The 144179-nt window shown below is 45.4% G+C and overlaps 2 protein-coding genes and 1 pseudogene across 3 annotated transcripts; all 3 read right to left on the bottom strand.

Annotated features, from left to right (window-relative positions):
* Positions 1-33114: 33114 nt before the first annotated feature.
* HSPA8 (heat shock protein family A (Hsp70) member 8) lies at positions 33115-36972 on the bottom strand. The gene is made up of 9 exons (XM_080929997.1): positions 36883-36972; positions 36134-36343; positions 35706-35911; positions 35435-35587; positions 34797-35352; positions 34383-34585; positions 33972-34170; positions 33655-33887; positions 33115-33386 (listed from the first exon to the last, which is right to left on the bottom strand). The coding sequence occupies exons 2-9, from the start codon at positions 36336-36338 to the stop codon at positions 33201-33203; spliced, it is 1941 nt and encodes a 646-aa protein (XP_080786123.1). The 5' UTR covers positions 36339-36343; positions 36883-36972; the 3' UTR covers positions 33115-33200.
* A 4513-nt stretch (positions 36973-41485) lies between these two features.
* Positions 41486-41815, bottom strand: LOC308431304 (large ribosomal subunit protein eL42-like; annotated as a pseudogene). The gene has a single exon. The product of its transcript is annotated as a large ribosomal subunit protein eL42-like (transcript).
* A 6791-nt stretch (positions 41816-48606) lies between these two features.
* CLMP (CXADR like cell adhesion molecule) lies at positions 48607-143248 on the bottom strand. The gene is made up of 7 exons (XM_080930200.1): positions 142925-143248; positions 69148-69305; positions 60171-60372; positions 58981-59148; positions 57435-57557; positions 52951-53092; positions 48607-51585 (listed from the first exon to the last, which is right to left on the bottom strand). The coding sequence occupies exons 1-7, from the start codon at positions 142947-142949 to the stop codon at positions 51285-51287; spliced, it is 1119 nt and encodes a 372-aa protein (XP_080786326.1). The 5' UTR covers positions 142950-143248; the 3' UTR covers positions 48607-51284.
* Positions 143249-144179: the final 931 nt, after the last annotated feature.

The following is a 144179-nucleotide window of genomic DNA, read 5'->3' as shown; positions in this document are numbered from 1 at the left end:
CTCATATAACACAGAAGGTGAAGTCAGTGCCAGCTACAGCCACCTTGTTCCAAGAGGATGTGGAGCAACCAGAAAGCCCTTCTTAAAATATCAAACACTAAGCCAGGAAGTAGTGGCACACGCCTTTAGTCCCAGCACTCCAGAAGCAGAGGCAGGAGGATCCCTTGAGTTTGTGGTCAGCCTGGTATATTGAAAGAGTTCCAGGATATCCAGGGACACACAGAAAAATGCTCAAGAAACAAAAACAAACTAAACAAAAAAAAAAAAAACAAAACAAAATTATATGTGTGTGTGTGTATATGTGTGTGTATGTGTGTGTGTGTATTAAATGCTATGTGATCATTTAAGATGCAAACTTCCAGCCCTTAAGTTTCTCTGCTCCAATCTGTCTCTCTAGCCAAAAAAAGTTTTTACCTGTAGACAAATGCTACAAGAATTTCTAAAGACTAAGCTTTGTTTCTGAAAGTTCTTATCTCTAGGACTCACAGAATTCTGTTTAATCTAGGCACACCTCTTCTGTAACTATTTTTTTAAAAACTGAGCAATCATTTCATGTCCTTAGTCCGCAAAGTGTTGTAAGACGGGTGTGAGTGTAAAGTTTGAGATCACACAAATGAAATATTTTCCTGACTCTCAGAGAGCTCGCTCTCTCTCTCTCTCTCTCTCTCTCTCTCTCTCTCTCTCTCTCACTTATTGCTACTATTATTACTTTATTAGTGCTATTGCTAATATTATGTTAGAAATGACACCGGTATTTAATCATTACGTAGCTCTTATTACTCGTCAAGCAGAAGGTGTAGCCCAGGCTATGGCGGGCTGCACAGCTCACTTGGAATCTTCCTCTCTCTCTTTTTTTTTAATTGAACAGCTTTATTTTAAAAAACAAAGATAATTGTACAGATTTTAAGCATTTTTGCATAAAAGTATATGAATATATTTTTGTCAGTACTTGATTTTTTAAAGGTTTGATAGTATGCATTAAGATCTTACTAGTTACAATGAGCATAAAGTTCATGTAAAACAAGATGTAACCTGGAAATAGTCAAAGTTTTCTTGGTGTGTAAAGATTAAGCATAATAGTTTTTCATTTTCTTTTTTAGGCCTTTGTTTTTTCTTGAACTTCATATAGTCTGTGAGTTGTTTCTGGGGTGTTCAGGGCTTTCTGGGGTTAGTATCCAATTATCAGTGACTGCATATTATGTCTGTTCTTTTGTGACTGGGTTATCTCACTCAGGATGATATTCTCTAGATGCAACCATTTTCTTAGGAATTTCATAAAGTCATTGTTTCTGATGACTGAGTAGTACTCCATTGTGTAAACATACCACAATTTTTGTATCCATTCATCTACTGAAGGACACTTAGTCCACTTGCCTGGCTCCTGTGCACATTTGAATGCACAACCATGGGCTGTCGGACATGGAAGAATCTCCATGTGGCATTTGGCCTTGAACCTAAGCAGGTTGCAAGTTGCAGGTTGCCCATTTGGGAAAGGGCTGGGCTCTAATAGGCAGGCTCGGATTAATGGCTGCTGCAATATGAGAGGAAATATCCTCTCATCCCTCATTCAGGGAAACAGTTCCTGAATTCCCACAAGGCTCTGGGCTGAGAAGTCTGGTATGCTTTACTTAAGACTCTGGACTTTGGGCTCAGGCCTCTCCCTTAGTGGCTGATATCAATCTGCCTTTGGCATCTCTGTTATTCACTCATCTTGAGTCTTCTGAGGCAGAGAGCTGCCCAGAGACACCTTGTCACTAGGCACCTCTCCACTGCAGCTAAGTCCCATTCTGCATCATCAAGGCCCTCCTCCTCTAGGGCACATCTAAGCTCCCTGCAGTTAACAGGCAAAGCACAGAGAAGGCTTGGGGGGGGGGGTTGTTGTCAGCTTTCCCACAGCATCAGCAGCTGGATTGCACCTTTGCTCCAATGTGGCAAGCAGTCACCTCAGCTAAGTACAGCCAAGGGGCAGCAGAGGTGAGATGCCGTCAGTTGATGCTTGGTGTCCATGAGAAACCCATCCCTGCACACGCAACACCCAAGATGCTCGGGTCCAGTTCATAGAATGATGTATGGTCTACATGCATGTTGTTTCCTTGTGTGCTTGCTTGCTTTGAAGCAAGCTTTCATTCTATTAAAAAAAAAAAAGAAAAAAGAAAAAAAAGCTGGCCTGAGACTCACTAGATAGCCTCGGCTGGCCTCTAATCTTTCTGCATTAGCCTCCCAAGTGCTGGGAAGCTCCACCTTGACATTATCCCTAGACTGCTCACAGTGTCTGATTTAATGTAAATGCTAAGCAACCGGGCATGTTTATTGTATCGCTGAAAGCGCAGTGACAAAAAATGAAACCAGAAAGGGGGCTGTGAGATGGGGGAGGTGTTGAGGAAGGAAGGCAGAAATGAAATATTGAAAGGAAAGAAGAGAAGCTGCCATTGGAATGGGAGGGATACGTGAAGGAGGTGGGGAGAAGAGGAATGTGAGAATCAAGAAAACCAAATTATGCATGAAAATGCCATACCAAGCCCTAACATCTTATATGCTGATTAGAATTGGTTTTTAGGTCTGCTCTGACAGGTTGCAGAAGAGTATGTGTCCTAATCTTCTCCTCTCTTGGTGTAGGTAGGCCTGTGCCACAAACATGCTCTGCCAGATCCTCAGGCAGCCAAGAAGCATCCCAGCTTGATTCCTGTCTTCGTATTTAATGGAGCAGGGGCCCTGGAGCGGCACTGGATTTGATGCGCTTGGCCTTGTCCAATCCAGATGTCGGCTGGTACAGGAAGAATAACCCAGAGCCCTGGAACAAACCGGGTAAGTTCTACTCAGTGGGTGTGGACCACAGCAAACTGAAGAAAGAAGGCCCAGACTTCTAAACTGTGAAGTTCCCTTAAAGCTGCCCATAATGAAGGTCTTCAGAAGCTATCACACAATTTTCCACTTAAGCAGGAAATACTCTGAATGAATGAAACCATGTTGGTTTTTTTTTTTTTTTTTTTTTTTTTGGAGTTTATTACACTGATGAATAAATCTCTGAAACTTGATGTGTTCACTATTTAATGCTGAAAATTCACATGGGATTTGATAGCTAGGATATAAAAAAATAAAGTATTAGGATTTAAAGAAAAAAATGGTTTTTAATTTTTAAATAAGCCAGACTTTGAAAAGATAGCTCAGCAAAAGGCACTTACTTGCCCGTAAGCCTGACCACCTGGATTTGACCCCTGAGACCTGCAAGCAGAAAGCCAGCTCCCACAAACTGTCCTCAGACTTCACTTGTATACCATCACACACACACACACACACACACACACACACACACACACACACAGGGAGAGGGAGGAGGAGAAACAGAGGGAGGGAGAGGGAAATACAAAATTAAATAGCAGTGTGGGGTAAACACAACAAAAAAATTCAAACATATTTAGTATTTAGTTCAAGCATAAATTTTTTTCAACCATTTTTCAATCTGATTATTGGGGGTATAGATCAGTGCTAATATGCTTACTTGACATGCATAAAATCCTGGGGTTCTGGGCCAACAAGATGGCACTTGCTGTATCAGCATGAAGAGCAGCATTCAATTCCTGAATCCTATGGTGGAAGAAAAGAGCCAACTCTTCTGACTTTCAAATACCAGTGCCACACATCACACACATGTGCGCATACATCACACACACATACATACATACACAGAAGAAAAAAGACGCTACGTTCCATCCTAAGCACTGTAGAGGAAAATTAAATATCTTCAGTCTTTCCTGCACTGAATCTGTGGACACAGGACCTGCCTGTGCAGCACCGTGCTTATGAGCACAGAGCCAAAGCAGGAGAGTCTGGGCCTAAATTTTGGCTTCCCTTCTGTTTGTTACCTTGGGCGAGTCCTTAGCCTTTTAAAGCCACCATTCCCCTTGCTTTGTTTTGTTTTGTTTTTTAATGTAACCAAATGGAATTAATTATAGCTCCTAGTTTGTGCTGCTCTAGTGATTAGGTCAGCCCACATAAATCATTTACCATATGAAACATTAGTAAAAACTATTTTTGTTGCACACAAATCAGTGTCTCAGATGTATGGATGTCATTTCTGCATCTGACCCCTGATTTCTTTGGCCAGTCATCCCCCATGGCCTTTCTCTGGGCTGGAGACAAAGGAAGGACCCTCGAGGGGCTTTGCAGAGCAAATGATAACAGGTTGGACCCAATTAGGACAAGATCCTCAGAGCAGATGCTGCTTGTGTGCAGAGGAGGGGATAAAAGAATGGGTACCAGGGGCTTAGGACCTGCTTGTAGGAGATGCTAATTGATTTCTTGCTGATCATTTTTTACCCTTAAATGAACAAGAACGAGTGCATCACTGAGGCCCGCGTGCTTCACAGACTAATGTGTATCTGTGTCCAGAGAGGGGTGAAATTTGTCTTTGTTTCTCTCTCTCCATAAGGCACATAGTCTCATTTGTCCCAGGCAAAGATTTAATCCCTGGCAGATCTTCAGAGCTAGAGATGAATAAAGGTTACCTTCAAAATTACATGGGAGCACTGCCTCTTGCACACTCTGGGGATATCCAAAGGCCTGGGAAATCAGGTGGGGTTGACATATTCCTGTGGGAGAGGGATGAAGATGAAACGCCAGCAGCCTAAGAAACCAACAGGACCCTGATTTGGTAGAAAGAACCTGCCCCAACAACAGGCCAGGTCTCTGTAAGAACCACTCCACCTTAGAATTCTTTCCGTCCCTTGTATCTTTGCCTCTCATTGCTGGGTCCTGCAGGGCTGCATCAATCTGGAGACATGACCCCTTGAGAAAGAGCCTTGTCTTGAGAATAACACTGGACAGTCACCGCATGCCAAGTACCGTTCCCTTTGCATTGTCCCGTTAACACGTTTAATCCTCACTGAAGTCATACCCTATAGATGCAGTCACTATCCCTGAGCTACATAGAAAATGAAAGGCAGAGGTCATGTGTAGACCGAACTCAAAAGGCTGACAGAGTCCCACACCTCTGCTCTTCCTGCACCCCCAAACCTTAACACCATATAAGCTGAACATACTGTACTGAACTAAGGGCACGGACCATGGTGGTGCTGATGCTGCGAGCATAGTGCTGAGAACTCCATAAACGCTAGGGAAAGGACAGACTGCCAGCAAGTCACTGATTTTAAAGCTCTGACCTGGGCTGGAGAGATGGTTCAGTGGTTAAGAACACCGGCTGTTCTTCCAGAAGTTCTGAGTTCAATTCCCAGTAGCCACATGGTGGCTCACCACCATCTGTAAGGAGATATGTAATAACATCTATAATAATATTCCAGCCTGCAGGCATACACGCAGCTAGAATCCTGTATACATAATAAGTAAATCATTTTTTTTAAAGCTGTGACCTGGGGTTGGCTGGGGTTGGCTGGGGCTGGCTGGGGCTGGCTGGGGCTGGCCAGGCGGCACAATGTGCCCAAAGCCAAGCAAGACAACCTGAGTTCAATCCCCAGGAACCACGAGGTGGAAGGAGAGAACTATGTCCCTTAGGCCATAGGCACACTGTGGCAGGTGAGTGCATACACACAGAGACACACACATACACACAGAGAGACACAGACACACACACAGTAAATAAAATTTAAAAATAGTGAAGCTCTGCCACCCACCTGGAGGTAAGTCTGGGGTTAGGGTTAGGGTTAGGGTTAGGGTTAGGGTTAGGGTTAGGGTTACGGAAAGAAGGAGGGAGGAAGGAAAGAAAGGAGAAAAAGGAGGAAGAGAGAAAGAAAAAGAGGAAGGAAGGAAGAAAGGAAGGAAAGAAGGAAGGAAGGAAGGAAGGAAGGAAGGAAGGAAGCTGAAGAGATGGCTCAGAGGTTGAGAGCACTGACTGCTCTTCCAGAGGTCCTGAGTTCAATTCCCAGCAACCACATGGTGGCTCACCACCATCTGTCATGGGATTCTATGACCTCATCTGAAGTATGGGAAGAGTGACAGTGACTCATATAAAATAAGTAGATAAATCTTTTTTTAAAACCCGAATGTTGTGTGGGAAGACAGCTCAGTAGCGCTTGCTGCACACACGTGAGGACCTGAGTTTGAATCTCCAGCACATGTGTAAAAATCCAGATGTGTCCCTTTCACTCACCAGAGTGAGGCACTAGAGGGGACAGAGGTAAGAGGCTTGCCAGAGCTTGCTCTCTGCCAACCTAGCTGCTGCCCCCACAAGCACTCACACATTGATAGGAGGCATGCTTTTGCACACATGCACACAGATAGAAACAAAAGTAAATTTTAAAAAAATGCGAAAACAAATGCCACCTATCACCGCCTACCTAAATGCTACAGATGGGAGTGTGGATGTATCGCAGGTGCTACCGGCCTGACCGCAGGAGTGTCACCTTGAGTTTGTTCTTTAACCTGAGACTTGATACAGATAACATACTGCGGGCGTCGTGGGGACTGCATATATGAAAACAATCATGCTTATGCTGGTACCTGCTACACGGTAAATACACACCAAGGTTACTGACCCAGCTGACCTAGCTCTATCCCACTGCTGAGGCTTTTGTCCTGTGTAGACAGAATCTATGTGCCCCATAATGAGAACAACACTGCAGTCCCACCACATAAGAAAAGTGTGGTAACAATCTGAAAGCTCAGATGACCAGTGACAAATCCCGTCCTCAGGACCCAGTTCACAGAAGCCGATCACCGGAAGAGCATGCTGGTTACAGAGTACCTTCTCATTAGACATCCTGGGTGCTCACGGCTCTGGAAGACAGATGCTATCAGCCCCCTCTGCTTAGCACAAGCGACTCCCACAGAGCATCCTGCTTGCTAGTGGAAGGCTGAGTCGGGATAAGAAGAGGGTAAGATACTGTGGAAGGGTTTGGGTTAGAAGCAGGAAGCGCAGAAGCATCTCAGGAAGAGTAGCATCCCTCCTGCCGCACCCTGCTTCCTTCAGAACCGCCTCCAGAGACAGACCCACAAGTGCCTGGAAGAGGAAGGTCCCCAGAGAGAGGCCTTGTTTGTTTGCTGTGGTACTGGATGTTGATCCCAGGACCTTCAGCACATGTCTGAGACAGGAGTTCACTGAGAGTTTCAGACTGGCCTTGAACATTTTTATCCTCTTGACCCCCAGAGTCATGGGGAGTACAGAAAGGCTCATGACTACAAGACTCTCCTTGTTTGGTTATTGGCTTCCTCCCCATCCTGCCTTGCTAACCATTGTTTAAGTGGGAGAAAGCAGCTCCTTTCTTTCTGCACCTGTGTAAGTGTGCAGTGCGTGTGCACTGGTGCTTGCACACTCGTGCAGGCTGGGAGGTGACTTCAGGCGTCTCCCCCGATCACCCCACCCTGCCAATTTAATCCCGAAAGCAGGGTCTCTGCTGAACCTGGAGCTGGCTGAAGGCACAAGCCAGTTCAATCCTGGCGTCATCTGTCTCTGCTTCCCAAGTGCTGGGTTTACAGACAGGCCACCACGGGCACCCAGCTTTTACATGGGTGTCCTCACCCTCGCACGCTGAGCATTTGATTCCCTTGGCCATTTCCCCAGCCCCCAAGTTCCCTTCTCTCAAGGGTCTGAGTGCATTTGTCACTGGGGTCCTTTAATTTCAGGTCTACAATCTCCTCTTCTTTTTAATAGCTAATGAGTCCTTGGCTGATTAGAGTTTTACAGTCACCTATAATTAGGCCTATTTAGTGCTATTGAATAGGATACTTTTAACCCATTTCTGCCTCTTCTCCGCATTAGGGGCTCCTGTCCAGGTGCACACACACAGGAAGCTGGCACTGTTGAGGACCGAGGGGAAGGGCAGGTCAAAGGCACTGATGGTTATGCATATATATATTCATACATATTGACACATGGGACTGCCTGCAGGTGCACACACAGGAAGCATGCACAGGTGAGGGAGAGGCTAAGAGTGGACCAAAGGCAAACATGTACACAGGTGTATACACAGAAATATATGAATACACACATTCACATTTGGTACGACACACTTCTGAGGTGCAGTCCAATTAAAGCGCCATGCCTTTATCTGCATATTATGTGGTTGTTAGAAAAGCCCTTGTCTGCTCAAGTATTCAAAGAGCACAATAGTTTACCCTTATCTGTGGGTTCAGTTACCTGTAGTTATCATGCCCCCCCCAAAAAAAAATACTAAGGTGAAATTTTCAGAAGTAAGCAATTCGTAAGTTTCAAATTGTCAGACGATGAAACTTCACACCCAGGTCGTCCGTCCCAGAAAGGATATTATGGCCCTGCATCCGGTGTAGCAATGACTTTTATGTTGCTCGTCCATTCATACTTGGCAATCATGTTGGTCATCAGATCAGCTTCGGCAGCACCATGATGCTTGTGTTCAAGTGTTTACTTAATACTAAGTATTTTTACTTAATAATAGTCTCCAGTGTGGATGCTCACAGTCTTCTGAGAGTCTGTTGTTACAATTGTTACGTTTTGCCTTGGTTACAGTTTTTAGTCTCTTGCTGTGACTAATTTGTAAATTAAACTGTGCTGTAGGCATGTATATTCTGGGGAAAACACAGTGTATGTGAGATTTAGAACTATTCAGATTCAAGCACCCACTAGGGTTTGAGGGGCACAGCCTCCCTCGAGGGGAGATGACTGTGCTGGGTGGGGGAGAAAAGTCTAAGTAGAAAATGAATGGATGTGTGGGAGAAGGGGGCAGGAAGCAGGCATTTGGTAAATTATCTTTTTCCAAAGAATTTGTTGTTGTTTTAGTTTGGGTTTGTCTTGTTTGTTTCTTTGTTTGGGGGGTCTTGTTGTTGTTTAGTTTCTTTTTCTTTTTTTAAGACAGGATTTCTCTATGTAGCCCTGGTTATCCTGGGACTCATTCAATAGGCCAGGCTGGCCCCGAACTCAGCAATCTGCCTGTCTTTGCCTCCCCAGTGCCCCCATGTGCCCAGCCAAGAATTTGTTTTTAATAAGTAATAACTGCACACAGTTCCAAGTTCAAACAATATCACAAAAGTCAGTGAAATTTGTCTCTATCTCCTGTCTGCCCACAGCAACCATCTTATCCTCTCAAAAGGTAAATTTACTGCATGTCTAGAGAACACACACTATGAACATTTTTATAATACCATGTTCTATATATTGTTCTGAAGCTTGACTTTTTAAAACAGACTTATCTTGTGTGTGAGTGGGAGCGTGAGAGAGAGATATGTGTATGTGAACACGACACATGGGGAGGTCAGAGGACAACGTGGTCAGGATTTCAGGCCTGCCACGCAAGCATCTCTCATTACCGAGCCATCTTTCTGGCCATGAAGTGTGCTTTTCACTTAAGAAATATTTTTGGAGGCTGAAGAGATGGCTCTGTGGTGAGGAGCACTGGCTCATCTTTTCAGAGAATACCAATTCTATTCCTAGCACCCACACGGCAATTCTCAAGCACTGTAATTCCAGTCCAGGGGATCTAATGCCCTCCTCTGGCCTCCACGGGAACTGCATCCATGTGGTGTACAGCTATAAATGCACATAAAAATAAAGATTAAACTATATGTGTATACAGTATTGTTGACAATGCTGATCAATCTTCCATATCTATGTACGTAGATCTTTTCCTTTTTAAGGTTTTGTGCATCTTGTTACCGTTACTTAACTACTATTGCAGATAGTGTTTTCTTCCGTTTTATAAAATGTGCTTTTCAAGCTGGTTTGTCCAGTCACACGCCTTTAATCCCAGCACTCGGGAGGCAGAAGCAGGTGGATCTCTGTGAGTTCAAAGCCAGCCTGGTGGACAGAGCTAGTTCTGGGACCACCAGGGCTGCACAAAGAAAGACTGCCTCAACAACAAAGCAAACCAATCAAACAAACAAACACATTACAGACGTAGCGGTAGGAGGATAGGAGTTTCAAGATCATCCTCAACTACAGATCCGGTTCGGGGCCATGAGACTCTGTTTTATTTGGGTTTCTCTTGTTGTGACAAACACCATGACTAGAAGCAACCTGGGGAGCAAAGGGTTTGCTAGATTTACAGTCCATCAAAGCAGGAACTCGAGCAGAGCAGGAACCTGGAGGCAGGAACTGAAACATAGACCAGAGAAAAGTACTGCTTATTGGCTTTTTCAGCCTGCTTTTTTTTAATATTATTTTTTATTTTATTTATTTATTATATATAAGTACACTGTAGTACTTCAGACACGCCAGAAGAGGGCATCAGATCTCATTACAGATGGTAGTGAGCCACCATGTGGTTGCTGGGAACTGAACTCAGGACCTCTGGAAGAGCAGTCAGTGCTCTTAACCACTGAACCATCATCTCTCCAGCCCTCAGCCTGCCTTTTATATATATTTACTATCTGCCCAGAGTGACCCTCTCACATCAACCATTAATCAAGAAAATGCCTCCACATGCTTACCTACAGGCCAATCTGAAGGGGCAATTTCTTAACAGTGGCTCCCTTTTCCCAGATGACCTTCACTTGTGTCAAGTTGACAAAAGAACAAAACAAAACAACAACAACTAACCAGCACCGACTCTATCGGAAAACCCAAAGGAAAAGACCCTTCCCAGCCAGGCACGGTGGTGCCTGCTGTCTCTCCATCTTTTCTCTGTCTTTGAGGCAGGATTCTCAATCAGGCTTTCAACCCACTATATGTCATAGGCTGGCCTCAAACTCAAACTGGCAATCCTCCTGCCTCTGCCTCTTGAATCCTAGGATTATAGGCATTTACAACCATCCGGCAGTAATCATTTCTTATCTCACTATTCCAGAAACAGGAAGTCCACACGAGCTCAGTGGACTCTGTTTAGGGCCTAAGAGTTGCTGGGTGTTCTGGGCTCTCATCGAGAGTCTCTGAGAGAGATCTTGCTTCCACGGTCATCTGATTGTCAAAGAACCGTTTATAACGTTTGCTGGAGACCAGGATCCCTGCTTTCCTCTTGGCAGTCAACTCAAGTCTGCTCTTAGCATCCCCAGGCCCCTCCCTGGTCCTTTTACTGAGAAGTTAGCACAAGGCATCAAGTCTCACTCCTTCCTCCTCTGCCACCAGCTAAAGAAAATGCTCAGCTTTTGCAAGGCTCATAGGATTTGACTAGGCTTACTTAGATATTCTCTGTCTTAAGAGCTACTGATTTATAACCTTAATTACCCCTGCAAAATTCAGCTTGCAGCCATGCAGGATGGCACATCTGACATCCCAGCACTTGGGAAGCGGAAGCAGGAGGATCAGAAATTCGGGATCATCTGGCTTGTTACGTTTCTGTAAAGGGAATTTTCGGAAAGGAAAACGGAAATACCCTAAGGTTTCGAAGCGGAAGTCAGAGGCTAAATGCTTCCGTTGTGATTTTGCTACTTGGTGACCTAAACGGTAGGAAACGTCTTAATGAAATTAAACAGGAAGCTAGAACACTCTCTTGTCTTGTCTCATGGTTTCTTAAAGTCAACCTAACTCAATGCAGCTGAATTTTCAAGTGAGGCACCAGTAGACTCTGGAGCGCCACCTGGTGGCCTCCTCCAGCAAATGAAAACTAAAAGGGATAAATGTGTTTGATAGACGTGTGGTTCACAGTTGGCATAGAAACCCCCATCCCTCTACACATCCTACCCCACCCCCAAAGGCTGCAAAAGATCTCATGCGGCCTGGAGCCAAAGCAGAGGGGCGTTCGGTGCAGTTGGGCTAGACTGAAGTCCAGGACTTGCAAGAACGTGTGCAAATATTTTTTTGTAGATTGTTAAATTAGTGATGGAAAAAAACAAAACATATGTTAAGGGGGAAGGGTGGCGAGAGATGAAGGTTTCACCCTCCCTTACCAGCTCCAGCACAGTTAGTCTGGGATTATTTCTTCAGTGCTGCTGAGAGTTGGACAAATAGAAACAGTAACGTATGCATGATACTTTCTTTCTTTTTTATCTCTCTCTCAGCTTTTATTGATTCTTTAAGAATTTTATGCTCATATACAATAATATATTTTGAACACTTGGACTCTTCCCATCTCCAACTCCTTCCTGACTGTCCCCACCATACCCCCCAGCTCATGTCCAGTTTTTAACCTTCTGTGTCTAATGGAATGCTGCCTGTATGTGCACAGGTACAGAGCTATCCACTGGAGCTTGGGCAGCCTAACAGGGGCCACTTCCCTGAAGAAAACTGACCCTCGCTCCTTTTGAACACCTACAAATAGCCCTTCAGCTAAGGGTGTGGCTTTGTAGCCTCTCCAACTTAATGGTTTTGGGTTTTCAGTCAGGGTCTCCCTTAGGTAGCACTTCCCAGCCTGGAAGAACTCACTAAGGCTATCACCCTGATCCTTTTGCTGGTGCCTCCAAAGCACTAGGTTTTCAGACGTGATTGCCATGCCCACCTTCCATCCATGTTTTAAAACTTCTATTTCCAGGGCCTACAAACAGCTCAGTGGGTAAAAGTTCTTGCTGCCAAACCTGACTATCAAAGTTCAATCCCCAGATAAAATGACAGCACGAACTCCAGTAAACTGTCTTTTGGCACACCTGTCTACAGAAATGCATAGATATTATTAGTGGAGGCTATAGAGATGCTCCGCTGACAAAGCGCTTGTCTGGAGTTCAAATCCCCAGCAACCACATATATGGCAAGTAATCCTCGCCTGCAGGGAGAGATACAGAATTCCTGAGGCATGCTGGCTGGCCAGACTAACCAAATGACAAGCTTTAGCCTCAGTATGTAAGGTGGAGAACAATCAGATACCCAAGGTCAGTTCTGGCCTCCACAAACACATCCACACACTTGCACACTCGTGTCCTATGCATAGGAGAACATGTACACATGTAACATATTTATACACACTCACAAATCATAAAAACATGTAATGATTTTATTACAAACAAATAAAGAAACTAATAACAAAACTACAGTAAACTATAATGGGAAAAGGAGAATTACCATAAGCAACAAGAGTTATTTAATAGCATATTCTGGTTCAGTGGTTAAGAGCACTGACTGCTCTTCCAGAGGTCCTGAGTTCAATTCCCAGCAAACACATAGTAGCTCTCAACAATCACTAATGGGCTCGGACTTTCTCTTCTAGACAGAGCACTCATACACATAAAACATATATATTCTGAAGAAATCTGGTTGTTGCAGGATACATTAGATACTGTAAAACTACACTGTGTAAGGTTGAACAAAAAGCCAATATAAATATGTGGTTGTTACATGGGCCAACTCTGATTACTTTCAGGCATATGGGCCCAGGGCTGATTTTCTTAGCTTCTTCTCGGAACAATAAAGTGTTCTTAATTCAAACAACAACCACCAAAAAAGAAAGGGGGGGGGGAGAGACTGTCAAGCTTTCTTCACCTGCTCAAAGATGCAGCCCCACAGTCCCCATCTCCCTAAAAGCTTTCTGCAGCCCACTAAAAATACCCAATGTTGACAGATGCAGGCTATCAATACAGAAACTCAAGATCCCAGGGTGAGAAGTGACCAGAGGCGAAGTCTGGATAAACAGCTCAAATTGGCTCTTACTCCACAGGTGACGCCTAGTTTATCTGGGTAATTGTAAAGGGCATTTTACAGCAAATCAATTAAATGAAAATCTTTTAAACCCTTTTTAAATGGGGGAAGAAGGGGTGGGAGGAGAGGGCCAACCTTTGTAAGCTAACAGGTGATTTTAATTGGAACCAGCAGCGTTACACCATGTTTTTGACCCATTCGGTAAAGGCAGGAAAAGAAATCAATACATTTCCATCAGCATCCGCCCTCCTGGAGTCTCATAAATAGAATGGAGACACGAACCCCAGTTAATGGCTTCATCAAGCACCTCACTGGTTCTCTAACAGAATTAAATAGGTTGTAGCTCTCTCACCCACCAATGTCCTGACACTGAGATTCAAAATGCCCCAGTGGGCTGGGTACTGCTAGGTGACATATTTGGTCTTATGCTGTTTTTTTTTTTTTTTTTTTTTTTTTTTTACAAATACAGCCCTGTCTTTTAGTCTATCCCCATTCATGACGGTACCTTCTGAAACAATCTGAGCTCAGAGACGTTTCTGTGCACCAACTGTTCCCCAAATGCAAAACACAGATGGTCCAAGTGGCATTCCTGACAATAGAGCTCTGGAAAATTCACAGTGCCCAACAGTCAGGCAGGTCAACATCAGCCATGTTGGGCGAATTACCTTTGTAATCTGCTACATTTTCTTCCTTGGCTGGAGGACTAGTGATTCCAATCCCCTACTGCTTTGATTAGTGTGAAATTAGGGATCTTTATGTACCTGTAGTTAAATGTCCATGAGGTATATAGTATATGTATAATGTAAATGTATAATGTATATAGTATATAGTATATAGAGGTAAATGTATATAGTATATATGCAACACTAGTAAGAGCTGAATATGAGGTGCGTCTGAAATCCCAACTACTCAGAGGTAGAGGGAGGAAGGGCACGGGTTTGAGGCCAGCCTGGATGACCTACTAAGACTCTATTTCTAAATACAACGTCAAAGGGTTATGAGTGTGACTCACTGATGAAGTGCATGCTTAGCATTCATAAGAGCCTTTGTTCCTCAAGACCAGCTGGGTGGAGGTGGTGAGCTCCAAACCAGAGCTCCAGAAGCAGAAGCAGGCCATCTCTGAGTCTGTCAAGGCTAGCCTGGTTGTGATGGCTTGTATATGCTTGGCCCAGGGAGTGGTACTATTAGAAGGTGTGGTCTTGTTGGAGGAAGTGTGTTACTCTGGGGGTGGGCTTGGAGACACTCCGTCTAGCTGCCTGAGGATACTTAGTCAGTCCCTGGCTTCCTTTGGATGAAGATGTAGAACTCTCAGCTCCTCCTGCACCATGCCTGCCTGGATGCTGCCATGTTCCTGCCTTGATACTGACTGGACTGAACCTCTGAACCTGTAAGCCTGACCCAATTAAATGTTGTCTTTTATAAAACTTGCATTGATCATGGTGTCTGTTCACAGCAATAAAACCCTAACTAAGACACTGGTCTACAGAATGAGTTCTAGAACAGCCAGGGCTACAGAGAGAAATCAAACCCTGACTCTAAAAACAAAAAGTAAAGCCAAAACCAACCAAAGAAACAAAACTCTCCAGTACTACAAAAACATTGAAAATAAGAGAAATCAAAATAAAACTGTACCAGTGCTGGAGAGATGGCTCAGCAGTTAAGAGTATTGTTTGCTCTTCCAGAGGTCCTGAGTTCGATTCCCAACAAGCACATGATGGCTCACAACCATCTCCAATAGGATCTGATGCCCTTTTCTGGTGTGTCTGAAGACATCTACAATGAACTTATATAAATAACAAATAAACAAATATTTAAATAAATAAGTACATAAAACTATACTAAGGTGCTACATCTCATCTAATGAACTGGCCAACATATGTGTGTGTGTGTATATATAATTTATATATATTTATATTCACATTTGCATTTATATTATATATTATAATAAATATGAATTTATAAGCATAATGAATATATTTATATTTATTGTAATATGACTTTATATTTCTACATTATATTTTTATATTTTATATATTTAGATATAAATATATATTATATTTTTATATATTTACTTATTCTATTTTATTTATTTATATATATAAAACTTTACTATGAAATATTAAAGATAAAAGACAAATATCAGTTTGGTATGTATTCTGCTGAAGACAGTTGTTTCAAGTGACATCAGACTACCAGCGTAGAGTACATGCTTCTTCCTGTTATTATTTTTCTACGCCGGGTTTGGCGTGCAGCACAGGCTGACCTCCTTCTGGAGATTCTCCTGTTCCAGCTTCCTGGATACTGGACTTACAGGTGGCCTCCCCACACCCAGCTAGAACAGTATATGTTAATGACCAAACAGAAAAAAATGCAAGTCTCATTGGTAAACGATTGTTAGTCAAATTATTAATTCTGCGATATTTTAAACTATTTCATAGTTTTGAGAGTAATTCTATGTATTTCTGGTGTCAGAAACTAGTATTTTCGATGTTAAGAAAAAAGTTAAGTAGCCAGTTAATGTCAATCCCTGCAGTCAGAAAGCTGAGGAGGAGGGGTGGAGTATTCATTCTATCTGTGCCTCTGCTGGGCCAACTCAAGTCCCCGAACAAAGTTCAGGTCTTGCCAACATTAACCCTAACTTCCTTTTTCCTTTTGGAAAGATACCCTTCACCTGGAATGGCACTGTTCTTTAATCCCAGTTGCTCCGGAAGCTGAGGACACATAAAGAGTTCGTTCGTTGACAGATCTAGCATCTTAGTGAGTCTGTGTCTCAGAATAAAGACGTGTAATCCCTGCTATGGCAAAGATAAAAGTAATGAAAAATTGAGAGTAAGCAGAGATGGAAATAGTGGAAGAAGTGGGTGCTGGACAAAAGACAGCAAGGTATGGGAAGAATCGATCTAAAGTACTTAAGGTCATAAATGCATAATTTGACTAATATCACCATTCCATTGTGTATGTCTTAATTATATGTGATTACAACTTATCACAAATTAGTTAACCAGTGGGTTCATGTTTAAAAGCAAACAGAAAGGACATCTCTCCTTCCTTGCTCCCCTTTAGTGCAGTTGAAAAATGCTAAAGTATAGGGAACAAAGGTTGGCCAGACATGTCAGTAAAGAAGAGTGAGGTTCAGAATTCAGATCCCTGAACAAGGTTAATACCAAGTGGGCGTCAGCTCGTCTGTGATCCCAGAGGGCAGTGGCACAGACCGGATCACCCAGAGCAAGCTGGCTAGCCAGATGGGCCACAAAGGCGAGCTCCACGTCCATCAAGGGACTTTTCCTCCAAACATAAGGTGAAGAGCAAGCAATTAGGGAAAGATGTTCAACATCAACTTTGGCTACTTTGGTTGTCTACTTGACCACATGTAAAATTAACTAAAACCCCAAAATACCTGGGCACACCTGTGAGGGTTTTTTGCTTCATTAAATAACTTGAAATAGGAAGATGCACGTCTAATCTTGACCTTTGAGGTAGAAAAACACACCTCTAATCTGGGTCACACCTTCTGCTGGCAGCCTACAAGAAGGAAGAAGGAGCCTTCTCTTTGCCTGCTTGCTCTGGCCCTCACTAACCGATTCATTCCTTGACTGTATTGGAGCTTATTTCTTCAGTGTATCCTGAAGACCAGCTGAGACGTCCAGCCTTGTGGACTGAACAGCAACTGGATTCCTGGACTTTCCATTTATGATCAGCCATTGCTGGACTAGCAAGACGTGTGTGTGTGTGTGTGTGTGTGTGTGTGTGTGGTGTACACATACACACATATATAAAGAGAGAGATTTGTTCTGTAAGTTCTAGAGAACCCTGACTAGTACAAACCTCCTGCACACTTGCACTTTAAAAGCATACACTCGGGCTGGAGAGATGACTCAGTGGTTAAGAGCACTGACTGCTCTTCCAGAGGTCCTGAGCTCAAATCCCAGCAACCACATGGTGGCTCACAACCATCTGTAATGAGATCTGATGCCCTCTGCTGGCGTGTCTGAAGACAGCTACAGTGTACTTATATATAATAAATAAGTGTTTAAAGAAAAAAGAAAGAAAGGTTATTCAGGGAAGACAAAAAGCACACACTCACAAATACCACCAGGGACCTGTGAATAAATGTGCCTGCCACATAAGCCAGATGACCTGAGTTCAAAGGCCAGACCCCACATAAGAGGTAGAAGAGAACAGACTCCACCAAGTTGTCCTCTGACCTCCAGACATGTGCTTTAAGCACAGATACCCTCTAGAGAGAGAGAGAGAGAGAGAGGAGGGAGGGAGGGAGACAGAGACAGAGAGAAAGACAAAGACAGAGACACAGAGAGAATTAACAAAAGCAAATATTTAATTAGCAAGATTTCCATCTGTGTGGTTGCTAGGCAACTAGCTTGAGTTCTGTCCATCTTTCACTCTCATCCCTGAGAGAGATTTTTATCCCTGATAGAGTCCACCTGTTCATCCATGTCTTATCCGAACAACACACAAGTCTACAGGATGTGATTTGATCTAGGAGTTTCTCGCCTGCAAGTTCCTGTGAATTAGAGTCAGACAAGCCAGGCATGTTGGCAAAAAGCTGCAATCCCAGCATTTAGGAAGCTGAGGCAGGATTACAAGACGAGCCTACACTATATGGTAAGATGGAAGAGCAGGGAGAAGGAGAATAAGATCTGAACATGTGGAATGACTGAGTACTAGAGTAACCAGACAATGAAGAAAATACTATGTACTGGCTATTTTGTGTCAACTTGACACAAGCTGGAGTTAATCACAGAGAAAGGAGCCTCAGTTGGGGAAATGCCTCCATGAGATCCAGCTGTAAGCATTTTCTCAACTAGTGATTGAAGGGAGAGGGTCCACCCCATTGTGTGTGGTAACGTTCCTGGGCTGGCGGTCCCAGGTTCTATAAGAAAGCAAGCTGAGCAAGCCAATACAGCACCCACCCCTCCATGACCTCCAGGAGCCCGCCCTGTTTGAGTTTCTGTCCTGGCTTCCTTTAGTGATAGAATACAACGTAGAAATGTAAGCTGAATAAATCCTTTCTTCCTCGACTTGCTTTTTGGTCATGGTGTTTAGTCGCAACAAGAGAAACCCTAAGACCCACCATGTGGTCTTCAACAACACAGTAAGGGTTGAAACCTTTGCTGTAATAATAGGCTGAGAACTGCTTTAAGGATGGGCCACGCGGCTTCCTCATCTCCGCACCCTCAGACTCTGTCATGTTGCTTAGCATCTCTCAGGGTTCAGCGAACATTCCCTGAATGAGTCTCTGTATGGCGGGGAGGAAGGGCGCAGTTCAGAGGGCATGAGAACACTCCCGATAAAGCCATTGCCTGGGGTCACCATGCCGCTTGACTGCTTCAAACAGAATGTCTCAATCTTGGCGGTGTAGGGTGGCCCTTTAAATCTCTTGCTTCCTAAGTGTTTACATTGTACCTGACTGAGCATATGTCTCAGAGAGAAAGATTCAATCAAACTTCCTAGCCTCATTCCATTCCAGCTCCAGCAGTGGGAGCGTCTGTCCCTCCCTTCCTCTAGGCCTTCTGCAATCTCAACAGATAGGCTTTTAAATTAAGTAGTGATTTGGAATGTAAGTGAGTGCATCTAAGACGATAAGAGACCGAGAGATCCTAATGGCTGAAATATTTGTCATATCACAAGTAAACGGAGTGTTTCGGGGAGTCACTAATATAACTAATTTTTCCCAGATCCTCCTCTGCTCTGTCTGAGCAGATGAGGTCAGTACAGGTTGAACCAGCCCAGAGAGAGCAGCTGTCGGGAGACTGAAGAGAATACTGATGTATGTCTACCGCGCCTGGACTTTTTTTTTCCACCGGTACCCAGAGCTCGATTGTGTAAATTAAGCTATGGATGCCCAACAACCAGAGACGGCCTGCCGCAAATGAAAGGTGGGAAATGAATGTGTAGCCCACGCAGCTTCTTCCCCCAGAGAGCGGAGATGCGTCTGTGGGCTTGGCTGCGAGCCGCCGGGAGTCTGAAAGAAAGCTGGAAATAACAGTACGCAACTCTCTGATTCTGCAGCCATTCTCCGTGATTCCTGGTGGTTAGCTCTCTTCCTGTGTTTAACTCCCAGAGCTGGTGGCAGCCCATCTCCTCCAAGGCAGCCCATCTTGATCAGAATGCTGGGCAACTTCCATTGCAGCCAGAATGCCCTCCCTACTGCTTGTGTGAGAAGCACACTGAAAGCCAAAACTGTGTGCTAAGACCCGGAGTTTGGGGGTGGGGTGGATATCTGTATGAGACACTCAGAAAACACAGTCCTGCTTAGTTGCTTAGTTGTGATTAGTAGAGTCATTATCTGGGCTTGTAGTAAAAAAAACTAAATTTAAACTGTTTGTGTTTTGTTCATTTGAGTCAGGGTCTGACTCGACAGCCTAGTCTGTCCACAGTGTGGCGATCAGGTTGCTCACAAACCTTTAATGTCAGCCTCCTGATTACTAGGCTACCACACCAGGCCTGGGCTTTTTCTTATTTCTTCCTTCCTTCCTTCCTTTCTTCCTTTCTTACTTTCTTCCTTCCTTCCTTTCTTTCTTTCTTTCTTTCTTTCTTTCTTTCTTTCTTCCTTCTTTCCTTTCTTTTTTTTTTTTTTAAATAGCTTCTCTGGGTAGCCTTGGAACTCACTCTGTAGACCAGGCTGGCCTTAAACTCAGAAAGATCCAAGTGCCTCTACCTCCAAAGTGCTTGGATTAAAGAGATGTGCCCACTGTCCAGCTCAGCTTGCATTTTTAAAGGTATACATTCATTACATGTAAATGTTTCTAAAGCCACAATTTTTATAAACTTGCCTTAGCGCGTCTTAATATTTTGAGAGCATAAACTAAAAATAAATGGTCCAGGCCTCTTCCTTAGAGGCCCTGCCATTCCTTCCCACATTTAATATTATTACTGCATTCAACTAAGATTGAGAATGTAAAATCAAGCTGGCCCTAGTGACACAGGCCTATAATCTCAACTACTAGGGAGGGAGACTGAGTCATGAGGGTGACAGCTCAAGGCAAGCCTGGGTACCTCAGTGAGAGTCTGTCTCAAAATAAAATAGAAGACAGGCAAGATGGTTCAGTGGGTAGAGCCCTTGCTATACAAACCTGATGAGGCCTGAATTTGATCCCTGGAACCCACAAAAAGGTGGGAAGAGAATACCAACTCCACCATAAAGTTGTCCTCTGAACACCTTGAGTGCATCATACCACTTACACACTCACATGCACATACACACACACACACATACACGTACACAACATGAATGAATGAATGATTAAATAAATAAAATTTAAAAGGGCTGGGGTCATAGTTCAGTGGTACTGATATACAAAGGATAGATAGACAGACAGATGGATGGATGGTTGGATAGATAATAGGTGGATAGATGATAGGTCTGGGGGCATAGTTTGGTGGTACCTGATTTTATTTTTTTAAGAATTTATTTACCCTACATATATGAGTACTCACTGTCACTGTCTTCAGACACACCAGAAGAGGGCATCGGATCCCACTACAGATGGTTAAGAGCCACCATGTGGTTGCTGGAAATTAAACTCAGAACCTCTAGAAGAGCAGTCAGTGCTCTTAACCACTGAGCCATCTCTCCAGCTCGGTACTTGCTTCCTTTCATGCCACAAACCAATCAATCTAAAATTAGTTTTAAGAGTATGTGTTATATATAGTGTAGGATATCTGGAGTACTGATGCTCATAGAAATGGAAGGGAAATAGCAATTACCAAAGGCTGGAGAAGGAAAAAGTGAGGTGTATCTCAGGGCAGCCTCTCAGTTTCACCAACTAAAAACAGTTGAGGGGTAGGCTGAGTGCACGAGAATGTGGGTACACTCAGCCCGAGCAGCAGGCACTTGAGAATCATTAAGATGGAGTCTGGGTATGCTAGTTCACACCTGCAGCCCCCACATGTGGGAGGGTCGAGAATTCAAGACCGAGACTGAAGCAATGACTCAAGCGGTGCTTGCCTTGCGAGCGTAAGAATCTGATTTCCGTCCAAAAAATCTCTGTGAAAGAAGCCAGGCGTGGTGGTGTGCAGGTATAGCTCCAGCATGCTGGGGAGGCAGAAAAGGATGGATCCCTGAGGCACACTGGCAAGCTCACAGGTGGACAGTGTTTAGGGAACGCTGAAGGTTGTACACACACACATACACATACACACACACACCAGCTTGAGCAACATAGTGTGTAGGTTGATGTCTGTATGAGGATGAGGGCTGGCACTAGTTAGGTCAAGGTGATACATGATTGGACAGTAAGGAGTGGGGGGGGGGGGCAAAGTTATGGTAAGAGAAGAGGAAAGAGGAATTAAGATGGAGCCAAAAAAGGAGGTTCTAGACGTTGGTGGTCTTAATGGTGATAGGTAGATATGATTATTTCTAAGGGTTTTTATGGGTAAATTTGTTTTATCTAAGTGGGTGGTTTACCTCTTTATCAGATGGTTGTGAGCTTATTGTGTGGATGTCTTGTGGATTGAGAGTTTAACATATAAATCTGACTGATAAATTATTGATTATTGAGTCTTGATTTTACCTGGCTGTGGAGGACAGTGTGTGAAAGCAATGGCTGAGAGGCCGGAGTGTGGAACAAATGTGTGTGTGTGCCAGGCGAGGTAACTACCCACCTAGGGGACTGAGTGCCAGAGAAGCAGCCAGGGCACACAGATCCGGCTATGTGCTCGGGAACTGGTAGATGCTTTCTTTATTTACCACAACAAAACAGTGTTAGAGGAAAGTAAGTCTCTGAACTCCGGCAAAATAAGGGGAGAACAAGAAAAAGATTTTTAAAGATCTTTGCAGATCTGAAAATTCAACCATTCCATTGATGAAGACTTTATAACCTTCTAAATTATGTGTTAAATTCTTAGGGGAAAAAAATCTCTAGCCAGTCTAAACTGGAAGCACTAAAAACTTCCTTGGTAGTAATTATGTCTGAATTCACTTTAACACACACACAAAAGAAAAACCACCAGGTATGGTGGTTTATACATTTAATTCCTGCTCTCAGCAGGCCACTCTCTTTAAACATAAATGGGCTGGAGAGTTCGCTCAGTGGTTAAGAACACTGGCTCCTCTTGCAGAGGGCTCAGCCAGGTTCAGTTCCCAACATTAACGTGATGGCTCTCAGCTGCAGTTCAGGGAATCTATCACCCTCTTCTGGTCTCCATGAGCACCATGCAGGCAAAATACCCACCCACATAAAATTTAACAAACAGCACAAACTAAAACCAGAAACAAAGATCTGAGAATCAGTGGTACAAACTTATAAACTCAGCCCTTGGGAGGCTGAGGCAGGAGAATTGACAGTGTGATGCCAACCTGTGCTCTATATAGAGTTCCAGGCCAACTAAAGCCCTGTCTCCGAAACGAACAAACAAGCCCTGGGAGCCACACCGCAGATTTCAGCGGGAGAATGTCCTGGCTATGTAGGTACTTGCTGAAGAAATGAAAAATTGGAAAGTAGCCACCGGAGTAGTGGTAACTTAAGAAGCGAAAAATATTTTTTAATTGGATGTAATGGTATATGGCTTCTGCTTCAGTGTTCGGGAGGCAGAGGCAGAAGGATCTCTGAGTTCCAGAAGGCACGAGTTCTAGGCCATAGAGAGAGCTATGTGATACCCAGTCTTTCAAAAAAATAAAAAAAATAAAAGGAGAAAAAAATCCTGAGCTGTAGACCCAATCCAAGTACTGTTGTCCTTTAGGGTGCTCTGTGGCAGCAAAGGGCAGGTCTGTCCCCTTTTTCTTCCTTCAGCTTTTCAGTCTCTTTCCAAAGATGTCTCTAACAGGGGAGCTAAACAAATAAGTCATGGGGGTGGGGGTTGGGGGTGGGGAATTGATCTCAGAGTCTTTAAGAGAACTCCAGGTTAAAGAGAGACAAGGAGTAACTTATCAGCCCAAGTCCCAGAGCTGCCTTTTGCTATCTATCCCCATTCCCCTATCACCCACTGTACTCTGACCGGAATCAGACTGAAAATACCACACTCCTCGCCTGTTAGAAGATAGCTCCCTGCCTCTCTGTGCTCTCTCTTTCCTCTAGTCTTTCAGAACCTATTACTGGTTTCTCCACCACAGGCTCCCGGGACAAGGATTCTTACGAGACTCATTCCTGCGTCCAGAAGTCAGCACAATTCCAGGATACTTTCTTGTAATGCTGAGTGCTTTCTCCGGCTGAATGTCAATGTGCCAGTTGCTTCAAATGGTAGCCTTTGTATTGAACCCAAAACCGCTTTTTTTTTTTCAAACCCAGTCAGGGGCCTGTTGAATTCAGCTACTCGAACCTGTACCAAACCCTCACCCATTCCAAGCCTCAGTTCCTTTGATATGATAGCAAGATAGGTGCTCCTACACTGATAATTTGTGACCCCATGGTCAAGGGACCCGACTGAGAAGAGAACACAAGAGGGCTTGGACAGGACTATCCTGACACAGATGGCTCTTCGCCATCACCAGATGCCAAGCAAATGTGCTTGCTGTGGTTCTTAACTTCCAGACTGGAAGCTAAATAATCTTCTGTTGAAAGAGGGAGAGGCAGAGTGGGGGTAGAAGGAAAGAGAGGGGAGGGGGAGAGAAGGAAACGATTGGATTTAAGGATATCATTAAAGGAAGCTTGAGGCCCTGGGGTTGGCCTCCAGCAAGAATGAGAAGAAAGAAAATTTGATTTTATTACTTTTTGAGACAAAAACAAAAAACTAAAACAAAAAACAAAAAAAAAAAAAAAAAAAAAACAACCAAACAAAAAAAAACCTCCTCAAGCTCAGGATAGCTTCAAATGTATTTCGTAGCAAGGGTGACTCTGAACCTCTGATCATTCTGCTTCCTCTCTCCAAATGCCAAGATTACAGGTGTACATTCCCATACGTAATGCTAGAGGCTGAACCCAAGGCTTTGTGCATGGTGGGTGTCCTGGCTGGTGTTGTGTCTACTTGACACAGAGTCATTTGGAAGAGGGAACCTGGACTGAGAAAATGCCCCCCATTGGAGTGGTCTGTGGGTGAGCCTATATGGTGCACCTTTTGTTGACTGATGATTAGTGTGGAAGGATCCTGTTCACTGTAAGTGAGGCCATGTTTAATCTGGTGTCTCGATTTCCTACTGTAAGAATGCAGGCCGAGGAAGCCAGTAGGCAGTGACACTTCATGGGCTCTGCTTCAGCTCCTACTCCCTGGTTTCTCCCTGGCTTACTTCAGTGACAGACTGTGGTGTGGAGGTGTACTTGAAATAAAGTTGCTTTTGTTCATGGTGTTTTATTACAGCAACAAACAACATGAAAGACAATAAGCACAAAGTCCAATACATCCACAGCCCAGGAAAGGGTTCTCTGGGCTCAGAATTGGAGGTTCTTGTGAATGGTTGCTTGGTCCCCAGTCCCATATCATAGTAACAACACATGGTAAAACCACTGACCTTGTGGCTAGGTACAAAGAGAGAAAGAGTAATAATAGATAGGATCCCACTATCCCCTTCAAGAGAAAACTCATCATAAAACTTGTAACTTCAGCCTTGTAAAGTTTCTACCCTGACAGTAGTGCTAAGCTGGGAACTAAACCTTTAGCATAAGGGCCTTTGGGGGACATTTCCGTCCAAACAATATTGAATGGATTTATGTCCTTGTGTGACAAAATTTTTCACAACATACACAAGTACTCAGGCCAGGTAGAGAACTCATGACATATCAAACTATGGATACCACCTGTCTTAGTTAGGGTTTTACTACTGTGAACAGATACCATGACCAAGGCAACTCTTATATTTTTGGTTGTGAGCCTAGCCTTTAATGGCTGAGCCATCTCTCCAGCCTGACCAAGGCAACTCTTACAAAAACAGTTAATTGTGGCTGGCTTAGAGGTTTAGAGGTTTAGTCCATTATCATCAAGGCAGGAACATGGCAGCATCCAGGCAGGCATGGTGCAGGAAGAACTGAGAGTTAAACATCTTCATCTGAAGGCTGGTAGTGGAAGACTGACTTTCAGGTAGCTAGGGTGAAGGTCTTAAGCCCACACCCACAGTGACACACCTACTCCAACAAAGCCACACCTTCTAATCCTGCCACTCCCGGGGCCCAGCATATATAAACTATCACAGATGCTTTTAGTTTTGGTTGTTGCTAGGATTTGAGGACCATTGGACTTCATTAGTGAGCAGGGGAGAGGGATGTTTAATATCTTACAGCATTCAAAAGTCCTTCACATCAAAGAAAGAGTCACAGCCCAAGAGACTTCTGGAGGCAGGTGTGGCAGCACATGGGTGTGATCCCAGCGCTTGAGGGGTTAGGAGGTAGAAGCAAGAGGATCAGGAGTTTGAGGCCATTTTCTACTACAGAGCTGAAGGTCAGCCTAGGCTACATGAAACTTATCTTAGGCAACAAAACCTGATCAAACTCAAGTGACTTCTGACTCTTCCAGACGACTGCCAATAACTAGTCTCATCTGTAAGATTTCTTTCTCAGTATTTCCATTTTAGGAATTTACTTTAAATATATTTACTTGTTTTTATGTGTATTGGTGTTTTGCCTACGTGTTTGTCTGTGCACCACATGCATGGCTGGTGCCCTCAGAGTCGAGAAAGAGAGTGTCAGATCTACTGGAACTAGACTTACATATGGTTGTGAGCCAATATACTGATCCTGGGAATCGAACCTGAGTCCTCTGGAAAAGGAGTCAGTCCCCTTAAGTACTGAGCTCCCTCTTCAGCCCCAGGAGTTCCCTTTGGAGTGGTAACCTCCCTCCTGCATCGTTTCTGCTGCAGTTTGTCTTGGGTAGACTGCCATGTGCAACATATTTACTTTAACGTGAAGCATACACCAAATCTCCATCCATGCAACAGCACCTACAGAGAACCTGAATCAGGACACAACAGCAGGAAAGACCCCTTAACTTTTAGGATGGGTAATTAAATCTAGTGAGGTCATATAAGATATACAATATTTAAATTGGATGCTATTCCTATGTAAAAGGACAAAATGACTAGAAAATGAAGTTGGAAAGCAATTCCATTCACAGTGGCATCAAACACATTATAATTAGTCAGGTAGAGTGGTTCACAGCTGTAATCCTAGCGCTTAGGAGGCTGAGACAGGCTACTAACCAAGCTCAGCTTATGAGTTATTTGTGAAAAAATAAATAAATCCATATACTTAGGAATAAATTTAAGAAATGAAACACAAGAGTTCTTCATGTTAAACTACCAACTGACAGATTATTGGAGCCCTATGTAATGGAGAGACATTCCATCTTCAGACCTAATGTTATTAAACCATCGGCTCTACTCAGTTTGACCTACGGGGTCAATAGCATTCCCATCATAGTCAGCCTGCCATTTGAACAAAATTGTGCTGATTGCTGGACATGGATGAACAGACGTGTAATCTTAGCATTTGAGAGGTAGAGTTAGGGGAATCACGAGTTCAAGGCCAGCTTCAGTTATATAGTGAATTCAGTGTCATTCTGGGCTCCTTGAGATCTTATGCCCAGCAACAACAAAATGAACTACATACCGATAAAGAAACAGGGTCTGGGCTAGAGAGATGGCTCAGGGGTTAAGACCACTGACTGTTCTTCCAGAGGTCCTGAGTTCATTTCCCAGCAACCACATAGTGGCTCACAACCATCTGTAATGGGATCAGATGCCCTCTTCTGCTGTGTCTGAAGAGGCTACAGTGCACTTATAATAAATAAATAGATAGATAGATAGATAGATAGATAGATAGATAGATAGATAGATAAGATCTTTTTAAAAAAGAAAGAAAGAAACAGGGGCTGAACAAATGGCTTAGCAGTTAGGATCACTTGGAACTCTTCCAGAGATCCTGAGTTCAATTAGCACCCGTATGAGGCTAACAGCCACCTGTCGCTCCAGTTCTAGGGAATCTGACGCCCTCTTCTGGCCTCCACTGGCACTGCATGTACATGGTGCACAGACATACAGGTAAAACACCAATACACATTAAATCAAATTTTAAAAATCTAAAAAAAAGGAAGAAGAAACATGATGATTTTAAATGTTGATGTTTAAGTATTTATATGAAGATACAGATTGAAATCATGTTTTTTTTTTTTTTTAAATCTTGAGAAGAAATTGGAGAGCCTGGCATGGTGGCACACACTTTTAACCCCAGTACTCTGGAGTTACAGGCAGATAGATCTCTGTGAGTTCGAGACCAACCTGATCTACAAAGCAAATTCTAGAACAGCCAGAGCTACATAGAAAAAAAAAAAAACCCTGTCTTTAAAAAAAAAAAAAAAAAAACAGGAATAAAAGAAAAGCAAAGAAAGGAAATTATTGGGAACCAGAGGCTCATACTATTAATTTAAAGCTTTTTGTAAATATCTTGGTGGTCTAACTTAACCACAATGTGACTGTCCTAGTTCTGTTACTGTGTGACACACTATCCTAAACAATGCTAAAAACCTTTATCTCCAGCAACATCTATTTTGCTTCTGGGCCTGAGGAGGCCAGGCTCATCTGCCAAGCCCACGCATCGGTGACTGGACAAAGTCTGTTTGCTCTCCACTCCCTTGTCCAGTGTCTGTCCACTTGAAGGCTGAGGTAAGGCACACTTCCTGCAAGGCACCTGAAGATTCCTACAGTGAACCAGGTGGGAGCCACGTGGCTTTGATCATCTAAACTTGGAGGGTCCTCAGAGTCTCTTTGTCCACATTCTATCTGTTCTAAGCCAGTTTCCAAGGCCAGGCCATATTCCAAGGGAGATAATTAGATTATACCTTTGCTAAAGAAATGGAAAACCGGAGATTACTGATGTGTTTTAAAATTATTGCCCAAACTCAGTAATTAAGAGCACTTGTTTTTTCAGAGGACCTGGGTTCAATTCCTAGCTCCCACATGGTGGCTCACCACCATCCACAACTCCAGTTCCAGTAGATCCAACATGCTCCACTGGCTTCAGTAGGTACCAGGCATACAAATGGTACACAGGCATACATACAAAGCAAAATACCTACATATGTAAAACAAATAAAACTATTACCCAATAACAAAGAAGGAGAGAGTCTAGAATGCAATTCACACAAGGCCTAGGAAGATGTAAAAACTCTCTGTAGAAAGGGTAGAAATGCTGCCCTGATGCTTACCTGAAGGGTTGCTGAGCTTTCTTAAGGCTTCTGATAAGACACCAGCAAAGACAGGTGGCCTGGAAGACGAAAGTGGAGGGCTGGAGCTCAGAGGTAGGGCATTTGCCTCCTGTGTTTGATGCCTTAGGTTCAACCCAGTACTGCTGAAAAGGGGGTGGGGTGGGTGAGAAAGCTAAAGTTACTCAAGGTCCCCAAATTTCATGTGCCCACACATCTTTATTTCCAGATCGCGGCAACCACTGTCCCCACTGACTAACAAACACATCCTTCCTCTTTCTTCCAGCTTTCCCTACTCACTTCCCTAGGGCTGGCTTAGGCACTGGCTCCTCCTGGAAAGCCTCCTTTAACCAAGTTTGGGTCCAGGGTCCCTTCCATTGGGATCCATAATTCCCTCAATACTCCCTCACCAGTGTCTTCTTTTTATCCAGGTCTTCATTCCTCTCCCTCCTCCTGGAGGTTTGAAGGCACAAGGCATTTCTTTGAACCTACAGGACCCTAGGAAGTTATAAAAGGCCTAAGTGAGGGGGTGAAGTGTTCCCAAACCACCAGGCAGGACTCGGGACACAAGGGCCTGCAAAACCAGAGGGTTTTGTCCTAAGATCTCCTGTGTCACCTCCCTGCACAAGCCAACTGGAGCTGGGCAGAGCTGGGCTGAGGTGTGCTAAGCTAGCCCCTTAGTGTGAACAGACTATTCTGTGATCTGCTCAGCTGTGGCCTCCCCTCAAGTCTCCCCAAATCAGCCAGCTCCTCTTCCCAGTTCCTTTCTGGGAGTAGATCGACCTGAGTCTAGCTAAAACCTTAGATTCGATAATAGCAGAAAAAAAAATGAATAAAGGTCGAGAGTCGGACAATTGGTGGCAACGAGATGAACATAGATTAATGACGTGGACCTTGCTCTGGTCTCCTCAGCCTGGGCTGGAGAAGGTTCATGGTTGATACCCATTAAAGGGCTTAATGAAATAATTATAATTCACACCCCAGAGCATCAAAGAATCAATACTGGGGAACTTTGAGCCACTCTGGGGGTGGCACCCCACTGGCTTCACAGTTCACCTCAGCAGGCAGAGCAAAGAGAAGGAAATGCAGTTGACACGAAAGTTACATTAAAAGAGGGCAATCATAGATTAAAAGCTGTCGGGATCCTGGTGACTGGACGTCAATATCCTTTATCCCCTGCCTTGTCCCAATTCTGCCCCCTCCACGCACTATTAGCCCAAATCAATGGGCTGTCAATTGACATCACCAGCTACAGCATTAATGCGAGCTCACAAAGGAAGCCTAGCCTTATATTATCACTTCTCTCTATTCCAAATCATCGCATAATGCAGGCCGCGGGCAGCCTGTGACATGTTAACACTATCCACGATTTGTTGGGATTGGACTAAACATTTCATGGCTATAGATTTCATCAGAGACTTGATGACAGAAATAAACTGCCATCCACAGGGAAATCACTGGAAATAATAGAATTAGGCATTGTTGGGGAATCTGGAGGGACAATGGAGGGGTGAAAAGTAGGAAGGAAAAACAGCCCTACAGCTGGTAGCCAGCTGTGGGGACAGCTCCAGAGAAAGACTGTAGTCAAAAGACCTTACACTCTGAGACCTCACTGAAGAACAGGTGTTTGGATTTTGTCCTAGGGTTCCTTTTCTGGTTTTGCACAGAATTAAGAAGATACTTTCTTTCCCTGTGACACCCCGGAATGTGATGGCTGTGAATTGAATTATCACTGAATTCTCATCCCAGAATCTCAGAGAGTGATTTTCTGAACTTGAAAGTAGGGTCCTCACAGAGGTAATTGGGAAACTAATGTTTAAGGTTGTACTTCTAAAAGGCTACATTTACACACGGACAAGTACATCAGGACAGCCAGGTGACTGGATAGTCAGAAGATTCCCTCCCTGGCAAATATGGCTCTTGTCCAAATGTTAACTTTGGACTTTCAGTCTCTACACTGGAGACAATTAAGTCTGTTGTTTTAAACTATCTCTGTGTGTTTGGCGCCCAGAAAAAGGTGTTTACCCATAGCTAATGATAGCCCACTTACTCCCAAGTCAGCTGCAGGGCTGATTGGTTTGCACATACTGGCTCACTTCAGCCTTCTGACGATGCTAAGGTCTAGAATGTAACCTCCATTTCTCGGGTAGTTTCCGAAAAGTAATCTGTTCAGCATTGCACATTAGAGGGCACAGCAGGTCTCTGGACAGAAACCTGAGGAATGGCAAAGCAACAAAAAGCTTCTGTTGAATTTCCCAAGGTTCTTCCAATTGGCTTCTTGCTTGCAGCTGGCTTTTTTTCAAGTCTCAAGTTCCTAGTATTTCCTGAGAGTGAAAATTATTTGGTTTGAATTGAGTCCCGATGGATCAAAACATCAAATAGCCTCACCCTTGCATTCCTCCTACCTCTACCTCCTAAATGCTAGATTACAGGCAGGAGGCACGTCTTGACATACTTGTAAGAAAACTCATTTCTATTCTACTCTAACAGTTCTCTCTCCCATTGATGTTCCCTGCCCACAGCAACTTGGAAAATGTTAAGACAGTCACAAAAGACCATGTGCTTGTATGCTTCCTTGTCCCCAAAATGTTCAGAATGGATGACTAAGGGAGTGTGGGAGGGACCAAAAACCACAGTAATAATGCTATAGGGTTTTGTTGTCCAGATTGCTTTGCATCATTCTGTGAATATACACAAAATATTGACAGCCCCCACCCCAGAAATAGAGCAGATGGTATATGAACTGTTACAGCTCTTGTCTTAGAGAGTTGGTCGCTAGAGCGGAGGCTGACCTGTAACTATTTTCTTCTGACCCTTTCCCTTCAAGTCTACCATACTTATGCACCACACAAGTTTTGTGTGGTGCCAAGACTGAATCCTACTGACCAAGCATTATCACTTAAGCTGAGCCACAGTGCCCAACAGTCTTGCCAACTAGCTCAGAAACGAGTGAAATGAGTATAGTCCAAAAGTTGTTACATAAAAGACACAGAGCCTTTGTTCCCCCCACCCTCTTTTTTTATACTCTTCTATCCTCATACACACTAAATAAGCTACTCAAGCCAGCCCCCACACCATTACCAAAACATCAAATAGCCATGCTGACATGGGACCAGTCTGTCACTAGTTACTACCCTTTGCCATGCTGCCAATAAGTGAAAGGCAGCTCCCACTTGACAAAAACAAAAAAATCCAGAAACAAAACAAAAAAACCCAACTCCAGTGGGGCCGTAGCTCATGCTGTTAATGTTAACACTCAGGAGGCAGAGGTAGGAGTTGAGTTTGAAGACTATGCAGAAAATCCTACCTTGGGGAAAAAAAAAAAAAAAAAAAAAAAAAGCTTTGCAGTTGTAATTAACTACTGCCATCTGCTGGACAAATGTCTCAATTCTGTGCACAGGGAAATTTGTAAAACAACTTTCCATGTAAAAGTGCTACACATGGCCCCACCTATAAGCCTAGGACCAAGAATCATTACATTGAAATATTGAACTGCTATTGGAAACTATTGCTATGGCTCATAGCACAAGTATTTCCCTTAAGAGTGAATGTTACTTATAAAATATAGCACTGAAATGATTTTAACTGAGACTGTCATGGTAGTGAATGTCAGTGACCTCAGTAATTTCCAGGCAAACCTGAAAATAGCTTGAATTTTGCCTCCTTGTGAATATGGACTTGGAAACCAAAACTGAAAGCAATGGTCCCTACACTTAACATCTTTCACTTACAAAATCAGTTCACTTTTAAGCCAGTCTTTTCAACACTCTGCAATGTCTTCCACCTAAAACTACTCCAATCTAGGGCTAGATCACAAAAGCCAATACAGCAAAATCTGTTTCTCACCATTTTGTACAAAACAGATTTTGCTAAGTAGTCAAGGCTTGACTTAGGGACAGGTTAGAGCTGTGTGCTACTAAGCCTACTGGCCTACCTTTAACACCCAGAACCTATAGGGAAGATTCGCAGATCTATTCTGACCATACCCAGATTATTTAAAAATAGAAAATGCTCTTTAGAGCATTTTTCAAAGTCCTTATACCAAGAGAACAGCAACCACCCTGGGTTTCAGTTGGACACTACAGTATAAATCTCCTTGCAGTTGCCTATCTGTACCTAAGTACCCTAGGTACTTTTAATTACAAAGTATCTCCCCAGGTTTTCACTGATAGTACTATGGTTCCAAAGTCTGTTTTACTGTGTATGTGCCTTTAATCCCAGCACCAGGGATCCGAACCTTCCACAACAGGTGCCATAGGCTGCAGTACTCACTTCAAGGCTTACATAGAACTTGTAAACCTAACCCCCCAAGCAACTAGGCTAGGTGTAGACCACTTAAGGCTGGCCACTAGGTGGCAGAGCTCAACACTAAGTTACACAACACTTGGAAGATGGGAGGTCTGCAATGGCTAATTTATGGGTTAAATATATAGTCCACCATGTAGTCTTTGCCCAGATTTCATAGCTAAGAACCAGAACCCCATTGTTAAGCTGGTCAAGTGTTACGCCTTGCCAGTCAACCCCACTAGTTCAAGGCTTGACTTTATTTAGGAACAGTCCCAGGCCAGCTCAGTGTTTTATTTAACTCAGTCAGGACAACTGGATGGTGCCAATTTAAATAGTTTTATTATTCCATATTACTTGTTTTGGGTCCCTGTGGAACAATGCTATACCCTCTACTTGGACTGACTTAATCCACTTCTTCAATGGTGGGGCCTGAAGAAGCACCACCAGATGGAGGAGCTCCACCACCAGGGAAGCCACCAGGCATTCCTCCAGGCATGCCACCAGCACTCTGGTACAGCTTGGTAATGATAGGATTGCAGACTTTCTCCAGTTCTTTCTGCTGATGCTCAAATTCTTCCTTCTCTGCAGTCTAGAAGGGAAAAAAAAAAACAAATTAAAAGATTCCCAGTTACTTTTCTGTGCTGTGGGGGGTGGGTTGCCAAATACTAAATCTACATATTAAAGAACCCTGTTCCTCAGCTATTGAGTCACTCAGACATCCAAGGAAGGTAACTGCCAACACTTGTCCATTCTGGTGGAAACCGCGAATGTTTTGGACCATTCATCATAGTGACCCCCTTTATTATCCCTGTCCTGACTGAACATCTACTTCCTCTTATTGGCAAAAGATCATGTACCTGATTCTTATCCAGCCAGCTGATGATTTCATTGCACTTGTCAAGAATCTTCTGTTTGTCCTCATCATTGATCTTGCCTTGAAGTTTCTCATCTTCAACAGTTGCTTTCATGTTGAAGGCGTAAGACTCCAGTGAATTCTTAGAGGAAACCTTATCTCTCTGCTTCTCATCCTCAGCCTTGTACTTCTCAGCTTCTTGGACCATGCGCTCAATATCCTCCTTACTCAAGCGGCCTAATAGAAAGTTACAATGTCATGAAGGTATCTTTTAAAGGTAAAAATATTGTTCCATTCAGAATAATTAGCATGTCCACTTACCCTTGTCATTGGTGATGGTGATCTTGTTCTCCTTTCCTGTGCTCTTGTCTACAGCAGAAACATTGAGGATGCCATTGGCATCAATGTCAAAAGTAACCTCAATCTGAGGCACCCCACGGGGTGCAGGAGGTATGCCTGTGAGCTCAAACTTTCCAAGCAGGTTGTTATCCTTGGTCATGGCCCTTTCACCTTCATACACCTTAAAGAAAAGCAAATGAAATTAAGACATTTAGAAGTCTCTACTGTGACTTAAGCCCAATTTGGGGAAGATCAGTCGCTCAGACATCCAAGGAAGGAACTAGCCAACACAGAATTTCTGGTGGAAACTACGAATGGTTTTGGAATCCATCATCACAGCGAAAAACTTCCCCAGGTTTTCTATACAAACTAGACAAAATTCTAGGAACACACCTGGATGAGTACACCGGGCTGGTTGTCAGAGTAGGTGGTGAAAGTCTGTGTCTGCTTGGTGGGAATGGTGGTATTGCGCTTGATGAGGACAGTCATGACTCCGCCAGCAGTCTCAATACCAAGGGAAAGAGGAGTGACATCCAAGAGCAGCAGATCCTGAACATTCTCAGACTTATCTCCAGATAGAATGGCTGCCTGGACAGCTGCAAGAAAAATAAAAAACATGTTAGAAATAACTCAAGTAATGTAACTTAAATCTCTTAAATGTATTTCATTCGCTCAGACATCCAAGGAAGGAACTAGCCAACACAGTATTTCTGGTGGAAACTACGAATGGTTTTGGAATCCATCATCACAGCGAATCTTACAGGGCTCTAGGCCTCTTTACTGAGACTTGCTGAAAACTGTACTTACCTGCACCATAGGCAACAGCTTCATCTGGGTTAATGCTCTTATTTAGTTCTTTTCCATTGAAGAAGTCTTGCAGAAGTTTCTGAATCTTAGGGATTCTGGTAGAACCACCCACCAAGACAATATCGTGGATCTGCGACTTGTCTAGTTTGGCATCTCGAAGGGCCTTCTCCACAGGGTCCAGTGTGCCACGGAACAGGTCAGCATTCAACTCCTCAAATCGAGCACGGGTAATGGAGGTATAGAAGTCAATTCCCTCATAGAGAGAATCAATCTCAATACTGGCCTGGGTACTGGAGGACAGTGTGCGCTTGGCCCGCTCACAGGCAGTGCGCAGACGCCGGACAGCTCTCTTGTTCTCGCTGATGTCCTTCTTGTGCTTCCGCTTAAACTCAGCAATGAAATGGTTGACCATGCGGTTGTCAAAGTCTTCTCCACCCAAGTGGGTGTCTCCAGCTGTTGATTTGACTTCAAAAATTCCATCCTCAATAGTGAGGATTGACACATCAAAAGTGCCACCTCCCAAGTCAAAAATCAACACATTCCTTTCAGCTCCAACCTGCCAGAGAGAAAAGTATTTCTTAGCTCAAGGCATATTCCTGGCAAATTAACTATAAACAAAAATCACACTTGATACTCACCTTCTTATCTAAACCATAAGCAATAGCAGCAGCGGTTGGTTCATTGATAATTCGAAGTACATTGAGGCCAGCAATAGTTCCAGCATCTTTTGTTGCCTGCCGCTGAGAGTCATTGAAGTAAGCTGGCACTGTGACCACAGCATTGGTAACAGTCTAGAAAATAATTACACAACAGTTTGGTTAGCATTCCAGCCCTGACCAGGATGTTGAAGCTAAAATTTAAGAGGGGGAAAGAGCCCATCTAGTTACTGACACCTATTAAAAAACCAACCTTTCCAAGGTAAGCTTCTGCAATTTCCTTCATCTTTGTCAGAACCATTGAGGAAACTTCCTCTGGGTAGAAACTTTTTGTCTCCCCCTTGTATTCGACTTGGACCTTGGGCCGGCCTGCATCATTCACCACCATGAAGGGCCAGTGCTTCATATCAGACTGAACAACAGCATCATCAAACCTACGTCCGATCAGACGTTTGGCATCTGTAAAACATTAAATTGAACCTTAGTGACTAGCTGCAGAAAAAAAAATCCCAAGGATGACCATCTGGTTTAAATGGGTACAAGCTCCGGTGCAGAAAGCAATCAATGGCCCATTGTACCACCGCATTGGCAATTAACAGTTGCAATCTCTACATTCCAAATTTCCTGCCACCCAGCCCCTTTTAATCAAACACCAATAGCACAAAAATACTGACGACTTACCAAAAACTGTGTTGGTGGGGTTCATTGCAACCTGGTTCTTGGCCGCATCCCCAATTAATCTTTCTGTGTCAGTGAAAGCAACATAGCTCGGTGTGGTGCGGTTACCCTGGTCATTGGCAATGATTTCCACCTTCCCATGCTGGAAGACACCCACACAGGAGTAGGTGGTGCCAAGATCAATGCCAACTGCAGGTCCCTTAGACATGGTTGCTACAAGGAAGGAAAAGAGGACAAGACGTCACTCCCAGACTGCAGTGGGTCTCGGACTCGGTGGCCCAGACCTTTCACCTGAAGCCACGCGGAAGGAAGGCTTATGGCAGCGCTGCTGCAGTTAGGGTGGCCGTGCCAAGCTTGGCACTGCGCGCCTGAGGCTCAAGGAACCATCTGTCCTACAGGTCTGCGACAATGGCTGAACACGTGGTCACCTCCGATCGCTCCCTCCACCCCCAGGATCGCGCACTGCGGGAGGCAGGATCGCTTTTTCCAATCCTGGAACCCCTGACCCGCGGGCGCCAGGCAGAAAGCCTCCTTTAAGCCCCAAACTGGATAAAAGAAAAAAATAGGCCCCGGCTCTTGCGGCTCCCCTCCCCCGCCATGCGGATCCTCAAGGCCATGGCGGCGCCGCCCTGACTCAGCCCATCCTCCCCTTCAGCTGCAGCTTCCGCCCCTGGCCGCATCGGCTTCCTAGGTGTCCTACCGATGCCTGCATCACATCGGCGGCCCACAAACACCCGAACCCCATGCCTCACCTTGCGTGTAGGCCCGACTGCGCTGACGACGAGACCTGACAAATGCCTGAGAGCTGGCTCCGCGTTCAATGAGACCGGTTTCCGCCCGCTCCACTCTCTCTTATACCCTGTCTTAGAACCTTCCAGAAGGGTGCCGCCCCATCCCAATGCCGATCATAGCTCCTTAGCCAATGGGCCACCAGGCCCTTCTGGGTGCACTAATGAACAAGCAGAACGCTCACCTAGGACCCGCCTCCACCCCGCCCCACCTCGCGATGACGCACGACCGCAGCGTTCTGGAACTTTCACGCTCGCCCCCGCTCTCGGAACGGCCCGGGGGGAAAGGGGAGGGCGGGGCGCCGAGAGCCCGCGCGCGGGAGCCCTCTGTCACTCAGAGCTCGTGGGGGAAGGGAGAGAGTCGGCAGCGAGGACGCATGCGCAACCCGTCCGCGCAGGCGGGAGGGGGCGGAAGGATGCCCATGCGGGAGGGCGGGTACATTCGCAACGGACCAATGGCAGCAGTGTTCGGCGCGATCTGGGCCTCTCGGGACCCTGAGCGGCCTGAAAGAAGAGCCTGAGGGAGGGGAGTCTGGGAAGAGAAGACGGAAGTGGGGCGAGGACAAAATGGCTGCGAAGGTTGTTGCGCCCCTCCCCCACTCGACCCTCGGTCCTTCTCCCCCAAGTCCATCAGTTTCCCGGCCTCAGGCTTCTTCCACCCACGGTTTTCCGAGCCCGAGAGTCAGGAGCACTGCTAGGCTTGTTTCGTGGCGCCTCGCTTGTGGGAGGCTAGACCGCGGCGCGATCTCCCTTCAGTTCCCCTCTCCAGCAAAATGGAACAACTGGATCCCCCAGTGCGGAGGCTCGATATGCCTGACTTGTCCCATGTCACCAGGATCCTGGTTTGTGATCCTCTGAAAGAAATAGCCCAGTCCTCTTTGCTAGCCCCTCAGCCGATCGCCCCTCCCCGCCTCCGGACTAGGACAGCATGGCCTCTGTCCCCTCTCTGCCCCACCAGAATTATTAGTACTTTATGGGATAAATGTACAAAGGGATAATTCCCCCTTTGGGTGAGCTAGGCATTGACCATCCTCGTTTCCGGCAGCCCCGTGTCCTTGATCTAGTGATCTCGACCTTTTATTTTCAGCAACATGAGGTAATGTCTCTCCTGACTTGACTTTTACCAAAAATTAAGCGCCCGACCGCACAGAGTCCTTGAAAACGTGACTGAGCCAATGGCCGGAGCCGGTGCTTAGACTATGAAACCGCAGTGCATGATGGCAGGGCGTTCCGGGCCTTGTCACACCAAGCCGGTCCCTCTAGCACTTTCCACGTGTCCTTTCAAATAGGCAGGGATCGCAGCTATTTATTACTTAGACAGGTTTGGTTTTTTTGTTTTGTTTTTAAGACTACTGCAACTACTTTTAGTTGCAGCGTTTGATTTGGAAGGTCTCCAGACCTTGTGAGGAAGGCTAGCTAGCAGAAGGCCAGGGACTCTTTGTCCTTGTCAAAAGCTAGTAATCACTAAGACAAAGCCATAATTTTTTTTTCCTGATATTTGTATCTTGGGAGGAATGTTGGCTTGGAGTTCATAGAGGGATGTACTTTAACTCTGTTACAGTTCAAGAAGTTCGTTTTAATACAATGCTTTTCATGCAAAGGTAATGTGTACATTACAGGTAAAGGCTTTTTACATGATTTGATTATCAAGACACTTTTCTAAGGTATGTATTACCCCCATCTTAGAAACCTGAGGAAAAGTGACACAGAGACATCACTTGTAGGAAAAGGCACAACTGGTTTTTCCTGGAATCACCCCCTCCACGTTTTTTTTTTTTTTTTTTTTTAGCTAATGTTTAACTGGGTGTGGCAGTTCAAGCTTTTACTTAGTACTCAGGAGACAGATCAAAAGTTCTGCTAGACAGAGTTGAAATATATGAGACTGTCAGTCTGTAAATAAAATTAAGAAAATTTAGAGCCTGAGTCTGTTTCACAAGCATTCTTTCTGGGAGGTGGGTGGTGCAGGACTGTGACCCTTGCTACTCCAGAGGCTGAAACAGGAAGAAAGCTCAAGGCCTGCCTGCCCGGCCCTAATCAAAGGCTTGCCTGAAACTCAAATCAAGGCAGGACAGGAAGACAGGAAATGCTGAGGCTAGGAGAAGGGAAAACAGCTCCTGGAAAAGCAACTGAAGCTCTTGACAGTAGAAAACGAGAATTCCAGCAAAATTAGCTACTCTTTAGTGCCCCTCTACCTTCCTAGCCATGAGGCGGATACCTCCCAGGAATCTCACCAGAAACCCCATTCACAAGGAGAAGACTTTACTCTCTGGTGCAGTCTTAGTGGCTCCAGGCTTCACTTTATCAGATGACAGTTCCGGCCAAGGCATTTAAGGAGCCAACCTATAATCTAACTTATCAAGAGACAGAAAGGGGGAGGGGAGATCTCAGGACCTGCAGGACAGGGGGTTATAGATTAGTGCTGCCTTGATCTGCAAAAGCTTCTCTTTGCAGAGAATGGTGGTTACAATGGACTGCTGAGTGCCCACCCCTAAAGGGATGTAGGATCACCTCCCAGACTCAGGAAACATGAGGGAACTGGGAGTTGAAAAAAGAAAGCCAGATGATAGGCACAGGAAGTCCGGGGCATGGCATGGCAGTGGCACCGGTCAAGTCAGTGGCTGCCACTGCTGCATGGGAGCTGCACAAGACTGATCCTCTAAATAGTCACAGACTGGGGAGGGGCCCAAAGGGAACAAATGGTTTGATAGTTGGTGAGTAAGCCTTGCTCCAGCTGGTAAGTCCACACTTGGGCCCATAAAGGCAGCCTGCATTAGGTCCTGTGGGTCACAAAGTAAAAACAGAAGTCCTGAAAGTGGAATGGGGATCTTTTTAAAAAAGGTTTCTTTTAATTGCTGTATCTATGTGTGAGGGTATCAGATTGCGTAAGACTAGTTGTAGATGGAGGTAAGGTATAAATTTCTAGGGCTTCTGGCCAGATTAATGACTGGTAAAGTCCAGTCTCAGAGATGATAAAGTGGAACTCTGGTCTAGTGTGATTCCCAAAACCTCACAGGCACATACCCTTACACATACACACCACACATACATACACAACATGCTCACAAATAGTTTTTAGTCAAAAGAATTAACCTCTGCCTTGGTCACTCAAAATGTGCTCTAGGACTTGAGCTGTTTTTACTGTCTATCAAAAGCACAAAACCCCTACAAGATAGCTCAATGGGTAAAGTGCTTGTCATTGCAAGCCTGAAGACATGAATTTGATTCTTGGAAGCTTTGGAAAGAAAGGAAGGAAGACAGAACATCCAAACTGATCCTTCGGTGTTGTACTCTGACCTCCACACATACATCATAGCTTGAGTGCTCCTTTCATTATAAAAAATAAAATTATTGACCAAATAAAAGCAGGAAATATAATGAATGTTGTTCCTTTGCTTCTAGATGCTCAGAGTTTCAAACAGAAAATTTACTTATTCAAGATCTGAAATAAACCAACCATAGTGATGTAGACTTATAACCCCAGTACCTAGGAGGTGAAGACCAGAAAAAAAAAAAAAAAAAAAAAGATGCTAGTTCTAGGCCCCCTTGGGCTACCCATTGAGACTGTTTAAAAACTAAAAACAGGGTGTTTGTACACCCGCAATTCCTAGCACATAGGAGGCAGAGGCCTATGGGTCATTTTAAGTCTAAAGCCAACCAAGTCCACACAGTGAGACCAACCCTCTGTCCTAATTTGCTTTCTATCACTGTGACAGACACTGTGACCAAAAGCAGCATGAGAAAGAAAGGGTTTTTTCATATAACTTATAATCCATCAAAAGGGAAACCAAGGCAGGATCCTGGAGGTCGGACTGAAGCAGACACTAGGGGTGTCCTGTTCACTGGCTTGCTCTCCATGCCTTGCTCAGTTTGTTTTTCAGAAGACTCAGGACCACCTGCCCAAGGGTGGTACTACCCACAGTGGGCTGGGGCCTTCCATATCAATTATTAATAAAATGTCTCACAAACTTGGCTACACACTGTTCTGATGGAGGTAATTTCTCAATTGACATTCCCGCTTCTCAGATGACTCTAGCTTGTGTTAGGTTGACAAAATGACCACCCCTCACCTCCCCCCCCCAAAAAAAACTAATCAACATATCTTCTCTAAAAAACAAAAAAAAAAAAAAAAAAAAAAAAATCAAGGCTTGGGTGCTTGGGACTTGTAATGGGGAAGTTTGGAACATGGGATTCTGACTCGAAAGCAAATAGTGGTTTACACTGTGGTGTGCCTGTCATGTGGCATAAAACACAGCTAAACTCTATTTTCAGTGTATGGTATACACAGCTGGTTTGATTTTCATTACAAGGTCAAGTATAGGAGGAGCACAAGTCTGCACTCAGAACGCAGGGGCAAGAGGATTTGAAGTGAGCTACAACTCAAACAACACATTTACCTCAAATCTTAAGAAGGAGGAATTGGCATGCTTTTCATTTTGTAGATGAGGAAAGGCTAAATAATTAAAATGGTAAGCCACAAGGTCATAGTCAAATCAGGGTTTTGTTTTTTTTTTTTTTTTCTTTTTTTTTTTTTTTGAGGGTGAAAGGTCAAAATTTTATTTTCTTCATAATAAAATCGGCTCAGAACTGGATCACTTGGCCCTTTCTCTTCTTGTCACCTCCCAGTTCAAAATGCTTGCATCTCTTAATAGCCAGCATCCTCTTAGATCTGCAGTTAGGCTCAACGCACTCCAGTCTCAGCACGATCTTCTTTGTAGTTTTAGCCTTTTTGCGGAAAATGGGCTTAGTCTGCCCACCATAGCCACTCTGTTTCCTGTCATAACGCCGCTTTCCCTGGGCATACAGAGTCCTTGCCCTTCTTGTACAGTGTCACCTTGTGGGGTTGGTGCTTCCCACATTTCTTGCAGAACTTCCGGCGGGTCTTAGGAATGTTCACCATGTTTGCAGGAGTGCTATCAGCTCAGAAAAGCTAAATCAGGGTTTCTGTTCCTTTGTTTTTGTCTAAACTGTTTATTGGGATGGCTTCCCTCTTATCAGTTTTTAGCTCTGCTTCCTCCAGAGGGAACTTCCTTCAGTAAGCCTTGTCCTTCCTCCTGAAGCCCACTGAGGCCAGCGGAGCAGGCGACACATAAGACTGTCTGTGTCTGTGCCTGACTGAAGACCATGGACTTTCTGTGGCATCCCGGGCAGCTCACTTCCTTGAAGCAGAAACGGGCTCTGCACCAAGCACTTCATCTTGTGTTTTCTCTTCTCTTCTGGAACTGAGTGAAGGGAGTCCTTTGTGAGAAGCGTGCTTTCCTGGAATCAGGAGTTTAAACTCAGGTTGGCTGGAGTGTCTGTCTTTTTAAAACATTTGTTTTATCCTACCTAAAATCCCAACATTCACAGAAAAGGGAAATAAAGCAAATCAACTGTAGATCAGATTGGTGTGGCTTTCATAGTTCCTCAGAATCCTGAAATCCAGGAAACATTAGGCAGCCCTGGAATGTCTTATCAGTATGGCGCGTATTGTCCTGGGGTGAGCCGTGGCAGGGAGTGGGAAGAGCCTGGACTTTACAGTTATATCTGAATTTAAATTCCAGGCATTCTCTAGTGTGGTCTCACACTCATAGCAACTCTCCTGCCTCTGTTCTGTGATTACAAGTGTGTATAACACTTACAATCTCTGCTTCTCTTCCTATAGAAGCAAAGCCTTCAGAGTCGTAGCTTAACATTTAACATTTCTTAAATGAATTGTGCCAGGCTTTAAAAAAAAACAAAACAAAAAAAAAAAACTTTGTTTATCCTTTGGTTTCCTTTGAGTCCCTTGGGGTTCTTAAATCTGGAAGTGTCCGAATATTTAGGACATTTCGTTTATGGAACACTTAATTCATGGAAATTCTGAATTTGTCATGCCCTTACGATTTAATGCTTGTCTAGTAAGGCAGGCAGGACCGAAAGGCCAGGGTGCCCCAAATGTGTACTGTGTGTAGAACACAGATGGAATTCATAGGCATATGCCGTCTCAGATTGCAGTTACTCATCTGGAGTATCCTTTAAAGTTCTGACACAAGATCTTACCAAACTGCCTAGGCTGGCCTGAGCTGTCTGCAGCCCTTGGAGACCTTCAACTTTCAGTCTGTCTCATCCTGTGAGTTCCTTGGATCACAAGCTTGAACTACCAGGTCCAGTACAAGCAGGCTTTACAGGCATTAATCTGTAAAATTGTTCTGCTATGTCATCATGGGTAATTGTTTCGTAAGAGTAGTGTGGCGGTGGTGGTACCACCAATTAAAGAACGTTCCGAAGGAATTACTCAGGTCATTGTAAGTTATTAGCTAGTATACACATACTAAGTAAATCAGCCAAAGGTCGACAGCCTCTTGGGTTTTGTTTTTGTTTTTTTGTTTTTTTGTTTTTTTTGTTTTTTTTTTTTTTGTTTGTTTTTTTCCTTTCTAAGGGGTTTAAGTTCAGAATTTATGTTTTTAAGTATATGAGTGTATTCATGTATTTATATGTATCATGTGCATGCCTGGTGTTGCAGAGGTCAAAAAAGTTTGGATCCCCTGAAACTGGAGTTACTGATAATTGTAAGCCACAGTGTGAGACCTGTATTCCCTGAAAGAGCAACAGGTGCTGAGCTGAGCCACCAGCCCACCTTGAAACTTGAGACTTGAGATGGTCTCACCATGTAGGCAAGGCTGGCCTCATACTTGTGATCCTCCTGCCTCAGCATTGTGGCACATGCCCTTAACATACTGGCACTCACTGGGGAGAAAAGGCACAGGTGTATCTTTGTAAGGCCAGCCTCATCTACAAAGTAAGTTTGAGGCTATCTAAAGCTATATTGAATCCCTGTTTCAAAATAAAACAACCCCTCCTTCCCCTTCCCCCACTCCCCAAAAAAAGCCAGCAAAGGAAAACTAAAGTATTCAGCTGGAGATAGTGACTACAGTGGACAATCCCAAAACTTGGGAGGGAGAGGCAAAATTGCCTGGAGCCTGAGGCCAACCTAGGATTGAGTGGAGATCCTCCTGCCTCTGGAGGAAAAGGAGAGGAGGGGTGTAGAAGAAAGAAGACAGACAGTAAGCTATTCAGGATCAAAGAATGGAGACTGTACATGGAAATTCCTTCAGAGAGCCACTCTTGGAACCGGTGACAAAACTGAAAACCTCAGCATGCAGCCTGATTGCCTAAGACTTGAATGTGATTGCTGCATTCCTTCAGGAAAATTGAAACCAGAATGAGTCAAACTGATATTAGTAGTTTGCGTTTCTAATTGTAGCAAAGTATAAATTCCTTCACTTAAACATGTAAGTCATCCTAACATCGTTTACTTTCATCATAGTAGACAAAATAAGGAAAGCAAATACTTAGCTGCACTGAACATTAAAAGCAGCCTGCTCTATAACCGGCTAAGTTCTGGTTGTGGCTCTTTTATTTGTGTGTGAAGCAAGGACACAGTAAACATTTGACATCCATGTGTTTCCTTATGTGACTTGAATGGCAACTATTTCAGGCAGATCTTTGTTGTTCTGTTCTTGCTTTGAAACAGGGTCTCACTGTGCAGCTTTTGTGGCCTGGAAGTCTATGTAGACCAAGCTGATCTCAGCTCACAGAGATCCACTGCCTCTGCCTATCAAGAGCTGGGATTAAAGCTGTAGCTACCACCATGTTCAGTTTATTTTAGGAAGATCTTATCCTGTCTTAAGATACAGACAGACAGGAAGGCTCCTGAAAGACAAATCCGTTCCACCTCAGCCGAGTGTCAAAGTCAGATCTACTTCACCCCACCGCTCATTCTTTAATTCTTAGCTAAGAGTGTTTGCAGCTTATAGATTTTCAGAATATTTAATTTGTTATCAGGAAAGTGCATGGCTTGTGTGTAGAAATCAGGACAGCTTAGTGGAGTAGCATCTACATAGACACACACACACACACACACACACACATTTTTTAAAAGAATGTGTGTCTATCTAACTTTGGCTAGCTTGGTACTTACTATGTAGACCAGGCTAGCTTCTCTCTGTCTTTACAAGAGATCCAAAGGTTGAATTCAGGTTGAACTCAGGGCAGTGGTGGCACACACCTTTAACCAGACTTTGGGAGGGAGAGGCAGACAGATCTCTGAGTTCGAGACCAGGCTGATCTACAGAGTGAGTTCCAGGACAGCCAGGACTACACAGAGAAACCCTGTCTCAAAACAAAACAAAACAAAAAACAATAAGAAACACTTTGGGGTTGGAGAGGGGGTACAGTGGTTAGGAGCACTGGGTACTCTTTCAGAAGACCTGGGTTCAATTCCCTGTACCCACTTGGCAGCTCATAGCTATTCTATGACTCCTGTTTCAGGGGATCTGACACTATCACACAGACACACATGCAGGTAAAACACCAATGTACATGTATGCCTATTCTTGGTTGTCAACTTGACTACATCTGGAATGAACTACAATTCAGAAATAGAGGGCACCCTTGTTGTGATCCAGATCTTGAGGCTGGAAGATGTGGGCTTCTGACCCAGATCTTGACTTGGGATGACACACACTTTTGATCCAGATCTTGAGGCATAGTGGTCTTGGAATGCTTAGACCAGGCAACGTCATACATGGGACCTGAGTTCAATTCCCAGCAACTACATGGTGGCTCACAACCATCTGTAATGGGATGCAATGTCTTTTTGTGGTGGGTCTGAAGTGATAGACAATGTTACTCACATACACTAAATAAATCTTTTTTTTTTTTTTTTTAAGTTTCTTAAGTCTCTATCTGGCAATGGTGACAACACAGATATAAATCAAGAGAGGCCTGGCTTTGTAGCATAGTAGCAGAACACTTGCATAATTCTGCTTAGGCCATGGGTTTCCAATCCTAGGTATCGGTTGGTCAGGCAGACAGGAGATGAGGAGGGGAAAAGTGCCTTAAATAATTATAAACAAAATTCTTAGATGGAGATTTTGTCTCATTATGTTTTTGAGACAGGGTCTCATTGTGTAGCCCATGCTAGCTGAACTCACTTTGTTTCTCTTTTTTAGATTTATTTGTTTTTGAGATAGGGTATTTCTATGTAGTTTTGACTGGCCTGGGGCTTGCTATATAGACCAGGCTGGCCCTGAACTCAGAGATCTACCTGCCTCAGCCTCTGGAATACAGAGATGAAGGATGTGTACCACCACACCCAGACCTATTTTTATTTCATTTGTAAGGGGGTTCTACCTACATGTAAGTTTGTACACCACATCATAGTATCTCAGAAAGCCAGAGGTGAGATCTCCTGAATCTGGAGTTACAGATGGTTGTAAGACACCTGTGGGTGCCAGGAATCAAACCTGGATCCCTTGGAAGAGTGGCCTGTGGTCCTTAGGCTAGCCTCAAACTCTCAGTGGTTGTCATATTACCAACCTTCCAAGTGATGGGATTACTGACATGAGCCATTAAACACAGATGTAAGCATCATAACATCTAAATACAGCGTCCCTCAAGTGTGTGAGCTCTATAAACATTTTTAATAAAATTGATATGCCTCAGGTATGATTACCAACTTAAACCCAATGTGTTCAAGACACTGTTCTTTTCACACTCTCCAAAAATTATAGGGATTATTTCATCTCTGCTGGTGGTTACTTTGGTGTAAAAAAATGGGCAATTAAAGAAATAGGAATTTTTCTCTTAACTTGCAACCCAAATATTGTGTGTTGGTATGATTTTCAGTGTGTAGAGTGAAGAGCTTAAGGGTGAAAAAGCAAGCAGAGAGAAAGTGAGCCCATGGTTTTGGGTAAGGATATAAGGGTTTTAGGGACAAGAAGAGCGGTCAGTCAGGATCTAGCAGGTCTGATGGAACGCAATGGCATATGGCTAGTTGCTTCTTCTCCTTCTTTTCTTCTTCATTTTCCTCTTCCTCTTCTTCATTTTCCTCTTCTCCTCCTCCTCTTCCTCCTCCTTCTTCATTATTGAAGGCTTGTTAGAGACAGCATTTTTGTGTATAGCCCTGGCTGTCCTTGAACTAACTCTGTAGACCAAGTTGGCCTCAAACTCAGACATCTGACTGCCTCTGCCTCCCCAATGCTGGGATTAAAGGTGAATGTCAGTACCACCAGCCTTCTTATTTGTTTATGTTTTTACATGTATGTTTATATATGTACATAATTGTATGATTATGAGCACCACATATATGGCATGCCCATGGAGGCTAGAAGAGGTCACTGTATCTCCTGGAACTGGAGTTAACAAGTGTGAGATAGCATGGTGCTAGGAACCAAATCTCAGACCTCTGCAAAAGCAGTCAGTGCTTTTAACTGCTGAATCATCTCTCCAACACCTAGTTTTCTTATTTTTAAAGTGCGAATGAATGCAAACATCTTTTTATAGAGTTAATGTGAGTATGAAGTTGAGACAAAATATATAATTTACTTAGATTTGGAGAGGGTGAGACTATGGAGAGCCTTTGGGGCTGCTTGGCAAGGATTTGACATTGGGCTAGGACAGGGAAGTAGGCTCAGATATCGATGATAAGCCCTTAGAAACAGGGATCTCAGGACTTTGTTTCTGGCCTTGCTTGTTCCTTGACTGTGTTTATTGTCTGGCTTGTTCCCTTAACCTAGAACTAACCTTATTACTTGCATGTAATTTAAATGGTATAAAATCAGATTGGGGAAAAAAAAAACCCCACCCAGCCTCAAACCTGCCTGGGGTCATGCTACAATGTTGTCTAATTGTCTTTTTTCCTTAACCCTGGTTCCTGCTGGAAGGAAGATCTATTCACTGAGCTGGCTTGGTCAGGAGACAAAGAAAGCTAACTGTAGTGGAATTTGCTTGTAATGTCAACACTCTAGATGGTAAGGCAGGAGGATAAGGACCTCAGTGGAATCCTTAGCTATAAGTACTTGGCCAGCCTGGGCTACAGGAGACCTTTGACGGCAGAGAAAAGTATCTTATCAGTCACCTGATGTTTCAGTACGAGATAACTACAGTTCTCTCTGAAACTGGTTTTGACATCCTAGACTGGGTGACCTTGAGCTCCTGCTTCCAGTCAAATGCAAAGATTCCAGGCACGTGCTGCCGGCCCGTGACCTTTTTCTGTGAGAGTGTGTGGACTTCTGTAAAGTTACCTGCAGAGTTTTGTTACTCCCAGTACTCACTTCTCTTTTCAGATCCCACAGTGTACGAGTCCCTGTTGGTATTTAGTCTTGCACAAAATACTTGCTTCACAATTATCCAAAGTTCTTAAGGGCAGCCAGTTCTGTGAGGCTTCCACTGAACTAACATCCTGCCCCGAGAGGAAAAAAGTACTTCATATGCTGACGAACCAGCCTGCTCTGATTACTTGTCTGCTGTAATTAATTTGGCCACAATGATTTAGGTCTGTGGACTTTCTTCTCACATCTTTGGGATCAATTAAATCTTGTGACTCAATTAAATAAAACTCAAGACTGAAACCAATCACTAATCATATCTGGCCCAAGTTCTCTTCTGGCAGCGAGGCATACATACATTTCCTGTGCAAGGTGAATAGCCTCAGTTTCTCCCATGGTGCCACCCTCCCTCACTGAATTTTTCTTTGCTGTTACAAATGGCGTTATTTATAATCAATATTGCTTTTGTGACACCATCCCCGTTACAAGGCAGCATAGCAGACTGACGCATTAAACACAGTACCAGAAATGAAGCACACCATAAATATCTTTTGGAACAGCAATTCTGAAATGCTTTATGTGCAAGATGACAAAAAAAATAATTTTACTATTTTACAAATTTAAGTTTGGCTTATATATTTTATTGAAACGGTTATTCTTTAAACATACACGTTCCTCCATCTGCATTTTCTTACAAACATTATTTTTAATTTAATTTTTTTTTTGCTTTTGCCCATCAGTTATTATTCTTTTTTTCCTTTCCTGTTTGTTTCGCAGTAAAGACTCAGCTGGCTTGGTTTGCAAAGTCAATGGAATAAGATCTGGAGCCAGTCATGGCTCTCGCTCTACCTTCAGCCCACTGTCCTATTTAAACATGATGGCTGATTCTGAGGCTCTGTCATTACTAAGATTTCAGTGCCTTATCTCTCAGAATTTCTTGGCTCCTAGAATAATCAGTCTGGTGTATTTTATTGTAGTTTTCCATTGGGAAGAGTTTCCAAAGTAATTTGGGTATCCAATGATATTAGTTTCTAATGACACATTCAAAGAATTGGAACTTCCTTCTCAGACAAAGGGGACTGATTCCTGCTTGCAGAGCTCAGACAGGAAACCTGATGCCCAAAGGCAGGGAAGGAGCAGTGAGAAAATTGCTCGTGACAGCACAGCTGCAGCCTTCATCACAAGCTTGTCTGGCTCAGGGACTCAAGGAATGAGAATGCTCGCTCAGAATTATATAGCAGAAGAGACATGTTGCTTGGATACCATTCTCCAAGAAGAATAAACGTGTAGTCAGAGTAAAGGGCTTTAAAAAAAAAAAAAAAAAAAAAACAACAATTCTTACAACGAGATAAGAGTTAGTATAAGAAGCATTCAAATGTACCAGTTCTCTCAAAAGAAGAGGCACCTGTGCTGTTCCTTCAATGTCTCTTATTTCTACCTCTTTAAAGGAAGACAAAACTCAGGTTAGGACAGTCACTTTAGCATGCACAAAGCCCACCCAAACGAACCCAGACAACGCAAGCATCATTTCCTAGGCACTTTAGAAGGAAATGTGTGTACATCCTGTTATGCCAATTACACGTAGGAATGAGAAGCCAGAGACATGGGGCAGTATTGAACATCAACCTCTCCCCTGGCAGCATCTGAGTCCTACTCCAGAGAACTCGTCATCTCAGCAGCCACAGGGGCTTCCTCTTTCCCCTAACCTTTGCCCTGGTCAATAGGAAATGCTCTGCTCCACCCACCGTGACCAACTGACTTTGCATTGTGCCTTGAAAGGCTCATTCAGGTTTAGCAGCTATGCCTTAAGTGCCCTAATTATCAAAACCAGCTAAAAGGCAAGTCACTTGTCTGGAAAGGCTGTTCTGTTTTCCTTTTACATTTCTCAGACACCGTTCTTCCCCATGTGTGAGCTGCATTGATACGTTTGCTGGTAGTGAATCCTTTCTGCTCTTTCCCAAAGGCCAACAACAAAACTGTGAACAGACATTAACTGAAGCCACCACACGGTTGTTCCGCTCACCGCCTGCTCCCTAATGGTAGTCTATTCCTCCCAGCCCACAGCAACACTGTTCTTGGAGTCTACCGCTGAGAAAGACATTGAGGATACGGTTCAGCCTCTCAGCGAGGAGTGAGAGGGGTGTGGGGTGTTCAGTGCCTTTAGGAAATGATGGCTGAAAATTTAAGGCCTAGAATCATCAAAAGTCCCACATTCACATCCTTCTAAAATGAAAGAAATGGAAGAATTGCCAAGTTTGGGCCAGTAGCAAATGTCCTTTGACCTACTGAGAGAAAGGTCTACTCTCTCTATTCCAACCAGTCTTGAAATTCTGGTTTCTCGTGTTCACAGAAAGAGGAGCAAGAAGTGGTATACAAGGGGATCTTTCAACATCCCTGAGAGACTTTCTCTAGAGGACTGTCCCTAAGGACATTCATTAAGTGACATGTAGTGAGTATTTGTTTCTTCTAGAAACATCCAGCAGAGAAGTCTTTAGGGGAGTCAGTCAAATTGGAGTAAGGAGCCGCAACTGCCCCGGGGTAATAGTTTTGATACCTGTCGACAATCCTCTGAATAACAAAACAGAAAGCTCTTCAGAGAATCTCATCCCATCTTGGTTGGATTCCCTCCTTAGTTATTGTTTTAGGGCTCCACGGAAACAGGAAGGTTGGCCGTTGATGAGGTAAGAGAAAATCACTTTTCTCTGACTCCCACGGATTCAAATCCTCCCCAGTTAACGTTCAAACCTTATGACATAAGACGTCAAGTCAAAGTAGAAAAAAAAAGTGTTTCCTTCTTTTTTTTTAATGTGAATTTCTTAAACGCAGTTCTCCCCGTACATGTTGCAGATAGGTATATTATAAGGCGTGGGCTTCTGTTTTGACTATCTGGATAATCACACTAATCCAATAAATTTGCAGAAATGATTAGAAAATCGATCTATGAGATTCCCGTTTCTTCTTGACTGGTGACTTGCAGCATCCTAGGTGAGCTGTTTCAGGAGTGTGCAGCCTCACCTTCCCCTTATTTTCACCAACTAGGCTCGGGCCCCTCCTCCCCTCCACTCTGTCTGAAGGCACAGTGAAGTGCCTTTAGAGACAGAAGGTCAGCCTGAGTCCTTTTGTTTGTTTGGTAGCCTACATAAGGAGGGTGCTCATCAGAACCGGTCCGCGCCGTTTCTGCAGCTACGAAAGTGAGATCTTATCTGGCTGAGGGGCTTGCGTGGCAGGTGGACGAGCTCCAGTGACTAGGCTAAGATCCTGACTTTTTGGGAAAGTGCGAGTCAAGTCCGCTCTAAGTCAGACAGTTTGGAAGGCTTTGCTCTGGCTGGGCATTGTGCTGAGTGTGGTTTCTGCTTTGGTCAGGGCCGTATGGTGGACTTTCTTTGGTTCAGAACCTCTCACTTCTGGTCCTATTAGGCTGTATGCCTGGGGGGATAGCCCCGGCTGCGGCGCTGCTTCACTGGACAGCGTCCGCTGGCTTCTGGAGGCACTGTTCCCGGTGGAGCGGGTGGAGGAGGAGCCAGAGCGGGAGCTCCGGGATCCTGAGGAAGAGGAGCTGGGCTTCACAAGGCGGGCTCGGGGGGCTTCAGCGTCTTCTCTGAAAGGAGAAATGAACAGACAGCAAAGATAAACTTTAGTACGGCCAGGGCCTGTGGTGACACTCATCAAAGTTTCTTCCTCCTGAGATTTTTCAATAAACTCCTCAAGCCATAAACCTCCAAGGCAGTTAAGAAACTGAGCAGATCCTAAATGTTAGGAATAAGATGAAAGGGGGGTGTATGCTCCATGGAGGTGTGGCGAGGCTTGGGGACAAGGAGGATGCCTCTGGGAGACCCATGTTGAGAATCCCTTCCCCCTGAGGGACCAACCACACGATGGTATAGTATAGAATAGAGTTTATTCAGGGCATGGGGATGGGAGTTAAGAGGGTAGTAGAGGCAGAGAGAGAGAGAGGAGTAGAGAAGTAGAGGCCAGTCATGGGCCATTTCACGTGAAGAGAAGGGAATGGGGAGAGGAGGGGCAAGGGGGGAAGAGAGAAGGAAGAGAGCGAGAGACCAAGAGAGCAAGAGTGAGGAGGGGGCAAGTAGCCCCCTTTATAGTGTCAGGTCACTGGGGCAAAGCATACCTGGCTCTTGCCAGGTAACTGTGGGGTGGGGCTTACAGAATCCCAACAATAAGAATTAATGCTCAGTTAAGGAAAATGTATGTTGAGTGACTGCCAGAGGTGTTCAGTTGCACCAGAAGGATACAGCTCAACATGAGCAGATCTGGATAGAACTGCTTTGATTTGGGGGTTTGTGTACTTTAATCTTTTCAAGTCCTGTGAGTCCCTTTCTATTATCTACCCTTGTTAAGTGAAAATGAATCAGATGCAAAGTTGAGAATTATGCTGGTTGATTGTTAGCATGACACAAGCTAGAGTCATCCAGAGAGAGGAAACCTCAGCTGAGGAAATGTCTCCATCAGTTGGCTGGTCCGCAAGTCTGTGGGGCATTTTCTGGATTAATGATAGCTGTCTGAGGGTACAGCTCACCCTGGGTGCCACTCCTGGGAGGGTGATGCCGGGTTCTATTAGGCAGCAGGCTGAGCAAGCTGTGAGGAGCAAGCCAGTAAGCAGCACCCCTTCATGGCCTCTGCTTCAATTGGCACCCCCAGGCTCCTGCCTTGGATTCCTGTCCTGCCTTCCCTTTGGAATGGACTGTAAGCTCTAAGGGGAAATAAACCCCCTTCTCCCCAGGCTGCTTTAGGTCATGCTGTTTATCAGGGCAACAGAAAACAAGCCAGGACAAGGACAGTTTCACAATGAAGTGAATCACACCGTTCGTCCCTAGACTGTAATTTCCTACCTGCCAGGGTAACCCTTTGAAGAGATTAGTAGCACAGGGGACCTAAGGGGTAGGCACACTGACTGTGGGGGTCTGTAAAGGGGGTTGGTGCAGACTTGGAAAGGGGGGATGCTTACCGGATTTCATTAGGTCTGTCTTCTTCCTCGTACCTCTCTTTGCTTTTCCTTCGTATTAGCAGCCATATCAAGAGGAAAATGAGCAGAGCTCCTGCCACGATGCCCGTCACTGCTCCGGCAACCATGCCAATGCTCTGCACATCTGTTCCCTCGGAAGCACAGACAGGAGCAAAGTCAAACATAAGCGCGGAGATGCGCCCGCGAGCTCCTGCCGCCCTCTGGCGTTGTGACTGTGCCTTTCCATGTCCTCGCAAGCAGAAGTTTCTGAACCACTTTACCAGTTTGCTCAGATCTTCGTGACTAAGTCTGTCTCGGTTCCCATGACAAGATGGGCTGGGAAAGTTCATGTGTCCTGTGGGCCATCTTCCAGCTCGGCCCCTCCTTTCTCTAACCGCCCTTTTCTACCAGTGAAATAAAAGAGAACCAAACCCACAGCAAACAATTCTGTGTGACTGCTGGTGGCCCTCAAACCCAGAACATTAGTAACATATATGTTCTCATTTGGATATGACACATGCTAAATACTTATCACTCCTGCTTCAGCCAGCGGTTCTCGATACTGTAAGGCGTCGACAGGAGTTTCTCCGCTTTTGAGTTTGGGCTCCACACAAGGGAAAAAACAATAAGGAACAGATGCGAACGGTTTCAGACCGTGGGTGTGTGAGGGCAACCATGGACGGCTGGCAATTTGGAAGGGGAATAGGGGTTTGCAGTCTCAAGTTTGGGGAAGCGGGGACTCAGGACTAGGAAGAGGTGGTGTCTGAGTTGAAACACAAAAGACATGACCCTCTTGTGGTGACCTAGAGTTTGGAGCACAATGAGCAAGGGGAAGAGGAAGTCACAGAGACAGGAAGGGACCAGCTCCCATGGGGCCTAGTGGGCCAGGCAACCATTGGAATGTAGAGGTAATAGAACAGTTGCATGGTTCACGTTACACTGAAGAAAGCACACTGTGGCTGTTCTTGGGGAGTGTTTCACGGGGAGGAGAGGAAGCAAGGACACGAGTTAGGATGCTTCGAATGGTGCGCGCTACAGATGACGGTGAGTGGGCCAGGCTGGACCTAATGTGCACAAGAGGCAGATACAGGGCACAGCTTCTATTCCGAAAGTGTTGTCAAAAAGAAAGTAGTTGACTCTAGTTCTGCCGATCTTTATAAACAACATGGTCTCTTACTATAAACATTTACCTTTTATCTACCCTACATACACCCAAGATAGGGTCTTGGGTGGCCTTGAACTGATTATGTCGATCACCCTGTCCTCCTTGTATTGGCTGGTTTTGTGTGTCCACTTAAAAGAAGCTGGAGTTATCACAGAGAAAGGAGTCTCCCCAGAGGAAATGCCTCCATGAAATCCAGCTGTAAAGCATTTTCAAAATTAGTGATCAAGGCTGGAGGGCCCAGCCCATTGTGGGTGGTGCTACCCCTGGGTTAATAGTCTTAGGTTCTATAAGAAAGCAAGCTGAGCAAACCAGGAGAAGCAAGCCAGTAAGCAGCATTCCTCTATGACGTCTGCATTAATTAGCCCGTCTCCAAGTTCCTACCTGTGTGAGTTCCTGTCCTGACTTCCTTTGGTGATGAACAGCAATGTAGAAGTGTAAGCTGAATAAACCCTTTCCTCCCCAACTTGCTTCTTGGTCATGATGTTTATGCAGGAATAGAAACCCTGACTATGATACTCAAAGAAATTCTCCTGCTTCTGCCTCCCAATTGCTGGGGTTAAAGGTATGCACCACCAACCATGCCTGTCTTTTTTCCCCTTTGAGACAGGGTTTCTCAGTGTAGCCCCGGCTGTCCTGGAACTTGCTCTGTAGACCAGACTGGCTTTGAACTCAGAGATGCACCTGCTTCTGTCTCCTGAGTGCTGGAACTAAAGGTGTCTGCAACCATAAAAGGTGCTAGGATTTATATTGGCCAAGAATATAAAAGTACTTGGGTTCCCCCCAATTTTTACTTTATTTAAAAATATTTTTGGGGGCTGGAGTGAAGGCTCAGTGGTTAAGAGCACTGACTGCTATTCCAGAGGTCCTGAGTTCAATTCCCAGCATCCACATGGTGGCTCACAACCATCTATAATGGGATCTAATGCCCTCTTCAGGTGTGTCTGAAGACAGCTACAGTGTACTTATATACATTAAATAAATATAGAAAAAAATATTTTTTGAAGCAAGGTTTCAAGTAGCCTAGATTGGCCTCAAATTCTTATGAAAGAGAATGACATTGAACTCCAGATCTTTCTACCTCCCAAGCATTGGGATTATAGGTATATACCAGGCCTGGCTAAAGAACCATTTTGTTGATGTTTTTTCAACACATAACCTTTCTAATAATTGGTATTATTTGTGTGTGTGTGTGTGTGTGTGAGAGAGAGAGAGAGAGAGAGAGAGAGAGAGAGAGAGAGAGAGAGAGAGAGAGAAGAGCCAGCCTTCATTTATAACCCATAGCCGTTTATAGCCCAGACTGACTTTGAATCCATGGTCCTCCAGACTTCGAGATTATAGGTGCGAGCTTCCATACCCAGTTGGTCCTAATGTTTTTACTTTTACTAACATGATAGCTTCAAATAAAAAGGACAGATGTTCAGTTGACATGGAAGCCAGCCATCCTATTAAAGTGAAGATCTTGTTAAATTTGTAAGACAAATTACCAGACCTCTGTACGGCAGCAAGATTCCTGTGCAGTTAACTAGGTGACCAGAGAAACCTCCGAGTTTGTAGAACATTAACTATTTTCTGCCTGCCCCAGCGATCTTCACAGTCTCAGAGTTAAAGTGTCTTTGTCCTTAACCTAATGTCTCCGATGCCCTTTGGACCAGTTTTAACATCTTAACAGTGATGAAGTAGTTTTTGGTTGGTTGGTTGGTTTTCAGCTACATTTATTTATTTGTTTGTGTGCTGCTGTGTGTGTGCTGGGGCTGGGTATGCATGCATCCCTGTGTGGCAATCATAGGACAACTGAAGGAGGCTGGTTCTTTCTGCCTTGTGAGTTTTGGATGTAGACCTTTAGGCCATTAGGCTGGGTGCCAGAGGCCTTTATCTGATGAACACTCTTAACTGGCCCATGACTCACTTTTAGTAAATGAAATATAGACGTGATCAGAAGTGATGGCAGATCACATCTGAGACTTCGGTTTTACAAAATCAGTGCAATTTTCAGTTCTCAGGTCTCTAGATCTCAAATGCCCGATTCGGGCCGTATCTCACCAAAAAGCTTGGGCTGGGCTTGAACTCTCAGATCACACTTTCTCAGATGTTCACTATGAGGGTAGCCAGCTGCTGCTACACCCAGCAGCCCTCAGGAGCCATTTTAGAAGGCTAGCCCCCAGTGTCCAGGGCTTTTGGTGTGTGCAGCACAGAAGATGCTCTGTGTAACCTCTCCTGAGGAGACAGTGAGTTTGACTTCCCAGCTAGGCCACTTGCAGAAACTGAGAGTCAAAAGCTTTAAGTGCACTAAATTTGGGGTAATTTGTTCCGCAGAAATAGATACAGGTATTCAGGTTGGTTTTGCTCTGTAACTTGGTTTATGATGTCTTTTGTTTAAAACAGTGTTTAGTAGTCCCCAAGACGGAAGTACCGCTACTTCGCCCCTGAAGATACTTAGGCAGGCTATCATTTTTGTGGTCTATAAGCCTCAGAGCTGGTTAAGGCTACTGACTGCTTTTCTCCCTTGGCATATTTACTTGTTTCCTTAGCTTATTTGTTTTCAAACAGGGTTTTTCTATGTAGCCCCGGCAGTCCTGGAACTCTCTATGTAGACCAGGCTAACCTCAAACTCAGAGAATCGTCCCTAGAGCTAGGACTAAAAGGATGTACCAAAACACCTGACACTACTTTTTGGTTTCAATTTTTTTTTGAAATTTTGAGATAGGCTTTTATGTAGCTTTGAATAGTTCTAAACTTCTGTGTGTAGTGGGTGGTGCCCTTCAACCCAGATTATCTGGTTTCACCCTCTAAGCTTGAAGGTTACATGTGTTATCTCTAAACTCACCCAGGTGTCTGTTTCTGTCTCTAGACTCTGTCTGTCTATCTGTCTGTCTTTGTCCCCCCCCCTCTCTCTCTCTGTGTGTGTGTGTGTGTGTGTGTGTGTGTGTGTGTGTGTGTGTGTGTGTGTGTGTATGTGTGTGTATGGTGGTGGTGGTGCTGGTATCCTACTGAGGGGTCCACTCATGCAGGTGCTATCCCACTGAACCGAATTCCCAGCTCCATTGTCTGGTTCTAGTCCAGAGGACTGACTAATTCACATAGGTAACTATACACCCAAACAAAAATCATTAAATGATCTGGAAATAAAGACATTGACCTTGACCTTACTTTTATTCATGATTAAAGCATCTTATACTAAACTGCAATGTAACAAGTTTTAAATGAAACAATAAAAAGTCATCATTGGAAAGTTGCAGGTCTAACTCAGTGGCAGAATGCTGGGGTCCTAAAGGTCCTGGGTTTTTATTCCCGTCATAAAAGAAAGACCACCCGAGATACTCACACTGCACGGTCACCCGTACCACACAGCTCTCCTTGCCAGCCTCGTTGCCTGCTGTGCACTGGTACAGCCCAGAGGAGGCCATGGTGAGATTCTGCAGTAGCACTCGGCCAGGGTTGTTGTAATCTATAGAAGCAGAAAGTGAGACGGTAAATCCCCTCCGCATCAGCATCTCTATGGTTTACTGTTGAGCATCACAGGCCTGTGATATTGAACGGTTTGATGGGATGAAATGACAGAAGAGATCCTGTTTCGGAGCACGAAAAATGGAGAAATATTATTAATTGTTGTGCATCTTCAGGAGCTACAAAACATTGGGGACAAAAGCCCTGTAGCTACTTGGGAGGTTGAGGCATACATAACATTACCCGCCATAGTCCTAACTAGGCTACAAAGTGAATTCAAGGCTATTCTGGGAAACTTCCTGAGAGTCTAAAAGGAGAATATTTAGTGGGTACTAAACCAGTTAATTGAGAGAGTTTTCCCCTAGACTCTCTCATTTCTGTGCCATTTGAAGAATGAAATGTGTTTTGTTGTTATTAAGATCAGAGTTCACAAATAAAAAATGAAATTCAAGAGGTTTGACAGCAACCCAGTCATGTTGTTAAATCTCTATAATCGCAGCAATTGGGAGACAGAGACAGGACAATCCAGAGTTCAAGAGCATCCTTGGCTCTGTAGCAAGTTCTGTGCCAGCCTGGGCTTTATGATGCCCTGTCTCAAAAAAAATCAAACAATAACAGCAAGTGAGGTTCACACGGGGCATGGGGATAGTACATGCATGTAAGCCCAGCACTTTAAAGGTGGAAGCTAAAGGATCCGTTGTTCGAGGCTAGCCTGGACTACATAAGACATCACATTTGATCCCAACCAAAAGGTTGAGAATAGACCTTTGCTGGTTAGTTAATTGTCAGATTGACAAATCTGAGAGGAGGGAACAAGCAGCATTCCAGATTAGATTGGGCTCTGGGTATTTGTGTGAAAGTTGTCTTGATTAAGGATTGATGCAGGAGGAAGACTCAGGTCACTGTGTGTGGTACCATTCCTAGGCAGAAGGATCCAGGCTATGTAAGAAAGTTAGCTGGGCATGATGGGAAGAGAGAGAGTGTGTGTGTTGGTAAGTAGTGCTTGTCAATGGTTCCTGCCTCCAGGTTCTTGTCTTTCCTTCCTGTCTGACTTCTCCCAAAGATGGACTGTGACCCAGGAGCATATGATGACATAAACACTTCCCTCTTCAAGTTGCTTTTGGTCCACTGTCTTATCACAACAACAGAAAAGCAAACTAGGACATGATGCTGTATGAGACCTGGCCTCAAAACCCCAAAACTCCAAATCAAACCAAGCCAGAACAAAACAAGCCAATGACAACCACACACACACACACACACACACACACACACACACACACACACACCACACACACACACACACACGTGAGATTCAGCAGCATGCTCCAGGGTATCTGGTGAACTTCTGACAAGGAAGATTTGGAATTGGCAGACGCCATATTATATTTTTGGCCCAGCAGCTTGACAGGGAGATGACTTACCAACTCTAGATTTGGGCGGCAGGTGTTCATCCTCTCCCTCCTTCTCCCGGACTCGCTGCCAATAATACACAATGGGCTTAGTCCCAGAGGCCGACTCGCATTGCAGTGTCAGGTCACTTCCTTCGGTTGGCTCCCCTTCCAGCTCACACTTGGGCTTGGATGGTCTCACTGGTGAAAAAGATTTAAGGGCGATCAGCCAGAGAGTCTCCAAATGCCAGTGGAAGAAGCACACCCCACTAAGCGCTTTATTCAGCTTGAAGAAATACACCCCCACTAGCGCTTTATTCAGCTTGCCATCATGCCTGATTTCATTCGGTTTGGAGTTGAAATTCACCCAGTCATGCTTCCTGGAGCCTGGACCACCCTCTCCTCCTGTCAGTCTCCCAGGCAGCAGCATCCTCCACCTCCCAGCTGCTGTTAGCAGTAACGGAACCCGAAGTGACTCAGAGAAGACAAGACACTACTATTTATGGGGAAATGTTAGGGAAGGTACGTATAGTTTTACTGATATTGAAACCAGGATAGATGACCAGTAGTTTGGAAGTAATCATTCAAATATTCAAAAGAGAGTGAGTCTTAGAGGGTGTTTGAATTGTATAATGAGCTACTGTGGAAGAATCGTAATTACGGGCCATGGAGTTGGCTCGGTGGGTAAAAGCACTTTCAGTGTGAGCCTGGAGTCCCGAGTTTGATCCCAGAACCAACGGTGGAAAGAAGGAAGCGATGCCTGAAAGTTGTCCTCTGACCTTTGCACAGGGTCTATAGCAAACACACTCGGGCAGACACTAAATAAAATACGGTTCAAAGAAGGGAGCTGTAACTGTGTTTTCTTCTCTCGTCATAGCTGAAATCTAGAACATAAGTGCTTCTCTGTGGTGATGTCTAAGTGCTACAAAGAACTGCATGGGTGGCTTTACCGTTTGCAGCTGTCTATGCCTCATAGACACGCCCTGAGATGCAGCTGTCTATGCCTCATTGACACGCCCTGAGATGTAGGCATTGCTGGGTAATGGTGGTGCATGCTTTTAAGTCTACCACTCAGGAGACAGAGGCAAGTTGGATTTCTACAGAGCAAGTTCCAGGACAGCCAGGGCTAAACCCTGTCTTAAAACACGAACAAGCAACCAAACAAACCAACCAAAACACGACAACAAAAAGATGCAGGCATTTATCTTGGGGCCCTACTTTACCTAGCACTTTTAAGATGACGTGGCTCCAGACATAGCGTCCTGAATTCTTCACCTTGCAGGTGTATCTGCCTTCATCGCTGGGTTTCAGAGGCTCGATCTGCAGGGAGGCATCTCCGGCCAGGAAGTTGGAAGCAAAGGCCACTCGGCCCTTCTGCTCCTCAGTCAAGTTATTGTAGACATGGCGGCTGGAATACGTAATAACCTGAGGAGACAGACAGAGGCAAAAGGTGGGACTCAACCTTCTCTTTCTGCTGTCAAGACGAGGAGGGGGCCAGATGAGCCCAAGGAAGTAGGATCACAGCTTCCAAGCCAGCCTGGAACTTACCAGTCTCGCCTGGGGCAAAGGTACGCATCACCACACAGGGCCTGTGCAATGTCTATTTATAAAGTCTGAACTGCTTCGTTAAATTCTCAGAACGACTCCATTTGGGGTGGTTTGGAGGTGACCAGCAGCACATGCACTGAGCATCGTGTTTCTGGAAGGTTAGCCGTAGATGGCACCAGCGTTTGCCTCTGAGAACTGAGGCTAAGGGATCAAGAGGAGAAGCGCCGCCATTCCACAACCTTTTCTTCCACGTTCTTCTACCTCTTGAATGTGGGCTCTTAGGAGGGCACTGCTCCCCACCCCCACAGCTAGTCGCTCTGTCACACTATCTATCTCTTCACAGTTGCTCAGCGGTCCCCCCCACCACCACCACAGGTAGTTCTGACATCCATTCCACAAACAGGCCAACAGGCTGCAGAGCTTTAGTCTCTGTAGCCAGAGTTCATTTTGTTGTTGAAATGGGGTCTCCAACAGCCAGGCATCGTGGTGCATGTCTTTAATCCCAGCACCGGGGAGGCAGAGACAAGCAGATCTCTGAGTTGGAGGCCAGCCTGCTCTATAGAGCAAGTTACTTGACAGGGGAGAGAGAGAGAGAGAGAGAGAGAGAGAGAGAGAGAGAGAGAGAGAGACAGAGAGAGAGACAGAGAGAGAGACAGAGAGAGAGTCCGTCCAGACTGCCTTAGCTGTCTGTGTAGCTGAGGATGATCTTACCTACCCCCATCACCATCTTCCAAGTTAAGTGTTGGGTTTGCAGCTATATGTCCTTCTTCCACAGATACCTCTGTTCTTCCATTTTTTATCTTAAATTTATCTATTAATAGCTTTCCCAGAAGATTTAGAAACGGAGTAGAAAAGATAAAATTAAGAAAAATAATGTTTTAAAAAACACTTTTAGGTGCTGGAGAGATGGCTCAGCAGTTAAGAGCATTGACTGCTCTTTCAGAGGTCCCTGAGTTCAAATCCCAGCAACCACATGGTGGCTCACAACCATCTGTAATGGAATCTGATGCCTTCTTCTGGTGTGCAAACATACATGTAAAGTACTCATATAAACAAACAAACAAACAAACAAACAAATAAATATTAAAAAAAAGAAAAGAAAAAACACATTTTAGATTTTCCCAAGAAAAGAAAACAATTCCTTCCTAGTTAGTGCACCCCCTGCCTATCAGTCTACAGTTCTTTACTCTTTCTGTTGGTCAACTTGGATGTCATTCCTGTTAGTCACAAAAGCCTCGCTGCCCGCTGCCCTGGTTGACCAGACCAGCAAAGCCACTCCTCTGGATTTTGATCACAATTGGGCAAAATCAGCAAGGAGAGGAGTAAAGACCCAGAGCATATTTTCTTGGGCTTACTCAGAACATAGCAAGAAGGATGCGCCAGACAAGTTGGTGGTATTCGGATCTGAAAGATTAGCAGGCCAAATAAGGGATGAGAGGCAGGAAGAGGAGAGCATTCCAGATGAACAGAGAGGCCCCCACAGTGAACACAGAAGCATGTGTGGATCTCCTAGGCACATTTCTGGACGCAGAGGTTCCAAATCACTTTGCTCTTAGTGCCTTAGTGGGTCCCCAGCCACTGGGGGCGGCTCTGCCGCTCATCAGAGGCTTTCCAGAAAAGAGTCAATCGAGGTCAGCCTGCTCTACAGAGTGAGTTCAGGAGAGCCAGGGGTACACAGAGAAACATTGTATCGAAGGGGCGGGTAGAACAAGCATGAAAGCAAACAAAAGAACTATGAGGCGGTAGGCTAGAGAGATGGCCCAGTGGTTAAGAACACTATGGCTCTTCCAGGGGTCCTGAGTTCAGGTGAAATATTAAGAGGATAGCTTTTGGAGAAGAGGTAAAACCATGACTAGGTACATGAAAAATGAGCAGGCTGTCAGGAATTTTTATTTCACTCATTAAAAGACTGACCACCAGCAAGGTGAGAAACCAGGCGTGGTAACAAACACCTATAATCACACACCTCAGGATGCCAAGGCGGAGGGCTCTTGTTCTGGGCCTGCCCGGGCTACGGAGCAAGCTCTGGACTATGAAAAAAACCTGTCACAAAAAATAAAAACACAAACCAACAAACGGGAACAGTTACAACCAGTGCACAGGAGAGCCAGGACTAACAGTGCGTGTTCTCCTTTGGACAGCGTAGATTTGGGTCTCTGTGAGCAACAGTGCCTTTTGTTGCTGAGGCTAAGAAATGTGGGTTCTACCATCAGTCTCCTGCCTCAGCCTCCCAAGTGCTGGGATCCTAGTGCTGCCACTGCCCCTATCTCTGCTGTTGCTTGATTCTGGGGTCCTTGTCATGATCATGCCATCTTCTCTGTCAGCATGAGTCTTCTCTTATTTTAGGTCAAGAAACATCTACATAGGCTACCTTTCCTGTGTAGCCTTTCCTGGCTCCCCAGTTAGCATGGTAACCTCCTGCCCCAACCTCTTTTTGAGACAGGGTTTCACTTATGTAGCCCTGGCTGACCCGGAACTCACTGTAGAGCAGGCTGGTCTCAAACTCCCAGAGATCCTCCTGCCTCAGTCTCCTGAGTGCTAGGATTAAAAAGCACGCACGACCCCACCACCTGGACATTTTCATTTCTCACGTCTGTGCGCCTGTGTGTAGGTACGCATGTACACATGAAGCGTAGGCATACAAGTCACAGTGCATGCATAGAGGTCAGGGAACAATCTGCAGGAGCAAATTCTTTCGACCAAGTTGTTTCCTGGAGTCCAACAAGTTTTAATTGTAGAAAAGGTCAGAGATGTGAGAAAACTGTACATTGTGTGATAGAACAATAGGTATCCACCCAGCCATTTGGCAAGTAAACACAAGAGACAAGTACACGAATGTTAGCTGTTGTGGGGCTGTGTTTGATGAACTTCCTAGAAGACAAGTCTTGTTATGAGTTACATGGAAGAGCTGCTCAGACCTCTGCCCGACAGCTCCTCTGCAGTGGCCTGTGAAGGGAGCATAAAATTGCTAGCCTGTTTTATTTTTGTTTACTTCTTGCTGTGTTTCTGCGTGCCCTGGCATAAGAGTGGAGGTCAGAGGACAACTTGTGGGACTCAGTTTTTTCCTCCACAGACTGGGTCCTGTGGGTTGAACTCCGGTGCTAGGCTTGGCTGCAAGCACCTTTACCCTTGGAGCCAACCCAGCAGCCTAGCTTCTGCTTGTTTTCCATCAAGGGTTTTCTTGCTCAAAGCCACATGGGAAAGGGTGACATTGAAGTGGTTACCATGGGAACTGGAGGATTTCGGATCTAGTTTCTTTCTTTCTTTCTTTTTTTTTACATCTGATGGGTAATGTGCCCGAGTCATACAAGGTTTAGTGGGCAGCACATGTCAAGCAATAGCACGAACCCCCAATCATGCTTCATGAGGCAGAAAGGATCGGTTCTAGTTTCTTAATCTGAGAACATAGAGAAAAATTCTGTTGTATGTTGCTGGGTGACTTTGGGAGGGGATGGCCAGTCTCCCTTTTGAAAGTTTGTCAACCTTAGGATAAAAGAAAAAAAAAAGTGATTGAATTTTTTGGTCATTCTACTCCACCAAGACTGAAATAAATACACGTGTTCCCGGGGACTGCCTAGCCACCCCCAGATGTTCCCTGCCTGCTCTGAGCATCCTAGACAAAAGAGATAAAAACATGTCTCAAATTGAAATGCAAAGCTAAACTTGTGATTTGCGTCACTGCTTAGCCCACTTCGCGCACCACGTCTATTTCAGCCTTTCCTGTTCCTTCTTTTCAGACACCCTCAGACTCGCTCTTCTCCCTGCCCTGCCCCCTGGCAGTTATAAAACCCTGGCAGCTTTACCCACTCTTTACTTCCTGTCTCTATGCCTGTAAAGCTATAGTAAAACTGGATGAGGTGGTGAATGTCTGCAACCTCAGCATTCAGGTTTGTGGGGGTGGGGGTGGCTAAGGATAGGAATTTAAGGCCAACTTGGGATATACAGTGAGATTTGAAAAAGGTTTTTAGATTTTTCTCTCTCTCTCTCTCTCTCTCTGTGTGTGTGTGTGTGTGTGTGTGTGTGTGTGTGTGTGTGCATGCATATTTGTGCTCTTGCTAAAGTGTGAGTCTAGCGGAGGACAAGTGGGAGGAGGAGAGGAGAGAAGATAACCCTTTATTATATAGTATGAAATTATGCTTTTTAGTTGAGGGCCTCTTAAATCCATGAGCCTGTCAGAGTGGTTGCCTTAAAATGCAACATGTCCCAAGCACTCTTAAAAATCTTTCTAAAATCCATGTTCAGGTTCTGAAGCCCCTTCAGGCTTAGGTCTTTGTTTTTGTGTTTGTTATTTTATTTCATTTATTCATGTCTGAGTGTTCTGTCTGCATGTATTCCTGCCTGCATGGCTGCAGGCCGAAGAGGGCATCAGATCCCATTACAGATGGTTGTGAGGTTGTGAGCCACCATGTGGTTTCTGGGCCTTGAACTCAGGTCCTCTGGAAGAGCAGTTAGAGCTCTTAGCCACTGAGCCATCCCTCCGGGCCCCCAGGCTTACATCTTAAACCTTCCCATTTGAGCTGCTTAGGAATTCCCAGCCTTGTGTCTGTGCTGCTTCCCTCCATCAGGACTTAAATCAAGGTGCTGGAGAGATGGCTCAGTGGTTAAGAGCACTAACTGCTCTTCCATAGGTCCCGAGTTCAATCCCAGCAACCACATGGTGGCTCACAACCATCTGTAATGGGATCTGATGCCCTCTTCTGGTGTGTCTGAAGACAGCTACAAAATAAGTAAATAAAAGCTAAAAAAAAAAAAAAAAAAGAAAAGAAAGAAAGAAAGAAAGAAAGAAAGAAAGAAAAAGATTTAGATCAAAGCTGCACTTTGGAACTTGAGCACTTGGGAGGCTGAGGAAAGACAGTCTCATATCCAAGGCCAGCCTGAGTCTACTGAAGATCATCTCAAAAATAAAAACATTGGTGTGGTGGTGCATACCTATCATATTTCCTTCTTAGAAGCAGCAGACCTAGGACTCCCTGGGCTGCACAGCAATACACTGCCCCCCCCCCCAAAAAACAAAACAACAACAACAACAACAAAACCCCAAAACCCCCCCCAAAAAACAAAGCCAAACCCCCCCAAAAAAAAACCCAAAATTTTTACGCCTTTCACCCCCTCCACACACAAGGAGACTGTCCTTGACGTCACCCTCATCGAGTCTTGGCAGGTGGTTCCAGCTTTATGTAGCAGTTCTCTTATCTCTGGTTTCACTGCAACCAATCATTGTCCAAAAGCACTGAATAGAAAATTCCAGGAAGAAACAGTATACATGGTTTAATATGTGCACCGTTCTGGGTAGTGTGGGGAAGCCTTCGAAGTTCTAGTCCATCCCTCCCTTTATCCAGCCTGTCCATGCTGTGTAGGTGACTTACTCAGTCACTTAGCTCCAGGCTGCTCTTAGATGGCTGTCCAAACAGTGTGTAATACTTACGTCCTGGGACCTGACTCTCAACAGTAGATTCAACAATAGAAACTGTGAAAATTTGGAAATGCCAAGGAGAAGACATAAAAAGTCTTCCTTCAGTCAAAGGTGAAAAATTCTTACTTTTAAAAGAGAAAACAAAACTAAAGGAACAAAACCCAAAAAACACCATGTGCTGAAATTGCTGTGATTTCTGGTAAGACTAACTCTCTGTTGAGTGAGGCTGGGTCTCACGTCCAAAAGACTGTACTGCTCCTCTCTACGGAGTTGGTGAGGTCGACCTTGAACTTTGATCCTCCTATCTCCGCCTGAGTGCTGAGATTACGTGTGCACTGCCATGTTCAATTTATGCGATGCTGTGGGTTGAACCCAGGGCTTTGTGCATCATTCTGGGTAAGTGGTTCCTCAGGTACATTACTTCCTCAAATCCTTTCCTTTCAAACAATTGGCCGCCTTCACACCCCAGAAGGCAGAGATATCCTGACACCCAGAATGTCATCATGCTTAATAAATCTGTGGAGTCTGAATGACCAAATAAATGATTCCCACCCATCAACCAAGGGTAGGTTTGGAAACTGTGACTGCACAAAGCCCCTCCAGTGGTGTCTTTAAGCCTACAATAACTTCCTCACACCTAGAGTCGGTCAGCTCTACAACACAGAAGCTCTTTCCTCACGGTTTTCCTTTAAATAAAAACTTCTAGATAGAAGTCAGATGTGTTTCTGTGGGTGTTCTGAGTCAGTAGGGATAAACACAGTACAGGAGAGAAAGAATTCCAGTGAGATGCTTTAACTATGGTGGGAACTTCTATTCCACCCGTGACTAATGACACTGGAAGGAACAGCTGCCGCTGCCAGGCCTTGAGTCAGGGAGAGAGGTCAGCAGTTAAGAGCACGGACTATTCTTTGGGAGATCCTGAGTTCAATTCCCAGCAACCACATGGTGGCTCACAACCATCTGTAGTGGGATCCGATGTTCTCTTCTGGTGTGTCTGGAAACAGCTACAGTGTACTCGTGTATATATATAATAAATACATTTTTAAAAATATCAGAGGTAAGAGAGCTTCTGCCTCTATCAGCTTGAGAGGATTGGTGTTGAACCACGGTGATTTAATGTTGAAGATGGGCAGATACAGAAGACTGAAACTGTGCAGTGAACTAACTAGGCAGGACTCTCACTCAAAACAAACTCCACCAGAAGAGAAAAGGCAGCCCCAGAGGGTGAAGAACCTCGGAGCCTGACTGAAGTATGGTCTGGAGAGAGTCCTTTTTTTCTGCCTTTTCTTTGGCTTTTCTTCCAGGAACACAGACCCACTTACTCTATTCAGAGACAAGAATATCATGTCTACAGCTGACCAGAACCTTCTCTGAGTAAACACATTCAGGTTAAGGTGACCTTGCTCTGCAGAGAACAGGTTGCTTTCTGGGGACATGCTATGAGAGAACAAGATGACAAGCAGAATCACACAACAAGGTGACACAGGCAGGTTAGAAACTCCAGCCTGATCCCGAGATGTATTTTTAGTGGAAACCTCAGCTTCTCCCAGTACAAACCATCCTATGAAATTAATAATGGGGACATTCTGAGGAAAGGGCAACCTTTCCTTTTTTAAATCAGAGGGGGTGGGGGTTGGAACGCCAAGCTCCGTAAAAAGAAGGCAAGTTTAAAAGACTCCCCGAGTTGTAGATTTAAAAAAAAAATAAAACCACAAAAATCTTAGTTTACATAAGTCATGTAACACTCTATTAATCAAAAATAGGAATTAGGTTAGACTGTTTTGCCCAACCCTAGGCTAAAACAAACTATGAACATATTTAAGGTAAGATAGGTCTCCTTGGTATTCCGTGGGTAGGTATGTTCAATGTGTGCTGAGTTTGTGATCTTTCCTGTTCATTTATGGAAACGTAACCATACCCAAAGTTGAACAGCATGGCTGCTTATGAAAAAAAGTTGCCCAGTGGGATGTAGAACATACTTCCTCATTTACATAGTACGTTCTAAAGACAAAGATGGGTCAGAAGAGTGGAGTCTGCTTCAGACACACAGCATGACCAGACCTTATGACGGGACATGCCACACATCTCGGAGAGCAGGTGAGAAATGCCAGGAGCTCTCACAATGGGTACAGTTCCTTAGTTACTAGGGTAGACCAAGACAAAAAAAAATCTATAGACACCCCATAAATGTATCAGCAAGTAAGAACAGAACACACTCTAGATGTTAGAATTCAGCAGCTCACCTCCAAGTACTGAGACTGACTGGTGTTAAACAATGAGGTTTCCTATCCATTCATTTATTCTGACCTTCCTCAATCACAGAGTCTTAAGGAAAAGTTAAGTCTGGGAGTAGGAGCAATGGCAGGTCACTGTGTAAGCGAGACTAGCTAAGTGGTAAGTATCTGAATGAAGAGTCTGGCTGGGGGCAGCCAAGGCAGAAAAGGATGGGAGCTGTAGATTACTTAGTCCTGGTATCTAATAGCAGGAGCAGGTAGCACAGGGTCCCCAGCACAGGGTCCCCCAGGAGGGGTCCGAGCACCACGACTTCTGTCCGTGCCGTGCCGGCAGAAGTGGTGCACACCAAGCCCATCACATGCCCGCCCACCGCACTAATCGAGGAAACGCCACGGCTGCTTCTTTATTTTCCGACTTCAGAGCCAGCATTGGGCGTCTGGCCGACGAGCCGGTCAAGTCTGGGAGCAGCACTGTCATTCATGTCCCGTGTGTGCGCCTCTGTGTCACATGTCATCTGCCATCTTTGGAAACTGGAAGTTATAACTTCACAAAGCCAAGGCCTGCTCAGGTGATGACGGTTTCAGAGAAGCAGGAGGAAGAGAATTCTGGGCTTCGAGTTCTGCTCACTTGACCAGGGCTTCAAGTGCTTAGCCCCCTTCTTAGGCGAAGATGTTACAGCGCAGATTCACTTTCCCAGTTCTGCACAGCCCAAAGTCCCTCTTACCCTCCCAACTCAGATACTCTTTTGTCCCCTCCCCACCCCCTTTTTGGAGACAAGGTTTTCCTATGTAGCCCAGGTTAGCTTCTGACTAGAGTTCCTCCTGAGTGCTAAGATTATAAGTGTGTGCCACCTGAGTCCTTTTCTCTAGTTTTGTACATCGATTTCTGTTCAGGTGGCTGAGAAAACAAACTCTTCCAGACCCTGTGAGAAGGATGGGTAGTCTGAATGAAGAAGGAGACTCGAGGGCAGAAAGGAGGGCAACTGTAGCTAGGAGGGCACTTACCACTTTTTGGTTCCCTTCATTATCCGTGAGCAGCCATTCAATGTCCAGGGTGTCTTTCTCCGGAAGTCCCAGTTGATGGTGACAGGGCAAGGTGACCTTTTCCTCTGCCACTCTCTTGATCTCAGTGTGAGTTCCCAGCGTTCCAACATAATAGGATACTGGAAAGAGGAAAAAAAACCTCTAATGAGCAAAGCAGATGCTGGACAACCGCACGGGCTGGGCCAACAAACAAACCCAGGGAGCGCCTGTGGGCAGGGAGGGAGCAAGGCAAGGCTTCCAGACTCTAGGACTATGAGCACTTTGCCTGCCACTGGCTCCTCCCACTTTCAGAGCCAAAGATTCTTCAGCGTTCATGGATTTCACACTACTGGGGCCTGTCTTTTAATTCCTAGTTAAGTGTGTGTGTTGTTTTGTTTTGCAACAAAGTTTCACACTGTAGCTCGGGCTGACCCTGCGTACACTATCTAGTCCATGGTGGCTTTAAACTCATGGCATTTTCCTTGCCTCACTAGTAACCACCGTCAATTCCCTGTATTAGTTTTGTTGGTGTTTGCTTTTTACGATTGTCATGAGGCAATTGCTGGGCCTGGTGGTGTTGCCTTACAGCCTAGCGATTAGACAGCTGAAGCAGGAAGCTGAAAGGATCGAGGTCGGCCCAGGCTGCAGAGGAGTTGAGGGCCAACCTTGGCCATTTAGTGAGACCCTGTCTCTGAATAAAAAGTGAAGAGTGAGCCAGGCAGTGGTGGGACATACTCAGGAGGCAGAAGCAGGCCGATCCCTCGGAGTTTGAGACCAGCCTGGTCTACAGAGTAAGTTCCCAGACAGCCATGATTACACAGTGAGACCCTGTCTCAAAAATACCAAGTATGAAAAAAAAAAAAAAAAAAAAAAAGACTAAAAGCTTGTGGATTTAGCTCAGAGCTCAGTGGGAGGGTGTTTGCTTAGCATGTGAGATCTAGGCTCAGTCCTTAGTACCTCAATGACAACATAAAACAAACGATATATCAGCAACCTTTTTTGGTTTTTCGGTTTTTTTGAGACTTATTTTCCCTCTCTCTCTGTGGCTGTAGCTATCCTAGATCTCACTCTGTAGACCAGGATGGCCTTAAACTCAGAGATCTCCCTGCCTCTGCTTCCCAAGTGCTGGGGTTAAGGACGTGTGCCACCACCGCCCAGCCACAACCGTGTCTTTCATGTCTTCTACTCACAGAGGCTTCTGGAAGGATGGCATTCACTGAAACTTTGCATCAACACAGGCAGCTCTAGTTTCTGAAGTTACAGGGTCAAAGGCAGGGAGGCTCAGGAGAACCTTCCACACGAACCTTCTTATCTTTCAAACGAGCTGCTCTAACCCCAGAATGGTTTTCTGCTTTCTAGTGGCACACATTTCAGAGAAATGAAAACATGACAAACATCGTCCTGATATAAAGGGAAATTATTCATGCCAGGAGAATTATGCAAATCTAGAGACAAGCATGGGCATGTAATTACAGGGTTTAGGATAGTCTTCCAAGGGCTTGGTAAATATTAGAAATGCCATATGGAAATCAGCCGTCTGGGATAGCATAGCACTTCGTGGTTCTAAAAGAAAAGCAACTGCTGTAATTGCCGAGTGCCTCGCTGGTCACCCAGCTACTCGGGAGGCTGAGGCTAGAAGGTCACTTGAACCTGGGCATGACAGTCAGACCCAGTCTTTAAAGAAAACAAGGGTCACGTCTAGTGCCCGTGTGTCTGTCTGTGATCCCAGAACGTGGACTCTGAGGCAAAAGAATCGAAAGTTTGGCACTACCTGGGCTTTAAAAAAAGATTAAAAAGCTGGGATTGAAAGGATAAAAAAATATAGCCTAGCCCCTCCAAGGACCCTAAGCTAAAGGAGCCTTAACCCCCGGCCCTAGTGACTTCTGACAGCCATTGCCACCCCCACCCAGGAGACCACGCAAATACAGACCTCTGAGACTATAGGGAAATGATTGGTTTGTGATTCACAGGTTTTGCAATGATTGGTTGTAATTCACAGGCTTTTGCTATGAAATGATTGGTTTGTGATTCGCGGGCTTTGTTGTGAGTCATACAAAATCTGTCTCGATTCTGCCCTCGTGGTCCGCAGCCCTCTATTCCAATATGGCGTACAGGTTGTGGGCCCCAAGCGCACTCAGAATAAAAACCCTCTTGCAGTTTGCATTCAGACCGTTTCGTTTCTTGTGAGTGATTAGGGGTGTCGCCTTTCCTGGGAGGTGCAGAGAACCCGCTCTTTGAGGTTGAAGGATCCCCGACCCGGGAGTCCGCTCTTTCAGAGTCAGAGAGTTAGTTCAACATTTAAGAGCACTGGCCTTCCTCAGGACCCTAGCCCGTTTTCTTGCCACTTTTAGTCACGTGCACCCCAGACGTCAAGTTCTTTTGGAACAAATATGGTGCAAAATGCAAGGCTGTGAGATGCAACCCACGTGTATACACTGGAATTTGAACAAATATGTGTTTGTTCACCCAGCTTATGTGGTGCAACCAGCATAGACACAACACTTCCAGTTTCCTTTTACTTTGTAAGCGAGAACGATTTCCTGTAAACGAGCACAGTTTTGGTTTTGGGTTTTGCTTTGTGGGTTTGAATACAGGGTACATCGCCAGGTCACCCTTTAGACCTCTTTTGCTGACGAGTGAACTAAGGCACAGGGGAGGGGAATCTTGAGATGAGGTCCTGATAAGTCAATAGAGCGGAAATGCTCTGTAACATTCTCCGGATAAGTCCGGTCTCCTCCGGGTAAGTCATTTAGAGCGGAAGTGCTCTTTAACATTGCGGGTGCTCAGCAGCCCCCAGGAAACCTGAGACTGACTGCGTTGTTGTTCTGCGTTGAGCTTGGAGGAGGAAGGGCCAGCTTTCACCGCCGATGAAACCCAAAGCTAGAGAACCCTACACTACCCGCCTGCACCCAGGAGGCCCTTGCTATTTGCAGAATGAATAAATGACCCGGCTGTGAGACTTGCTGAGGGAGGCCACTAGAGGGAAACAAAAACTCAGATTTGGCCCATGTCCCCAGAGGACCGGAACACAGCGGTAGGTGGTGTGCACTGCGCTCCCTAGCTTCTATTTATAACACATCCAGAATTAAATACAGCAGCAGCAGGAGGGTGCCTTCGTGAATATAAACGACTTCAAGTGAGGCAGGGAGGGTCGACCAGAGCCCCCGATCTGCTTTGTTTCTTGAACCTCAAGCCCCCAGACTCCAAGATGCCACCAGGATCTCTGCAGATTTCTGGTTTTTTTTTTTTTTTTTTTTTTTTTTTTTTTTTTTTTTTTTGTCATCTTAAATAATTTTTACCATATGTTGAGTCTACAGTCAGAGCTGGCAGGGGCCTCGGTAGTGTTTGTGGGAAATGCTTGGCATGTGCCTGCCATCTGGTGGGTGAGAGGGAATGGGCAGGTCCAACCATCTTATAGCTGCTAGCATAGGCTTCCCTGGGCAACAGAGCTCCTTACAGTCCGTATAACTTAAAGAAGAAATCGCACCCTGGCCAAGCTAGTGAGTCACAGAGGTTCAGGGAAGGGGAAATTTTTTGAATTTTTGCTGTAGCATTTATCTATAGAAATCATTGTTGGAAGGGGGTTTGGAAAGAGGCTTCATGTGTATGTGCAAAATGCTTTCCTGGAAGCTGTGGGCTTTCCCCAGTGAGGTTTTTACAGGCAACTCAGACACTTAATAAGGTGCTAGTGGGAACCTCTCAACCTCAGCGTTATCAACAGGCCCCCATCCTGGGGTCAGCACAAAGGAGCTGCCATGTAAACAGCTCCTTCTGTGCTCCTCTATGGTGAGGAGGGACTAAGTCTTAGCTTACTTGCTAGATTTTCTTAAGGGCAGCTTAAGATTTTGCTCTCTAAAACCTCGGGTCTCATTAGATTCTTTTGATCACTCCAAGCTTTTTTCAAAATGTCCAGGCAAGGGCTGGAGAGATGGCTCAGTGGTTAAGAGCACTGACTGCTCTTCCAGAGGTCCTGAGTTCAAATCCCAGCAATCACACGGTGGCTCACCACCATCTGTAATGAGATCTGATTCTCTTTTCAGGTGTGTCTGAAGACAGCTACAGTGTACTTATATATAACACATAAGTATTTATATATACTAAATAAACAAATCTTTAAAAAGTCCAGGCAAGAGGAAGTTTTAACAAGAACCATGATCATATCCCCCACCCCCTCTCGTAAGGGACAGTGGGCTGGGCAGTGACCAGAGTACACCCTCTAACCTTTCTTTTTTCTAATTAGGACTTTCCTACTTTTTCAAAGTTCATTGAATACCCATGGTGGACAACTTGTTTTTAATTACCCATGTTGTTATCCCATGAGTACAGGCTTCCCACATGTTCCTAAACTCTGTGATGAATTATAGAAATGACCCCTGAATGTGTAGTCACTGCAGGCTCTAGGTAAAGCCACCATGTTTGGTGTAGGACTTACCATCCAAGTGACTTTCTTACCAGCCTGTGTGGATCAGAGTTTACAAAATTGAAGCATCCCTGACAAGAATCCGTTTAGCTTTGCACATTGTGTCGTATACAGTAGAGTGCCCTCTAGTGGTGACACAAGTGTAGCTTCCCTTTTTCCATGGAGTGACTTCTTTTCCTTTTCTTTCTTTATTCCCAATGGTTTTGGGACATATAGCATTCATTAAACCTGAGTTGGAGGAGTTTTCTCATATTTTGCTTTACCCATAATGCTCCAGTAATTCTCAAAATTATGGCTGCATCATTTATATATTAGAAAAGTTAAAAAAAAGGGGGGTCATTCTAGTATTGCAAGCCTGAGACAGGAGAAAGCTGTGAGCACTGTGACTTCAAAGCTAGCCTGGGCTACACTGACTGTGACTTCACAGCTAGCCTGGGCTACACTGACTTATCCTGCCTACAAAGAAAACACAGAGAAAGGACAAAAACAAATGAAAAAAACCCTGTCACGGTATAGGTCAAGAATTATGACACAGAATAACTCAAGTCAAGTTTGTAGAGTTCTGTAGGGTAAGGCTTATGTGATGCACATGACCAAGTCATCCAGAATTTTTTGGAACACTGTATACACTTCATGAGGCACCATGGACCTAGATCTAGACAGTCTCATGACCTCTTTCAGCCCTTTTTTTCTCGTGTTTGTTTGCTTGTTTATTTGTTTTGAGACAGGGTTTCTCTATGAAGTCCTGGGCTGTCCTGGAACTCGCTCTGTACACCAGGCTGGTCTCAAACTTAGAGATCCACCTGCCTCTGCCTCCTGAGTGCTGGGATTAAAGGCGTGCTCCACTACCCCCACTCCCAACCCCCCCCCACACCTTTTCTTCTCTGTAAGATGAAGAAAGGTTGCTGGAAGAATTGTATATGGCCTGGGTAAAGGATCTAACAAAGCACCCACTCAACAAATGGTGGTTATCATTATTACTTTTAAGTTTTTTAAAGATTTATTTATTTCTTTCTTTCTTTCTTTCTTTATTTATTTATTTATTTATTTATTATATAAAAGTACACTGTAGCTGTCTTCAGACACACCATAAGAGGGAATTAGATCCCATTGTAGATGGCTGTGAGCCACCATGTGGTTGCTGGGATTTGAACTCAGGACCTCTGGAAGAGCAGTTAGTGTTCTTAACTACTTAGCCATCTCTCCAGCCCTATTATTATTATCTAAAGATTTATTTATTTTATGTATAAGAGTACACTGTAGCTGTTTTCAGACACACCAGAAGAGGGCATCAGATCCCATTACAGATGGTTGTGAGCCACCATGTGGTTGCTGGGGATTAAACTCAGGACCTTTGGAATAGCAGTCAGTGCTCTTAACTGGAGCCATCTTTCCAGCCCATTGGTGGTTATTATTAACTGTCATACTATGTTGTAAAAGACAAAGAGAAACAGAACCAAGGAGGCAAAGCACGATTGTGGGGTGTTTGAAAGAGATCGTTCTGGAGAGTCAGGCGTGTTGTGGCTGTAGATCGGAGAGAAGGGAGAATACAGCAGGTAGAGGGAGCATCTGGAGCTGGGGAGCACCTGCAACTGAGGGAGTACCTGAAGCTGGAGGAGAACCTGGAGCTGGGGAGCACCTGGAGCTGGGGGAGTACCTGAAGCTGGAGGAGAACCTGGAGCTGGGGAGTACCTGAAGCTGGAGGAGAACCTCACCTCTTTTGCCAACTTGGCAGCTAGTGTTTCCTTCCAAGCCTCACACACAGCCCATTCCAGGATCTCCTTATGAAGGTCTTCAAAAGAGAGAAAAAAAAAAAAAAAAAAAAAAAAGCTGCATAGGCTATGAGTTGCTAACCACCAGACCTATCTCAGCGACATCTTTAATGCAAACATATTTGGTGTTTATACAAAGCCAAAAGCCAAAGGAATGAGGCCAGCGGAATTTCAAACATCTGGAAACTGGGATGGTGTCTGGTTAGTATTTTCCCCTGAGAGGACATTTGTTCCAGGAGTCTCTGAAATTGTGGGATGGGCACAAATACTAGGCTTTGGTTGGGAGATGGGTCACAAGAGATTCGGCTCCACATCCTAGTCCATGGGTTGGTTTTAAATAAACAATAGGAAGAAGAAAAGAGGAGAGGGGTTAGGGATAGGGAGAAGGTGACAGGAAGAAGGGGGGGGGAGACAAGAAGAGGAGGAGAAGAAGGGAAGGGGGAGGGGAATACAGTTGGAGTAAGGGGAAGCCCAATATTCATTTAAACAATGGGGACAGGTTTTCACTCCTCATTTGTTTCTGTAGTGCTGAGGTTCAAAGCCCTGGGCCTTGTACATATTGGGCAAGTGCTTAACCACAAAACTACATCCCCAGTCCTAAGTGTTAGGACCTAGGCAAAGCATTAAGACCTAGATGGGATTTTATGGCCTAGGTAAAATGTCAAGGCCTAAGTAACTGTTACCTGGCTAGCCTGCCATTATAAGGAAACTTTCTCATAGGTTTCTGCTGTTACTAAGAAACTTTCTAAAGCCAAGGTTGATTACACATTCTGTTACATTCAGTGCCCTTGGAAACTGAACATGATAGAAGTCAGTAGAACTGTTTTGTATAGTTACCTACAATAAGCTTGGACCAGAGCCAACTACCCAACAGTACTTCCTGCACCTATATATAAGCTGCCCTTAGAACAGAGCCCAACATGAGAGACACTTGCACTAATATAAGAAACTATTTGGAGAAAGTCTTCCATTGTGAGTAGGGGTCGAGTAAAGTTAAGGTTCTCAAGACATCTTACTTGGTAGAAAGAGACATGTATGTGGGTAACTGCCATCCTGGTTGGCAAGATAAGATATGAATGTTGGTCTGGAGAGACGGCTCAGTGGTTAAGAACACTGACTGCTTTTCCGGGGGTCCTGAGTTCAAATCCCAGCAACTACATGGTGGCTCACAATCATCTGTAATGAGATCCGATGCCCTCTTCTGGTGTGTCTGAAGACAGCAACAGTGTACTCATATACATTAAATAAATCTTAAAGAACAAAAGAGAGAATGAAGCCCAAGGAGGCTAAGGAAGGCCCTTGAGTCTCACAAAGTCTGATGTGAGATTACCTTCTAGTTGGGGGAATAGGTAATAAGCACATAGGTCACAAGATGAAGAGAGCAGGGAGGTGGAGATGCCTCATCACACCAGGTCTAGTAGGTCACAGTAGGCATTTGGGGTCTGTTGATAGACCTTCCTAGCACTTGGGAGGTAGAGGCAGGTGGATCTCTGAGTTCAAAATGGCTTGGTCTACAGATCAAGTTCCAGGACTGCCAGGGCTACAGAGAAACCCTGTCTTGGAAAACTAAAAAGACATGGATGTTAGACATTTCCAGTACTGGAAGACAAGTTAAAATATGAATGTTGGACACGTCCCAGCCTGGTAGACAAGTTAGGACATGAATTTTAGACAAGGCAAATCTCCTGCCAGAGTTAAATACCCCAACCAATGGAAACAGGATAAATGTACAACAAAGACATGTTCCTAAAGAAATCTACTATTCCAAAATACTGATGAGTGAAATAACTTGGCATAGTTATTTATGGATTTTGGGTCTAAAAACCCTTTAAAATCTTAAGTCAGAGTCATGGTTCAGTTCCCAAATAAACTATCCCCTCCTGACTGCAATCAATGTTTGTATGGTTTCTGAGGTGATTACTGGACCCCAACACTAACTTTTCAGATGAAATAAAGGCTGATCAAAGCTGAAACCGCCTGTCAGGTTTTTAATGCCAGCATTGGAGGCAGAGACAGGTAGACCTCTGAATTTGAAGGCAGCCTTGCCTACATAATGAATTCCAGGCCAGTTAAGGCTACATAGTGAATGTATGTCTAAAAAAACGTTAGGAGGGACAAGGACTCACCTCTTCCCCACTCTGTGACACACTATCTCATTATGTAATTTAATGTGTCCTCCCAGATTAAAAACTTCCACTGTTCTCTTTACTTACTGTGGAGAGCATTTTTGGCACCTCTGAAAAGTTGATGGCGAAGTATTATTAATATTAATATTATCCCAGGACACCTTGGGGCCAGCCAGCAGGAATCTGGCTTCTGTGCTACGCCCTCTAAGGGCTAGTATCAAGCACATTGTCATCTGTAGCTCTAGGCAGGCTCTCAAGAATAAGGCTATAAGGAAGTACATCCACTTCTGTAGTTCTGGGCAGGGCCTTTTAGAATGTGGCATAGGGAAGTACATTCGTATTTGTAGCTCCAGGCTGTATCCTTAGGAATGCAGCTCAGGGCAGGGTGGATTTCAGAATGTAGGCACAGCAGCATCCATTTTTGTCTCTGACCTTTTCACCTGACCTCCTGTCTCAGAACTGATGTTACCTTTTTGCATGTAATTAAAATGATTTAAAAGAGGACGGATTAAATAAACCCAGCTTCGCTTCAGCCGTGACGCTTGGGCCTCAAGCCCAGCCGAACTCATGCTGCAACTTTAACTAACTTGTCTGTTTTCTTTCCATCCTCGCTCCGGTTCTAGGAGGACCTGTTGGGTGTCTGAGCTGGCCTTGGACAACTTGCCAAGTGCAGATGGCACTGGGCACATGAAAATGTGAGCCTCTTGTTTCCTAAAGACCCCAGAAAGCTGATGGCTAATGATACCTTTAATTAATTTAACACTTAACTCAGCTCCTTCAAAAGCCTCATCCCAAGTAAGGCCCGTCACTATATGGTGGGTGAGCTGATATTCTGTTTAGGAAAAACTGAGGCCACAAAATTGGGGCCATGTAGTTTACAGGGAGCACCATGGGGATCATTCATTCTGGTCACTCTCCCCACACCCCAACATCAGTAGGAAACAGATCACTTCTATTAAATACATATGCACCAAGCTAGGTCGGGCAAGTTAATCTGATTGGGCACTCTGGATATACCTAATTGTCTTACCAGCTGGGATTCTGAGCCAAACAGAAGGAGAAATTTAATATAGAGATATGTCGGAAGCTACAACCAGACACAAGTACAGGGTCGGAACCTGGAATCAAATTTAATCGACTGCTGGTTGATGTGACTCTGAATTACACGAAGGGCTACACTCCTGATGGTATGAGGCTGCAGACACAGGAGGGACAGCCCGTCACATCTCACAGGAGCCAAGCTGTGGTATTAAGCACAGCTATGTGCAGTGCTAGGGGTTAAAAGCTGGATGAGACCTTGACTAATACACAAACAAAGTTTGCTGTCAGAGGATCGTAACCAGGAAATGATGGAGTCGGAGAATCAGGTCTGAAGTAAAGCTGGTACCATTGTAGCTGAGTGTCAGTAGGGCGGAATACTACAGGACAGCTGGAAATCTGCCTTCCAATATTTGAAAGATGTCAGAAAAGCTAGGCTTGGAGGCCCAGGACTCTAACCCCAGCGACTAGGGAAGCTGAAGTAGGAAGCTCACAAGTTCAAGGTTTGCTTGGACTGTAGGAGACCACAAGACCAGCAGGTTACTGGAAAATTTAGTGAGATTCCATGTTAAAATAAAGAGTGAAAAGACGGCTAAGGATAGGTTATACTTACCCTGGTTAGCATGTGTAAAGTCCTAGGTCTAATCCCTCAAACCCAGAGGAGCAAGCATTTACCAAAACAAAAACCAAAAACCCAAAAAACAAAACAACAACAAAACCCAACCCAAACCAACCAACCAACCAAACAACAAAATTAACCGGAATTCCTGTGTGGGGAGGCAGGGGGCAGCACCTGATGTGTCAGAAAGGCTCCTCATGGTTTTTGTGTCAATCAATGTGTGACTTGCTGACCTGTCTGTAGCTCATCTTACCATCCTGGCTCTAGGTCAGAGAGAGAACCGTGACTTTGGAGAATAGCCTGCAACCTCAGCCAAGTGAATTCTCCCTTAGGGTGCTACCAGCCCATGGCCATAGTTAAATGAGACTCTTTTGAAATCTTAGCCTCCGAACTTACTGCAGCATCAGGGTTAATGGGTGTCCAGGAGCGAAACAGGTAAATGAACATCTGAAGTTCAATGGTGCATTATCTGATGCTAGATTTCCCAGATACCTCCTCTGAACCAATATTTTAAAACCATATTCAACATAATTTCCTATGCCTGTGTGTACAAGGAGGATATGTGCTTCTGTGGTGTTTGTGGGTTTTGAGTGGACTGGGAAGTGAGAAATCACCCCTTCATCTTTTCTTTTTTTCTTTTTTTTTTTTTTTTTACCAAGGTCTCCCACTGGCCTGGACCTCACCCAGTAGGCTAGATTGGCTATTTAATAACCCCAAGGAACCTGCCTGTTTTCACCTCCCCATCACCAGAATCCAAGGCTTTTGTTTTTACAGTACTGGGGAACAAACCCGGGGCCTAGCACATGCTGAGCAAGCTCTTTACCACTGAACTTCATCCAGAGTCTGGAGGTAATATGTTGATAGACTCGTTAACGGCACAGTCAGACAGCAGAATGAGCTGCAGAATTCAGTAAAATTCTCATTCACCTAGGGTTTGGTCAGAGATTTCAACAAAGGGGACCCTTCTACATCAATGTTAAACTGTACATTGAAAGCATTTCTCATTGTGAAGAATATATACCTGGAAAATTTATGCCGTGCAGAGGGAAAAAAAAACCCACAGAAACGTGTACTCTTGCACGCTGGGGTGTCCAGTCACCATATTGAGCTCTTATGGTTTACACTAAGGTTCTAGTTTTGTTTCCTTGTGCCCTTCACTTTCCCAAGGTTCTTGGAAAGAATGGAAAGGGACTTGTCCACAGGTCTGCAGTGCTCCTTTCTGCTGGAACTTTCTGCAGGACTACAGCGCTTCTTTTAGCGTTGTAGATGTTTTAATCCACAAGAGGGCAGAATTCACTCAGGGAGAATTTACAAATACCCAACCTTGGTTTCTCCTAACAAAGCTCATAACTGACAAAGAATTATAGACTGTCCTGGGCTTAAACCCGATCAGCACTTTGGCGCATTTGCTGTCTTGTGTTAAGACTGCATGACCTTAATTCTCAAGGGCCAACGCAACAGATGGAAACTTTAGAAGACAGAGGGCTTTCAGAGGACTTCTATTCAGGAAATGAGAACTAGCAGTGTTTTAATAACTTAAAAAAAAAAAAAAAAGATTAGTTTTGTGGTTTTGGGTGTCTTTCCTGTGCGTATGTCTGTATACCACATGCACAATTGGAGGCCTTAGAAGAGGGTGCTAAGTCCCCTAGAACTAGAGTTAAGGCATTTGTAAGACACAGTATGGGTGCTAGGAACCTAAGCTATGTACCGTGGAAGAGTAGTCAGTGCTCCCACACTGAGTTATATCTCCAGCCCCTATTTTTAATTACTTTTAGCATCTCAAGGTCAATATTTCAGTCTCTGCAACTAAAACAGATGTTTGCTCTGTTTGTCTAAGACCAAAAATGTTTATTTTAATTGCAGAATATATTATAAGGAAAAAACAAAACAAAACAAAACAAAAAAGTTACTCAGTAGATATGACATTCTGTCTCAGTAAATAAAACAAAGAGGGAAAGGACAAAAACCTGTTCTAAGCCAGACAGCAGTGGCACATGCCTTCAATCCCTGGACTCAGGAGGCGAAGGCAGAGACAGATCTTTGAGTTCGTGGACAGCCTGGTCTACAGAATGAGTTCCAGGACAGCCAGGCCTACACAGAGAAACCCTGTTTCTCAATACCAAACAAAGAACAACAATAAAAAGCCACAACTTGTGCCAGAGCCACATTCATGTAGTACCTACATTTGAGAGGCAGAGGGAAGGGGATTGCTGAGAGTAAAAGGCAAACTTAGTCTAGAGAGTATGGAAGATCATATTTCAAAACAAAACCAAACAAACAACAAAACAAAAAGCCGAAGGATGGGCTGGAGAAATGGCTCAGCAGTTCAGAGCAGTTGCTGCTCAATTATGATAACAAGCATTTGGATCCCAACACCCACTTCAGGGTGTTCACCAGCACCTGAACTCTTCTGACCTTCCCAGGCACGGACATACACACACACACACACACACACACACACACACACACACACACACACACACACATACACACAATGTAATTAAAAGCCAAAAAATGAAGCACAACAGAAATCTGCCTTGATACTTAACGATGCCAAGAGGTCAGTAAAGGACCCCGGGTTCTTTCAGCCTTGAAGTTTAGACTCTGTGCTAGGCCAGGAATCTACCCTATCTACAAAGTCATGGGAAATGCTGGCTATGAACTCTAGAACCTCAAACAAGAGCAGGCGTATGGAAGGTCATCTAAGTCACTGTCTTGGCTTCAGGCTATGAATCAAGGTAGTCTGTGGAGATGTGTCAGACATACTCTGATTATAGTTGAGAATATCAATCACAGTGAGACTGTCTTGAGATTGTGACAGTGCTGTGGAGTACCACCTTTCTATTATTGTACATCACACACTCAGGGATACCAACCGATGTCACATTTCCTTAAACACCAAATCCCTGCTTCTCTGAGTGCCACAAACCAGCAGGGACTCTGACAACATAGTTGCCATCCAAAGGGGAGTGACCACATCACTGTTCACAAATACAAGTGGCACTCCTGTTGCTGTGTTAAGAACTGCCAGGGGTGAAGGATTATCTTTTGTCTATGAGAATACCACGGTCTAATAGAGAAAACACACAGACACCAAATCACACACACTACGATGAGCATGTGTGACGGACGAGAGTTCTCTAAGAACCCAGAGGGAAGATCACAAAAATGGCTGCGTCTGCTCTGGGCCTGGAATTGGTTGAAGTTCTAGTAGCTGTAAATGCCAAGTGATGATATGCCATAAGCTGTGAACAGCAGTCTGACTGCTTGATATACCAATGTCAAGAGACTGTGGCACAGGCCTCTGAGACCCTGCATCCTGACGTGTACTCATAGTGTGGCGGTGGGGAGGAGGAAGACCAATAGCATGCAAGCTTTGACCCTGCAGACTGGAAGCTGAACTAGCTTTTTTGTTGTTGTTGTCGTTGTTTTGGCCTCAGACTCAGACTTTTTTTTTTTTTTTTTTTTTTTTTTTTGCCTTAGCCTTTCAAGTGCTGGGATTTCTAACATGTACCACGACACACTAGAGGTTGTACCCTCATTTCTCAAGAAATGATGACCCAAGGAAGGATATCACCTTGTCTGCAAAGACCAGGACAGTCAGAAACACAGCAACTCTTGAGCTTTTTTCCTTCATCCTCCATCGTGAGCTCTGGCTCACATGAGGAACACACACATACACATCCCTGTCCAGAGCCCTCTGCATGTGTGCCTGTGCCAATCCACAGATCACAGAGTGTGTGCCTTTGATTATGAATGACACTTCCAGAGATCCAGATCTCACCCTGGCTTATTACCTCAGTGTGATGGTTTGTATATGCTGGGCCCAGGAAGTGGCACTGTCGGGAGGTGTGGCCTTGTTGGAGTAGGTGTGTTACTGTGGGTGTGGGCTTGAGATTCTAACCCTAGCTGCCTGGAAGCCAGGGGCTGATAATATCTATTAGAATCGGGCCTTGACCAAAGAAAACAGCCAGTCTCAGCAGGAGGTGATTTGTAAGGGAGGTGGGTTCTGGAACTTTCCTCCCTGTCACTCCTCTGACCCACACCCAAGTGACTCAAAGGGCTGCATCATGTTATCTGTCTGTCTTGGGTCATGTTTTTCCTCACATGATCTAATTTTGAGTCTTGAGCTTGTCTTTGCCGTTCCATCAGAGCTGAAAACCAATTTGGCCTGACCTCCCTTCCTGCACACCTGACATCCTCCTTTATGCTAGGGGCAGAAGCATATGGGAAAAACGAGAAGCCACCCACGGGAATATCACCCACATGTTTTACCATCCATGATGAGTGTCTCTCAGTCCAGCTACTGAACAGCATCCCTTAAAAGGGTTTCAATGTAACCATACGGTAAGTCAGCATCCAAGCAGAACAAAAGGTTCACAGTGAGAAATAAATCTCCCTTTCTCCCCCTCCCTCCCTTCTCCTCTACAGATGACTCACTGCACATTCAAATGCTTTCTATGTGCCCCACAGAATTACAGTTTTGGCTAGATACAGACTGTTAGGTTGGAAATGGATTTTGCTCAAATTTCAGACAGATTGCTCCATTAGTGTGGTTGACAGTCCTGATTGTCAACCTGGCTGGATAGAGGTATGCCCAAGGGATGAGGAAATCTCAACTTTAGGTATATTGCAAAGGCACTGTCAGAGAGGCTCTTCCCGAATGTGGGTGTGTGAGTGAGTGGTACCATGTCTACTGGCCGGAAGCAGGATCCTCCTTCCCCTACCTGTCCATCAAAGGTTAGGCTGTGCCATCTGCTTCTATTACCTTGATGTTCTGACTTACCAGAGGTGCAAATTCTCTGAAACAGGCAATTTAGATTTTTATTGGCATTTCAGGGGTTGTATGAGTCTCGGTGTGGATTTCCTCCTCTCCTTCCGTCTTTCCTTCCAGTTACTGTCAAGCCACTTAACATGAAGATTTGTTTTATGTATCAGGGAATGTTATTGTGCTATTTAACAACAATTGCACACAACTTCTCTGTGCAGTTTCCCCTTAGATGCCTGGCCTCCTTGGATCCATCCTTGAATCCATCCTGGACTCTTCATGTCTGTTCTCTCTCTATTGAGCTGTTCCAAGAGTTTTCCTCAGGGCTCTCTGGGGACGCATTGTAAGAAAGCTGTTTAAACTAGCCGTCCAGCTATCAGATCTGTTCTTTCTTGCTTCTGTAACTTCAGTACTTTCTTTTTTATTGTTATATTTTTCTTTTTCCTCACTACAAGATGGAGGAAGTAACTGTACAGAATCCATGGACATTAAATAAAAATTAAAGCCAAATTCACACCTTTAATCTCAGCAAGTGGTGCTCTGTGAGTTTGATACCAGCTTCCCACCACCACCACCAACCACCACCACCACCAAAAAAAGTATATTTATAAGAATTAGGTTATTCTAAATACACTTCTTTTTATTTATTTATTTAATGTATGTGAGTACATTGTCACTGTCTTCAGACACACGAGAAGAGGGTGTCAGATCTCCATTACAGAAGTTTGTGCCCTATCATGTGTTTTTTGGGGAACTGCACTCAGGACCTCTGGAAGAGCAGTCAGTGCTCTTAACTGCTGAGCCATCTCTCCAGTCCCTCTAAATACACTTCTATGCATTGATGCTTTACCTGCATATGTGTCTGTGTGAGGGTGCTAGATCCTCTGGAAAGTGGACTTAAAGACAGTTGTGAGCTGCCATGTGGGTGCTGAGAATTGAACTTGGGTCCTCTGGAAGACCAGCTAGTGCTCTTAACCATTGAGCCATCTCTCCAGTTCCTTAAATACACTTCTGATACATCATAAATGTCCATTAAATATTACTACTATTATTGTTATTACCTGTTCCTCTTAAATAACATCCTATTCTTGGCTCTGGGATATTAACCAGTGTTCCTTGCATATGTGTGTGTGTGTGTGTGTGTGTGTGTGAGAGAGAGAGAGAGAGAGAGAGAGAGGATCAAGAGAGAGACAGAGGCAGAGAGACAGAGACAAAGACAGAGACAGACAGAGACAGAGAGGGAGAAAACCAGTTTGATGGGGCTGTAAATGAATGAGAATGAGACTTGGTCCATGCTGGGTTTCTCGGTAGACTTTTTCATTGTAGAATTTCCTTTTCGGAGGGATTGTCTGATGCATTTGTTCACAAAATTCTTTTTTTTTTTTTTTTGAAGCATAGGCCAGACTTGAATTTGTTAGATGGCTGGGGCTGGCCTTAAACTCCCAAACCTCCTGCTTCTCTGCTCTAAAGTGCTAAGATTAGCTGGTTTGTGACACGCCGCCACCCAGCATTACCCAGAGGGTTCTCAAGTCGGCTGTCTGTTGGAAGGAGGTAGGTGGGGACATAGCTGAGCCATGGAAACATAGATCAACCTCAGAGAAAGGGCTACAGACTCTGGTGTTGCTTCCAGGTTGGCCTGTTTTGTCCTGTATCCGATGCCACTGAGTCTAACTTCCTAAACTTCCCTACAGGGATAAAGAATTTGGACATCTATGTGGAGGTACAGAAACAGAAACTTAGCTATCTAACTACTGTTATAATTTGAATATGCTTGGCCCAGGGAGAGGCACTATTTGGAGGTGTGGTCTTTTGGAATAGGTGTATCGTTGTGGGCATGGGCTTTAAGACCTTCGTTTTAGCTGCCTAGAAGCCAGTCTTCTGCTAGCAGCCTTGAGATGAAGATGTAGAACTCTCAGCTCTGCCTGCACTATGCCTGCCTGGATGCTGCCATGCTCCCACCTTGGTGATAATGTACTGAACCTCTGAACCTGTAAGCCAGCCCCAATTAAATGTCATCCTTATAAGAGTTGCATTGGTCATGGTGTCTGTTTGCAGCAGTAAAACCCTAACTAAGACACTGCCCCTACCCTTTTTAAGGCAAGGGCTGGGCTTTAGACTTCTGACTCTTCCACCTCTATCTCCCAAACCCCGGGATTATGGACATGAACCACCACCCTTCTAAAGCAGATCCCCTGACGCCAGCTGTGAGCCCTAGGCCTCAGCTCAGCTGTCTTCTGTGCTTAGGTAGACTTCTGTCCTGTGACGAGCTGGCTTGCTCCCTGTAAGTCTTCACATGCTGAACTCTCCTCAGCCGTCTCTCTCCTGCATGCTCTCATCACTAACACTTGCTGACATTTCTCCTCTGCTTTTATTTACGTCCCCATTCTCCTGTCCTTGGGGACTCTTGTCTACTCTGTTCCTTTGTTTTCACCTTAACGGGAGTTGGGAGAAGAAACAGGAAAGGACTTATGTCCAATCCACTGCTACTTACAGGAAATGATTTGGAAGGGAGGGCAGGTAGGCATCTCCTCTGTTTCGATTTTGAGAACATTTACAACTTGGATCTGTCTGCCTGTGACTTTTTATCTTTCTACTTCCTGTATCGATGGACAGTCATCTTTGCTGAGTTCAGTCCCTCCACTTCCAGAGTGCTCTGCCCTGCTGCCTGGCGCTGCACCACAGGGGACAGTCCTTGCAGGAGAGGACAGCTGGTCCTTGTGCTCAGCAGCTCCTGTCCGGATCCTGGGTGTTCAGATTCAGGCTGCAAACCATTTCTGTTGCAACATCCTCTGCCCAGCATGAGACAAGAGCAGAAAGAGCTCCCCTTTCCTCTTAGGCTCTGCTTCTGCACAGAGCCTGCCTAAGAGAAGAACGTAGTAGGAGCAGCGAAGCAAGTCTCAAGGAGAAAGAGAAAGCTGCCAATCGCTTTCCTCATCCATCCATCTGTCCATTAGTCGGTCAGCAGTCTGTTTTTCAAGATCAGGTCTTGCTATATATAGCTCATGCTGGCCGCAAACTGATCAGCTTCCTGCCTCAGCCTCCTATATTTATTTAGTTATAAGACAAGGTCTTACTATGATACTCAGGCTGCCCTTGAACTTCTGCATTCGAGTGGTCCTTGTGCCCCAATCTCCTAAACAGCCAGAGCTAGCTAGTACTACTGAGTTTCCCATTGCTACCTCCTGACTCCACGCTGGGGTCTGACCCCAGGTCTCACCAATGCACAATCATTTCTGCTTAAGACACCACAAGAGAAAAACTGTGCGGATTTTAAAAAATTCCCTGTTTATCTTCTTTTCCTCTGTGGCTTCCTCTTCCCTTCTTTCAGTTTAGCAGGTTCTCTGAACTTAGGGTCTTTTGGTTCAGACTGGGGGACAAGAATGATGGTTTTCAGTGGTCAAGGAAGCACAGAGCTCTCCTGGGTGAGCTATCACCGCAGTGTAAGTGAAGCCTTGTTCTACCCAGCACAGCGCTTTCTCAGCTTGCACCTCTTTTGCTGTGTCTGCAGTTTGGAAACCCCTCTAGAGACTGAGGTCTGCTTAGAAAAAAATATTTGTTTAAATTCTTCTTCTTCTTCTTTTTTTTCCTCTGTGGTCTTTAAAAACCACTATGGTTTTTAGTCTTGCAATCAGTTTTTCTGGGCATATCACATTTGTCTTCAGCTGTGACCTTGCTGGGGCCATGAACTCTGCAGACCTCTAGGATGGATCTGATATTTCTGTGGGTGAGAACTTGGTGGTAAGGCCTGGGGTGGGGGGAGTGGGGAAACAGGCACATGCAGACAAATATCTCAGCCAGGGAGTGTGCAAGTGGACCGTATAGTATTTTCCAGGATCACTCGGGGATTCTGTTTAAGACACAAGCAGGGCTGACTCAGGATCCCTTCTCCCTGTTTTCATGGAGCATCCTTAAGGGAGAAGTCATAAATCTTGTTAGACAGCAAAAACTTGGCATCACTTTGAAGGCTACAGGAGCCAGCAGGAGATGGCAATGGATGGATGGAATGGTGAAGTCAGGGGAGGAAGTAAGACCGGCCTGCAAAGGACCATGGCATTTCAGAAGACAGGATGAAGGGTAATTGCAACGTCACAGAGGCAGGAGTGACGTGGGGTGTTTGTTGGGAGTGCACTGATCAAGGTTGTATTACAAGGGAAAAAAAGGAGCAAGGGGGAAGAGTGAGCTATCTGAGGGGCACTTAAGGGTAGGGCCTTTTAGAAAAAGGAGGGGTCTGGCCTTCAAGAACACTCCCCCTCCCTCCCTCCCTCCCTCCCTCCCTCTCTCTCTCCTCTCTCTCTCTCTCTTCCCTCCACCACTGTTGTTTTTGATTTAACAGGAAGTGTCTGGTTTTTTTTTTTTTTCTATGATTTTCCAGCTGACTGGTGTACTATTCTTTGAGATTGCGGCAGACACAGGTAGACATCTATTTCTGCCCTCTTGGGCTGTAACCCTTCTTATCGCTCCAGATGGGATGTAGAGTCACAGGTGTGTGAACTGAGATGCAGGGAGATGGGGACAGATTTCACTCAGCAGATGGGCCTGTCTGCTGATCCTAGAAGGACCAAGTCTCTTTGCCCCCTGTGTTGTGACTCTGTAATAAGCTAACTGAGCCATGGTGCCTAATCCTTTGTTGTTCCTTATTTTGTTCTCTCTCTCTCTGTGTGTGTTTCTGTTTCTCTGTCTCTCTTTGTGTGTGTGTGTGTGTGTGTGTGTGTGTGTGTGTGTATGTGTGTGTGTGTGTTTTGAGACAAGGACTGATCTAGCCCAGGCTGGCCTTGAACTCATGTTCTTCCTCTTCTACAACCCAAGTGCTTAGAATACAGTGTGTATCACCGCACCTAGGTACTCCCAATCATTTTTTAGATATCTGGTCATGTCCTTCTAACACCCATTCATTTGATAAACATTTATTGGATAAATGTAAGGTACCAGTAAACATTTTAAAGGGAATAAAAGTAGTAGCGAGAAAACCAAATTGGATATTCTTCTCATATGTCCTTCTCAAAAGGGGCGCTTAAAGCTGGTACTGGCACACACAGAAAGATCATGGCTTCTGGGTCAGCCTGGGCTACACAGCGAGGTCCTGCCCCAAGCAACAGCAAACAAAGGCAAGTGATGATCAGTATGATAGGAGTGCTGAGATTCACAGAGTGGATATATAATCTGTGCACGGTGGTTGGGAAGACAACAGCCTCTGTAGGCTCAGACAGGTTTCCAAAGCCCATGCCAGGCCCAGGGGCTCCTCTTTCCCTCTGCCTGCAGCAGGATGTAGCTCTCCACTGCTGCTCTAGCCTGCGCTAGCGCTGCCAGGATCCTCCTTATGACAGTGGACTGACTAACCCTCTGAAACTGTAAGCAAGCCCATAATTAAATTCTTTCTTTTATGAATTGCCTTGGTCATGGTGTCTCTTCGCCGTGACCAGTGATTACGTGATTAAGTTAACAGTGTAATCAATATTCACCTGGACTGTCATTTTCTGAATGCCAGCAAGTAAAACCAATTTCTTCTTTCTTCTCTTTCTTCTTTCCTCTTTTCCTTTCTCCCTCCTCCCCTCCCTCCCTCTCTCCTTCTTACCCTTCCTTTCCCTCCCCTCCCTTCCTCTTCTCTTCAATCCCCCCCCCCTTATAGCCAGAGTATCTCTATGTAGCCCTGGCTGTCCTGTCCTGAGACTTTGCTCAGTAGACCAGGCTAACCTTGGATTCAGAGATCTACCTTCCTCTGCCTCTGCTGGTATTAAAGGTGTGTGCTACTGCAACCAGCTCAATTTCTTGTATTTAAAAAATATAAAATGGAGGGACGGGTAAGCAAGAAGGCTTGGTTGGTGAAGGCACATGCTGCAAAGCATGAGGACCGAAGTTTAACCCACATGGCTAGATAGAACCAACTCTGATTGCCACACGTGCACTTAGACATATATGTATATACACGTACATACATACTTATTTATATATATACACATATATACACCACACACATACATATATCATTCATGTGCATTTTAAAAATTTATTTCTTGTATATCAGTACACTGTCGCTGTCTTCAGACATACCAGAAGAGGGCATCAGATCTCATTCCAGGTGGCTGTGAGCCACCATGTACTTGCTGGGAATTGAACTCAGGACCTCTGGAAGAGCAGTCAGTGCTCTTAACCGCTGAGCCATCTCTCCAGCCCTCGTGTATTTTTAAAGTAATGCATTGTTGGGACTGGAGAAGAGGCTCGGTGGTTAAGAGTGTTTAGTATTCCTGCAGCGGGCCTAAGCTCAATTCTCAGCTTCTCACAGCCTCTTGTAACTCTAGTTCCAGGGGGACTTGACATTTCCTGTCCCCAGTGGGACCTTTATATACATGCACATGCCCACACAGGCATATACATACACACAAAGCAAACGAGCAAGCAATTAAATAAGAAAGAAAGAAAGAAAGAAAGAAAGAAAGAAAGAAAGAAAGAAAGAAACCTGTGTTTGCCATATTGTCCTGACCTATGCCCTAAATCCTGAGAGTAGATGCGTGGTCCTCTGCCTTAAAGGGACACTTTGAGTCAGGAGGAGTGATGTACACCTTTGATCCCAGCACTTGGGAGGCAGAAAGCAGGTGACTCACTGTGAGTCCCAGGCCAGTCTAGATTGCATAGGAGTCCAGGCTAGCTAGGAGTATCCTGTAAAATCCTATCTCCAAGTGGGAATGGGCTGGAGAGACGGCTCAGTGGCTAAGAGTACTGGCTACTCTTCCAGAGGACTTGGGTTTGATTCCCAGCACCTGCATAGTATTTCAGAATGTCTGTAACCCCAATTTCAGGGGATTGAACTCTGACAGTACCATGTGAACAAATGATGTACAGGTATAGATGCAGGCAGAACACCCATACACATAAATAAAACAAATATTTGTTAAAATTTAAAAAAAAAAGTTTTGCTGGAGTGTTCTACTTAACAACCTCTAGTGGCCACACAACTGTGTGCAGTGCATAAGAAAGGCTTCTGAGATTTTAGTTCTCAGTTACTTAGTCATGGGCCATGTTGGGCATCACAAAGACACAGTCTTGTCCACAGCCATGTTTCTGTTTATACCTTATCACCTTAAGCCTTTTTCAGAAAACCATGATTTCTTCCTTTTTGCATTTTTATACAATACTCTAGATACACTGCTACAGTCTGGCCTCCTCTTTTTCCTTCTCTTCCTTTTTCTGTTGAGACAGGCTCGGGCTGGCTTTGAACTCCTGCTCCTTCTTCCTCCGTCTCCTAAACTCACTTCCCATTTTCTTTCTCCAATTAGACAGTAAACTCCCCAGGCAGGGGCATTTCTCACATGCACTCTGTTTGACGTTTGTCATCAACAGCCATCCAATGAATATAAGTTGACCTGATTAATCTTCAGAGGGACATAGAATTGCCTGGGAAGCTCACTTAAATTTAAAAGCATTAGTTATTTTATTCATTTATCACTTCATGAATTAATTAAATATCAACTTTGTATTCTTGAGGTAGGCTATGAATAGCAAAGAAAATAGATCTAGTCCCTCTCTTATAAAGCTTATAATTGAAGAAGACACCTAGGAATAAAAGAAAAATACTTAATTACAAGTATTTAATTATACTCAATAGGATAGATTAAGCATAATCAAATACTAGCTATGAAAATGTGACAAATTTTCTCTGGGAAAAGTCTAGGAAGTTATGAATAGATAATTCTATTTTTGAATACAGTGCTTTTTTTTTCTCCTGTGCTGAGGATTAAAACCAGGGCTTTACACATGTTGGACAGACATTATACTCTTGTATGAGATCTTTATACTGTCCTACTGTGAGAATAATCACTTCTTCTCCACAGTGATGAGGAAGCCTCCCCACACAGAGGAGTGAGGACTAATAGACAGGTATTCTCTGCAGCCTTCAGACACAGCTCAAACTTCCAGGAGCAGAGAAGCCAATTCTTTTTTCTTTTAAATTATTTTTGCTTTATTATTTTATGGGGGTATTTTGCCTGTACGTGTACATATGTGTGTGTGTCTGTGTACACATTGCATACAAGGCTTACTGAGGTCAGAAGAGGGCGTTGGATCCTCTGGAACTGGAGTTAGAGATGTTATGAGCTGCCATGTGGGTGCTGGGAATCGAACCTGGATCCTCTGGAAGCGCAGTGAACGCTCTTAAATCGGTGAGTCATCCTCTCCAGCCCAAGAAACCAATTCTATGTGAAGTCTTTCAGAAACTAGAAAAGAGGGAGCCTTTCTCATCACATTTCAGCCACTATAACTCTAAGCCTAAAGCCAAAGATACCAGGCATAGAAAAAAAAAAAACAGACCAGCATCCCTCAAGAACATAGGACCAACCAAAAAAATGATATGATCTGATCTGCTCAAGCAGCCAACACTGAGAACGATACTTGGGTCACATAAGTGTCACCTCTGTCCAAACTTGCTGTATCCAACTTCCAAAACAAGAAGAAGCATATAACAAATGAAATACATGCCCATTATCTTTACAAACTTTTAGGGGGCTAGGTGATGGCTCAAAGGTTAAGAACCACCTTAGCCTCTCCTTCAGAGGACCCCAGTTTGGTTTCCAGTAATCACACTGAGTGACTCAAAATCATCTGGAACTCTAACTTTATGTGATCTAATACCCTTTTCTGAACTCCAAGGGCCCCTTCACTCATAAACACATACCAGCACACACACACACACAATATCTTTTAAGAAATTACCAGTAAACCAAGAAAAAGGGTGGGATTAAAAAAAAAAGCAATAGAATGGGCAGGAAAAATTAATTTAATAATTATCAATTTGAAATCAAATCATAAAGAACTGACCTTTTTAAAACACCAGATCTTAAGGTGTACAAAACTGGCAAGACTGCTTGCTCATGGAATGACAATGCTGATGGCTAGCTTTATGAAGCACCTGTTCAAACCCCCAGGGATATTATTTAACCCTTACAACAACCCTATGAGATAGGTGAGCTCTTATTTCCATTTTTCAGATGGTAAAGCTAAGGTTGAGAGGAGTCAAACAGCCAAAGTACATATGGCTGCACAGTACAGCCTGTGTTTGAATACAAGATCTGTTATTCAGAGATCAGGTCCCTAGCTGCTCAACACTACCTGTTTTCCTACCAACTAGATAGCAGAACCCAATGGCAAGGTGCTTCTGAGCGAGTCAGTAGTAAAGCCGGGGCTTGAACCCAGGTCTCTTCCTGTCAATACTGTCTTTTAGAAGACGTTACTTTCCCATTTAATCCTCCTACCTCTTCCCTTTAACCAAACACTCCTCTTTCTTTCTTGGAAGTTCCAGCTCTGAAATACTAGAGGCATAAATATAACTTAGAGCGCCAAGGACTGAATTTCATCTCCTGCATTCGAAACCACTAAGCCACAGGGAAGCCTGCCCACTCTGAGAAAAGAACATCCTAAAGCAGGACTGAGTGTAATTTTTACTAGGAATGTAGTTGGTGTGAAAGACTAACCGTAGAGAGAAGGGGAGGTGGGAGGAGGAGTGGAGCTGAGAGACTGTAAGAGCTTTGCATCATGGTTCTCTCTCGAAATGTGAGTCTCTGGCCTCTGTTAGGGAGAGTCCAGGGGATGTAAATGTCCCATGCAGCTTTGAGATAATCTGTCACCTTGTGGACAACACCATTTTCCAAAATCTTTACTGCACCAGAGACCTAACTCCCTGAGAAGTAGACCCCTGGGAACTAAGACTCCGGAGTTCTACCCCTGCTCTCTGGACAGGGTTTAACAAAATTAAAAAGGGAGCAAAATTCTTTATCACCCAGGTGGTATGAATTAAAAAGAAAAGATGGGAGCTGGAGAAAATCACCCAGCTGGTAAAGTGTTTGCCTTGTTAAGCACAAGGAACTGCGTCTCATCCTCCAAACTCATGTAAAACAGCAGGATGTGGTGGTGTCTAGTGTACACCCATGAGGCCTGGAAGGGTGGAAACAGGTGAATCCCTGGTGCTCACTGGCCAGCCAGCCCACTTGGCGAGTGCCAGTCCAGTAGGAGACTCTATCTCAAACAAACAAAGGGCCATATAGGCAAGTTGCAGAACAACACCCAAGACCTCTAAGCCCCCATACCTGTACACATATGTACAGGTGTGTGTATGTATCTCTGTGTGTGTATGTGTGTGTGTGTGTGTGTGTGAGAGAGAGAGAGAGAGAGAGAGAGAAAGAGAGAGAGAGAGAGAGAGAGAGAGAGAGAGAGAGAGAGAGAGAGAAGGGAGAGAGGGAGGAGGGGGTAGGAAGGAGACAGAGAGGAAAGTGGTGTTGACTAGATTAGACAAGAGGGCAGAAAAGTATCTTCTGCTTGTTTCCTTATGTAAGCACACGTCTTTTAAGGGATGGAGAGAACAGTGTCTTGATGACATCCCAAGTTAAAGCAGGAGGTGTAGAACGAGCATCCTGGAGCAAGGATTCTGTATTAAGGATAGAGCTGTCAAAAAAGGGATGGGAAACGGCTCACTAGTCTAAGACCTCAGTGGAAGCTGTTTCTAAACACAGTCAGGGTGCCTGAATGGGTACCTAGTCACACATGGTGTAAACTGTGGGGGGACAGATTTGTTTTCCTTTCCCAGATGAATGTCAAAAGTGTTATGCATTCCTCCAAAATAGAGTTGAAGTGCTCATTTCCTTTTCTGGAATAACTTCCCCTATTAGATCTTTGTTCCTCCCCCTCCAAGGTAAAGGGTATAGAAAGTTCACTTTCCCCAGGAGTTATATATAGAGAAATATTTCCCCAAAGCCACAATGTTTGGAAAAAATATGGGAAAGAATATTTTGAGTCTTACAGGTGGTTTTTGAATCCTTCTTAGTTTAATTTTATTTGTTTGAGGTTAAGAGCGGCTGGGCATGATAGGCTGTCACCCTGGTCCTCAGAAGGCACAATTGGGACAATCAGGAAGCCAAGGTTACTTTTCCCTACATAGTGAGTTCAAGGCTAGCCTGGGCTACATGACAGCCTGTCTCAACACACATATGAACACACACACACACACACACACACACACACACACACACACACACAAATTAAAAATAAATCAAAACAATCAGAAAACCCAGTGTGACACTGGTGGTCTCGTGAGATGACTGGGGTCAAACTGAAGTCTTGACTACCTTTTACTACGATCCTTCACTGACCTAGGCTTATTGTAATATGTACAAATAAGCATTAGTATGGCTGTCACAAGATTAACTATAAAAGCACGTTTGAAACACAAAGCATTGTCCCCATACAAAAGAGAAGCTTCTGACAATTTATCGAATCAACTGAAAACATCAGAAAATTCCAGTGCCTTCACCAGAGCTTAGCAACATCAGGGGCTGGAGAGCAGGAGCAGTTCATCCTCACAGTCAGGTGGCTGACTGGAACAGGGGCTCCCTGAAACAGCTCAGAGTTGTGAGAAATCTCAGGCCATCTTCTTTTGTAGTCCCGGGGAAAGAACGGGACCAAAGTGGGATTTCTACTGAGTGCATGTTGCTTTTGCTCCATTGTCAGTTCAAACAAACAAACAAACAACCCTAAATCGACCCATTGTTAAGAGACCAACTGTATTCTACTAAAGAGTAGAAAGAGAAAAGGTGGCAACTTGGACATGGTGGCTCATGCCTACAGTCTCAGCATTGAGGAGATGAAGCAGGAGAATAAAGAGTTTAAGGTCATTTTTATCTACATAGGGAGTTTGAGGTCAATGTGAGTGAGTTATTTGATTCTCTTTGGGGGAAAAAGAGAAGAAAGAAAAACAAGCCTGTTGGATATAGCCAACTCCTAGAATGTTTGCCTATCATACATGATGCATGATTCTCTGTATCAACACACACACACACACACACACACACACACACACACACACACGTGTTCAACAAAACCAAGGCATGAGAAATCTCAGCAGGTATGTCTGGAGTTCTGAGTTGAGTCCCTGGAACCCACATAAAGGTGGAAGGAACCAAGACCATAGAATTGTCCTCTGACCTGCATGGTATGTCATGGCACATAGGTACCTACACACACACTCATATGACAAACAAACAAACAAATAACACACTTTTAAAAAGAATCAGAATTGAACCCAAATGCTGGGCAGAGCTTTTGTTAGCACAAACAGACAGTTATGACTCCTAGTTCTTCAGGTCAGTTCTTCACCCAGGCCCACTTCCTGGGTGCAGAGCAACCCTATTAAGAACTCACAAATGGATGCTTACTTTGGGAACTGACAAAGGAAAGCTGTTTCGGGTAGTACATAGGCTAGCCAGTAGAGACAGCTAGTTCCTAAGTAACAATTTCCTCAATATTTCCTGTCTGACTTCTGAGGTCACACTTACTAAAGGAATCCTAGAGCTCTTGAGTAACTTGGGAAAGATGAAACATTTCCACAGACAGGATGTTAACACTAGAAATCCACTGAAAGGTAGAACAGGGCCAATCTGTGTGGTGACAAGCATTCTTCTTGACTGAGCCATGGTCAGAACCATCTAAGACCTTCCTTTGCTTCTTTTCAACGTTGGGTGCTATGCTGACCCACTTACTTCCGCAGGAAACATCCTGAGTCACTTTGGTGACACATTCCACTCTTGATCCGCCTCTCTTACCACTCTGATCTACTTTTAATAAACACCTTTTATTAGGTCAGTTCTACCAAAAAAAAATAATAATAATGTTTCTATCCTCCTCCGATTTCCTACTCCGTGGCTGTAAATTCCTTCTTCTCTTTTTGTATTTAAAGTTCATTTTTGTCTCTCTCTCTCCTTCTACAAATCCCCATCATAGTGACCACACATAGGGCCCCCAAAAGATGACACTTTGGCACACTGAATATTCTTTAAGCTCAAAGGGTGGGAGGAAGAAGCAGAAGGACCCTGTGATCTTCCCCTGTAGCAAGCAGATTCTGGGAGAGATGTTCTTCCTACACCCAGGGGAAAAGAGCTGAGGGATACCAAGCTGAGACCAGCCGCACTCAGCCTGGCCTTCCAGTTCGTCCTCCTCTGCCCATAACTTTCCACTCTCACTAAACCACTACAGAAACACTCAGGTTGAATCATTTCTTTAAGTCTTCATTCCCTTACCAATGTTCTGATGTCAGAGAAGATATTAAATTTATATGATTTTCTCTTGGTCATCTGTCTGTCTTTTGTTCCAGGGACCTGGCTGAGAACTTGGAGGGTTGGAAGGAAAGTTGGCTTTTGGGTTTTTGTTGTTGTTGTTGTTTTTGTTTCTTTGATATTTTCTTTGAAAAGACTCTTTCCACCTCCAGCAAGTGTTATAAATAATTTTTTCTTTTGCAATAGCATACTGAGGGGATTAGGTCATTCTTGGTACACAGGCCAAGGGGAGCCAATGGGGGTTGAAAGCAGGGTGAGTCTGTGCCGCTAGTGTGTGAGCTGTTAGCACTGTGACAGATGCTATGCAGTGAGGACACAATCTCTCAGAGACCAGCTGCGGTATATCCAAGGGTCGCATTAAACAATGAACTGTTTTGTGAACCTGCAAAATTTTTCTGTTTCTGAATCATTTCAATAACAATAAAATACCTGGGAAGATGACCAAACATCTTTGCGATGTTTATATAGATATTCTAAAAAAAAAAAAAAAAAAAAAGTTATGTCTGAGTAAGGAGTGATAGCTCAGTGGGTAAGATTCAAGGTTAATTCTCAGCGCCTATCATAGGTGTCTCACAATCACCTGTGACTACATACATCTTCAGGGCTGCAATGGCCTCTGCTGTTCTCTTTGGGTGCCTGTACTCTTATGTGTGTGTGCGCGCGCACACACACACACACACACAATTAAAACATGAAATAAACTTTCAAAAATTTTTTGTTGTGCCTGTAAAAATGCCGACCCTGCTTTATAAAGCCCGTTTACTATAGGTATTATGGTCAAGGCGAAAGACTCGCAGTGAATGTCTCAGGGAGCTCAGAGCCTTGGCTCCTTTTTAAGCGTGGTTTTCCGTTTCCTTAGCCCCTCCCCTCCAAACAGCCCAAATCCTAAACTGGCTTTCCCTGACACCCTGGGCTTTCTCACTTTTTCTGATTTCCATTCCTAATTTAAAAGCCCTTTTCTCCATCTCCTTCCTCCCTTTCAGCTTACCTGCCTTGTTTTCCTCTCAAAGTTTAACAATGAAATTGTCCTCAAGCTTCCTTCTGAGTCCGTTTTAAAATTCTTTTATTAATGAGAGGAAGGGACGCAAAGGGGAGACCTCGGTTTCCCTGGCAACAGATATTTCAGGAATGCAGACCAGGTATGGGGTTGTGGAAGAAGATGATTGTCTGCAGTAAATTTCTACTTCCAGTGTAACATTTCATGGCTGCAGCCCAGGTTACCGCGTTCAAGAAATAGCGTGTGCAGTGTGAAGCCCAAAGGGTTCTTGTAGCAACTTACAGTAAAAGAACTGGGCTTACAGGCTGGAGAACGTCGTTTGGCTCCCAGCGTGACAGGCTGCTAAATTAGGCTGTCAGGGTTTGTTCTCCTTCCAAACCAAGTAAGTCAACCGTCTGTGCCCACCTCCCTGAGTCCCATGTGCGTTTCTATTCAAATCCTCCTCTAGAAAATCAAATTAGAAAGCTCAGTTTCTGTAGCTCACAAAATTGTACACCACACAGAAGAAGGAGCCGGGAGAGAGTCCTAGTGAGAGACAGGCTGGGGAGATGGCCATCTGCTAAGAACCAGCCGTCTCTCCAGGGTCCCGCTCCGGTCATCTGCTGGGTGTTTGCTTTGGCAAGCATCTGCAGAGAGGGCGCGGGCCCCGCTATCCCCCGAGACCCAAATCGCCGCAGCCCGGCTTCCCCGCGCCTCCTGTAGCCTGCAGCCTGTAGCCTGCCTCCCGGGGCTGCCCTGCCATGGCCGCAGTTTTATAGAGCTGCAAAGCCGAGCCCAGAGCCACTCCCGAGGGTGGCCACCCCGGCTGGGCTCGGCTCCTCCCTAAACAAAGAGTCGCAGAGCTCTCGGAGCTGCAGGGCTTCTGCGCCGGCGGAAGGCGCCAGGCTGGGTGATTGAAACCACATGTGCAGGAGGTCTGCGACAGCTGGGGGCAGACACCAGGGACCAGCGGCGGCCGCTGCTGCTGTGGCCTCTAGCGTTTCTTTTAGTCCCTTGGGTTTCCAGCTAAGGGCGGCTGAGAGCACTAGACCACAAGCATCCTAGAAGGGGCCCTTCCCCCATAACAAAATGATTAGAAACCCTGAGGCCTGGGGTCTCTGCTTCCAAGTATTCTGGGCAGCATCAGGCAATTTCTTGATTTCTGTTGTGAAAGAGGCCCTAATTCCCCTCCCAGGACACAGCAAAAGAGATGAGTCTTACTTGTTGTGGCTATGAATTTATCAAGGATAGCCACTACACACACACATACACATACACACACACACAAACAACCAAAGTACTGACACATACATACTCTATTATTGTTATTGTTGTTATTAATTTTATTTTCTTCCTTGACCCAGGCCCTTCAAAGCTCTCAGATAATTGTTATTACTTTTGTTGTTGTTCTTTGTGTTCTTTGAGATATGGTTTCTCTGTGTAGCCCGGGCTGTTCCAGAACTCACTTTGTAGACCAGACTGGCCTTGAATTCAGAGAGCCACCTGTCTATGTCTCCTGAGTTTTGGGATTAAAGGCATGCACCACCACCACCACCACCACCATCACCATCACCATCACCGGCACTTTTTTTTTAGATTTATTTTTACTATTTTATGTGTACGAGTATTTTGCCTGCCTATACATCTGAGTACCACACTCATATTTGGTGTCTGAGGAGATGGTCCGATGTAACAAGTAGGGCTTTTAACCACTGAGCCAACTCTCAGCCCATAACTATTATTGCTTTCATGAATACTTTTTCCTGTGTGGTCACAAATGCCAACGTATGGACACAGATGAAGATGGGCTGTACGTTTAACTGAATGGGCATTGTATGTGTGTTGTTTGCAACTAACCACAATCGGAGGTAAAATTTTAAAAGATGTTGTAGTGACTGGCTGGTTTTGTGTCAACTTGATACAAGCTGGAGTCATCACAGAGAAAGGAGCCTCAGTTGAGAAAATGCCTCCATGAGATCCAGCTGTAAGGCATTTTCTCAACTAATGATCAAGGGGGGAGGGCCCAGTCCATTGTGGGTGGTGCCATCCCTGGGCTGGTAGACCTGGGTTCTATAAGAAAGGCTGAGCAAGCCAGGGGGAGCAAGCCAGTAAGTGACATCCCTCCATGGCCTCTGCATCAGCTCCTGCTTCCTGACCTGCTTGGGTTCCAGTCCTGACTTCCACTGGTGATGAACAGCAATGTGGAAGTGTCAGCTGAATAAACCCTTTCCTCCACAACTTGCTTCTTGCTCATGATGTTTGTGCAGGAATAGAAACCCTGACTGAGACAGTGCATTAATGTTATTTTTGCCTGAGCGCCTGAGTGCATGTACACCGTAAGCTTTCGTAGCGCTCTTGGAAGTCAGAAGAAGGGTCACATCCCCTGCATCTGCAGTTACAGATGCTCATGAACCACCATGTGGGCGCTGGGAACTGAACCTGGGTCCTCTGCAAGAACAGCAAATGTTTCTGACCACAAGGCCTTTTCTCTGGCTCCAGTTCTTGATAGATTTGAACACTTTCTTCCCCAGACTATAACAAAGACTTACTTTCAACTGTGTGATTGAGTTTCTCATGTATCACGGGAAGGAGGGGCAGGAGTAATAGAGGGATGAGCTAGAGAGCCCTATGGGACCAAAACAGTGACAGCTCTTTCCACCAGTCCACCCCACACTTTGTATGACCTAGGAGAGAGAGAGAGAGAGAGAGAGAGAGAGAGAGAGAGAGACAGAGAGAGACAGAGAGAGACAGAGAGACAGAAAGACAGAGAGAGAGAGAGAAAGACAGAGAGAGACAGAGAGACAGAGAAAGACAGAGAGAGAGACAGAAAGACAGACAGACAGAGAGAGAGAGAGACAGAGACAGAGACAGAGAGAGAGAGAGAGAGAGAGAGGAGAGAGAGAGTTGTTTCAGTACTGGGCTCAACCTAAGCCCCCTGCACACTCTAAGCAAATGTCCTCAGCCCTTTGCATTTGGGAAGACTGAGATGAAAGTGTTTCCTGGCACATGAAAATGATGTGAGATTCATTCATATTTCTCTACACAGGTCTATGTTATGTAAAAATATCAAGATACATAATATCTCCAGGGCCAGAAATCCTGCCTATGCTTGGCTTTAGTCATCTTCCAAATCAACATTCCAACTTTCATTACTGTGGATTCATTTGACCTGCTTTGAACTTGGGAAATTATAGGAAATTTAAATTCATTATGGTCCATGGCTGCTTTTACTCAGCAGAGCTGAATATTCGAAACAGAACTGGCAAAGTCTTCAAAGCCTGAGGTACTTATCAGAGGGCCCATTACAGAAAAGCTTTGCAAACCTCTGAAATCCCAAATGGTTTTTAACTCAGTGGGACCCACCTTGGAGAAAGAGGTTCAGAAAGTGATTGGACATTAGATATAAAAATAAAAGAACAGGAACAGATAGGAGCTTAGAGGGCTCCTGAAATATCAAGAAACAAATGGATGGGACTGGAGAGGTGACTCAGGGGTTCAAATTATAGGAGCTCACAACTGCCTGTTACTCCAGTCCCAGGGGATCTGAAACCCTCTTCGGGCTTCCATAGGCACCAGGCCACAGCTAGTGCACATACATGCACACAGGTGAAACACTCATGCACGTAAAATCAAGATGAATCCGAAGAAGCGATCGGATGCTCTTCACTTCCCTCACAGTCCCCTCTGCGAGCCAGCTCTCTCACCTGGATGGGCACCACAGGGTTTCCAGCAGACCTTGCATCTAGCCCACATTTTGTATCTTTTTAAAGCAAACTTCCCTAGGTCAGGATGCGCATCTTGCTGTTACTATAGAAGGACACTGGCCGTGGACTCAAAGCACATGGACCCCAGTTCTGGCTCTCACCGTGTGAGATGAATAACTGTGGCCAGTCTTCCTCTCCGGCCCTCACTGGGAACTTTGTTAAACAGCAGTAGCAGACCCCTCTCTACCTCATCGCTCTGATTGTTCAGGGTTTCTCCCCATTACGCAGCCTGACTGTAGTCCCTTTCCCAAGCTCCCCAGGTCTAGAACTTCTAGCTCGAAACCACTTGTGGCTACTAAGCACTTGAAATGTGGCCACCAGAACTGAGAGACACTCACTGTAAGCATAAAATAGACACAATAAGAAAAGTAGTATGAGAGATATTGTTAATAACTTTATATTAATTATAACTTGAAATATCCTCAGCATTCAAAGTTAGAAAATGTAGGATTAACTTAATACACCGGTTACCTTTTTTTTTTTTAGCCCCTCAATTCTTAGCTCTCACTATTGCTTTCTCTGCCTCTGAATTTGGCTCTTTTAGATTCCTTATATAAGTACAATCACTGTTTTTTGTCTTTTAATGACAGGCTTACTTCACTTAGCCTCACATCTGCAAGAGCATCCACACAACGTACATTGCATATTGTATATTTCTATGTCTCAATGATATTCTCTGTCTCTCAGAAAAAAAGGTCCTGTAAGCTCTGTGTGATCTAGCTGTAAGCTTAGCACTTTGGAGGTAAGGTAAGTATAGTAGGAGTTCATGGGTTGCCTCGGCTGTATAGTGAGTTTGAGGACAGCCTGGGCTACATGAGCTCCCCACCTCTACCTAAAAATCATGTATTAGGGCATGATTATGAAGATTAAATGAGACTATAGAAGAAAAGTGTTTAGTGCTTGACCAGTGTATATACTCAACCAATGCTGGCTCTTAAATTTCCTTATTCCTCACGTATTAAGAACCCTATGTTTCTGAAGAACAGGTACAGACAGGAGCTCAGTCAGACATAAGAAAGCTTTCAGGTCGCAGGAGCAGATCCACTCTTTGGCTCTGCGACGTGTTCATTTTTAGCTTCATTCTTCCTCCCGGCCCTTCATTAGTTCCTTTCTCATGGATGTGAACTATGAAGAAATCTGGTTCTAGAGATTCCTTCCTCCTCCACGCTTACCCCAATGTTTGGTCAACTCCAAGGTCTCCATGCACATGGATGCTGATAGCTTCCCAATCTAGCTCTAACACATAGACTTATTTCCTCTCAGAGCCAGACTATCCAGCCAGAGCAGCTTCTCCTCGGGACATCCTGCCAGAGCAGCTCCTGTCCGAGATCTCAGGCACCTCACGCTCAGTGCTGCGCTACCTGAACGAAGGGTACCTTTTCTAACTCTAGCACCACTGCCTTTGTCCGTTTTCTGACCCCGTTTCCTGGCATTGGATCCCATCACAGATGGTTGTGAGCCTCCATGTGGTTGCTGGGAATTGAACTCAAGGCCTCTGGAAGAACAATCAGGGCTCTTAACCACTGAGCCACCTCTCTAGTTGAAGTTCTTTAACACCTCTGTCTTTGCCCCTTTTCTCGGCTCACTCCTGATTTCATCTGAAGTGACTCTCTTCCTCCCACATCTTCCCTTTGCAGAGTGTTCTTCATAATCAGTGCCATCAGGTTGTTCTGCATTTAGCACCGCCAAAGTTCTGCTGACTGAGCCATTCCGATCCCTTCCAGGTTGATTTCAAACAATAACCATCATATAACGCTTGGAATGAGCCCCCTGATGACTTCACTGGCAATCAGAGCCATGAAAATGAGATAATGTTTACGAAGAAAAATCTTAATAAGTGCACCGGGCTGTATGTACACATTACTGTTTTCCTTTTACTGTAACCCCAGATTTGAAGAGAAAGTCTGTCTGCAGTTCACCCCTTCTGCTCTTTGCTTTATCATCTTCTCAAGCTGTTCCCTTACTCAAAGGGAATGTTCCGATTATTCTACTCAATAGCCCCTGAGCATGACTTCTTACAGCCAGCTCTGGACATTTCTACACTGGCCCTTCCTCCTAGAATGCTCTCTGCTCCCCCCACGTTCTTCCCCCACCCTCAGGCAAACTCTACACACCTCCCTAGCCAACTCAGTTTCCACTCGTCAGTAGAGCCTTCTTCAAATCATACCAGCGGCCAGCATTTTCCCATCTGAGTCCACTCCCATAGCACCACACAACAAACATGGGGCCCGGGAGCTCTGCTGATCAACTGTCAGCTTCTCACATGTGGGGACTGCACTCTGTGCTCTCAGAGTCCTTATATCAAAGTCTTAACCTCTGTCTGGGACCTCAGAATGTGGCTGAATGTAGAGATGAAGTCTGTTGTTTTGTTCTTGTTTTTGAGATAGTTTTACAGCCTGGGCTGTCCTTGAACTTGCTTGCAATCCTTAACACTTCTGCCTCCCGAGTGCTGGGATTACAGTTATAAGCGCCCTGTGATTTCTTTCAACTCTGAGCTCTTCTAATATGCGGCTATTAGGGTGATATTATAGTAATGAAAATGAGGTGACATTTACGAAACTCTTAATAACAGCCTGGGCCTGTATGTACACGGTACTGTCGGTTTCACTAGCCAGCGGGGAAGAGAAAGCCGACCTGCAGCCCGGCTCCCTGCCTTCATCATTCGATTCATTTTCTCAAGCTTCCCTCTTGCACAAAGGGGATGCTCCAGTCTCGGAGACAAATAAACAGAGGGACTGGGACATGAAATGGTGCCAAGAGAAGACCACGCTAAGATGTGAGACCCCAAAAGACACCATCCTAACACTTGATCCCAGACTTACAGCTTCCACAATTGTGAGAATACAAAGATCTGCTCTTGAAGTCAGCGGTACTTTGGTCTGACAACCTTGACAGATAAACACACCTCTTAAAGACACATACTCTTGATTCACTTTAGCGGTCATATTAGGAAAATGTTTGCCAAGTACTTGGTCTTGTTTTCCTTTGGCATCCATATTGCCCCTTGTATAATTTCACATTGCGTGTGATATATGCTCCAGCCAAACTCTGCAGTCAAATGTCTTAAGCACACAGAGGCTAAGCCTGGTGAGGAGACAGACTGAAAATCGTTGTAGTCACTGGGCCAATGCAGAGAACTATCAGAGCAGTTCATTATTGGTTTTGTCAACGTTTCTTCTTTTCTATTTTTCCCCCCTGGGAATTATAATCTCTCGCCATGAAACATGTCTGGTGGAGAGAATTCAGGACAGTGACATTAAGTGTAATTGACATTAAAGCATCACTCCAGACTGCCTTTCACGGAGCGCTCAAGGTTTCAGGGCTTGCAGGGCAGTGAGCAATGACATTCAAGCTTGCCAGTCATCTGGAACACTGAACCCTCCTCTCCCCGGGCACAAACAGCCCACAGGGTTGGAGCAAATCAGAGTTTCAGATGTATCTCTGTGGGATAGGGCCCAACTGAAACTTCTGTCTGCTCTTTTCCTCTGAACTTGCCTTTCTTTCCTATCAGCGCCTCTGAGCCCCATTACCAGGACTGTATCTACCCCAGCCAGTGATTTGTGTCTCTCTCACTTAATATTTTGGCCACAAATGGAAAATACAGAATCCTCATTTCTTGTGCCCTTTAATAAAGTGAAAGCAGGCTGGAGTATTTATGAGAAATTACTGTAAACTGAACGGGGGTGGGGGTGGGAAACACACACACAGAGAGAGAGAGAGACACAAAACAGCATAAAACAACTTATTTACTATTGACTTTTAGATAACTAGCCCACTTAACTTGCTCATTAAACACCAATGGTTTACATTTACAAGCCAGGAGAGATTTTGCTTTAATTCTTGGCTTTTCTTTACTTGATTCTTTTCTGATCCTTTTGGGAGAAGCAGAGAGGTTAGTCATCTATCACCACAAGGGCTTTCCTACCCAATCCTGAGGCTGATGGCCAGCCCAACATGAACCCGTTTCTCGATTGTTCGGCCATGGCGAATCAGGTTGTTTGCTGAAATAGCCCTCTCAGCCCTTCTCCACAAAGGAGGGCACCACAGGGAGGCTTATTTACAACCTGTCCTTACAGAACCTTCTATGAATCAGTGAGAAGCTGAGGTTTTTTTCTTTTGTTTTCTTGTGATGGGAGTGTGCTGCAGCCAAGCTGAAGACATAAACTTCATCCCCAATCCTAAATTCAGAAAAATAACTATATTGGTTGCTGGGAGAACCATACATGGAGGCCAAGTAGGCTTGCTTTATGGTATTTACAGAGCCAGATTTATATGTCTGGAGGTTCAGCCTGTTTGTGCAGGCCCCTGCAAATAGAGCCTGAGAAGGCGGGTAGGTTTGTTGCTGTTGTTGTTGTTAGATGAGAAGGACTCCTTATCTCAAATCCATAAAATAGGTCATGTTCATATAACACACACATGTGGCCACTTAGAATTAAGGAATTGCTTAATTGCTTTGGGGTTTGGGGGAGGCTCCCTGTTTAGAGCCCCAGTTCTCATAGCGGAGGAACCAGAAGTCACTGGTAGGCATTTCTGATGGGTAGGGACAGATGAATTAACAGTGAGAACGGGAGACGAGTATGCAATTGCCACAATTTGTTTGGTGGCCAAAAGTATTTTTAAAGTATGGGGCTTTTGGGAAACACGTAACAGGAAAATACTTGGTGGTTAACAATCTGTTGAATTATTAGATTAACTGATACATAAGTACTTTCTAAGTGACCTTCTGGATTCTTGTATTGTACAAAACAGGGGTGTGAAGCCAGAGCGAAGCTGCAGATGGGAGTAGCGTCAGGCGAGGCTAGTGACAGGTGGGACACGTTTGGGGGAGAAGGAGCAGTTACCCGATGATAAGCATTTGTGACATGCCAAGTCTGTTTTCTCATTCAGTACTTAATTAACAGCCATTTAAACTCAAGTCATTCCTGTCCCAACAATGGAGAAACAGGCTCAGAGATGCTTAGATACCCACGGCTTACGAGGGACAGATGTAGAATCTTGTTGTATTTCGAGGTCTGCCGGTTTTGAAGTCAAGTCTTGATCTTTCACACTGGTGTGGGACTCCCAGATGGCTCCCTGTCATATGTACCCATCCGTAGTTACTTCCTCCCCTGGGGAAGACTGATCTTTTTAGCCAGCAGATATGATGGTGCTTAACTTCCAAAGCTGGGTCATAGAACACGCTGTGGCTTCTACCCTGGTCTTTTTGGACTGCTCCTCTCGGGAGAAGCCGGGCATCACAGCACAAGGAAAATAAACGAGTCACGGAGAGTCTCACGTACCTCCTGTGACATCATCTAAGCAGTCTAGGAAGCGGTAGGCTGAGGGCTGTGCGTTCCCCCTCCCAGTTCATATGCTGAATTGCAGTTCCAATGTGAACATGGGGCTTCCAAGGAAGTAACTGGGCATAAATGTGATCATAATAAGGGTTGCTGGCCCAGTCAAACAAACGTCTTTATAAGAAGAGCCAACAGAGAGCTCTCCCTGTAGTTATACATGGGAGAGGGTCCACGTGAGGACATCGTGGAAAGACAGCTCTTTGCAAGCCAGAGGGAGTGCTCACACCCTACAGCAAATTTGCCAGCACCTTGATATCAACACATAGCTTACAGAACTCTGAGAAAATAAGTGTGTTGTATCAGCCACCTAGCCTGGGGTGTTTTGCTAAGGGAGATCCTTCAGTCCTAACCCAGCTTCTAGATGAATGGAGCCCGACCGTGAGTACACCCTCAGGATGATCCTAAGCAGGAACTGATCAGCTAAGCCTCTTCCGGGTTCCAGATCCACAGAAGCTGTGAACTGATCAGTGTTTGATGTTTTAAGCCACTACGTCTGGAGGTAATTTTTTACAGGTAGCAATAATTAACCTATAAATAAAATAGGGTAGGGATTTACCTCAAGGCAGAATACCACAGGAGGTACGGTGTGTGGCTTGAATTGATGCTTATAAAGTTTCCCAAACCTGTTCCATTCCATGGATAGAGAGGTTCACAAACAACTCTCCTTGTTGGCTATGTGTAGAGAAACCCCCAAGGGTGACTCCTGCTCATAGATAAGACATTAGTAAATGATATTCCTCTCTTCCAAAAAGTTTTGTGGAGCTTCTCCCGGGGTAGCGAATGGGACAGAGGGAAGTCTCCTTGGCTGTCACACTTGGACGGTTTCTTCCTGAGGCTTCTGCTTGTTACTTTGCTAGTACATTTTTATGAGATCTCTATCACATTGCTGAGAGTCATGACCAGCTTTAGGAAATAGAAACCCCCAGGAATACATCCATTTGTTGGTGAATAGAAGAGATACAGCTATGAATTGGTGGTTGGCACCAATTCACTAGCTGGCTAGGGCTTCCAAAATAAGACTTAGAAGAACTTGGGGGAGATAACTTGTCACAGGGCAGGCACATCAGAGTAGGGTGTTTTAAATAGCCTAAGACATCACTTCAAATCATTCAAGTCCGAGAGAATCACAGAATGGCAAAGCTAGCTGTCCTCGACACACCAGAAGAGGGCATCAGATCTCATTACAGATGGTTGTGAGCCACCATGTGGTTGCTGGGAATTGAACTCAGGACCTCTGGTAGAGCAATCAATGCACTTAACAACAGAGTCATCTTTGCAGCCTGAGATAACCTTTTAATATTGTGAAAAAGGGAGGGAGAAGGTTGAGAAGCTTTGCCATTTTTCTGCATAGTTCATGGTATAAGACAATAAGACACAGCCTAAGACTATAATCTGTATGTTCTCTGGGTTGGCTGTCTCGTGGGTTTCACCCATTTTATTACATTTGCACCTCAGCCGTGTGTGTGTGTGTGTGTGTGTGTGTGTGTGTGTGTGTGTGTGTGTGTGTGTGTGTTTTCAAGTGTGGAAGCCAGAGGGTAACTTGGGGGAGTTCCTTCTTTCCTTCCACCATTTGGTCTTTAATGATCAAGCGCAAATCGTTGAGTTTGGTAGCAAGCACCTTTATTCACTGAGCCATCTCTCTCACTGTCCCTTGTTTGCTTTTGTGAGAAGGGATCTCATGATTTAGCACAGCTGGCCTTCCACTCTTAACTGTGTAGCCCAGGTTTAATATCCTTTTGCCTTAGCCTTTCAAGTGCTGGTGTTATAGAGATGTATCACCTGATTTGGTCTTCACATTTTGAGTTCAGAATATTCTGTTCCTCTCTAGGGGCGGGGGGAGGGGGAGGGGCATTTCCGGTACTCTTCTGCTGCCAACTTACTTGTCTTCTGTCTCTTTTCTTCCTGCTTGGTCCCTTTTGCCCAAAACTTCCAGGTTTGGTCTTTCCTCCGTCTGCATTCAAAGTACACAGCTTGGTTCAAGTACTGATGTCCAGCCAGCCTTTGGCAGGACAGAAAGAAGGTGGAGTGGGAAGTGCCACCGACTGCAGGGTTGGAGTAGGGTTCTCGAGTCAGCCACTGGGCCACCCAGGGATTATAGGCAAGTCACGCATTGCTCCCCAGCCTCTAAGTGCCCTTCCAATTATAGCCTGCTGTCTCATCAATCAGAGAAAGCAATCCCTTTTAATGAGTTAGCTAGCTAACATTCAGCATGCCTAGATAATATAATGCAGCAATCGTGATAAAATGCTTCCCTCTTAGAAGCACGCTCGAGAACGGTGACTATGGTCGATAATTTAGGCTTTGTAAATGCAGAAGGTTTACGTGTGTGTGTGTGTGTGTGTGTGTGTGTGTGTGTGTGCGTGTCTGTGTGTGTGTGTGTTCCCGTGTGTGCTAGTGGAGACTGAACTCGGAGGTTCTTTACGTCCTAGGCACATGCTCTGACTCTAAGCTACATGCTCAGCAACACTACCCCATGCAATCATTTTAAAAATTGCCTTTTAAGTTAGCACATAAAGTAGAAGGTTAGGTTTCATTCTGGCATTCTCATCCGTATAGTTCCCCGTGCTTTGCTCTTAACGTATCCCTTCCCCTCACTGTCCTCTCTTAATCCTTCCGCCTACCTCTCTTCTGCTTCCTCCCCTCAACAGCCCCCATGTGCCTTTCACGCCACTTGTATTCCAATATGCTTTATTCTTTGTCTCCCCCTCCCCCGCCAAGAGCTCTTCCAGCATTCTTCTGGGCTGCCTTTTACCTTCAAAAAACTGCACCTCATATGTTGACATACGAGAGAAAACAGGTAGTGCTCATCTGAGTCTGCTTCAGCTCATTAAAAAAAATATTTTGAGATCAGCTCTCATAATCGCTTGCCTGAGTGTTCCTAGTATCTGAATTAAAGGAAACAATTCCAGAGGTCCTGAGTTCAAATCCCAGCAACCACATGACTTGTATGTCACTTTCTGCTTCTAGAAACTAGACTTGGTCCAGGAGACTCTGCCTTGGTCTGAAGACTTTGCAGCCTTCGGTGGACCCATCTCTTGCTGAGGCCTCACTACCTCCTTAAAACAAAAACAAACAGCAACAACAACCCAAGCCCTCCTCGCATTGTTTCCCACATGCGTCTTGCTATTGGGTGGACTGCTTTAATTTTGCAATAAATCATGAAGCCGAGAGCCAGCACAGATGTTTGCAGCCCCTCAGTTCAATTGTTGATCTCGTACTTTTTGCACACTGACGCACAAGGGGATTTACTTTGAGGCAGATCGGCTTTTGAACTTGGCTTCATTCTTTCCAGTTGTTAGAAGCAGGCAGGCAAGTGACTCCTACCCCAGGATGAGTTACTGCACAGGTTCACTACACAGAGGTAGGTAGGATCAGCATTAAAAAATATATAAGGGGCCTCGCCCGGCACGGCACCATGATTGGTGAATATTAGTAGTGGTGACTATTGGATGGTCCACGGTGAATTCACGGAGACTCCTCTTAAGAGCCAGATATTCTGTGTGGTGCTGAGATAGAAATAAAAAGACAGTCCAAGGAAGTTTGTGAAGTAGTTACCACGCTGTCTTAATTCTCAGACATTTGGGAAAGGCAGGGAAGGCTAAAGAAAGATCTGTCAAAAGTGTTAAAAGAAATGACTGTGTTTAAATTTGGATGTGCATGTGTGCTATTTAAAAAAAAAAAAAAAGTGACCAAAACCAGTTTCTGGATGGTCTTTCTGAAAGCCATTCTCCCTGGGAATTATATATTTATCTTCCATGTAAAGGTATCAGCTGTGGGTCTTCCTGAATGTGTGCATACCAAATTACCAAGGATAGCATGAGCCCACAGGCCAGCATGAAGACCAAACTGCAAATCACCAGAAAGAGAGCTTGCACCTGACACCAGGAGGGAGCTAGGAACAGAGAGACAGTGACCGAGAGGGGTAAATGTTGTCTCCTGTGGGTCGCTGTGCTGTAGGAGCCAATGATGTCCTCCGGGTAGGTGCGGGAAGTGTCCACACCAGCCTCACATCTGAATGAGACAAAAAAAAAAAAAAAAAAAAAAAATCTCTTGTTGGAATGGAGATCACAGATGCATCAAGTCGGTGTCCTACGTCAGTTTTAATCGATGTTGTCTTGTCTTTGCAGCTTCACTCTGGAGAGAATTTTCTCACACTCGACAGAAGAGAGGACCAGGACCGGACAGTTACAAGGTGGTGAGGACTGTTTGCTGCACGGAGCATACAGGAAGGGGATTTCAGAGGACAGCTGTGTCTGCCGAGCACACTCTGTTAAGTCTGCCAGTACACTCAGTCTGTTGATAGTGGTTGCTTTCAAATCTGTTCTTTGGTATCCAGTTCAAGAGGGGAAGAGATGAGGGGCTGGAGAGATGGCTCAGTGGTTAAGAGCACTGGCTGTTCTTCCAGAAGTCCTGAGTTCAAATCCCAGCAACCACATGATGGCTGACAACCATCATATAATGAGATCTGATGCTCTCTTCTGGTGTGTCTGAAGACAGCTACAGCGTACTTATATATAATAAATAAATAAATCTTAAAAAAAAAAACCACAGATCTTTTGAGAAAAAAAAAAAAGAAGGGGAAATGTGAATTTACAAGTCTTCTTTATATTTACCAGATTTTACCCCTCCTTCCTGATGGGGATAAACTTATTCTTTACAAATGGAACACTTTTACACATTGTTATTATAACTATGGGTTCTTTCTAAACGCTTGGAGAGCTGAAAGAAAGAAACTGGTGCTAAGAATTTACTGCAGTATTCCAACCATACTCCATGAGTTTAATGCTTTTCCTAAGAAGATAAATTATTGATGGGGAGAGGCCTTGGAAGCAAGTTTTGCTTCCTGTCTTTGTTTCACATTTTTGTGACTTCTCAGATCACGGCGCACATGACCACAGTAGTTTTTGAGAGAAAAAGCAGCGTGCACAGCAACTATGTAACTCAGATTCTTGGGAGCAGAGGCTGAATCATGTAATGACTCTGCATGGTTCATGTCAGAGATGAGAATTTGACTTACTGAGACAGGTCCTGCTTTGCTTCTCTTCTTTTTGACCTCCAGCCCCTCTGTCCACCTCCTCCTCTGTTGTTTTCCTGTTTACTCTCCAAGAAACAGTCAGGATTAGGTTTCCTGAGATTCCTTCAGCCAGCTACACCGCACATGGGTCAGAAGAGGCAGTTACTGAGTTGAGGCCAAAGGCTCCGTCCGCCTGGCCTTTCCCAAGGCATCTGCCAAAGCTGCACCATCATCTTAATCTCCAATAGCAAACTACTTATTGTCTGGGGATGTCACGCTAAGACAGGCGCAATGAGTAATTTAGCCCACGGAATATTTATCAGACCTCTGCCATGTGGCAGAGTCGTCACACTCCACCTGCATGTGAGAACACTGATTTATTTATTTTTTCTGTCTCTTTCTCACACAGAAGGGCTGGACCTCATCCCCCAGAGCAGCTGTCTTCCAAGCAGTTTTCAGGGGACATCACCCAGAAACTCCGTTCCACGAGTGAACTCTTGGCTCCTCTTCTTGGGAGTGGGTTTCAGCATTCTGGACCTCACTCTGCAGGTGCTTGGGGTGTCTGCACACTTTGGGAGGAAACTGCTGGGCTACGTGGCAGGCTTGGCACCTGGATATTCACAATGCTGTGAAGAGTGTGGAGCTATGGAGCCAGGATAGGGAGCCATTGTGCTGACAAATTGAGAGATACAAAGAACACGGCCTCTCACACAGAGAAGCTCTTAGTTCAGTGGGATGGTGTTAATCCAAATGCCACTAGATGCCACAGAACAGCTCTACCCAGGAGGAAGGGAACGGATGAGCAGGTGTTCACACAGCATTCAGCAGGAACCCAAAGAGTTTTGGATAAAAATCACATAGAGGAAAAGATGAACGCAAGGGCCAGAGGCAGGAGAGAGTAAGAAGAGTGGACAACAACCTGTTCTCTACATTGTCTTGAAGCCATTTATAGTCATTCAACAAACACCTCCCAAGTTTCCACTCTTCAAGCTGAACACTGATTTATAATTTCAGTGACTTCCATAAAGGACTTGGGGTGATTTAAAACTCGTCCCAGACAGGAATATGAGTAACGTAAGTAGAATACAGAACCATTAAGAGGTTCTGGGGAATAGTTTCTCAAGCACCTGGGATGGATTAATTGAAAGCTTGCTGGGAGCAAGCGCAGCAGAGGTGCTGTGGGGCTTTATTGAGTGAGAGGAAGTGGCTTAAGTGTCCTCCGGGAGGACAGAAGTGTACATAAGAAACCGCATTTAGGCAAAGGGTTTTGGAACTTTCCAGATAGGTGAGATCATTCTGAGCTGTGGAGAGCAGTACCGGTGCCCAGGAGGAGGGAGAAAAGTTTGAGTTCAGACGGAAGAGGAGGTCGGAGCTGCAGTTGGAAGCAGGAAGGGACATCAGGAAAAATGGTCATAAAGTTCCCAAAAGCAAAGCAACAAGCTAGCTGAAGGGTGTAGGAGTAGAAGCATAGTGGGTGCAAGCCAGTAAGTAGGAGCATAGCAAATTCCTGCTGAAAAAGCTGCAGCCCAAACCCGAGAGGGTCTTTTCCTCAGTTATAGGGATTTTGGTCCAGCTGGCTAGTCAGTGATGCTCACTTCCGGTGTCTCAGTGTGGGGTCGGGAGTGGGATGGGGCGGGAATACGTTGGAGAAATTATAAGTTAGAGAAATTCATTTAGCAGACACACACAGGGGGAGTAGGAAAGAGGCGTATAGGGGAGACCTCTTAGGAGGCTGAGCCTGGTCTAGATGCTAAGGCAGAAGGCAGCACGTTCTGAGGACGACCCAGAAGTTAGAGAAAGGAGAACAGTTGGAAGAGATGCTTTGTAGTTAGCACCTGCAGCTTGCTACTTCCAGTGTGGTTCCCACAGCTCTTCCTTTGGGAATCTCTGCCGAATCTCTGGTTCCACCCGGACACTGCTGAACCAAAACCTGCATTTTTACTAAAGCCCTAGGTAACATACAACCACATAAGTAGTTCCCACTGGCCACCGGGGACTGACAGCCTACTTTGTGTGCAAGAAGCAAGGGGAAAAGAATTGCATATCATATATCTCCAAGTCTAGGTCACGGGGGCTTATAGAGGATCAGAATCAGTTTGTACTGAAGTCGGAAGGGCCAGACTAATGGCTGGCTAAAGAGTTCCGAGACCAATAGTTAAAAGGGATCAGGGTGCTTATGCTTAATTTTGTATATCTGTGCCAGACTATTGCTCAGTAAAGCCACTTTAGTCACATTGTATAGCATGTAGAACTCTTTTGTCAAATGGAGATATGACGGTATTGTCCAAAAGTTTTATAACAATAAAATCCAACTTAGCCCATCTATCCATGGCTTTGAGAGTGGTGTGGCAACACACTCCACCGTGCTTTCAGTGTGTGCTCTGATAATTCAGGCAAACAAATACTAACCTGGCAATTTAAAACTGTGCTCGAGCTGGGGGTTTGAGCTCAAGCGGTAGGGTAAGAAGTCTGGGGTTTGACCCCTAGCGTGACCCAGCACAGAGGCAGACACTCAGGTCCTGGAAGCCAGAGGCATCAGAGTTCAAGGTCACTCACAGCTTGAAATCAAGGCCAACAGAAACTCCCCTGGGTCATTTTAGTTGTTTGTTCACAGCCCTCAACAGACTTTCCCCGGTTTCAGTGTCTTCATCAGGATTAAAATTGGTAGTAAGTAACTCACTCACTGATTGCATTTGCCATGGTCAAAAGGCTCACCTAGATAAGAGCACCTCTCAGCACAGAGTTGCCGTGACACGGGTCACGTTGCTCTTACTTGGGCATCTGCCTCATCTGAGAAGAGATGACTCTATCAATTTTCCTGTTCTGAGGGTTGAACACGGTGTCGAAGCTATTTCATAGAATGACTGCACAATACGTTTGGACAAATAAACCAAGTCGTATTTGCAACATGATGAATTTAAACGTGATTAACGAATGCTGTCGAAGTTGATAAAAGTAACCCTCAGCTCCTCAGACTTGAAGTCAACCAGGTGATTTTTTCCCTCAGAGAATTAAGAACATGGTCTACCAAGGGACCCATGCAGCCTGGTGCTCTCCAATCCATGGGAATGGAGGAGATGCAAAGGGTAGACGTTCCTCCAGTCAATCAATGATTACACTGGATGGGTAACACTGCCTAGCCCACTTTCTTCTTTCCAGGCTCTGCTAAAGGTTTGCTACTTCCTACCCACATAACAGTGCCTTGAAAACAATGAAGAGGCATGAGGTCTGAATTCCTTACCTCATGTGTATTTGTTACATGTGATTCTGATAGAACTGGCCTTGTCACAGGATGGGGGGGAGGTTCTGGGAGGGGGAGGTACTGATGATGTTTTACTGCATAGTTTCATCACGTGGGTGCTAGGAATCAGACTGGGATCCTCTGCAAGAGTAACTGGTAATTCTAATCCCTGAGCTGTATTTGTCATCCTTCAAACTGTTTTCTGGTGAATAACATTTATGCCTGTAGGACAGCACTGCTGTTGGGTTTGCTCAGAGAAGCTTCTGGTATATTAGTCTCTGCAGAGGTTCATTACTGGGCGACATGGGAAGAATCAGTAACTACTGACCATATTAGCCACCAATATCACTCCCTCCAAGCTAGGGAATACTGTGAAAGAAAAGGCAAAGCGAAAATAAGAGCTGAAAGAGGGATACATGGAGTGGGATAATGAATTCAGGACATGACTTGGCTGTTGGACTCTTGAACCTACAGTGGGTCAGATTACTTGTATAAGAGCTGAACAAGATTGGGCTCCCTACTGTGCTGTTGTGGAAGAATAAAGAGCTCACTAGGTCCTGCTTCCCCACTGAGGATTGGTTCCCAGCTAATGATGAATGAGAAGAGAGACAGTTTCTTCAGTGGTGTAGCCACTTGCCTATGCTCTTCTAAGCAACGGCCTTAGTTGCTGTTGAGGAGACACCATAAGAACAAGGTAACTTAAAAGAGAAAGCATAAATAGCTACTTGTGGACTTATTATAGTTTCAGAGGTTAGTCCATGATCATCATGTTGGGAACTATGGCAGTGGACGGGCAGGCATGAGACTGGAGCAGCAGCTGACAGCTCACCTCACATCTGATCCACAAGTTCTATGCAGAAAGATGAGAGAGAGGGAGGGGTGGGGACTGGGCTTGGTTTGGGATTTTGAACACTCAAAGCCCACTCCTAGTGACACACATCCTCCAGAAACCACACCTCCTAATCCTTCCTAAACATTTCCAATAACTGGGAACCAAACATTCAAATATATGAGCCTATGGGGCCAATCTCACTCAAACCAGCACAGCAACTCTCATCGCACACACACACACATACACACACACACACACACACACACACACACATACACAAGAGGGGTTAATGGAGAAGAGGAAAGTGATTTGTGGGAAGAGGAAGAGAGGGATGGATATAAAAATACATCATATTCCTGTAAGAAAATACCACAATGAAACCCATTATTACATATAATCAATACATGCTAATGCTATTTGTAAGCATGGCCCTTCTTTTCTTCCACATTCCAACTTCTTTTCATGCTTTGAGCCTTGAGTGCAGCAGTACTAACGAGCCAGGCAGGATGTGCTTTCTTGTGCGAAAATATCAAGTCTGCAACTGGCTTGTTCTTGTCCTTTGGGCCCCAAGCACGAGCATCTGGGCCCACGTTTCTCTGAAACAGGTTTTTGGATGTAAGGAGGTTTTTCCGTGGTCACTGCCTGCTTTTGCCAGGCACCAGGTGCCTCTTCTCCAGCTTCTTCTCTTCGCCCAATGCCAGGGCTCTGCTCTCTTCGGTGGGGTTGACTATAAATGGTCATCAAGGGGAGGCAGCCAGAATGCCAAGAGCTATGAGCCTGACAGAACTTGTATATCGGCCTGACAGCTTCAATAGCCCAGAGTCTGCAAGGAATCCCAAATAGCCCTGGTTCCTTCCTCTTCAACCCCAGGCTGCCTGCGTGCCTCCTGGCCTTGTTTAAACAGGACAAGAGCAGGCTGTGTTTGTACTCAAAGGCCAGTGACCTTTCCCCAGTGTGGAAGAACAGGTCAGTAAGACTACCAGGCCTTAGTGAAACCTGCTTTCTTGTCTAGAGGTTTGTCTGGGTTTCAGAAACTGGACAGTAGAGTTTTCTTTTTCTTTTTTATAATTTATTTATTTATTTTATGTATGTGAGTACACTGTAAGTGTCTTCAGATACACCAGAAGAGGGCATCGGATCCCATTACAGATGATTGTGAGCCACCATGTGGTTGCTGGGAACTGAACTCAAGACCTCTGGAAGAGCAGTCAGTGCTCTACTGAACTCAAGACCTCAGTCAGTGCTCTTAACCACTGAGCCATCTCTCTAGCCCAACAGTAGGGTTTTAGTTATCTGCTAAAAATAAGACCTGTTCACAGCTAATACGAATTTCTTGAGTCTGCGAGATAGTGATCATTACAACTTATATTACTGTGGACCAAGCTTATAGCTAAGGACTTTGCTCATATTACTGTGGACCAAGCTTACGGCTAAGTACTTTGTTGTAATGAGAGTATAGCATTTAGCACAGAACTCAGCACACAGGAAGTCCTCATAAAGTGATAGCTACTGTTATTGATAATCTTTCTGAAATCTTTTAAAACTATTTAATTAAAAATTTTTTAGAGTTATTCAATTAATTATTTTATGTGTATGGGTATTTTGCTTGCATGTATATAAGTATGCATGCATTCATGCATGTATGTATGTACACCACAGATATTCCTAGTGCCTGTGGAAGTCAGCATAGGGAACTGGCATTAGAGACAGTTGTGAGCCACTGTATATGAGCGCTGGGAATCAAATCCAGGTCCTCTGTAAGAACAGAATGGGTTCTTGACCACTGAGCCATCTCTATGTGCATATGGGTGTTTTAAGTGTGTGTGAGTCTCTACACCGTGTGTTGAGGTAGCGTGAGGAGGCATGAAGAGGGTGTCGGATCCCCTGGAACAGAAGATTAAAGTTGTCAGCTGCTATGTGTGTCCTATGGAAGAGCAGCCTGTGCTCCTAACATCCGAGCCATCTCTCCAGTCCCATCGACAATATTTTTAAAAACTTAAAAATTACATTGATTTACTGTGCATCTACGTGTATGTGCTTGTGCACTTGTGTGCCATGGTACCCCTAGAGGTGAGAAGACATGAAGGAATAGGTTCTCTCCTTTCATCAGGAGGGTCCTGGGGATTGAACTCAGGATGCACGACTTGGATGCAAGCACCTACCCACTTAACTGTCTTGCCAACTTTCATCAATAATCTTTTAAATTTTAACTTAATTAAATAATTACTTTTTTTTTTTTTTTTTGAGACAGCCCTAGGTGGCCTGAAATCTGCCCAGATCTGCCAGACTGTGCCTCCCAAGTGCTGTTTAAAGGTAAGTGTTATTGTGTCTGGTTCTCTAAAAAATAATCGTACCTCATTCTATGAGGTATTTTTACCCCTTTGTTTTTGGCAGCCAATGTAAACACAAAGGCGATGCTCTGAAAGCAGAAGGTCCCTTTGTATCTATAGTTTTTGGTTGTGTTGGTTTGTTTGTATCTATATGTTGCTTGCAGAGCCCAGAGGAGGGCATCCGATTCCCTGCAGCTGGGGTTAAAGGCACTGGTGCAGGAAGTGGGTGCTGGGATCTGAACTCAGCAAAAGCACTGCGTGACTTTAACTGCTGAGCCATCTCTCCAGCCTAGAAAGTCCTCTTTTTCAAACTGACTGCAGGCTGCCAACTTGCTGAGATCAGCAGCGAAACTGGGGTTGGGGAGAACTTTTTCCTTTAACAGCATCAGATCAGATCAGAAAAAAAAAAAAAAAAAAGTTGAGCTGAATATTCAGTCCCATTACTCATTCCTTTGCCCCACCCCCTTCCCATCCTACCCAAGTTTACCGTGGGTTTTATGCACTTTCCTTAGAAAGCATCTGCAGAGAGGGGCGCAGTGCGGCTGGATGGTGCTGAAGCTTTACCCTGACCCTGGGGTCAGGGCATCTGAGCTTCACTAGGCGGTACCCAGGGCAGATGGGCCCTCTCTAGCACAGTGGATTTGAATGGCTTCCTTTAGGAGTTTTCTCTGAGACCCTTTCTCTCCAGACGTGGAAATCACAATGTTGGGTGAGGCACTTGGCTCAGATGCAGAGCTGTTGGAATTGGGACTTGTGGGCTGACTGCTTTTTCTCCATGTCACTCAGCTACCCTGCACTGCCATGAAAAGGCAGGTAAGACAGCTGGCCTTCTGTTCATAGTCAGTACCCTCCCAAATCCACTCTCTCTCTCTCTTTCCAAATTCTCTTCGCGAAAGGAGCCCTCTGGGATGAGCTCAGATCCCATGACATGTCCTTCTGGTCCTGCCTCATTTCTGTGAAATGTGCAAGGTTATGAACTGCTGCTAATTAACTGTGTTCCCGTGTACAATTCTCTGGCGTCGATGCTGGGCCGCCCCACCTAACATCGTGTTTCCTCTGGTCTGTATGATCCCTTAGACCAGGAGTCCTTTAAGAACAGCATCTCCCAAACCTCCCACCCTTGCCCTGCTCCTCCTCTGCTCCTCTCCTGCGCCTGCACTCCCTGGGTTGTCAGAATCTAGTGTGTGTGACGATTGCAGTCCTGTATTCTCTGGGATCAGGCTTACGGGATGGTAAGGGGGAAGGCCCAGGATGAGAAAGAAAGGCACAGAACTCTGGCACTCCTAAAGACCATGTGTCTAATTCTTGTATTCTAAAAATGAGCTGCTAGACCCCCTCCTAGGGAACATCCTTACAGCATTGTTTGTGGCTCCCCGGACACAGCTGACTGCACAGGTTCAGGGGGAGGTGAAAAGTGAAGGATGTTCTCTTTGGCTCCGAGGGCCTCCGGGACTCCCAGGGGAATCCACAAGCCTCATATATATTTATGTGAACTTAAGATGCTAATGAGTGTTGTGGAGCCAAGCGCCCCACTGCGTTTTGTGAGCAATTGGGCCTACTCTTAACATCAGCTTCTTTGTGTGCCGGGCTGTAGGTTCAAACTGCAGCCGACATGGACCCCTGCCAGGCCTACAGCAGCGCCAGAGGGGTTCCAGCAGGAAGCAGAACCCGGTGCACTGCAGCTTCAGCCTGGCTGAGATCGGTTTGTCCATCTCCCAGGGTCCAAGAGGCAGTGCCTGACATCTATTAGATAGGGAGTTCTTGGACCCCATTGCTAAGGGATCCCTGCCCCCTCCCCAGTCATCCTTTCTAAGAACGAAGCCTCGTGGGTGAAAGGGTGGAGCCCCTCCCTTGCAGACCAGCTTTGCTAACCTAACCGCAAAGCCTTGCCGGGGCCTGAAGATCAGTTAACCATCCATTGCCACCTTAAAGAGCATCTCCCTAGAGCTGCCTGATGCCACTCTGGTTCCAGGTCAGTGGCCACCTTCAGTCTGTTGGTCACCAGTGACTCTGTGCCAGGCACCAGGCATAGTGAGAAGAGTGAGTCAAATTTTGTCCTCCCAGACATACGGCTTGGGGACAATCACTCGTTATGGTGTTTGTGGAAATGGAGCCATGAGGGAGAGTCTCCGTAAAGAAGCGCAGCAAATGAAGCAGTAAGGTTTTCCAGGGCGACTCACTCCTAAGCTTGGTAATAAAAGAGAGTAAGGGAGGCTGGATAGATGGCTCACTTGGTAAGGTTTTTGCTATGCAAGTATGAGGACCCGGGTTCCAACCCCCCCCCGCCCCCGCTTCCACACAAAAAGCTGAAGATAGTGCGTACCGAGGAAGACCCTAACATCAACTTCTGCAAGACATGGGAGGGCCACACGCACGCACGGATGTGTGCACAAGGGTAGGCAGGGGCATTCTCAGTAGAGAAAAGCAGGTTTGAAAAACAGACTTGAAAGGGTCTGGCTGGTGTGGTGAGCAGCTAGTACTGAGTAAGCTGGAGGCCACAGGTAGCTGGTCTCCATCACACTTCATACACACTTCATCTTGCTATACCTCTGGCCTGGCGGTTATTACCTTAGACTGTGCCCTTAGCATAAGTTTCTAACAGTGAAATCCTTGGGCCAGAATTATGAATGTTTTTTAAATTGCTGAATCAAGCTTTTAAACTTCCCTTTCAAAGGTCTGTGTACCAATTAGCATCTCTCCCCTCGATGAATAAATTCCTCCGCATTCCCAGAGAGACAGTCTGTGAGAGCCATTGTACTGTTTTCCCATCACTGTTCTGATGTTAGTTCTTCAGGGAGCATGATCCACCCCCAACCCCCCGACCCCAGCACACACACCACTGTGGATCTGGGCCAGGAGCACCCAAATCTACTGTAATCTCTCAAACTTCTTCAGAATAATTATCAACAGAGCAGGCACTCGTAGCAAACGTTCCTTCCTGGGACAGGGCGGTAGGTTTCGACTTCAGAATGAAGCCTCATGTCTGTGGAGGACACCAAGTGTCTCTCTATGGAGGACAAGTTAGTGAGTGTTGGCTGCAGGCTGCTTCATGGTCGGTGCCACCACATAACGACCCAGCTTCTGAGGGAAAATCTCTGGTTGTAGCCTGCTCTGTCTGTCTTTCAATTTTTAGGTAGGGGGTAGGGTTGGCATGTACACACCTGAAGAGGCCGGAGGTGGAGGATCCCTTTGGAGCTGGAGTTACAGGTGCTTGTGAGCCACCTGAATCAGGGCTGGGACTGGAACTCAGGTCCTCTGAAAAAGCCATACGTGCTCTTCACATCTGAGCCATCTCTGTAGCTTCTTTAGTCTGTTCTTCATGTATCCTTATGTGTGCCAGACCCTAGCAATGATGCTAATAGTTTTACACGAATGGGTTCACATACATATATGGAGATGTGGGATGGTCTTTCCTTCATACGTGCCGAATGGAACTCGAAGGAAACCTTCACATGCCTGGTTAATGATACCGTAACTTGTGGTCCGTCTCTCGTTTGGGGAGTTGCGTGACTAAGGGAGGGAACGTAGGCACGGCAGGCAGATGTACGTGAGTTCCAGACTGGTCAAGCTTTGTGACCTCCAGAGCCTCAGCTTCTTCCTGTGACACACTGCGCTGCTCACACTGGCTTTTCAGATATAAAAACCGAGGGTAGGGACAAGATGCCTCCCTAAGGCCACAGAGCTCATACACAAATGGCACCGCCCTCTCCTCCCCATCCCCCTAGCATACGAGAATCCAAGTTTAAAATCTAAACAGATTCTCTTTTTTTTCTTCTTTTCTCTTTCTTCTTCTTTTTTTCCTCTGTACTAAATGCTGAATCTACAGCCTCTTACATGCCAGGCAAGTACTCCACCGAGGACCTACACACCCCCAGCCTAGCACGTGAAGCTTGCAGTAGAGGTCAAAGGCAAGAAAGTAGTTAGACATTTGTTTTCCATAGTATGTATGATAGGAAATTGTGATTGTTTTCATCTTTTCTATTAACAGAAATAAGATGGCCAACCGGAAGGGATGCCATTGGCCAAGATGGTCTGGACAAACCACATCCCACTTTGGATCTGGCTCTTTTTTCTTCTGTGTGTTACAGCGCTATCTCCTGAAATATGATATTTCATATCCCTGACATTGGGTCTCCTTGAGCGGTTTTGGTAAGAACTGAAAAAATAAACACGGTATCCCACTTGCCTCCTCTTCCGGAAGAGGTGTCTCGTCTCCAGGGAGGCTTTGCAGTGCACAATTCCTTTTTTGTGCTTATGTCCTATGAAGAATGCCCTTCTGGCTAAAGAGGGCACCCAAAGCGCTTTAGAGCCTCTTTCTGTTTGAGTCTCCTTTAATCCAGAAAGTAGGAAATGTTTAGGATTTTAAAAAAAGGGGGGGTGCCTTGAGAGTTATTTTATTCACACCTTCTTACTCAACCCCACATTTCCTCACTCCCCAACCCCCTTGGCTGGATCCATCTGGTTTGGTTTTGTTGAGGAAGCTGATAGTGGGATGCTCTCCTTTTCAAAGTACAGGCAGGAAACGGGGGCACTTTCTATTGCTTTCCTATCTCTTCAGTTTCCAGACCTCAAGGGGAAGGTTGGAAGCATTTTGCAGTGGGTGGATTCTGATTTGCCTGGGAGCACTGAGTTTGTCAACAAAGGCTGCAAGCACCTGAGTCTTCTGGGAGCAGAACTTGAAGGGCCCCATATATCAAAGAGAACTTCAAAGGGAGTCATTTGTCATCTGGAGCCAGAATAAGTTACTCTAAAGGGTCACATCCTGGTTTCTGTCTTTAGGTGGAAAATGTAAAGCTAACTAAGAAGGATCCTTTAGTGATCCCGAGTTGGGGGTATAAACCGTAGCAACTAGGCCAGAGTGGAAATCTCATAGCATCTCAGGGAAGGGAAAAAAAGTTAGTGCCTTGTACATACATGGAAAAGGAAGGACTGTCAGCAAAATACTTAGAATGGTGCTTGGCGTACAGTAAGCACTTAGTCCATGTGTGACCAGCTCCCCTTTTTATGCTGGTTGAAATGCCGATTCTTTTAAGGAATAGATTTAATAAAGGAACGACGATTTGTGGTTTTCTTTTAAGATTTTATTTGCATGGGTGTTCTGCCTCCATGTTTGTCTGTGTGAGGGTGTCAGATCCTCTGGAACGAGTTATGAACTGCCCTGTGGGTGTTGGGATTTGAACCTGTGTCCTTTGGAAAAGCAGCCAGTGATCTTAACTACTACTGAGCTACCTTTCCAGCCCCCTCTGATTCACAGCTTTGTTTATATCTATAGCTAGTAATATTTTAGCAGTATGTTTCTGATTTTCTACATCATAATTTAATTTTAATTTATTATTTTTGTTTTTTTTTTTTTGAGACAGAGTTTCTCTGTGTAGCCTTATTTATCCTCGAACTCACTCTGTAGACTAGGCTGGCCTTGAGCTCACAGATCTGCCTGCCTCTGCCTCCTGAGTGTTGGAATTAAATATGTGCACCACCACACCCAGCCTTGTTCACTCATTTATTTCTTTGCAACATCATTTCAGTGCAAACTTAAGTCTGAGAAACACTAACTTAGGCACTATACTTCAAATAAAAATTTGCTAACCACATTCCTTTTTAAGAAACGTAAGGCAATGTGGGTCTTTCCACATGAGTTCATAGGAATGGGTACATCTGGGAGGTAACAGAGACACTGGTGGCCAGGAAGCTAGTGTTCTGTGGAGTTCTGTCCTAGGTCAAGACAGAACCAATCCCAGCCACTGAGATTCCCCACCACCACATCTCCCCTCTCATTCCCTATGTCTGTTTCTCTTGCCCCCTTAGCACCCCCCACACATACAAGAAGCACCTTTGTGTGTCAAATGGCTGCTTGTGGCTAGTTTATGAGACCCTGAGGTCAAGCCCTTCCTTGAGGCTGAGGACATTGTGAATGGGCCATTCACTTGTTCCAAGTTTACTGAGCAACTGAGTGTCAGACACTTTGGGGGTGCAGAGAGGAATGAGATCAGCAACTGTGCCCCCAGAAAGTTCCCTGCTCAGCAGGTGAAAAAGAGCAGGTGAATAGCTACTTCTGAAATGCCCCAAGGGTAAAGATGGCATCTGCCACTTAGGCCACCTTAGAGCAAAGCCTGAGTTTTGAACTCACAGTTCTCCCTTGAAATCCTCGGTGCTGTAGGGTGTTTTTCTCTTCTTTTGGTGTAGCACATATTAGGGGTCTGAAGTAAGGGGAATGGGCATAGGGGAGGATGGGAAACAGACATCCACCCTGTATCCTGTGGCATATTATCTGCAGCATAACACGTCTGTGGCCATCTTAATCAGAACCAGTGGTGACCCTCAGGAGGCCCACTTACGATTTAGCCTACAAACAGTCCTTCAGAGGAGGGATGGGAGAATAGCCGACCTCATTCAAGACTCCAGCCAGCACTCCTCCACTGGGCTGTATGCAGTTCTCTCCCAGCTACATGTGCTAGAGGACACAGGAGGTAGAGTGTGAACTGAACTGGTGACATCGTCTACGCCATTTTAAAGGGTCCTCATCTATGCTGGGATGGGCTGTGCTGCTTGGGGATGCATCTGTTTGGGGACCATCTGCTTTCCCGTATGTAGCCTTCCACCCAAACTCCTGTAAGTGCAATAATCTCATTGGTTCACGGAGCTAGACTTGGGTTGAATCTTTTCTTTGGTCTGTCACTGGGGCCATATCTCAGATAAACAGACATTTGTCCACATCTCGATAGGCCAAGTGACACAATGCGTGCCACTGGGCATCTTCTGGGAGGCCCTGGTGTGTCACTCTGCCTCCTCAGGGTGAGGGAGCCCGGAAAGAGGATGAAAGCTGGAGCACCAACCTCCTTGGGCTGCATTTTCCTTGACCTTAGTCCTAAGAGCTTGATGCGAAATTTATTCTTGAACCCAGATGAAGGGTTCCCAGGAAGACAAGCAAGACTGGAAATGTGTGCTGTGGCTCTGAGATGAAAATAAAACAGAAAACCAGTTTCACCCCTAAGCGGGTGATGGGGAGATGGCTCCGTAGTGACAGGCACTTGCTAAAGTCTCAGGCTCTGTTCCCAGCACCCACGTGGCAACTTACAACCATCTGTAACTCTAATTTCTGGGGATCAAATGCCCTCATTTGGCCTCCATGAATACTATGCACACACAGAGTACGCATATATACATCCATGTAAACACCCATACACATAAAATAGAAATAAGTAAGAAACAGCACTGAGGGAGGCTAAGAGGTGCTGCAGAACCAGGACTGTAGCTGAGCCTTAGTTTACCCGTCTCCAAGGCTCAGGCAGGATCAGATACAAACAAGCTTTCACCACCTTCCGGGCTCCTTCTCTCATCTCTCTCATTAAGATGAGAACCTCCCTGGACTTGATAGCTCATACCTTTGATCCTAGTGCTTGGGAGGCAGAGGCCCCTAGATCTCTGAGTTCAAGGCCAGCCTGGTTTACAAGGTAAGTTCTAGGAAAGCAGAGTTAGATAATGAGACTCAGTCTTAAAAAGACCCCAAATCAAAACACCCTAAGAAACCAAGGAATGAACCAACCTAATGAAGAAGACAAGAACCTCGAACATCTATTCCTCCGAAGCCATGCTTTGTGGACGGACCTATTTACAGCCTCCATGAAGCTCCATTACCAAACCACTTTGAATTATCATCAAATGTCTTCCATGGAGTGATGCCATTACTGACTCTGGTATGCACTGGGCTCTGGAGAAGAGCCCTCATCTCTAAACCACTCTTTAAAGGAGGGCAAACACGCCAGCCTACTAGTGGTGCTGGGACGCCAAGACATCTCAGTTTGGATTTTCTCCCTCCAGGTGTTCCCCTGCCTCCCACCCCTTCACTCCACAGCTTTTCTCATCTCAGCTCAGAGAGACCCAAGCTCACACGCCTAGCTCTCTGCCCCGAGCGCCCTGGGGAAATGAGCTCTCTGAGTCTCGCCAGTTGCTCTTCTGCAAAATGCAGCTACTTCGCAATTTCGATGGACGTCGGCTCAGTCTGCACATCGGGTGCCTGGCACATAGCATGGCTCACACCATGGTTGTGAAAGCCGGGAGAAACATTTCAAGAAGAGATGGAAGCCAGACAAACACAAAGGAGCCTTCTTTCGCTATTTAAAGGGTTTCTGGCTTGGGAGGCAGAGCTGGGCAGATCTTTGTGAGTTTGAGGCCACTCTGGTTATCACTGTCCCGGGGTTGAAGTGAAGGTTGTCTCTGCCTGTTCAGTTGTTGTCACCCTGTGCTGGCCAGATCTTGGCATTGTTAGTCCTATTGCCCATCACAGGTTATTTTGTAAACAGTCACCTTCCTCACTTACTGGCTTTCTTAATAAACATATGATGGCAAATATCTAGGCAGGAAATGGAGGGACAATCTTTCAGGCAGAGAAGTGGTCTCTGGAGAGGAAATCAAAAGTGGGGCTCACTAGCATCCATATGGAGAGAAACAAAGGCATCAGGATCAGAAGAGAGGTGCAGAGGGTATCCATGTTGCAGGACCTGAGGCTAGAATCACCAAGTCAATTTAGATTGAGCTAGCTGAGAGTCTACCCAGCTAAAGGCTTAAGCTATAATAAATATTAATACGGCTTGGGGTCATTATTTAACCTCTGGCAGGGCCAGAAAGTTCCACTGCATTACCAAGTGAGTTCTGGGACAGCGAGAAAATACACAGTGAGACCCTGTCTCAAAAAACAAACAAACCAAAACAAAAACCTTAAAAGGTTTCTAGATCAAAGGATGCGAGGCCAACGTGAGAGACAAAGAAGCTTCCTAGCCTGAATCACTGAGCACATCGCCCAGTCTACTCTGTGCCTCAGTCTCCATATTTGTTAACAAGGTCCATGGGTACAGAATACTTCAGGGAGAGGTTGTTTTATTTGAGGTGACGTGCATTTGAGCCAGGCAAGCATAGGGCCTGCCACAGATGAATGTTTAAACTCTCTCTTCACTTGCAAGGCAATGATAAATTTCCGCAGCCTCAGTTAGTGGCAGTTGCTGGGGAAGGGAGACCCCCACTCTGAGAAGGAAGTCGTTCCTCATGCTGAGAGCTGTCTTAAGGACAGTTGAGATTGTCCCTGCTGCGCATTCAAATGGAGGGCAGAGGATCAAGTCCCTGAGAGGGATTTCTGTTGGGAAAGTTTTCACCAAGGCTACATTTAACATGCTTTAGTGAGGTGGATGAACCAACGGACAGCCTGGGTTCCTGTCCTCATACCATAGGTCACTTGCTCTATAGCTTCTCAAGGACTAGCCCTTCATCTGTCAGATGGGATCCTGACGGTACCTACTTGATAGATGTGCTGTAAGCATCCAGTGAAATGATACCTGGAGAACTTTGCAGGCTTAGCTAATGACATCCCAATTCTGAACCACATTGCTATGAGCCCTGCAGACAGGAGCACAAGTGTTTCCACCACGCATACATGGAGTGTTTCTGTCAGACACTGCTCTCAGCTGGGGGGTTGGGAGGTGTAGAGAGGAAAAGATGAAGTCCAGGCTGTGGTAGAGCCAGACAGTAGACAAATATGCTATAGACAGATGTTTGTGAGTTCTTCTTCCCCACTGAAGTTTCCATGTTGAGATCTCAAGCTCTGTGTGTGATGATTTTGAACAAGACACTTGAAAGGTACTTAGGTCCTGAGGGATGCAGTGTGGACACAAGAGAAAACAACAGTTGGCAACCCACAAGACAGCCCTCACCAGACACTGACTGTGCCCATAACTTGATCTTGAATTTCTCAGCCTAAAAAAAGACACAGAAATACATTTCTGTTGGCTATGGGTTACCAATCTATGACAGTTTGTCACAGTATTCTGAATGGGTTAAGACACACATGGACAGGTGTGAGAAAAGATATTCAAGAGTGTTGAAGATGTCAGGGAGAAAATATAGTTAGGTAAAATGACAGTGATGTGTGAGCAAGCAGGCGTTCTGGTTAGACTGCAGAAGGAGTTCAGGAAAGGTCTCTGTGAGGCAATATACGCCCTCAAACCTGAAGGGCAGAGAGCCAATCTTGCAACCATCCGGGCAAAGAAGACTCTTGGAAAGGGGAGTGGAGCAGAGACCCTGAGGCAGAAGCCACTGTGACATCATTGGGGGCAGAGGTCTTAGCAGGCTTGGACTGCATAGGTTGGGGAACCTTCAAGACAGCTAGACTCTGTTCTCAGTGAGGGGAAGTCTCAGAGGGCAAAGGCAGAGCAGAGGCCGGGGTACAACCAGAGTGTAGGTGACAGGGGCTGTGGCCCAAACCTCAGCTGAAAAATCCCTGGCTCTCGCCTGGAGTGGAGAAGCCAGAGAAGCCATTGGTCTTTGGCTTTCCTGTAAAATAATAGTCCAGGGCTCTGCAGCTGCAGTGTGGAAGGGGACCGAGAAATTCTCCCTTCCCGGGCTTTGCTCCTTCAGAACGGGCACAGACACCCAGAATGAGAGTTCTCTCTGATTCAGTTTCCATCGCTGTAACAAAACAGCCATGCTGGCTAATGCAGAAACAAACGTTGTTTATTTATGAGGGAATATCCTGGAAACCCAGGGTTGAGCAGGTTTTCTGGTTATGGTCTCATGGTAGGATACATCATGGTAGGAGCAATGGCAAGAGAACAGTTAGTGACAGAGGGACACAGTGGCATTCTTATAGCATGCCTCTACTGCAGGAATTACCCAGGGTCCCTCACTTAGTCCCTCTCTCCTTCCTCTCTCCCTCCTTTCTTTCCAAGGACAGCAGCCATCACATCTGAACATCACCACACAAGGGACCAAGCATCTAGCACGTGAACCTTTGTGGAAAAACCACATCAATACCACAGTCTACCAATGCTCCCCAACACTGCCTGAGGAGCTCCCCTCCCAAGCCTGTGAACTACAAATATGTACTATTTCCACAGTGAGACAGACCAGGATGTCACAACAGCCTCCACTCCCACGTGTCCTCCCCTCCACCCTCTGCTCCACACTCCACCCTGTACCCTGCCACCCTCATCCTCATCCCGGCGCAGGGCTCTCATGTGACTGTGACTCCCCCACTACGTGTTCTTGCTGCTCTGCTAGCCAAGAATCTTCCATCTTCCTAACCGTCCTTTTGCAGAGCTCCGGTTCCCCTCCTTGTTGGCTGCAAGCATTTTAGCCCCGTCGTCCTCTTCATTTTTCTCTGCCGACCTGGTCCCATCCCCACTGGGGTGAGCTGAGTCGTGAGTCATGTGTGGTTCCATACCCACCCACGGAATCAGGGAATTGCTCCTTGATTGGAAAGCATACCCTCTCAGAAGAGCCACCTCCAGCCAAAGACAAACAGCATGAGAGAAGAAAGTTGTCAGGAAATCTGAGGTCAGAGACGTTCTCCCTCCTCTGAGAGAAATGACAGTTTGATGTCTTGGTGTCAGGGTAGGATTCAGATCACTGCAAAGATCAGCTTGGTCTCAAATAGTTCTGACTGCGTGATAAACACATCTATCTTGGAGCCTGCCAGTCATCCCCCCCTCTGCCCCCCCGGCCCTGGGCTGTCCTCCTTTCCAGCTGCCCATCGGGCATGTGACTCGAAACCAGAGAGAAGGTTGACAAATGTGGGTTGTTGTTGCTAGTTATAGTTGAAGTCAGCTCTGCAGTACCAGAAATACAAATGTCTTTCCCCACCTTTGTTGGGTGTCTGTTAGGCTAGTTGTTTGATTGTTGAGCTAGATTTGGGAGCAAAGGAAAAGGAAAAATGAACCGGAGCCAGCGAGAGGGCTCAGTAGGTAAAGGGGCTTGCTGCGGGGCCTGAAGGCATGAGTTTGATTCCCCAGGACCCACGTGGTAGGAGGAGAGAGCACACTCCCACTGGTTGTCCTCTGACCTCATATTGCTCTCTCCAGTGCACTCTACAGCATAAATACACAATCAATACATAAATGGCTTTGTTTCTCTTGAGATGAACACAAGATGACACTTGCCATCCCTGTGGAAGGCTTGACCATGTTTGGTCAGAACCCAGACACATTATTAAAGCCCTTCACCTAGAACCCATTTCTTCAGTTCTGTTTATACATCAGGTAATCACCCTGGGTGGGGGGAACAGGCTGGTTCATCCTTAATAGCTCGTTTCTTGTTCTAATGGAGCCAGACATGCGGTAAGCAAGAACAAGTGTAGGCTTGGACAGTTCTTTCAGAGCCTCACGACTCTCTCAATTAATAACGACTAATATCCGCTACTTCCCAAGCATGGCTCCTGTGGGGGCTTTTACTCTGTGCTTGTCTTCCCATCCCTAAGCTTGCTGTACGAACTGTTCATCCGCTGTCTGTTGGCACGGTCCAGCCTCTACCTATGTCCAAGGGTATAGGCTTGGAAACCAAAGGACTGCACACTTAGATGATCAGCATGCTTTCAGGGTAAGAGTCATCAGAGGTAGGGGACTGTAGATAGTGGGGTGCAAGAATTAACCATCGCTCACTTCATCTCCTACAGCATTGGGGATCCCCAGCATTTCCTTCCAACTGTGTCAAATGGGGAACTCGTGCCTTCCTCTGTCTGTGGATCCAAGGCTTTTGTCTTAGTGGCCACAGGAATGCTCATATAATCTAGATGTGACCCTTCAGCTCCTCAGCGCCTGTCACCGGCACTGTGAGTTGTTTTTTTCTAGAGCTTCTCAGATGACTTTTTTTCTTGCTATTTTAAACATCATGGGAAATATGCTGAAATGCAGGTTCTTGCTGCGGGCGGGATGTGTGGCTCTTTACTACTATCAAGTTCATTTCGAAAACGACTATGCTGTCTGAGGCTCCCATTGTGAATGGAGAGACCCAAGAGTACCAGAAAGATGGCTTTCTCAGGGCTGTCCCGGTTTCAGCATTCAAGATTCCCACACTCTGCTTCCTGAGAAAGCCCACAGTCCAAAGCAGACTGGAGTAGCTGGAGATTCTATCCATTAAACAGGAGGCCTTCCTCATGTAGGGAGCATCGATGTGTCTTTCAAAGGAAGGTCTCCGAAGGTCCATGTGATGAGTCGGGATGGAAAGAAGCCACCAGAAGATGCGAGCAGCTCCCCATGGTCTTGTGACACAGGGGACAAGAAATGATCTGGGACCCGGAGATTTGGCTTCTTGTTTTGAATGTACCACCCACTGTGTTCCATCAGGACAACTGAGCTCACTGGTCCTTACCTGAGCAAGGAATGGTGACACTATGTGCCTCAAGGTGTTTTCACGAGAATCACCAGGGCAAATGAGAGAGCGTGCACGTTCTTAAAGCCCCATCCAGCTTTTGGGAATGACTGGCTGACAATTGTTTCTTCTACTGGGTAGCTTAGTGCTGAGTGAGGAGGGCCCACCAAGGGCAAGCATGAGAACTGGAGTTTGGATTCCCATCACCCAGGTGAAAGAGACGGTGGACTCGGGGGCTATCTATCCCCAAACTTCACATTCAGGGAAGATCTTGTCATAAAAATTGAGGTGGAGAGTGAGAGGGGAAAGCATCGCAGCATCACCTTCTGCCTGCCATATATGATGAGTAGGAGCACACATACCTCCTAACACAGATATGCACACACAGACATAATGTATGTGCATGGGCATGTGTGTGATCACTTATCCATGCATGTGTGTGTGTGTGTGTGTGTGTGTGTGTGTGTGTGTGTGTGTGTGTATGCGTGCGCGCGTGAACACACACACAAAATAAAAAGGAGAAGGAAACAGGAAGAGGACCCTAAGTTCCACACACTAGGGAGCTGGCTACCCTTATGCTCTACCCTTCAGCTACTTGGTCTACAGGACCTAAAATGGACAAAGCAGGAGTGAGTCAGCATTGCTGGGTTGGCCTTGTCCACTAAAGACACCGTTAAAAGGAGAAGACACAGGCCCTGAAAATTATTAAATGGAAATAAACCACTTGGAAGGGCTGACTTGCTCCTGGCCCTGGAGTCAAGAGGTAAGAGAGGACAACTACAATAGCCCACCCTCTTTCTTACACACGGCCTGGCTGCAAGCTCCAGCCCATCCCTTCTGGAGTCAGTGCTGTTCAGGATGCTCTGAAGACGTCGAGGCCTTTGGGGGCCTTGACCCTGAGACTGACCAGAAAAGCACCTCTCCCAACAAATGTTCTTGCCACCTTTCACCTTTGTTCAGCATCTCCATTATCCTTTCCTCCCTGGGGCCTTTTTGATGATGAAGAGACTCTTGGAAGAGGAAACATCTTGCTTTTTCTAAGTTTCTTCTTCCCCATTCACTAATGTGTTTCTTCGTTTTGGCTCCATTCATCCTCAACATGAACATTAGCCAGTAGCCCACATGATCAGAAGGAAAGGGTCTGGACATTACTATAATGTAACGTAAGGTACTGGGAAGGGATAAACAAGATACTGCTAGGGTATAGAGCTCTCTGCTTGGGGAGTCAGGCAAGGCTTTGCCACAAGGAATGTGGTGTATGGCAAAGAGACAAGTAGGTAATTAAGGTGGAGGTCTCTATGAATAATGTGTAGGACCCAAGACAAAGTCACATGATAAACTTAGGGCCCTTCAGTGGTAGGTCCCCTGCAGGGAACTGCTCTAGTATTGTAGGTATAGAGTAGGTGAGCTTCACAGATCTCTCCTCCCTCTTTGTCTCTCCTCTAAGAGCAGGTCATCTGGGGCCTGAAGAGAGAGGGACAGGAAGATGATAAAGCTACTGTGGCAGTGTTCAGAGGACTTGGATTCCTCGGGGCCAAGGGAATTTCAGAGCTCTGGGAATAGGCCATGAGAGGCAGTGGAGCAGAGAAGGTGGTTGTGGTGCAATGGCCTGGATTCTGGCCTCTTCTCTGTGGACATGGAAGGGAAGCAGGGCAAAGCCTGCTGCTCCTGACTGTTAGCTGCAGGATGGAAGACAGAACTCCCCCGGAGGAAAGCAGATGGAGACTGGGCCCCCGAGAACAACTCAGACACCAGCAGCCCCATCTCCAGAAAGTGTGCTGAGGGGGGAATTTGAAGCCTGTGGGAATCTGGGACAGCAGCCTAGTTGCCTTTTGTAGGGAGGAAAATCACACTTTGCTCCTTGGGTCAATGGAGGGGGGGAAGCAGGCTTTTCTTCTCACCTTGTGGTTTTCCTGCCCCCACCCCACCCCCAAACTTAAAAAAGGAAATATAATTCAACACGTCTTGGATATGGCTGTTGGGCTCTTTGGAGTCTAATTTTGGCGGGTACATGACCAGCTGAGAACAAAGGGATCTCGGGTTTGTGGGAGGCCAGACCCCCAGACTGCCCCACAGCTGTGCAGTGTGGAAGGACAGAGACAACAACGAGACAGATCTCCTAGTTATATTCTAGCCATCTTCTCTGCACAAGTGCAATGGATGATGCTTCAACAGAGACAGAATTAATTGCCTATAGCACAGGTTACCCAATCTGACTCTTCATTCTCCTCCTACCTCGTGTGTGTGTGTGTGTGTGTGTGGGGGGGGGGGGGGGGGGAGGCACACATGCACAGGTGTGTAAAGGCGAGGCATCAACCTCAGGTATCTTTGCTCTGTCAGCCTCCATCTTACGTTTTGAGATCAGTCCATCAGTGGACCCTCTGTTTGGGATAGCTCGGGAGGTGTGAGGAGCCCCCCAGCTACCTGGCTATTGAAGTGTGCTTCTGGGCTTTGACATGGGTGTCTGAAATCCATACCAAGCACCCCATGCTTGCAGAGCAAGCATCTTCCCAGCCCTGCCTCTTTGTCCTTCCATAGCAACCAGGAAGCAGGATGCAAAGGTCCACCATGTGTACTCAGGCAGTACAGTATAGAGCACCTGACTTCCTGTCTCAGTTTCTAAGGACAAAGAAGGATAACCCCTCAGAGGTTGTTTTGCAGCGGATTACCTGCCTGAAGCGCTGACATGAGTGGCTAGTGACAGTGGTTGCTAAACAAAGCATTACTCGATGCTGAACACAGAAATGAATTAGCTGGGCCATGCCGCACAGACAGGCAACTATGGAACATGAGGGTGAGGGCACAGAAAAAGGTATTCAGGCTGCGTTACTGCTTCAGGAACCTGCAGACAGTAAGCTAAACAGCCAAGGAAGGGCCATCTTGACCACAGCTACTTAACACACGAAATTAGTCTCCCAGAGAAACTGCAGACAGATGGAGGACAGATGGGACCATGAGCCTTGTGAGGTCCTAAAGGACAATAATATCCCCTAAAGGACGCTAAGGGACTTGCTAGTGGGATAAAGGACCAACAGTGGTCACTGCAGACTGGCTCTAATGGTGTGGCGTCAGCTTACTTCAAGCTGGCCCCCCACCAAATACCCCACAGGCCAAGGCTCCCTAAGCAAAGATAGTCATGATAATGACAACAGACATTCGTTAACTGCTGATTTTGTAGCTCGTAGGAAGCTAAACTTGAAATGCATTACTTCATTAAGCTTTCACACACACACACACACACACACACACACACACACACACACACACACACACTGTGTGACATTGTCACTACACGCTGCTGAGAAAACCAAGGTTAGGGAGGTGAGGTAATTTGCCCAAAGTCATACAATTACAAAGTGCCCCAAGCCAGGGTCTGGGACCCCAAGGGTCTGCTCTCATGTCAGTTGTTCCATGGCTGGTCCACATGGAAGCCCTATGTGCCTTCCCCCTGCTCTTCTCTTGAAGAGTGATTGCAGATAATTGGAATTGTCATTGGAAGTAATGTAAAGTGACGGGGGTTGGGTTAGAAGGCACGCCGCTCCCAGTCTGAACGAGCCCCCTCAAACCCAAGCCTAAATTTAAACAATGAAGTCACAAAACAATTTCCCTCACAGGGATTGGATTTTTCCTGCTGCCTTTCATCACCCAGAAGAAAAAAAATCAGAATATGTCAGGGGCCGGAGCTGAGTGTTCTGTACACTGGATTTCTTTGAGGATAGAAGATTCCTTCTTGCCTTAATCCTGTTTGTTTTCCATGTAGAGTAAACTCACTTCAAACCCAGCAGAGGAGTCCGACCGTCTTAATGAACACATCTCAACCCATTGATATGGTCCGTCTTCATCTTTCTCTTTTTAGCATCCCGTGAGGGATGAGGTAATGGAGGTGACAGGTTGTGATGAAGAATGACACCATACGTTTCAGAAGGCAAGGACACAGAGGATGATGGGAGATTTAGTCCCTCCAGGAAGCATCTGGCAGGTTGCCAAGGATACACACTGATTAATCCTGCCTTTCTGATGCTGATAGGGCATCCTACCAGCCTGCCCGCTGCTTCCTTAGCCCCAACCTTGACACTGTGGAAGCTTAGTAAGAGATGGAAGTTCATAAGGTCCCTGAAGGCACAAGAGGAGACCCTGACTTCCACACAGGCAGAATTATATGACTTCTGAGAACTCCCAGGGGCCTCCTAACATTCCTGATGTTCACTCTCTCCTATGTGTGTAAGCTCTTCTTTCCAAACATGTCTTCTTCACCGCTCAGTGCTGAGGTGGTAGAGACTGGCCTTCCATATTATAGGAAGCTCAGAACCCAGATCAGGGGTAGCACCCACCTCTGAAATTGTTTCTGAGGTAGAGGATGTGAATAAAGAAGTATCTTGGATAAAGGTGAGCACCAAAGAAGAAGGCTGATGGGTTGCTGCAGCCATCCTGGAGGGACAGTACCAGAGAGGTCCTTCTGCAGACACCAATCAGATTCGCTTTGCACTGTTTCTAAGCTCCACCCCCACCTCTTCACCTCCCCCTCCTCCTTCCTGCTTTTCCCCCTCCTCCATCCTCATCCTCTGCCTTCTCTTCACTTGGCTCTCCTGACCTGACCTCTTCAGACTCCTTTTGCTACCTTTTCAGAAAAGCCACCACTACCTGAGGAACTATTCTGAGGGGAACAGTCCCATTTTCTCCTCCCAGTAGGGGCCCAAAAGGGAACAGGCTTTCTTTAGCTGCTTTCTCCAGAGACAAAGCAGTTTTCAGCCTTATCACAGCCAGACTTTGGCTGAGGCGACACAGACTGATCCAACCGTCTGCCAGTCACAAAATAAAGGTTCGTTTCAGCATTCTTCCCCATTTTGGTCTGTAGGGTGCCAAAGGAAATAAACTTTTATGCTTTCAGAATCCAGACAGTTGGAGTTCAGAGAACCAAAATCTTTTTTTTTTTTCTTTCTCTCTCTTTTTCTTTTTTTTAAGGGGATTTAAGGGTCTGCATTCTTTAGGATACAAGGAAGTCAGAACTGCTAAAAGTGGGATTTAACTAAAAAATGCAATACACAAGCAATTCACACAGATTCCCAAACCTTCACGCCCATAGCCACAGGATCTAAACCCCAAACAGGACACACATCTCAGCAAGAAAGGGCAGCAATGAGCCTCCATTAGTTACCAAGCACTGACCACAGGATGTGCACAGGATGTGTACAGAGACTCATTTATAAACAACAGTTGCTAATCCAAACAAACCATTAGAATGGGAGAGGAAAAAGGGGTGTGATAAATGGCCCAACATCTAGATCCCCCTCCTTTGGTAGCACTGAGCCTTATAGAAGAACTGTATGTCTGCTGGTCAAGCTCACAGCCTTGGGAATCCCCAGTTCTAGATTAGTGTCTCCGTTTCTCTGTTTCCTGGGATATTTGTGCAAGTTCCCGTTTACTTCTCAGAGCCTTGGTGTGCTTATTTATTAGTAAGGTAGAGTAATAAGCCATTTACTACGGGAGAGCGCTGTGAGGCTGATATAAGGTATGAGAACAGCCGTCTTGTGAGAACTTGTACCTATCTCTTTAAGACACTTTGGCCAGATGATCCCACAGCCGGAAGAAATCAGGCCACTTCTCCATGCAGCTCTCTCTTTAGGATAGAGAATCAATCCATGTGCTTCTGGGCAGGGTGGTGGTTATATAAAGGAGTTAACAACCCTTAATTTATGACCCTACCCAGTACTTGGCTCTTCCATGCATGATCTTTGTCATATAGGCTACCCCAGACTAAAGGATGTGGCATAAAGTTTCCTGCCAGCCGCTGGTAGGGGGCATTTCTCCTCTGGGTTTCTCCTAGAACTGGGGGCCCGGTTCTGGCTCTTGTAGTTGAGAGACCCTCTTTTCTATCAAACTAATTTCTAAAAAAGAACTTCACACCAGCTCTTTTGCTGAACCAACCCACCAGTTGCTATTTCCCTTTTCTTTCATAAACTCTCCAGCCTCATACAGATGTTGGGAAACCAAGGCTCACACCTGTATCCCAGCACATGAGATGTGCAAGCAGAAGCATTGTGGCGAGTCTGAGGCCAGCCTGGGCTACAGAGTAAGTTTCTCTCAAAGAAACAAACGCCAAAACTGTTTGGAATTTCTCCCTACTGTTCTGACTCATGGAATCCTCTCGCTTTGAAATATAAATAGGTGAATAATACAGGATTAAATTTGAAAACACAAACTCTGACCTATGCAAGGAAGCGACAGAGCTCTACATCTTAATGAGTGTACTTAATTATTCATAAATTATGGATAAAGTAAAGCAAACAAAGGGGGTGGTGGTGAGAGAGTTAAGTCAGCTATGGGTAAAGAATCTTGCTACTAGACAAGCCTAATGACCTGAGTTCAATCCCCAGAACTCATATGGTCGGAGGAGAAAACCGATTCCTGTGGGTTGTCCTATGATATGAACATCCTTACTATAGCCACCAATATGCGCTCCCCCCCCCACACACATACACACACACACACACACACACACACACACACACACACACATAAATGTATTTTTTTAAAGCAGACAAAAAGGGTTTCACTCTTACAAATAGTTTTGCACAATAAACCAATCTGGTCTTTCCTGGGTGTCTCGTTTGGGGTGGGGGTTGTTTTAATGGTAGCTTTGCCTAGAATTCCAGTTATGAACTCCCCGGGCACAAGGATCTGGGCTTCAGTCTGACCTTGAAAAAGGCTCCCTGGCTCACTCAGGACAACTGTGGGGTGAAAGTCATAGACCACCTCGTTTATAGTACTTAGTTGACTCTTATGGGATTATAATCACCCGCCACCAATTGCTCCACGTGGGCAGTACCTGAAACAGAACAACACCACCAACAAAAACCAAGCAAGCACAGTGATAAGACCACAGTCTTTTCAGAGAATAGTAGGAGACAGCCCTGCAAGAAACTCCAGAGATGAGCTCAGTCTATCATTCTTGTGGGGTGTGCGGAAAGCTTGGAATAGAACAAACCTAAGTCAGAAGGGAGCCCCTGACATCCCATCCTGCTCTTTGTGTGCACACAACCACATGTTTGGAACTTCGGGTACTAATTCTTTCTTTTCTGAACACATCAAAGATGACACTTCAGAAAACTTCCAAGATTTCCAGTTATGATGGTCTGAATTGAAATGTTTCGACATCTGCCCTATTTTCCAAGCAATTTCTCAACATGAAAAAGCATGCCAATTACTCAGCATTTAGCTCATCTAACTGAAACTCTGGAAGGCCAGTTGTGATCCTGCAGCTTAACTGCACAAAATAAAAGGGCAGGAGAGACATTTTCTGTCTCACGGATGTGTGGCAGGACATCATGAAATCTGGGAACCTGGGGACTAGTGTTGACTCTCTGAATAAGTTAGTTGGGTTGCCTTACCCAAGTCTTTCTGAACTTTGGTCCCTTCTTCACCATAAAAGAAGAGGTAGCTTTAGATAAAGAACAAATTTGAACTCCAAGGGAGGCTACCAGGAAGTCAACAAAACCCTGGAGCTCAATGGAAAATCTTAAGCTTGTGGCTTGTGTCTCCCTCTAAGAACTGGATCCCATTATATTCTCTGAGGGGTCTGAGTTCAAGTTTTTAAGAACCAGAGGTTTGGGTAGTAGTTTAGATCCCCTCTCTCCCCCCCCCCTGTGGTGACAATCTTTGGCTCTGTGTTTTGAACCATCTGTTCAACTGTTCGCCATCATTAGATACTTTGATGAAACCACATGCACGTGTCGCACAACTGAGCATAAGACACAAATAAGTTAGGACAAGACGTGAGTCCACTGGGATCATATTCCTATTGTGAGCACAGCACTAATGTGGGAAGATGAGGGGAAGACCCGTGGTCCTGCTCCGATCTGCTTGTGAACTTTCCTCACACTCGTTGCTGGGGAATTCAGCTCCTTCCTGTCCTCTGAGTGTTTTTGCTCAGAATCACAGCAATGGGCGCTGGGCTAGGGATGTAGCTCAGTGGGAAGAAAGCTCACATAGCATATACTAGGTTCACTTTCCAGCAACACGCGCTCGTACACGCATACACACACACACACACACACACACACACACACACACACTCGGGGGAGGGTACAATGGCTCATTTACAAGCTAACCTAACATTTGTTTTTAAGATGACAAAAAAAGAAAGAAAGAAAACAATGAGAACTGTAAAAAGACTTTGAAGGAACAAAATGTCATCGAATAAAAAAAGAAAACTGAATTCAAGATCCTCTACCCTACCCGCCTTTTACAAAGGAGAGATGGAGCGGGAACCCAGAGGGCTTGCCACTTTCTAGTCCAGGCTCTTGGCTTCCTATCAGCTATGGACAAGACAGCAGAGTGTAGGATGAACTCACTAGCGGGTCAAGAACAAAAGCAAGAAGTCAGCTGATCATCCTCATGTAGACTGTTAACCTCTCCCATCCCTTCCAGCTCTCCTGCTACACCGTGCATTCGCAACAAGAGGATCTAACACAACCACTTCTGAGAGGAAGCATGGGGGAAATCACCCCAATTAAGGATGAGCGAGTGGAATAAGGAAGGGTTGGTCTTTTTGTTTTGTTTTGTTATTGTTGTTGTTGGCTTTTTGCTTTCATTTTGTTTCAGTTGTTTGTTTGTTTAGTTTTTTTTTTTTTTTTTTTTTTTGGCAAATCTGGACTTTAACTTGTCCTTGCTGAAGGGCCCTCAACATACCAACGCTCAAAGCCATCTTGCAAAGGGAAGCTGATCCAGCCAACACAGCTGCTTTCCCTCTGTGCTCCTGACCCAAAGCAGGGGTGATTTGTGGGGATGAGGTGGGTGTCCCTTAAAATTGCTTCCTGTTCTCTGACTTGAATAGTTGAAGCAACTTAGACCCAGGACATCCCAAGCCTGAATCTGCTAACATCCGAATGAAGCAAAGGCTTAAGAAGAGGTGTAGGTGAAGGCTCAGTTGTGAGGATTCCAGGCCTGCCATCCCTTTTGTCTTCTCCCCGGTGTTTACTTTTGTGAGAGTACCCAAGAAAGAAAGCACGTGGGGAGTTAACTCAGCAGCTAATTTTTCTTTCTGAGGAAATGATTACACCTAACAGGCGCTTAATAAAAAAAAGAAACAAGGGCTGGAGAGATGGCTCAGTGGTTAGGGGCACTTGCTGCTCTTACGGAGGACTGGACTCAGTTCCCAGCACCCACTGGCAGCTCACAAACTGTCCGTAACTCTAGCTTAGGGGGTCAGATGCCCTCCTTGGACCTCCATGTGCTTCAGGCACATACACGTACACATATACACAGCAGGCAAAACACTCACACACATAAAATAAGCAAATCTAAAGGTGTAATAAACAAAACAAATAAAGAAGAAATAGTAAAGATTTATATATATATGGATAGATAGATAGATAGATAGATAGATAGATAGATAGATAGATATCACCTCTAATCTCTGCTTCAATCAGGTTCTCCTTTCTCATAAACCGAGAACATAGCCACCATCAAGGGTCCCATCCGGGCCTACCTACCAGCTGACCCCACCCACTTGAACCAAAGTCACTCTTCATTTTCCGAGGCACATCGTGCTCAGTCTACCTTCAAATCCCACATCCGCTCATCATGAGCCTGTGGCTTCGCTGGAGTTACCTGACTTCTGTGCACTTTGATTTCTTCATGTGCAATATGGGTTCAGGCCTACCGGGTGTCCAGTAGGGCTGACTCGAAGAGCAGAGGCATTAATAAACTCACCCACATCAAAGTACTCAGTGTAAAGGGGACTCGGAGGCTAGTTGGCTCTAACAAGGCAACTCTGAGTTTGATGCTAAGGCTCATCTGAGTACTGGCGGCTTAGAGGTGTGACTCAGGGAGGCTGACAAAGGTGCCATCTAGCTATGCCAGGTGTGCTGCAACAATTGGCCAAGATCTCAAAGAGCTTGGGGAAAGAGCCCCCTCCCCCCACATCCCACCCCCGCCTTGGCTGTAGCTTTCGAGTGCTCTCTCTCTCTCTATGCCTTAGAGGTTACCAGCCTGGGGGCGGCACCCTCTTACCAACCAATGCGTAAGTTTTCAGTGACTGTCTACAGCTGTAGTCGTTATGCCAAGTGGCTTTTCAGTTCTGGTTCACCTCTGCTGGTTTTTCTGGGCTCCAGCCTCTATCCAATTCATGAAGATACTGGCTCTCAGGCCAGGAAACGCCCTAAGAAAAGGTCTCTATTTTGGGGAGGGGGGGAAGCTAAGGAAACAAAGCCCTATGTAGGAGCTGCTCAGAGTCACCTGGCCAGTCCGGATCTGCTGGTGAGTTCTCTGTCACCCTCGGGGGGTCACCACACCTACCCTACTCTGAATGCCCGCCTAACTTTGGGTGTTGACTCCAGGTGGACAAGAGCCCACTCCTTGACACACACTTGGACTTTGTTCAAGTGTCCTGCTGCCTTTAGGGCCTGGTCCCTCACAGGTTCACAGACCTCCTCTAGCTCTTTCCATGTGCCCCTTCTCTACCCTGTCCTACAAAGCTGCCAGGTCCAGTCCAGGAATGCCAGCCTGTCTTAGGGCACTGCCCCCCTCCCCAGGAGACCCTCCTGGTCCTAAATGAGGACCACCCAGAAGGGCTCTTTCTGCCCCAGCCGGGTTCAGGAGGGGCGGAGTATGCTCTTTCCCTCTGTTGCCTCCTCTGCTGCATTGGTTTCAAGGACTCCAGGCTCCCTTCACCCAGGCTCCTCCTCACATTCTTGTCCTCCGTTCTCTCTGCTTCTCTCTGGCTTTCTTTCTCTCCTTCCCGGGGTCGCATTCAGCCTGCATCTTATGGAGTCACCTGGCTTTGTGGTGCTCCTTACACCCTGCCCTGTTTCCCTCTCTACCCTTTTCTCCTTCCTTCTCTCCTCCCTCTCCCTCCCTCTTCCCCTTCAACACATCTGTTTCTAATCTGAGCGTTCAGAGGCGCCTGTTTGAAACAAAAAGCTCCCCCCACCCTCAAAACCTGGCACAGAAAACCCTGGATGAACCTTCCCTCCCCAGCTCTCCACTTTCCCCTGGTACTCCTGAAACCAAACCATGTGCTGAAAAGTACCCTCCACACCAAACGGTTCTCCGCCAAACTCCACCAGGAAACGCCCCCACCCCGTAGCGGGCTGGAGGGCCCAGATGTGTGAGACATTTCGATGGCCGACTGGGCGGTCCTCCGCTGCCAGATGCGCCCCTCGGTGGCGCGGAGACAGGGACCGAGTGGTTGCCGCACTCCCAGACTGCGGGGACCACGGTGCTGAGGGCGGGTCTCCACCCAAACGCAGGGTGGCGTTTCCCCAGGGCCACCCAAACTCCCGCCCTCCCTAAGGCACTCACCTAGCCAGAGGAAGAAGAGGGACATCCCGATCCCCGGACACGGGCACTTCCCGGCTCAGCGCAGCCTGGCTGCAGGGCGACCGAACCCAGCCGACGGACCTTCTACGAGCAGGGCGCGGCGCCTCGGGGTGCGCGCAGGGGGCTGCAGCCATGTGCGGGCGCTGGCCCCGCGCCCGGGTCCCCTGCGCGCTGCGCTCCGGGGGCTCCGAGGGCTTCTAGCCCTGGCTCCACCAGCTCGCACTGGGACGGGGGCCGAGCCTAGGGTCAGGGAGGAGAAGGCGAGGCGGCAAGGAGCTACCGCTTCGTGGAACACTTTTCCCTGTTTGGAAAGAAAACCGACTGGAGAAAGAGGGGGAAAAAAATGAGCTGGAACCACACGGCTGCCTCCTACCGCAGCCCCTCCCTCCATCCCTCCCCTCGCCCTCCCTTCTCTTCGCTCCCGCCCTCCCTCTCTGCGTTTGGGGTTAGCTGCTGGGGCTGCTTTACCTCCCACCCGGGAGGGAGGGCCGCGGCCCGGGGTGATCGAGGGGGGTGCTCGGTGCCAACTGACGCGGTGCAGGAGACCGCAGCACTTCGGCCAAGAGCCGGAGGATGCGGCCTTTTCAATTCAATTCTGTCTTTTTTCTCCTTGATCTCTCTAATCTCTCTGCTCTTTTGTATATTTTTTCCCTCACAATGCTCTCTCTCTCTCTCTCTCTCTCTCTCTCTCTCTCTCTCTCTCTCTCTCTCTCTCTCTCTCTCTCTCTCCCTCTCCCTCTCCCTCTCCCTCTCCCTCTCCCTCTCCCTCTCTCTCTCTCTCTCTCTGCGGGAGGATGGCGGGGTGGTGGTGGTTGGGGGTAGACAGGGTCGCATTATGTAGCTCTTTGTTGGCCTGGAAGTCTATCTATGTAGGCTGGCCTCGAACTCACAAAGATAATACCTGGCGCTGAGCGCACCACTACACTGGATCTTGTTTACTTTATTGCTTCTCCTCTCCCTTCTTGTTTCTCCCAGCCTTTATTTCTCCTATCCTGTTCCTTCCATGTTTGGTTAGGACGATATGATATTGCTAGGGGCACCGTATAAATAGTGGATTTGTGCAGTAGTGGGTCATTAATACAGTTCTTCAGGCTTCCCTACTTGGACCCTTCTCAACCACATGTGGCCTTTGCATTTGTTATTCACAGTCAACTGCTGTTAGAGCCGCCCACCTAGAGAAGTGGGAACCCAGGGGTCAAGGAAATGGTGATGCATTAAGAAGCATCATGGAGATGCA

This window comes from Micromys minutus (assembly GCF_963924665.1).
Source record: "Micromys minutus genome assembly, chromosome: 16".
NCBI classification, from domain to species: domain Eukaryota; kingdom Metazoa; phylum Chordata; class Mammalia; order Rodentia; family Muridae; genus Micromys; species Micromys minutus.
The sequence above is the reverse complement of the archived record's forward strand: the minus strand, read 5'-3'. Positions and strand labels throughout refer to the sequence as shown.

What these genes read in the sequence shown, in the direction of transcription:
- HSPA8 (XM_080929997.1), bottom strand. Translation starts at nt 36,338, where the DNA reads ATGTCTAAGGGACCTGCAGTTGGCATTGATCTTGGCACCACCTACTCC. An exon ending in CTTATGGTTTAGATAAGAAG is followed by an intron (nt 35,353 to 35,434) that starts GTGAGTATCAAG and finishes TCTCTCTGGCAG; the next exon opens with GTTGGAGCTGAAAGGAATGT. An exon ending in GCTGGCTGGATAAGAATCAG is followed by an intron (nt 33,387 to 33,654) that starts GTACATGATCTT and finishes TTTCCCTTCTAG; the next exon opens with ACTGCAGAGAAGGAAGAATT.
- CLMP (XM_080930200.1), bottom strand. Translation starts at nt 142,949, where the DNA reads ATGTCCCTCTTCTTCCTCTGGCTAG. An exon ending in ATGAAGGGAACCAAAAAGTG is followed by an intron (nt 60,373 to 69,147) that starts GTAAGTGCCCTC and finishes CTGTCTCCTCAG; the next exon opens with GTTATTACGTATTCCAGCCG. An exon ending in GGTACGGGTGACCGTGCAGT is followed by an intron (nt 53,093 to 57,434) that starts GTGAGTATCTCG and finishes CCGAGGGAACAG; the next exon opens with ATGTGCAGAGCATTGGCATG.